Source organism: Ammospiza nelsoni, chromosome 1 (assembly GCF_027579445.1).
Source record: "Ammospiza nelsoni isolate bAmmNel1 chromosome 1, bAmmNel1.pri, whole genome shotgun sequence".
Lineage (NCBI taxonomy): Eukaryota > Metazoa > Chordata > Aves > Passeriformes > Passerellidae > Ammospiza > Ammospiza nelsoni.
In genome coordinates, this window is record NC_080633.1 from 6,566,963 (window position 1) to 6,690,524 (window position 123,562).

At 41.9% G+C, this 123,562-nt stretch overlaps 1 protein-coding gene across 2 annotated transcripts; it reads right to left on the reverse strand.

Annotated features, from left to right (window-relative positions):
- Positions 1-35,406: 35,406 nt before the first annotated feature.
- On the reverse strand, positions 35,407-121,672 carry XYLB (xylulokinase). Of its 2 annotated transcripts, XM_059472622.1 has the most exons (19): positions 121,487-121,672; positions 118,884-118,966; positions 118,012-118,081; positions 116,165-116,245; positions 114,810-114,896; positions 113,584-113,712; positions 112,281-112,346; positions 109,340-109,412; positions 103,517-103,635; positions 102,315-102,396; positions 101,267-101,307; positions 100,748-100,863; positions 98,647-98,762; positions 95,598-95,671; positions 94,125-94,221; positions 50,778-50,836; positions 46,181-46,268; positions 43,899-43,993; positions 35,407-35,693 (listed from the first exon to the last, which is right to left on the reverse strand). In XM_059472622.1, exons 1-19 carry the CDS (start codon positions 121,529-121,531, stop codon positions 35,610-35,612), a joined length of 1,605 nt encoding a protein of 534 aa, XP_059328605.1. In that variant the 5' UTR covers positions 121,532-121,672; the 3' UTR covers positions 35,407-35,609. The 2 variants fall into 2 exon arrangements, with proteins under 2 accessions (XP_059328605.1, XP_059328611.1); XM_059472628.1 differs by lacking the exons at positions 118,012-118,081; positions 118,884-118,966; positions 121,487-121,672 and adding an exon at positions 117,180-117,238.
- Positions 121,673-123,562: the final 1,890 nt, after the last annotated feature.

The following is a 123,562-nucleotide window of genomic DNA, read 5'->3' on the forward strand; positions in this document are numbered from 1 at the left end:
CAGTGTGAGAGCTGAGAGATGACAGTCCCCGAGCTTTGCCTTCCCTTCAAGCCACAGAGATTCATTCCCCGGCCCTGTCTGACCCTTCCTCTCCAGCTCCTGCCCACGCCAAGCTGGGGCAGTTGTGAGTGCAGAGAGCATTATCCAGTGAGCTCTGCCACGGCACTGCCAAACAAGGACAGGCTTTAGGAATTGGCTTCCCCATCACACATTCTGTTGCCACCTCCCAACACTCCAAAACCCACATGTACCACTCACACAAGACTAACAAGGGGTTCTCATCCTGCAAAGAAGAAAGGGAGTTGGTCTAATGAGACAACTGATGATGAAAGTGTTTCTCAGGAGAGGAGAATGATTAGAGATTATTAAGGCTCACAATTTCAGCAGGGTCTTTCAAGAGGACAAAGACTTTAACTGGAGGGTACATGTGCCTAAACCTCTTGACAGTGTCACTTAAATAGGTCCTAACATTGTAAAGTACTGGATTTAGGTCAATTCAAGACATCAGTGCATCTTTCTGTGCCAGTGATCTTAGGAAAAACTGGCTTAATTCAGTTTTCACTTCAGGGTTTTCTCTTATGAGGAAAACTTTCATATGCATTTTCCAACATGAACTGGGATGTCCAGTTCACAGTGAACTCAGCTTTTATCTGCCTTTACAAATCATCAACAACAATAGACAGCTCAACAGGTGAAAAGTGCCAGACAGAGAAAATAATTAAAATGCAAACCAAGTGGGCTGAGAAGGTATTTATAGCAAGAGGTGAAAGTGAGACAACATAGCACTGACTGTCTCTATGCTGTTACAAGGTGAAATAAAAATAAATAAAAATATTTCTCTTCTTACCTTCCTTGTTTATAGCCTAAATTGAGTAAAGTAAATGTTGGTCTGTAGCTGCCTTGTTCCCTACACTGTGTGACCTTTCAAAAAGAGGTACCACAGATGCCTTTGCTGCTTTTGCATGAGCCCTGCCAGATTCTTCCTGGGACAAGACCCTTCTTCTGTCAGTGCCTTCCCTCAGTGCTACAACACTGACCCTTAATCCGATAATTACCCAGCCCAGTAAATTATTGCAATTAAGCCCAGCTCCCAGCTGCAGCCTCCCAGTGGGGATCCCAGCACAGCCCATCAGAGGGGCCAAGCCCATTTTGCCAAACAGCATCTCATCCCTACTGAGACTCAGTCTGAAGGGAGAGAAGGAAATTGCTGAATCTTTCAGTGCAAAGCCAAGATTTCTATAGATACCAAAATCTATTGACGGGCTCAGATCAAGGGCTTTTTAATTGGGTGAAGAATGTTAACTAGTAAATTTACTGACTTCTAAACACAGCAAGACCTAGGGCTTCAGATTGCCATTGTGCAAGGACAAAGCAGCTTTCAAGGTCTAGAGAGCTTTTTCCCTTTTCTGCCCTACCCTCAAACACCAAAAACTATCTCAATTAATTGTGGAGTTAGTTGGATTATTGGACGGTGCAGTGGCAGTCAGACACTGCTTCTCTTTAGCTGAGGGAAGCATTCAAAGGAGTCATCAGGGATGATTATCTCTGAAAGGTGAAGAGGTCTGAAAAAATACAAGGTGTTGCTGGAAAACAGAAAGATCAAAGTTAAAAGCATTTGGATGGATAAAGTGGTTGCAAAGATTATTACTTCTTAATATATAAATTACTCAAATCACTCCCATTTATCTGCCTTCATGACCATATGAAAGAGGAGACCAAAGGCTTAGGTCCCAAGACGTTAAATCCTGAAAAATCCACCCATGTTTTAAGTTGTAATACATGGAGCACTTTTCCTGGAAAAACTGTCTGCAGACCAGCAGCAAAGGCTTTAAAACATGTTTGTGGTGGAATCAGAAAAAGAAGAGATCAAACCGCAGCCGCTCAGCAGAGAAGGATTGCTGGAAAAGCAAAAACTAAAAATGTAATAACAGGAAGATGAAGACAAGAGGAAACAGCTCACCAAAGGGAATGGCTTTGCCAGGGAAAGGCAGCAGAGTTTATGGCCCTGCTCTTTATTAGCTGAGGAAGTCAACACACACTTCTGGGGGAAAAATAGGAAAGGAAATAAAAAGGAGTTTAAGATTATTTTGATGGCTTGAGGCCAGATTCATAGCAGATCTGAGTTGTGTCTGGGGATCTCTCCTCTATTTCTAACATTCCCTGATGTTTTCCCATGAAATAATGGCTGGGAGGCTGGCAAGCACCATGTTTATGGTGTGCCACTCTACGTCCTTTCCTGCGCACCTGCCATCCTGCCAGCCCACAGGATCTATCCAGCAGCACTCAGCAAGTGTCCAAACCATCCTTCACTTTCACAATTCCTAACCTACTTTCCAGAGATGTGGGCAGCCCCTTTCCCCAGCTGGTCACCGACACACCATGGCCACATTTGCTTGCCCAGAGACAGCACTTTGGCCAAACTGTGGTGTCTTTGTGGAGCAGGGACAGTGCACCCCAGAAGCCAGCTGCAATTTTTGACCATAAGTGCAAAACATGAGAAGGCTGGGAGTGTGCAAGGATCCCAGGGAGGGAGAATAGGGGCTTCAGCCACAATGTCGCACATGTACACTACCCAGACAGCTCCTTTCCTGGGAGCAACAGGATGATATTTTGGAGAGGTTTTAGCACCCAGGGAGAGATACAAATTACCCGGAATCAATAGGCAGCTTTTGGACAACTGCAGCACGATCCTGCTTACTCAGTTTTCCCACACCTGATCAGGAGATGTCAGAATATTTTGACATGGAACTTGTGCAGGGATGTAGATAGGTGGGGGCTATGTTTCTAACTGTGTTAGGATCTAACAGGATGGCAGCCTGAGAATCTCTAATGGCCTCAGACAGGGAGAAAGACTTTGCATTTCACTTTGTAGGGCAGTGACAGAGCAGGACACTTAGAAAGAGACTGCACACGTTTGCATATTTCTTTGCATGGCTACAACACATTCTGCCCCTGGCCCCTGCAAGGTCAGCCTTTACAGAGCACAGTGAACAAGGTGACAGTCCCACAGTGATACCTGGCCTACAAGTAGTGCTTGCAGCCATCCTTTTTGCCTCGGCAAAGTGAAGCCCAAGGTGAGTCAAGATACCTCCTAAGTTAGGGACAATTTTCAGCCTCTCATGGCAGGGTGGCACATCACTAAGACACACAGGCATTTTTTAATTTAAATCTTTCTAAATGGGGTTTATTATGCTGTCCAGAAGGACAGACCCTGGTGCAGCAAAAGGTTCTGCTGGCCTGTTTAGCGTAACCTGGAGTTTAAACAGAGAGGCAGCATTTCCTGCATCAGCTCACTGCTTCAAATCTCACCTGAATCCTGCATCATGAATGAGACATCTGCGCTGCACGCTGCTGGAACAAATCTGTCAGCAGAACAAACGTGCAGGGACAAATCTATCCCTGTTCCAACAGCAACGGTGTTAACCCAGGGGACCCTTCCTGACCTGCCAGAGCCAAATGGGACTCAGAGCAAGCAGGTCCCTATATGCATCTTGGAAGACAAATGAATGACTGAAATAGCATTAGAGGAAGCAGGAGTGCCTGTTCAGTGTGCTGAGATACACTGGCTTGGCCGTGGCAGTCACACTGCATTTGGATTCAAATTACCACCAATCAGTTATGCCTTATACAAATCCATCCCTTAGCAAAAAAAAAAAAAAACCAGCAAAAACAAACCTTCTTAAAACCTATCTTGTGTTATGCCTTCAGGGCAAATTTGCTTTTATGAGCATGAATAATTCATGCATGTTCATTTATTATTAATTAATATTCCATGAACATGCATGGTTTATTCACCCAAACAAAGCACTGTGCCCCAACACTCTCCCTGCAGCCTGGCATTAGCTACACACCACAGCCCAGCTGACCAAGGCATTCAACCAGCACCATTTATCACCTCCTTCTCCCTAGAATCCACCAAGAACTTTTGATCCTTCTTGCTGGTCCCTTACTTTCTCCATATCCAGCACTGGAATAGGACAATTCAGCCCTCCTGAGCTTAAGTATTGGGAGAAATTGAGAATGTGAACAAAAGGGAGGCAAGAAGTTTGATTTTTTTTGGTGTGCTGTGCCAGACCATACCCATTTCCATTTTGGAGAAGCAATGCCATGATTGCCATGTCACCACAGGGCCACTGGTCAGCTGGGCTGTTTGGGGGGAATTATTCCTCATTTTTTGCTGTGCCACCAACAGCCACAGCAGCATTTCCCACATGGAACTGTCTTCTGTCAGAGATCCTTCATTGCTGATATGGCAGAAATGCCATAAGCCATATGCCCATGCCAACCACATTTTCCTGCTGTGCAGGCATTTTGCTGAGAGCACACAGGGAACCCCAGCAAAGCCAAGAAACTAATGAAAGTCACTTCCATTTCAATATAGATCCTCATGTGCATTGACTCTGGCATCAGTCTGCACCATGAGGGGCAGCTGGATTTTTTCCCCTCATCATCCATCCTCTGAAGAGCCCACAGTAATTGGATTTTCTCCCAGTTCTGGATCTGCACCCCAACACATGAGCAAGGCCTGCAGAGCCAGCACAAATCATGATCCATTGCTTTCCAGAGGAACCCCAGCTGAGCCCCTTCAAGCCTGGTCAGACCTGACACACACAGCTCTCTGGAACCACCACCATCTACAGACTAACAATCCACATTTTCATGGGACAGGCAGAGCAGGACTGCTAATTGCCTCATAAAAATATCACCTGCAGATATCACGCACCACTGTCCACATCATTGTCTCCACACCAGATCCAGGAGAACTTCAGGTGCAAGCAGACTCACTGGGGTCAAATCACCACCTGGATCTTCTTCTCCCTCCCAGACGATGTTCACAAGACCCCCCCCCCCCCCCCACCAAGGGATGTTTAGCTCTTGAATCTTCACCTGATAGAGCAGCCCTGTCACAAAGCATTCCTGGGAGCTCTGTTCCAGGTCTCAGAACCATCCCTACACCTGCATCCTCTGTGTTACAACCATGAGAGTGGAGAACCAAGAGCTGGATTTCCTTTATTTGGGCTAAACCATTGCAATCTCTTTACATGGTCCTGTGTGAGTCCTGATTTTCAAGCACAGGAATGCCAAGAGGAAACACAAAGTTCCCTGTGTGTTAGACACTGGAACAGCTTCAAATCAAGAGTTAGCTGAAGCAAACAGGAGAGACACGATTTCAGCATTTATTAAAAGCAGAAAAAGAGGGAGAGGAGAAAGCTTTGCTCACAGGAGGTGCTCACATGGTACACAGCACCATGGGGTACCAACCAGAATGATTGACAGTCCTTGCTATTTCTGAAATGGCACATGGAAGAAGAGAGGAATTAAAAACAACAATCTAATCAGTTGTAAATAGTGCTGGGTCCAAATCATGTGTCTAAAGCCAGATAAAACCATCTTTGAGAGCCTGGAGAAGGGAGTGGAGAGCAGGCATGAAGCACCCCCTTTCCCTTGCTTCTCTTTAATGGCTGGAAAGAAAAAGCTGGGTCCAAATTCCTCCAATTGTGACATGTTTTAGACCTGGACATGAAGTGCTTGATTGTAGTGAATACCCGGGGCACTCTGCTATTGCCTCAGATTGTTTTACCAATATAGATAAGTTCAGAAACACTCTGACAGTTACAGACAATTTAACACACAGGGGCTGCTCAGGGAAAACTTAAAACTGTCATAATTCATCCTCCCCTTCCCCCGGTCCAGAAATGAAAGATTAAACCTAGGAAGATTTATTAAAGTGACATTTTAATAGAATTTTTAGACTTTCCATGTTAATAGTTTAAATATAATTGAATTCCATGAAAGGGAGGAATAGAGGATGGAGCCGGTGTCCCCCAACAATAAGAATGTTTTAAACACTGGGGCATAGCACTAATGCATAATTTAGTCCTATTTGCATGGCCCTTAGAACTGGGAGTAACGAAAACACAAATCTAATTAACAGAGTGAAAGAAATGCCTCCACCAGCAAACTTCATCACAAGCTCCACTACCACACACCCACCCTCTGCAAGTTACAAACATGAAACAGATGGCAAGGAGGAGGGAAAAAAAAATAAAAAACATCACACATCAGCTCTTGGAGAGGAAGAGGGGAGAAAAAAAAGAGAGAGAAAGCAGAAGGAATAGGATGGATAACCATGCTACTTGACGATGCAGCAATTAACTTGCTGAGGGTGGAATAATTCTTGCAGTGCCTCCCTGGTTGAAGCACTCTCCCAACTTAGCTAAGTAGATGTACTGAGTGCAGTGGAGAGTAAACCAGTTTCCATAAATCCCAGCAGGAGTCCGTCTCACTTTATAAGATTCATGTGAAAAATTGAAAATTCAGGTTTTTCCTAATGCATCCGTAATCAGCAGGCTGAGCCCCGTGGGTCCCCAGAGGTAACTGATCACAGCACAAAGTAGGGTTTCACAATCATGCTGAGATTCTCCACTGCATTTTCAAAGGTTAGACATTAATTCCTGATCAATACAAGGAACAGCAGGCTGCCCCCTACCCCCACTCCCAGAATTGTCTTACATTATTAACTGAGCCTTGGCTTTGTCCTGGAATTACTCAAAATCACAACTCTGAGCTGTAAGACACAGAGTCCCTCCAGATCCAGAGCAGAGGGGGGTGAGAAAGACCTTCCCCAGCACCTTTTTCCCCCATGCAGAGACAAATCCACCCTGCCCTGGGTCTGACAGCTGAAGGTAAACAAGATTCACCGTGCTTAGCATGACACATTCAAAAATAAACACCAGAATCTGAAGCTTCTCCAGGTCTAGTTGGACTCTGTAGAAACAGGTCATTCAAAATTAATCTTCATGTTAAAGTCTCCCTCCCTTAACAATGTGCCACACTTATTTTTGCTGTGTTTCTCTGTGCCATCGCCACTACAGATTTCATTGACATCAAGACATCTCCCTTTAGAGGTGAAAACAAACGCAGTGTTTCCCAAGCACCAAGTGTTACAACAGAGTTAAAAATAAGAGCAAAAATTTAAAAATCCAGGTTACTCAACAGCTTTTGGTCACTGAAATTGTTCTGGTCTTCTCCAGACATGCATGTTGCCTTTCATTTGCTTTCCATTCAGGTGATAGGTGGTGGCTGCTGGTTTTGGTGATGCAGTCTGACATGGACTAGGTCAGGGACAGGGTGCAAGCTGGTCCATCAATCAGATTTAGAACCAGTTTTGGATTACTGGCCATGCTGGTTCTCTTCCTGTTTCTCTTTCCCTCTTGGTAACACTCCTGCAGATTTGAAGGCTTCAGCTGCTAACTGTAAGAGGTTCCTGGGCTTCAGGCAGCATTTTGGGGAGGTTTTGGATACCTTCACAGTTAGGCAGGTTCATTAGCATGCACTCATGGTCTCATATTTTTTACTGCCTCTCTGCAGGGCTCATTTATTCCACTGAAATCAAACACCAGAATTCCCCCAAGGCATCCTTGTCAGATATGAAGTGACTGGGCTGCACAACACACTCTTTCCAGGTACTGCAGCAGGTACAGGGAAGCTTACAATGGTTTGTGGTGTCGTATCCATTCATTATCAAAGGGGAAATTGATTAATATCCACTTTTGCTGAGTTAGAATCTCCCGATGGCTAATGAGCGTGAATAAAATGTTATGCAGATTAGTGGCTGAGAAGGGAATTCAGAACTGAACTTGAATATGAAATAGGTCATTAGTACAGCACATCTTTAACATCTGTTGATTGTTTCTAATGTTACGTTTGTGGCAAAACTGTCTATGTTGAGATTTAGTGAGAACTGAAGATGACTCCACACTCATGCATGTACCCTCTGAACTTTGTGCCACGCTTGATGTCAGGAAGCAGGAGTGATTCTGGACAAACAAACAGGTCCCCACTCCAGAAGAAAAAACACAGTTTATGGCCTAGATTGCTATCTGATCACCTGCTCCAAACACCTCTGTATTATGTGTGCCTAGGTGGCTGTGCAGAGTGTCTCATAAAATATGAATACTTCTTCCAGATAGGATGGTGCTTAATGTGCATTTACTGTATGAACACTTATAGGTTTCTATTATTATTTATAAGTCTACAGTGTGAGAAGCTTTTCTCTAATGCTCAAGAAGTGACAGTTTCCCTCTTGCCAAGGACAGGCAGAGAGGAGGACACATCAAGAGAAAGGCAAACAGCAAACACCATGTATACACAAGGAAAACTAGATTTTCTCTAATCTATACAGGCTGTCTAGGTGTTTAAAATGAATTAAAATTGGAATAGATTTGAGCTTTGTGGGCTTGGTAGTGTAAGGTAGAGTTTGTGTCTTGTCCTTTCAGTATAATCAGTTTGCCTGGGCTCCTGCACATGGGCTTGTTTAGGGCTTGGGGGGTTTTTTCCCAGGTTAAAGAAGGAGTGATGGAAGTCCCCTAGTAAAACAGGAAAAACTGACTTTCTTTGAAGATAAGCTGCCCCAAAGGGTCTCCAACACATCACAGGAGAGGAGTGGCAAGTTTATGTTGGAGGCAATGTTTCAGTGGTCTTTAAAAATGAAAAACTAATAATGTGACCAGGAAAAAAAAAACAAACCAAAAACAAAACAGTGTCAAAATAAAGGAATATTTCTTTGTGGGAAACAGGCACTGGGATTCACAGATGCACTCACATGCCTCACCTCCCCTGGGGCAGGATAGAGACCTCCCAGGCGGGCTCAGTCTCATAGGAAACAGTGATCATTACAGGGTGTTTTAAATCAGGTTCTGCAAAGAAGAAACCTTCCAGTCTTGTGACATTGAAAGGGGAGATGGAAGGGGGGACAGAGAGAAGAAAATCTCTTTCCTGCCTTCCTCCTGTTCAATGGTTCTTGAGCTATCCATGTGAAGTGGGAAAGGTGGAAGAGGAGAAAAACAACACGTGCAATAAACAATAAACTGTGAGCAAGGCAAGAAGTGCAGGCTGCAGCAGAGTTCCAAGCCGTGGTATTGGTGTGAGGTTCAGTTTCTCATCTCTGGGGTGACCACCAAACTCATCCCATCTCCAGGTACTCCAGATGAGGATATTTGTCTCTGGCCAGAAATTCTGCCCTTCCAACAGGAACTTCCAGCTTCCATGACCTCTTTTGACAATCCTGTCAGAGGTTTCTACAAAAACTCTGCATAGGACAGCAACAGGAGCCTCCATTTATTTAAATAAGGTCCATCCTCTGGAGAAGGAGTGGTAAAAAAGGTGGTTTGTTTCCCCATTGTTGTTCTAAATCCAGCACTACATTTGCAGCACCTGTTTATAAAAGGAAAAACAAAGCCTTGTGGAAACAGATGATCAAAGCTGACACAAGTGGACCACCCAAGCCATGGTCTGGAATTTTGGTCAGCAGTAGGAGAGCAAAATACAAAGGTCATTTCTAGATGAGATGCATAACCAAGGAGAACACAGTCAGGGAAATTGTCCAAGCCCAGAACAGACCATGCTGCTTCAGAAACAAGGGCATGGAGTAGCAGGGAGACAGGGGTACTGTCCAAAATTTCAGTGAGGAGAAAGGATACAGCACAACACTCTCCTGAAGGGCTCTGCCCACCCCAGCCATCCTCTGTGCAGTGTCTGCACTTGCTTCCTAGGCATAAAAAGTCACTCACTGCCTGATATAGGATCTTTGAAACAAGAGACTGGTGTCTCAGGATGTGCCAAAGCCTCCTGTGTCACAAGGCAGGCATTACAAAGCAGGCCCTTTATCAGAGCAAGCCAAGTCAAAAGGGAGCAGTGCAAGTTCTCAGGGCTTAGAGTTCTCCAAGCAGAGGACTCAGGGTGTAGAGATCCTCACCAATGTCCAGGGTGGTGATTTTAGACCTTGTTCCAGATCAGAGCCACCTCTACAAACAAGGGGCAAGGAAAGACAGGAGAAGTTTCCTGACCCACTGTGCACTGTAACCCTCTGGGCTGGAACTCAGAGCTGGTGTAAGGAGTGACAAACCTCAGTGGGGTAAAGAAACCTGGAAGCCATACAGCTTAACTCAGAGCTGGTGTAAGGAGTGACAAACCTCAGTGGGGTAAAGAAACCTGGAAGCCATACAGCTTAACTCAGAGCTGTTGTAAGGAATTACAAACCTCAGTGGGGTAACGAAACCTGGATGCCATGCAGCTTCACCTCAGCTCAAGGACTGGAGGTGCCTCAACATCAGGATATCAAGTCACCAGATTTACTGAATGAGAACCCACAGCCCTTCCCCAGACCCCGTTCTAATAAGCTACTAATAAGTGCTAAAATTCACCCAAACATCTTCACCTCCCTTCTGCAAAGCACAGTGGTGGGCTACTACATTTATTATCCCATCACAATTAACCACTTCTGATTAGTTCAACTAATTACTGGGTGCTAGCAATTACTCACTGACAGGCCTCCTCAGAGCCTTTAATAGCTGTTCCCACAAGAGCAAACAGGTGAAGGCCAGAAGAAAAAAGCAAAACAACTAAACAAGGGGGAAATGAGGGAAAGAATTAAGAAATCCCTGGGCAGACCCAGGTCCTTTGAGATCCAGAGCAGCAAACAGCCCAGTTAATTAGCATGCCTGTTGCATTGCCAGCATGCATGGAAATTTTCCCTCCAGCCCTTTTCCTTGCAGAAGCTCATGGTTTGGGATTTGTCCACAACACAAGCACTAGATATGTTTGCACACTGTTGTTTCAACACTGCAATGTCTATCAAAAACACTAAATCATATCTGGGTAATTTTGTTTAGAGGGTGAATTTTGGATCCTAAGCCACCAAATGGAGGCATTTTCATCATAGCTGACTGAAGACCTCCGACAACAGGAGGATTAGGGGAGAATGGAAAATATTACAAAAGAGTAGCCTCAACTGATTTAGAACACACTTCTTTTATGGATAAATAGAGGAAAAAATCCTTAGAAGGATGCTCTACATGTTGTAATAGCAACTGCATGTTTTCTGTTTCAGACCTTGACAACAGAACTTAACAGAAAGTTTTTAATGACCCTCATAGAAGCAATCTTTATATACATTAAATTCTACAGTAAGATAGCTTTTTATCTGGTGCTTAGCGAATGCACTTGCTCTTGTTGTCATTGAATTTTATGGAGTTTCCATAAACAGGAGGGCATCCAAACAGTGTCTTGGTTTCCAGGTGCTGCATGCTTCACCCCTGTGGTTGCAGCACCTGGAAGATGTCTGCTTCCAGACATCCTACTCCAAATCCTTTTGAATTTAATAACACTGACCTAACAAGCTTTGAAGGAAGATTTCAACAAGTCCATAAAGCACTTGTGTTGGCTTCCAGGTGGCTTTTTCACCAGAAGCCAGTCAGCCACAGACAGCACAACCACAGATCCTGAAGTATCTCAGCATCCCAGAGACAGTCTCCAAGCACAGCTGAGACCTTATCAGGAGCTCTGTAATCCTGGGGATGCTGCTGGAGAACAGACATTAAGCAGCCTGACAACAATAAGCCTGGTTCAGTGCCTTATTCCTCCCTTGCTCAAAACACGATTTTCCAAAGTGATGAATTGTTGTTTTCCAAATAATGGTTTTGCACTGGAAACACTATTTCCCAATTTGCCCTTTCAGTCTGGAAAGGCTGCAGTAAACACAAGGGAATGTATCCAACACTTTGAGCCTTGCTGTGCCACAAGTGACAGAGGGGGAACTGGGAATGATTGTGTGGAGATTGGTGGAAAACATGATTCCCACAGTGGAAAAGTTTCCTGAGCACAACACCTTGTCCCTGGGGTGTTGGGTATCTCTGTGGGGTGGGGTGAATCTCCCCGAGAGCCCTCAAATCCAGACAGGATCACCTGCACACCAGAGATGGAAGAAACACCTATCCCACAAATTATCACACAAATGCCTTCCCTGCTTGAGCAGGAAAGTACAATGAGCATGGTCAGGAGACCTCTCCCACCCTGACAAACAGCATCATGCAGGTGCTTTCCCCTTCCGAAGAAAAACAAGGCAGGGAAGAGGGGGAGGGCACGGCTGAAGTTAAATCGTGCCATAAAACTTTTTTCTACAACAAACCGATTAACATCTGACTCTGCTATAGAACTCAAACAATGCTAAAGGCTGCAAAATGCTGTCTGAAAAGGCAATAAAAAAACAATGGTCAAACAAAGAGCCCTCCCGAGGCAGGAAGGGCCCCCAGACAGCCCCTGCCCAGCCATGGAGTGCTTTCATGTTCATGCTGAAAAGGTGCAGGAAAGGTGTTTTTTTCAAAGTGAAATATTTCTGAGTGAGGTCTGCACTGCAGAAAGGCACAGCACACGATGGAACCCCTTGTACGGGAACTACAAGAGCCCTTTGCTCAGAAACCCACCCCAGGTTCTGCTTTCTGCCCTCAAGGCACTCTGTGCTCTCAGCCCAGCCCAGGATCCCTCCTGTTGTGCTGGTGTGGAGGTGGGAAGCACATGAGCATGGTGTGCAGCTGGCCACACATCACCTCCTGAGCTCAGCCAAGCTCCTGTACCTCCAGCTCTGCTGCCTTTCTGCAGCTACACTCAACTTCCACTCCTCTGTGGCTCTGGATGAGTTTTCCAGACCTCAGGAGATTATCCTGTGAGCTGCATGAGAAAAGACTGAGTTTTAACTCATACTTTTGCTAATACATTCACTGCTGTAAATCAGCTGAAGTTCAAGCAGCCATGAATACCTGTAAGGTTAGATTTGCTACTTCTAGTCAGCAATAATTTGTCCTGCAGATGCACATGCACATAAGACTGGGTTTTTTTCCCTTAGAAGTCTTCATACATTTTCTTCACCTTTTTGTTCTTTTCTGTTTGCTTTCTATGATTGGAGCAAACAGAACATTTCACACAAAGCCTTTTGGAGATTTCATGAGGCATGGATCTCCTGGAGCAGCTCCAGTAGAGACACTAATTTGGTCAAGGGTCTGGACAGCCTCTCTTATGATGAAAGGCTGAGGGAGCTGTTCAGTCTCTAAAGAGGTGACTGAGAGGGCACCTCATAAATGTGTACAAATATCTAAAGGATGGGTGCCAAGAAGACAGGCCAGGCTTTTCTTGGTGGCACCAGCAATAAGAAAAGAGCCAACAGGCAGAAACTGATACTGAGGAAACTCTACCTGAACATGAGGAAGAACTTCTTTACTGTGCAGTGACCAAGCACTGGAACAGATCAACCAGAGAGTGTGGAGGTTTCCTCACTGGGGGTATTCCAGAACCATCTGGACACAATCCTGTGCCATGCGCTTTGGGACGATCCTGCTTGACCTGGGACATTGGACCAGAGGATTCAGTGGTCCTTCCAACCTGACCTACTCTGTGATTCTGTGGTCTTGCCCACTCTCCAAAGTACAAGAAGTTTTGGTGTCCCAGGCTCAAATTACAACTGACAATTGGACTTGATGATCCTAAGGATCTTTTCCAACCTTAATGGTTCTAATTCCATGGGCTGGCATCCAGGAGCAGTTGAAAAGGTGGGTGCAGGAATTTCCAGAGAGGCTGCTGCCAGAAAATCAACATTAGGAAGTAGCCTCTAGGAAGGGGAACGACTTGTCGTTGTCAGTCAGGAGGGAACGACTGACAAAAATAAGGATCCTGCCACGTCTTACAGGGACTTTATTTTTTACCTGCAAGAAGAAATTCTGGCTCTCCCACACTCATAAGAAGGCACCTGCAAAGCATCTTCCACACCCCACCAGGCAGCAGAACAGTGCTCATGTGTCACCAGCCTTAGAAGAGTCACCAAAAACAACCCCCAGCCATTGTGGGCAGGTCAAGCAGTGCAGGACAGGGTCTGTGTTTGGGGCTGGGAGCCTGCAGAGGTGGGGCTTTGTTCAGAAGGGAAATGTGCCCAAGGGAAGCACCACTGCCCCCTGCACCAGCCCTGAGAAACAAATGACCACAGCAGGAACATCCAAGCTGGTCTGGGATGTTTAATATCAAATCAAGAGGGAATTAAGATGCTTGGCTCTGTGACTGCTTTACACTAATTCTGGATGGTATGGAAATGTAACCCACTGGTTTTGCCTTTATGAGCAATACTTGGCTTGCTCTGTTCCTGAGCTTGTTTCCTGTGCACTGTATTTCTTGTGCTGATAAATATTTATGCTCCATGATTTTGATTTATACAAGGGGTTTAAATTTTGTAAAGCTGGATATAACCAGCATAAAACAACATAAAACAAAGCACCAGTATCTAGAATGGGGTGGACTAAAAAGGGATGACTCCTGCAGTAACCAAATTTACCCCAGGAATGACCTCTTCCCCTCCCAGGAGCAGCACAAATTGGCAGCATCCCCCTCTCTGCTTTACAATTGAGATTCCCAACCTGTGTGTATCAAACAGGAGAGCTGTTTGCAGTATTGCCAAGGTTACTAGAGTGAAAACATTGCAAATGGCATTTGCATGATTGTACTTTCAAATCCTAACTTGTAGCAACAGTGCATTTTAAATGAAGGGGATTTATAACTCAAACCAGAACACTAATCATATTCTGGAGTAATAGGATTTATTTGTTGGTTGTTTGGTGGTTGTGGGGTTTTTTTAAGCTCAGAGAAAACAAGCTATGTTCATGAAAAGGGGGCTGGCTGGGCTTAAACCCTACTCCAACAACATTTTGAAAGGATTAGGAAAGAAACATGAATATGCTCCATTTTCAATATGTGGTTCAGAACCTGTGTAGTCTTTAATGCTTCCCTGCTATGAGAACATCCTAAATTGCTAAACAAGTTCAGACAATTACCATTTTAAATGTGAAACTCAGATCAGCACAAAAAAAAGGAGTCGTCTGAGGATCAAGAATGGATGTTTAACAGCACCCAGATGTTCTCCAGCTATGAAATTCCTTACCCAAAGCACACTAGGCACATTCTGAAGCAATGCTCAGTCCTCCACCAAGGCTAGGATTTACAGCCCAATATCAAGACCAGCTAAAGCTGGAAGCAGCTGTCATGTTCCCCACAACACTGGATTTCTGGGACAGGCTATTAAGGTTCTGGAGCACCTGACTTAAAATCATGCAATATTTATGGGAGAAAGCTCATTTAGGCTGTAATTTAGGAGGTGCACTAAATCTCATGGCCCATATCCTTACATGGAATAAGTGGATTAAGTCAATGCACACCACCCAAAGAGGTTGATTTTAATCTCCATGCCATGCACACACCAGACTTACGGGAACAAAGGTGCTCCAAGAGGATTTGATGATTACCAGAAATAGCTCCACAAATTTCCCTGGATTTTTGACAAAAAGGAAATTTTCTAGACATTTTTTTAAATAACTCTGTAAAACACATGTTACAGCCACCTTACAGGGCTTGTTTTAATATAAAAATTTTTAGTGGTGGGCTGTTAAGCTGTCCTGTCAGACATGGAAAACCAGGAGTGCTGTGTGGTCTGTTTCTGCAGCCATCTGAAGAGATAATAAACCTCATCTGGCCACTAAGAACTTCATATAACATGTCACTTAAATTGCATGATCATATACTTGCTGGCAATTGATTTTAGACTAGTGGAAGGGTGTCAATTTAGGCAGTTAAAACCACCACCTAAAACCTCCAGTTGTGCTTGGAAATTCTGGCCTGTAGTATATTCAGGCACACACTGATTTTATACAGTGTGTGTGTATATATATGTATAATTTCACACACACACATACATCTATAAATGAAAAAATTAATCTGAAATATGTCACCCCACAATCTGTCAAATAAAGCTGATATAATAAATATGTCACTTTATTTAACAACTGATGCTGAAGAGAACTAGGCAGAATGAAAGAAATGAAGACAGGGTTTAGTAAAAACACTGAGGAAGGCAGAAATTAAAGCAATCAATCACATTCTCGTGGAATGTCTACACCACTTGAAATAATATTTTATTGTCTACTATTGATTGGATGCCACTGAACAAAATTACAAACAATGAATCTGGTGTTATAAACAAGAATCACAATAAGAATAATTTATTTCAAAGCCTTGGCCATACACTTTGTAGACTGCAGGGCCCTGGGCATCTGTTTTCTATACCACCACAACCTAAGGGACATCCTTGCTCACTGACAATGGGGAGGCCAGACTGCAATAAGGGAATACTCCCATTTTGCCCTCCTTTGTATTTGAAGCATGAATATTTAAAGCTTGCAAAATTTGGTAGGATTAGAGGACCCCACTAATTGAGGCATGAGAGAAGTGACACTGGTTTTTTTTCAAACATTGAGGTCTCAGTTTAGGAAGGAGAAGGAGAATACCTTGAATTTTATTCTGATGCAATCATAAGAAAAAATTAAATAAATTATGCAGAACCAGAGACTAAAGTTGTGGTACTCAGCAGCCAGTCCCAGGCATCATTTTGGGAAATAAAAGAAAATTCCTATGGGCCCTCCACCAGCCAGCACCCCCAAGACTCTTTGCAGGTTCCTTGCACTTGCTCCAGTGGGTTGCTGCCACTCTGATCCATGCAGGGACAAGGGACATGGGTCAGGACACAAGCTGAGCCTGATGGAGAGAGCACAGGACATGTCTCATCCTCTTGCTGCTCACAAGTTACTCATCAAACACTTCACTAACAGCACCAGGACAACCTGGGCAGACAGGTGTTGTTATGCTGAGCACTGGTCTGAAAGATTCACCTCCAGAGAGGATGAGCTGACACAGCAGTGAGAAGCAGGACCCACAGCTGCTTCAAAAACCCCTCTGAGCTTGGCTTGTGGTAAGGAACAATAAATATGTGCCAGGGGGTTTTTAAGTAGCTGGGGGAAAGTCCTTTCTCACCCCTCTGAAGCTCAGAGGGGTGAGAAAGAGAGGGGTGATGTTTTATCATCAGAGGATGATAAAACAGCACCACTAAAACCTCTAGAAAAATCAAATGAGATGTTTACACAAGCTAGTCATTCCTGATACTATCCATGCTCTAAATTAAAGGTGGGCAAATATGCTGGATGAAGGAGCAAGCAGAGGATGGGATAAAAAACACATCTCCCCTTCCTGCATTGTTCTGTGGTGCCACTGGGTTGTCACACATTAGCCATTTACAGACACATGCAAATGGCATGAAAACACTGGACCAAATCCATCCACAGTGAAATCCATTGAGTTCCAGCAGATCTATACTGGGTTCTAATTAGGCTTATTATGTATAACCAAACATAATTCTAATTGGCAGCTTTGATTACACCCCACCTCATTTCTGCTCTAATTTACCCACATGGGTAAAGAAAGAGTTAACACACAGGTCTGGCTCCAATGGTGACAGCAACAGGAGAAAGAGGGAAAGTCATCCCTTGAGCTGTGCACAATGGCCAGGAATGGAGCCGGAGGTATTCCCCACTGAAGAAACATTTATCCTGCTGGTATGCAGGAATCAGGTTGTGTCTAATTTACCTTTGTGCAGCTTTACCTACCCAATAGTTTGCCACCCACCCCTGCAATATCCAACCTCTGTTACTAGAGATTTTACAGAATGGGAGTCCTTATAGGCATTTGGGGAGTAAAAATTCTGCTTGGAATGTGAGGAAGAGTGTGTTCGTGCACGGGTGAGATTGCAGTTCAAGGGATTTGAAGTTGATAATTATTTCCTCCCATCTGCCTCATACACTTCCCCTTCTTTTATAGAAGCTACAAGTCTCAAATTAGGAGACAATCTCAAGCCTACAGGGATCAGCAATTCCAACCCCACTTTTCTGGGAAGGAGAAGTACTTTCAAGGGTTTCCAATTAATGTGGATGAGAGTCGTGTACACTGAACACACCCATCAACCAGTTTGGAAGGAAAAGCTGCTGTCCTCATGAATTATAGTCACTTTGGAAAACTTTGCCTAGATCCTCACCAGGGTGAAAATGTCTTTGCAAGACTGGGACTGCTTGATAGAGCAGATCCATGGGTCTTGGTCAATTCATCCTTTGGATGCTTTGGGCCCAGAAAGATGATGGCCCCAACTTGCACTAAAGCTATGGAGGTAAAGGCACAAGTGGTAGAAAGACAAGATACAAAGTGATTAGTGATGGCTCACTCCCAAAACTGCAGAGATTTGCCCCAGATTTGAGTCTGGCCAGAGTCTTTATTGATGCCTTTGATGAAGGGTGAAAAACTGGCTTGTAAAATGCCTGGTGGGTTCAAGTCTTAAAGGGTGCAAATGTTCAAGAGGACAGGAGCAGAATTCAGACGGGCCTCAGCCTGAAATGCACCTGAAAGCAGCAAGAAGGAAATCCAGAGGAATGAGTTCAACCTCCTGCCCTTGGGAGGGACATCTCCAGAGCACAGGAACAACAAGAGGTGCTTGTTTATGGTCTGGGGAACAGGGAAAAGGGCCATAAAGAGCCAGCAATGAGAGCAGCATCCCGTCAGAGCTATGATGTACTGACTGGAGGGGATCCACAGGGAAGCACCTGAACCTGCCATGGCATAATGGGGGATAATCTCCAACTCTCCTGTTGTGACTCCCTATCCAAGACCGGGGCAGCCTCTGGGCACCCTATTGAAGACCAGGGATGCTTCCTGCTATCAGGTCAATGCACACCCCACAATCTGAGCAATTTGCTCTTTGGCCACTACTGAAATTCAAGGTGCAGCTCTGGCTTTGGGACCAAGCCAGGCTGTGCACAGGAGGACACCACATGTCCATGGCACGGATTTTGGGGTGGAAAACAGTTCTCTGCACCTGGTTAACAGCAATGCTGTGTGCACACAATGATTATTTAGGGGGTGGAAGGAGCCTTCAAGATGCACAAAGCCAAGCGTGTCCAAACATGAGCGAGGGAAGGCAGCAGGGTGGAGGAAAGCCATCTGGCACCCTCTAGTGTGACACTCTGAGAAAAGCTCGTCCCTCCTTACCCAGCTCTGTTCCTCAGCAGCCTCTTTCCTAACCCCCATACGGACCACCTGTGCCCACAGGCTCTGTCTCATCAACCCCCTTTAATTACCATCCACTGTAGCAAGACTCAAAACTCATTAGTGCGAGTGGCATCTCCTCATGATGAGCCTGCTGTGTCCCAAGATATCCAGCCTGTGTGAGCCCAACCAGAAGGAGATGCACAGCCCAAAGAGGCTTTAAAGGAGATTTTCAAAGCTTTGGGAACTGGGACCTGGTGTGGCTGAGGGTAAAGAAGTGCCAGTGCCAGGACATCAGGGCCACCGTCACTCGCAGCGCCACATGCGCAGGGTTGGGCATGAAAACTGATGTGTCCCAGGGCACATGCTGGGAAATTAGACATGTTGCTGTTGGACAGCATTAAGCTGGGAGAGAGCAGATTTAGCTGACTGTGCGACAGCTGGGGTGGGACATTTGTATCAAGAGAGTTTAAATTTAAAAAAACAAAACCACCAAGGACAGGCCAGGGCGTCCCAGTCCAGCCCGTACCCAGCAGCATAGGCACAGCCACCCAATCACATTTCACTTTTTATTATTTGGCTTTCAGTCTCTGGAAGAAAAACAACTTTCTTCCGTTCCTAATCACCTTCACTGTCCTCCAGTGAACTTTTGGGTAATGTATGCTGTGTCATCGGAGCAGTGCTGCTCCATGAATGGCAAACAGGCACCCTTGTATTCCTCAGGATGAGGATTCCAAACCAAGGAACCAACACAGAGCACAGGCAAGAGGAGATAAAACACCCCACCCCAGAGAGCACCATCCCCTCCCAGGCACTGGGACCTCCACAAATTCTACTGGGCAAAATGTCCTTCTCTCCCAGGGCTTTGAAAGCAAAAGGGTTTTAGGGTCAGACCACGTGGCAATGGGACAGGGATTGGTGGCCTGACCTTCAGCAGCTGTGAAGGTGTAGGTGGGATGTAGGTCCTAGGAGCAGCTGCAGCCATCAGAGACAGGACAGGGCCAAGTCCAAACAGGCCACATGAGTGGTACAGGAACTGCATTATTGTTACTGTCCCTGTTGACCTTGAAGACCTGGAATCTAACCAACCTTTTTGCCAGTGAAGGTCACCCCTGCCTGACACCTCATTCTGGCATTTTGATGTGTTGGAGGTTTCTGTGATCTTCACAGAGGTTTGTGTTTGGTTGAGGGCCTGCTTGTCACCTCAAAGCAGTCCTGTACCCTCATCCCTCATAGAATCATTTAGATTGGAAAATACCTCTAAGATCATCAAGCCTAAACCTCAACCCAGCACTGCCCGTCCCACCACTAAACCATATCCCACAGTGCCACATCTACACATCTTTTAAATCCCTTCCAGGAAGGTGACTCCACCACTGCCCTGGGCAGCCTTTTCCAATCATTGACAGCCCTTTCAGTGAAGAAATTTTTAGCAATATCAAATTAAAACCTCCCCGGGCACAAATTCAGGACATTTCCTCTGGTCCCCTCAAAGACACCAACCCTCACCTCTCTACAAGCTCATGCTCTTCCTTGTCTTGTTAGTCCAACACCAGAGGACTCTACTGGGTAGGGGAAAACCAGGGCCATCAGTCTCCTGCATCACCTCTTGCATCCTCACCACCCTCCTCTGTGTCCTGTGCTCCTCTGAACCAGGAGGATATTCCCCATGAAAACCAGCTGCCAGTAATGCAAGCCATGGATCTGGCTCAGCTCTGGGTAAAGCTGGATCAAATTTTACAAAACCCATCTCACAAGCAAGTTCATCTCCTATAAATAAACACAAAACCTGGAACATTTGCCTGGCCCCTGAAACAAAAGTAATTTTGTTACACGGCTTAAATTTTTATTGCTAGTTAGTGTAAGAGATGCAGGGACACAAAACACAGGCTGAGCCAGGATCTGTGCAAGCTCTCACGGGCAGATCAGCCAATGTATCCCCTCAATAACCTCTAAAAAGCCTCTTGCCTGTCATGCTAAATTGCACGGCCATTTTATGATGTGGACACATGTTCACAGAGCCCATCCATGGGACAGACTGATCTCAGCTGATCAACATATTCACAAAAGAGTGATTTTCCCCCTCCTCCCCTTAGAGACATAAGATTTCTTCATAAAATCAGCTATAATTTTCAAACCAGAGACTCACCAGAAATGAGTACACTGAATTCAGTGAGCTAAAGGTATCACAGGTGACTTGAGCCATATTAAAGGCCTCAAAATTATGCCCAGATCACCAGCCCCCATCAGAAGCAGCAGGTTTTTTGGGATGCATGGCAGGAGGATAAACATTAAAACAACGCCCTTATATCAGCCCTTCCACTTGCAAAGCACAGCTCCCTTGACATGTGTGATGCTTGAATCTTTCTGGAACCCACAGAAAGATAATCTTGGTGTAGAAACTTGACAGAAGCAATGCTTCAGAGGACATCACTTTGAAAACAGGTCTTGGTGGCTCTCTATCCTGCCTGCCACAGCAATAACCTAAAGAAGAGTAGCAGACAACTGTGTAAAATTGGTTTGTATTTTCTAGTTATGCACTTAAGTCACAAAAGGAAGAGAAGCTGGTGTCCAAACCTGATATTTGATCTATGTTAGTGCAACATCTCAGTCATCCACACCCACAGCTACTCAGTGCTACTGCAGTAGGAGAACTACTACAGTGATACCCAAATCAAATGGGACGTCTTTCATCTTCCCTCTGCCCTCTCCAAAAATTTGGAATAAGAGCCATTAAAGGAAAGCTGGAGGGGAGGCCATTGCTCAAGGTCAATCAATGCATCTCCCTCGTGGAAATTGCATCTGGCAAAGGCTTGGCCACAGGACCTCAGGAAGGTGACAAAGGGCTGTGTTGGTGAGAGCAGAGAGAAATTAGTGATGGTGAGAGAAACATGAGTGTAAAACTGAGGAGCTGGAACCTGTGAATGGGATGGAAAGAGGAGAAAGGAAGAGGAGAGGAGAGGAGAGGAGAGGAGAGGAGAGGAGAGGAGAGGAGAGGAGAGGAGAGGAGAGGAGAGGAGAGGAGAGGAGAGGAGAGGAGAGGAGAGGAGAGGAGAGGAGAGGAGAGGAGAGGAGAGGAGAGGAGAGGAGAGGAGAGGAGAGGAGAGGAGAGGAGAGGAGAGGAGAGGAGAGGAGAGGAGAGGAGAGGAGAGGAGAGGAGAGGAGAGGAGAGGAGAGGAGAGGAGAGGAGAGGAGAGGAGAGGAGAGGAGAGGAGAGGAGAGGAGAGGAGAGGAGAGGAGAGGAGAGGAGAGGAGAGGAGAGTGTTTCAGTTGGAAAGGACATACAATGACCACTCTCTTCAACTCTTGAACACTGACAGGCTTGGGGCATGGACCAAATCTCTGGAAAGCCTGTTCCAGTGTTTGACCACTTCTCAGTAAAAAAATGCTTCATAATGTCCCATCTAACCTCCTCCAGTGCAGTTTTCAACCATTCCCACACAGTCACTGGATCCCAGAGGGAAGAGCTCAGTACCTCACTCTCCTCTTCCCCTTCTCAAGAAGGTGTAGAGAGCAATGAGGTCGCCCCCCAGCCTCCTTTTCTCTGAACAGGACAAACTCAAAGCCCTCAGCAGCTTCTCACAGGACATTCCCTCCTCTGCTTTGTTGCTCTCCTCCAGGCATATTCAAAGACCTTCACACTCTTCTTAAATTGCAGGGCCCAAAAGTGCCCACAGTGCTCCAAATTAGGCCACCCCAACACTGAGTAGAGCAGGACAATCACCTCTTGTGACCAGCTGGTCCTGCTGTGTTTGAGGCACCACAGAATGGATTTTGTCTTTTTGGCTGTCCTGGCTCACTGCTGACTCACAGTACACTACCAACCAGCATCTCACTGTCCCCACATCTCAGCTGGGAAAACAGAGGAGTGCTCAAGCAATTGCACTTAACCTGCGTTTGTGCCATTAGGGAAAAAGATTTAAACACAGCACATTATTTATTGGTTTCAATTACTAAAACAGAGATAGATTCTTTTCTCATTTTGCCTATTATCTTATTCTTCTTGCTTTTTCTTTAGCCATTACTTAGTACAACTCAAACTTACTGTTAAGTGTACTTCCATCAATGCTGGTCAACAAAGCATTTAAGCACGTGCTTAAAGCAGATAATTAAGGGGCATTCAGCAAATCTGAACCTGTACACCTCACTTTTTTTCTCTGAAAGGGGCTCTCCATCATTTTAAAAGCTGTATTTCTTTTCAGCATAAAGTACCACAGCCACAAAAATCAATCCACTCTGCTCCATCAGTGTGCATCTGTCACTCAGCTCCCAGCACAGGGAAAAGCAGGGACACACACAGAGAAAACACTCACCCAGTCGCTTTCCTTTAAGAACAGCCAAGAGTAAAAAGATGCATAATTTAGCAGAACAGTTTTATTTGTGAATCAGGTTATTTTAAATGTCAGCTGAGGTTACGTTCTTGTCTTCAGCTGCTGCTGGGCGTTGCTTCAAAGTCATTCTGAGTCACTGCTCTCCGTCTTCATCTGCTGATGGGCCCCCAGGTAGTGATGGAAACATAACTTCCCTTGACATGGATAACCTCCAATAAAGGAGTGCCCTCCCTGTTGACACGCTGATTAGAATGAACAAGGGGAGGTGGAAGGGAAGAGGAAGGTGACTGTAGCTCTTGAAAAGCAAAGACAATGGGCCACATCCTGCTCCCTGACTCTCTGCCATCAGATTCACTGCAAGTTATTTGCAAAACGGCAAGAAACTCTTTAGATTGCTGCTAGGGCTATTGATGGAAATGCAAATCTTTACCAACAGGACCTTATTCCACAGCAAATTAACAGCAGGCTGGGGAAAACCAAAAATCTGTATTCTCAGGGCTGGGAGTCTGTCAGAATGAAGTATAATCTCTATTCTTCAGATAGCAGTCCAAAAAAAAAAAAAAAGACAAGATCTAACTTAATTCAGATTTTCCATTAGTTGCATCAACATTGACTGAAGAGAAATTCTTCCATGTTTCCATGAGCCTGAATAAGGTGATGATCATAGCCTGAGAGTTCCATAAATTGGCCTGGCACCATTTGAAAAGGCTGTGCTCAGAGAAACACAGCCTGGCTGGCAATTTACAAGACCAAGAGAAGTCTCCTCCAGAGTCATTTTGTTTTGGCTTAACACAAGATTTTACCTGAGTCATTAATTCTTTCCATTATCTTCCATGGACTTTGGATTAGGCTCCTTATAGTGAATTCAGCTTTGGCTGCCCAAGGTGATACCTCAAGATATCATCTAGCTGAGAAACCAGGCAGAAGGTTTTCAGAAAAATCCTGACCTGGTTTTCCAAGGGATCCTGCTGGGATGGCAACTGAGCCTTTGTATTGTTCCCAGTAAGGGTACCTGCAATCAGATCACACAGCCAGAGGCTTCAGCTCTCTGAGAAAGGGCATCAACATCCCCCACCTCCACCTTTCCATAGGGCCTGCACTCACTGTCACAAGCTCATTTTCCACAAAGAGCCAAACATTGTCATTTACACCAATAAAAAGCTGAATTCAGCACTCTTTCCATAAAACGGATCGTGAACCCTTAACACCACTTGCCTCTCCTTGGAATAATAAATTATGAGGACAAATGGCAGAATCATTATCAGTTTCAATATCCAGTCATAAATAGTCTTGTAAGAACACTCAAATGATGGTGTTTTATTGCATTAGATATCACTTGCCATTAATTACGGCGTGAAACTTTTGTACTTTGATGAAAAGCATTTTAGCCAGCTCAGTTATAAATTTAAAACAGTCTTAAAACAAAAGTCACCCCAAGTTATGGTGTGGGGATTTTTTTCAATCTATGGATGTGAACACCAAATAACATTTTTGACTTGGAATGACACAAAACACAGGTTTTATAAAAGCAATTTTATTGCCCACTCTTTCAGCTTCAATGCTTACAGCAAACTAACAGTACCCATGACTGTGTTTTACAATAACATTTTTGGCAGCCAGATTTCACTGCTACAGATACTTCATAGTTCATTTGGTTTAGTGGGGATTTTCTTCCTAATGATCAAGAGGTGTCGTGAATCAATGTGATCTAGTTTGCATTTCTGCCCTGTTTCTTTTGTTTGGATCATTTCTCCCTCCTTCTGTTGCCATAACTCACCACACAGGATAGAATCACAGCTGGCTGTGGAGCAAGCTTGGCACCACCAGCAGCTACTGGGTCAGTCCCCAGAAAATCTGGGATACACACAAAATCTCACAAAGAGAGAAAAACCTCACGACTTCAGCCTGAGAGCTAAATCTTCAAGCAGTTGTGGGATCTGTCTTCAGATTTCCAGTTCAGAGGGATTCAGGCTGAAGAAATTTACATTGCTGCTCCACGGCATTGATCACAATTTGCATTCGTTTGCAAAAGGGATTAAAGGGATTATCCCAACCCCAATCTGGGCATGGCAACCTTGCAGCCACCACAGCCAAATTCCCCAGAGACCAGGGTTCAGAGCTTCTGCTCAGGTGGACAGCAGTTTATCTATTATAGCAACACCTCTGAATCCAAGCAACCATACATGAATGCACAGTCCCAAATACAGGTGCACTGCAGGAGTTGTACTGGATCCCAGACATTTCTCAGTAGATGTGGAGAGCACACTTTTTTCTCCTTTCCCAACCCACCAGGAGGAATTATGGGTTGCCCAGTATTTAAATTCTTCTCATGAGACCTGGGAGACCAAGGTGTGACTCTTGTCCTGCCAAAGGTTCCTGTTTTGGCCAGGAACACAGGAAAAACACCCAGTTTCTCAGAGGCATGGTGGGAATCTGATCAAGCTTAAGAGAGCTAAGCTTAGGAGTCAGAATCCTGTGACAGTCAATGGAGATCAGGTCCCCACATTCCACAGTGACTTCTTGGCCTTCCCATGCCTAGAAATGGTCCCCAAGGAGATTTGCTCTGTGACCTTCATGGAGACAAAGGTGAAGCTGACCAGCCTGCAGTTTTCTTAGGCCCTCCTTGCTTGAGGATGACCTCAACATCAGCCTCTTCCCCAGTCCCTGGGGACCTTCCATGATCACACTCACCTTTCAGAGATCACATTGAACCATCTTGCAATGGCATCAACCAACTTCCTCAGCACCCTTCAACACATCCCACCTGGTCCCATGTATGCCCATTTTGCTTCACCAGTCCCTAAACTGATCCTCTCCTATGACAGGTGGCACCTGCCTCTCCTAAATCCTGCTCCCAGGGGTGAAATGCCTTTGTCATTACCTTGCCAGTAATGACAAAGGCAAAGAGCACCTCAGCTTTCCCCATGCCCTTTGTCACTAGGTTGGCCAATGCATTCAGCAGCAAATCAATATGTTCCTATTTTCCCTTTCCTGGTGATTTACTTAGAGAAATCCTTATTCTTACTCTTCACACCCTCACCAGTTTCATCTCACTTTTGGCTTTTTGAATTTCTTAGAGCGTATCTGAGATCTGAGGACAAGTGACATTGGCCAAGACTCATCAGCTCCTGTAAAAACAGATGTCATTGTCGCAACTTCACTGTTTCTTGAAAGGGTGACCATTTGCTTTTTGACACAAAAGTGAGAAATTGAAGAAAAACAGCCTAACTGCTCATTTAAGGCAGCCTGTTCTTTCCCTTCTGCTTAGCCAGTTAAAACCTCATTTGACAATCTGAGAGTTTAGCTCCCAGTGCTCTTGCTTAAAATATAACAGATGGCCTCTAATAAGTAAATTGAAAAGTGCAAATAAGGTTAAAACAATTTTTCTTTATTGAATATCATTAACTTCAAGGCTGTCCACTTTAAAATGCTAATTAAACCTCACTTCCTTTTGCAGGGTTCTAGTGAAGAAAGATTGCCGTGAGGTAAATTCCCCTTGTTTGTAGAGGACCAGCCCAACAAACTGATAGCAAACTGGGCTATTACATATCCCAAGATTAAGAAGTAGAGTTGGAAGCTTTCCATTATTTGTTCCTTCCTTACTTTTTCCTTCCCACAAAACAAACACAGTCAAGAAGGAAGAGGTCAAGTGTGAAAACCTGCTCTGTCCACACAGCAAACAACAGTTTTTCTAAAGGTCACTGTTGGTCCAAAACAGTTTTCAAACAGGATTTCTAACACCTTGTTACCCGCCACAGCATGTTGTGCTGCAGGTGTGGGGCTCTGCATTCCTGGCACCACACGCAGAGTACAAGAGGTCCTTAAGCACCTCGCCCCCACCTCGCTCCTAATTTCCAGTGCAAATTTATTCCCAGTCAGTGTGTGTCACTTGCTCATGTGCCAACACTGTTATTTGGCTTAAAGAGCTTTCTCCACCCCCAACCTGAAGGATTTTTACTGAATAACCCAATAAATAAGTTTTACTGAATAACCCAATAAATAATTTTACTGAATAACTCAACCTCTTTGTGCTTCTGGCAAAGCAAGTTAAACTTTCAGCCTGCTCTCCTAGGACAGCCCTTCCCCTGATAATGTATCAGCCCCACCAAGGTATCAGCCCTGTTCCAGTTTTAATTCTTCTTTCTTCAGCACAAGACAGCAGATCTAGCAGGGTCTTACCAAAGTTCTGCATGAGGCAATGCTCCATCTCAACTGGAAAGGCACACAGGTGAAGTCCAGGACAACATTCACCTTCTTCATGGCCAGGTCATACTCACAGTTCTTAGGCATCATGTAAAAAAACTAGGATGTCTTTACCTTTCACCTCCTTTACTCCTGCTGAAGGTTGAACTCTAGTCCAAGGCAGATCCAAGAGGGACCATGACTCAGCCCCCAAAGAGAGCCTCATGTTCAGCTGATGCAAAGCAGACAATTTTTTGGACAACAGCCTCAGAACAACAGCCTATCACTGTGAGCAGGGAGCTCTGGGTGCTCCCCCTGCCTGCTGGGTTTGACCCCAGGTGCCAGTTTGCAGACCACCTTTGGTAGGCTGCAGGAACCTCGGGGAGGGAGAAGTTTCCATGTCTGCTGTAAACCTGAGCTGCTGTAGATTAAAAAGTCAGGATGCATCAGGCCAGAAAAAAAGAGAGCCTCTGAGTGCCTGGCTCTCCTCACCAAGAATTCCTGAGTCCAGATGAATTCTCCCTCCCCATCTAAACATGGTTCTCAGTCATCTGAGCAAGTTAATTTACTTTGTCAATTAAAGATTCAGGGTATAAATTACAAAATGCAGAACTTGATGCAAATTGCCTGTCCAGTCTCACCTCAGTGATTTCTCATCCAGACAATCTGACTGAACATCAGCATCCTTCACTTCAAACCACTCATACTATAGATAATCCAACGCTGCCTGTCCAGCAAACCTGAGTTACAAAAAAAGTTTCTGGGCCAGGAGGGAAGGGAAAAGAGCCTTTTAACATTTACTCTGGCCTTTATGGGAAATCCTTTGTCCCACAGAGCTCATCTTTCTTTCTGTGGAAGCCCATGAGGAAGGAGGGTTGACAACAGGTAGGGGCAATTGGAGCAACACTTGTTTAACCAGTCCATTTATAAATCATGCCAAAACCACACACAACACAAAAAAAAAAATCTGTATTCACTGGACAAACAGCAAAATGAGTCTGTGCTGAAAGGTTTTTGGGAGAGTCTGCCAAACACAGAATCACAGAATGGTTTGGGTAAGAGGGGACCTTAAGATCATCTAGTTCCAATCCCTTTGTCATGGGTAGGGACACCTTCCACAAATGAAAAACAACAGCTGTATTTTCTCAGCCAAGAATCACTCTGAGGAAAATAAAATACTTTCACAGTAAGGCAGAGATTGAAATGAAGTTTATTTGCTTATTCGTTCAGTTGAACTCTCTGACTAAATCACATATTGGATTAGCTGATTCAATGTGTTCTCTTTCCTCTGCTTGGGTAGGTGCTCCTTCTAAGGGACAAAAATTGCAGCGACCCAAATAATTTAACTGAGAAATGGAAATTGGGAAAACATATTGTTGCCTTTCACCAACATCTTTCTTCATCAAAAGGATATTTCTGCTATATGCAACTGTCCTCAAGCAGGGCAGTAACCCAGCAAAGAAATTATTCCAGGAGTGACAGGGGAATGTCCCACACTAACCTAACAAGTTATGACAACCATGTGAAGAGATGCTCCCAGGTGGCATAAGCTGTGATATCAAAGTTGTTACACAGCATAGCTTGGATGACTTTTTATGGAGAATTCCATCTTCCAAAACATCAGTTTTTATCAGACCTGGAAGAGAGTTGAGGTTTCAGGAGGGTAGTGCATACATGTCAATCAGACAGTAAATAGTGTCCTCCAACAGCAAGTGGAGCAGACCTTTGTTTTCCTCTGTTTTCCTGTGCAAAGCTTGTCTCAGCCCTAAGGGAGCTGCCTTTCACTGAACCAGGGTTCTGAGCTTGCAGGCATAACACAAATGCCTGGGAGAGTCCAGCTTGAAGGGATAAACACAAGCAAGGGCATGCAAATAAAGGACAAAAAGCAAGAATGTGGGTAACAAAGCTCTCAAGCTGTGTCTGCTGGGTACCTCTATGCAGGTGTGTCTGAGGGGAGTTGGAGAGGCCAGTCTCATGGATTTGACAGTAAAGACAGAGCAGTCATGGAATAAGAAAGCTTTCCAGCTGTAGAGTAGTAAATGGGGACAAATCTCATCTCCAAAACTGAGACAAGCTTTCAATAAAGTCTTCAGGAGTTTTGGCGCAAGAGAAATCAGCTTTTTCTGTCCTCTTCTCCACACCACTGCTTTTCTACTCAGCAGGGAGAAACTGCTCACTCAGGAGACGAATCACCTGATCTGTTGTAGACATCTGCCACAAGTTAAGATGAACAACAGCCAGAAACTTCTCTCCCTCATGGTCCTCTCCTTTGATTGCTAAAGGAGACCATATGACAGCAGACAGAGATGTCTACACTGGTCAGATGAATCCCACACCTGATTGACCAGACTCCTGTTTGGCTGATGAGATGCTAAAAGAGGAACGACAACCAGATGGATGCATTACAGAGTACTCTGCTATCATATACCAAATAAAAGCATCTTAAGAATGTGTCACAAATTCCTGTCATCCAAAGATATTAGAGCAAAAAACATCTCACACAGTTAATGATATCCCCAGCAGTCAGGCTGGTGATTGAACATCATGCCTAATGGGCTAATGGGCAGGCCGACACATCAGTGGATGAGGTGCCTGTCCTGGATTGCCAAGCAAATTGTATTCTATTTTCCATCTGTATGGCAGTTGTTCAGTGGGCAGTTTTCCTTATCTCTTCCACACCCACTCCTCCCTTGGGAGGGGACATCTGCTGAGAAGAGGCCATTGAATGTCACTGCATGACTGATAAGAACTACAGCATCCCATTGGGAGATGTGAGCCCAGAGGGAGGAGCCAAGCATTCCTACCTGGATATAATCTGGAGATTCTGGAACACCAGCACAGCTTCTCCACTGGATTTCCCAGAGGAAGAGCAGCTGCCTCTTCTCCCACTGGATCTTCAGAGGAAGAATACACCTTTCTACAGGATCCCTGCTCCAACAGAACCACCCCTGACACTGCAGGAGGGCTGAGCCACAATTCCAATGGGACTGCCACCAACACCCTGACGCACAGGGTGTCAGGTTGGGTTCTGACTCTGTCAGTGTTGTTTTAGTGAACTGCATTGTTTATTTTATCTTTTTAATTTCTTCCCTATTAAAGAACTGTTATTCCTGCTCCCATATTTTTGCCCGAGGGCCCCTTAATTTAAAATTTATAGCAATTCTGAGGGAGGAGGTTTACATTTTCCATTTCAGAGGAGCCTCCTGCCTTTCTTAGCAGACACTTGTCTTTCCAAACTGAGACAGTGATTCAGTGAAAGACTGGAATAAGAGATTGTAGCAGTACCCATAGGCAGTGATAGCTGCTCCTTCACCCTTCCTTCAGAATTTGTGCTTCAAGAACACTGAAGCAAGTCACTGAGCTCCCACAGTGCTTGAGACATTCCCAGAAGCCTGGGATCACCACAGAAATATTGCTCTGTTTGTCAAGGCCAACTTTTAGCAGCAGCAGAGAAGCAGAAGAACAAGGAAAGCAAAATATCTCTTGGGGCTGGATTTCAGCAAAGTGTCACATAAGAGAAGTTCTCGGCATCCCTCAGAAGCAGAAACAGCCAACAGGGTAAATAATCTACAGAAAGAAAAGGTAGTTATCTGCAGCAAAAGAGGAAAAAACTGGTTCTAGGAGGAAAAATAATCTAAAAATATTACTTTCCAGCAATGTAAACTGTGATGGCTGAAAGCTAAACCATTTAAAATGACCAACCAGAGGCTTGATCCAGACTGCAAAGCATGGAAGGTGAGCAGGGGTTACCCAAAGAATTCATTCAGATTTCTTTTGCCTTGCACATCACCTAGTGCTTTTGACCTGCACAAAATAAGCTTAAAGTAATAAAGAGGTAAGATTCTTTGGTACAGACATTATTTTGTATCAAATTTGCACAGGAGTATAAAATTTCAAGCCACATGGAATCAGGACTACCGTCACCTTCAGAGAGGCTTGTTAGGGAACTGCTTCTCACAGAACAGAAGTGCCTTGGTATCAGATGAGTGAATGCTCTGCCTATTTTCCTTTGCCATTTGTTTGGACATTTCAATTTGCATTGAAATGCAAATTTAACATGAGGGTCAAGATTTCACCAAAACAAAAATCAGAGAGGTTACATGAAAAATCATCAGCTGAGAAGAAGAATTATCCACATTAGTCTCTTTCTCCTAAAGAGGAGGTTCTAAACTGGCCTGGCATTAATGACAACACCAAGACCAGATAGTTTAGCTCTCTAAAATGTTGGTCTTTTTTCCCCTCAGCCCCTAACCTGCATCCAGCAGTCTGGGGATCAAGGTAATAGAAATGAGGATAAAACAAATTATTTGTTCAAAGTCCTGCTTTGGCTTTTCGTGGCTTTAGATGTACATCCTTCACTGCACTGCTCTGTGATCTGTGGTGGTAGCTCAACCCCAAAGGAAAAGCAAGCTGCAAAACAAAAAGGTCCCCCCGGGATCACACACAGCAGTATTCAGCTCAATTACTTATTAAAGCACCGACACAGCATAGATTTTTTTTCAGTACATTACTTATTCAATCAGGGCTCCAACTCTCTCAGACTGATCCCTTAAGAAAAAGCAAACATCTTTCCCTGTTTGTTTCCAGCTGCATCACAAAAGACTTTAAAGACTTGAGGTTGCAAAGAAAACTGTTTGTCTTTGGGTTGTCGTACAGCAAGAGCTTGTGGGTGAATCCAGTGAGGCTCTGATTGACTGCTGAGAGCACAGGGCCATCGAGCTGGGAAAGGTGCTTGGATTTTTCCAGGTAACTCCATGACCCACCTCCAACCTAGAGCAGCTTTACCTGTGTGGGACAGGAGCTGCAGGCAAGACAGCAGGGAACGATCTCTTTGTGGCAATCAAGGGTCTGTTTTTTTTTTACAGGAGGTGAGATCAATTTTCCATCAAGTTATTCTAGACTGGGAAGAGTTCATCAGATATTTAAACACAGAGGCTGAACTTTCATCTAGGTAAGATGGGCATGCTGTGTTGCTCACCTTGAAGAGCAGTAAGGTCCCCTGTGGAGGAGGGAGGGAATCAACCTCCATCAAATATTTAGAAGTAGAAGCTGTTGCCTTGCCTTTAGATTTCTCTTAGCTAAGCTGTTAAGTTGTAGAATCACTGAGGTTGGAAAACAGCTCCAAGATCATCGAGTCCAGCTGATACCATGAAACCACCTCTGCTCCAGACAACCAGAGTACCAAAAGGTAGAGAAGCTGGCAAAAAGCCCACGTGGTTTTGGAAACCAAAGGACATCAGATCCTTCCATCACTATTTTAAAGGGATGTGAGAGCAAGAACCTGTGTTTCCTTGGTGAGCTGTTGTGCTTTCCTAGAAAGACAAAAATAAAAGAGTGGTAGAAGTCTTACAGCAGAATTTCTTCAAAGGACCTTTCAAGAGGGAGATTTATTGAGTCTTATTCTATCAGACACTAGTCAGTGAACATGTGCAACTTGGGTGAGCTGGGAAAAAAAAGAGCTTGTCTATAAATTCTTGTACTCCAGACACTGTTCCTCAGAGGCCAGCCCTAATAAACCCATCATCACAGCAATACCATAATTCAGTGGTGGCTCACTCTTCAGAGCCCTGCATCTTTTCTCAGGGGCTCCTGCAGCAAACACTGTGCATCAGCTGCCCTAAGGACACAGTGCTTTAGTGTGGGACATGTCAGAGAGCTCCAGCCCAGCCCAACAGGCAAGGAAGTCTCTTCTCCCTATCCAGAGAAGAGCTCAGGCCCAGAAAGTAGTTAAATCATCCAGACAATATCCTACTAGCACCATAAAAGACTTTGCTAGGAGCCAAGATATTAACTAGAAATGTTCTACAATGTGCTATGAGCTGGGAAATGGGAGCTTTAATCTTCCCCAGCCGAGTAAGAAACTGATCTTGAGCCTCCCATTTCACAAGCAAATAAAGCCAGGAAGCTACAAGAGACAATAATCATATCACCCTGACAAAACCAATGAGCTACTCAAGAAATTGTCACCAAAACTGCACAAAGCTGAAAGATGTAGAGAAGGCAGAGTTACTGAATGCCTCCCTTTCGTCAGTGTTCACCAACAAGCCCAGACCTCAGGAATCTCTGACCCAGGAGACCAGGGTAAATGAATGTCAGGGGGAAGACCTTCCTTTGGTCACCAAGAGTCTGGAGAATCTCTCTTACAAGGAAAGGGTGAGGAGCTGGGGCTGTTCAGCCTTGACATAGGCCAGGCTCTCCTCAGTGGCACCCAGCAATGGGACAAGAGGAATGGGCAGAAACTGATGCCCAGAAAGTTCCACCTGGACATGAGGAAGAGCTTCTTTACTGGGCATTGACCAAGCACTGGATGAGATCACTCAGAGAGGGTGCAGAGTCTCCCTCACTGGGGATATTCCAGAGCCATCTGGACACAATCCTGTGCTCTGGGTTAACCCTCTTGGAGCAGGGAGGTGGGACCAGATGACCACTGTGGCCCCTTCCAACCTGACTCATTCTGTGATTGTGACCTCTCCAAACCCCTTCCCTGTGTGGCTAACTGGCTAACCAACCGGTAACCTGGCAGAACCTCAGGCTAATGATGATGGCAATGCTGCCTAAACTAGCAGGCATTGTTTAACTTCCATTAATTAATCCTTCTGCATTTCTCTACAGCCTTGCTCAATGACAAAGCAACTGCTGACAGTGGAGGCTTGCAAGAAGTATTATATGTTTTAGCACTGTACCTTTGGACCCAGAATAATAAGCACATAAAAGAGATAGATGTGTATTTCTAATGCCACGTTTTAAAGCAATTGCTTAAAAGAATTCTGCTTTAGCAACTCGGAAATGTAATTCTTGACCTTCCTGAGTAATCATGCTAATATCAGGAGAAGTTGTAATTATTCAGTCATGAAGAAGAGAAGGTACTGTTTGTACTAAAAAGTGGAGCACTTGAATATAAAAGAGAGACCAAAGGAGGAATGTGAGTATTCCCTGGCCACTCCAGAGGTGAGTCATAGCAAAGGGTTCCCACTCTCAACAGGATGTGGCAGGGACAGGGAGAGCGCTCCTATGCCCCCAGAATGTGAAGAATATGAATTTGAGTCATCCAGCTCCAGCAGGGCACAATCCAGCTCTCAGTCAATAAAGAGATTCTCTACTCTCTACAATTCCCTGGCTTATTCCCAAGACACATTACAGCTTCTAGAGGAGGGGAAGAGAGGCTTCAGTCACTTTCATTAAACAATCTTCTTTATTCCCATGAGAAATTTTATCCTAAGGGAAAGATACCAGCTCCACAGGATGCAGTAAAGTGTTCCCACTTGCACAGGGGTGTTCATTCAAATTCTGCAACTTCCACACATCTTTGCAGAAAGATCTCCTGGCTCACATTTTCTAAGATTTTCTCAGCTAGATGCGACTTAAACTGGACTAAAACATTTGAAGGGAAGCAGTAGCAACAGAGCAAGACAGTCAAGCTGTTCTATTTAAGATCTCCAAGAAAGAAAGGGGATATTGGGAGTGAAAAAAAAAGTCATCTTCCTGCCCTGTCAAGGGCAGAGCATGACACAGAATTTCACAGCCATGACAAGGAGGAGGAGGAGGAGGAAGAAAGAGTAACCCCAAGCTGGTGTGCAGATGGACTGACTCTGCTTTCTGAAGCAGAAAGGAGGTGTTTGAAACTTCCCATGTTTGGTCTTTTATTTTCTTTTGTTACAAAATTGATGTCAAGTGAAACATTGCACAGTGGTGTCTGTATCACAGAAGATCTCTGTGCTTTCCACAATCTATAAACCCCTGCCATATCATGCTTTATCACACAACAGGCTTTCCATAGTATCATGTGACAAGAATTTCCCTTCCCAGAGGATCCCAGGGAATCTTTAAAGACTTTAATCAGCCTCCTCCACATATTAAAGAAAGATGGGATTAAGTCAGTGTGCTTATGCTTTCTGTGTGGGCAAAGATATAAACATCTCCAAGCCACAGATTAAAAGAAAGATAGTCTGAAAACATTTAAGGAAGAGAAATTGAGGAATTGAGACACTTTGCTAGACAGGTATGCAGAGGCTGGCATGCCAAACACATGGAATCAAAGCTGACAGAGATGGGTAGAGTGACTCACATACACAAGGAACTTGACTTTGTCACCCAGCTCTCCAAAACAGCAAGCACAGTCTGAAAAGTACCTAAGAAAAATTGAGGCCACAAACACACAGAGCAATATGACGCTTTTTTAATCAGGTTTTCAATCACAATGTAATTTTTTCCCCACCAACACACTCAAACACAGACATTTAAAAATTATTTGTCTACATAGAGGAACGAAATGATTTAAACAGCTCCAGTAAATTCTGAGCAAATCTCTTATGATCTTCTCCTTGGGAGTCTGCTCAGACAACATATAAATTTTATTTGCTTCTATTTCACAAGACAAGAAGAGGCTGGGTTGTAGATAACCTTCTGTTCAAGCTCAGCATATCTTTTCAGAAGTGGATGATAGAGCTAAAAAGGAAAAAGAAATAAACATGTCTCATTGAAAAATTAGATTTTTAAATTACACTGCAGTTAAAAAGCATTTCAGACATGAAAAATGCAGCATCTTCACAGGTACCTGAAGGTTTGGGCTGGTTTTTGCCCAATTTGCTCATGAAAGTGCTGCAGAGTTTTCCCTCTTTAAATGTCACAGTCCTTTTTACCATCGCCTTTACAGCTTAATTTTATGACATGCACAGGTTGTTCTTATTGTGACTGGGTTCTTGCTATAAGCAGAAGCCATTACTTCCAGCAGAAGCAGCTCAGCTAAAGTCACCTCTCCCAGAGTGCCGTGCCCCCTCAGTAATAGCTGTGCTAATCACCCAGGCAGAACTCCTGTCCTTGCCTCCCTGCACTGCCCAGGATGGATCACTACCTCTGTCCCCTGCTCCTCTGCCTCACTAATCACCCCACTGCTCCCTCCAGAACAGCCAGCTGGGTGCTCCTTGGCCAGTGTGCTGACCAGGCCCTTCCAAAATGCACCTCACACTCCCTCTCAGACTCCTGTACCTGTTTGAGCTGCTTCTCTACTCCACATTATTGCTGGCTGGGGGCTGTGTACAAATCACGAATGGGACAGGACTGCTGTCAAACGTGCCTTGAGCTGTTTTATTTTTCAGCATCAGCTTCATTACATGGTTATGACAATGGGAAGATGCCACCAGCTCACATCCCAGGCAGCAGACCAAGAACTTAATGTTACAACTCACTTTAAGTTTTTTGACCAATCACACAAAGCAAAAGCACATTGACAGTAGTTCTATACAATCACTATAAGCACAGGTACCTTTGGTTAAAACAATGCTTACTTATTTCAAATACAATACCTGCTTGTAAGCCTTAAAACACAATGCAGAGAGCTCCATTATTAAGCTTCAAACTTCCTAATATCTTGCTAGATAAACTTTTCTGTAGCTCAGAGAGTTATTCTAGACAAGCATTAATACACAGACCATTGTTCTGTTTGTCCTTGCTTTTCTACTTTTTAAAAATTTTTTCTGCTGACCAATCTCATGGCTGCTGCTTAGGTCTAATCACAGTTCTGCTGCCTCTGAGGCCTGCCTTTTGCAGCTTTCCCAAAACCCTCTGATTTTGTGGATTCCCACACACATCTTTCACAGCCACATCCTCTCCCATCCACAGGCTGCTCCATGGCCACGTTCCTTGCTCCCCAAGCTCAGAGGGACAAATGCAGACCCAGCTTCTATCCACAGCTACACCAAGTATCTGAGTAGCTTGCTTGTAGTTTCCTACCTAGAATTTTCCAGCAGTTTTTAGGTACAGTATTGTTACAACCATAAAAAGAAGAATCAAGACTCAAATATGTTCAAAACCCCAGTCTCGGGCACATCCTGCACTTTCAGATATGGGTGAGATCCATCTCAAAATCAAAAAAACAAAATCAAAATCTCTGCTCTGCCACCAATCAAAAACTGTACTTCATCTAGATCTTGGAGATGCACCCTTCTCTTTATCTCCTCCCTTATCTGTCTCTCCAATAAAACCAGCACTGTGACAAGCCACACCAGGACAGCTGTGCACATTTGCTGGCTCCAGCACAAAGAAGGGAATGCCATGAGCAGGGTCTGGTGCAGGCTTGAGCAGTGCCTAGGAGGATGCCATGAGGTCAGATCCCTGCCACAGTGAATCCTAGAGGCTGCCAGTCTGCTCCACAAGCCCTCTACACTGACTCATAATCAGGGCAGCCTCACTCCTGGCTCCAGGTTCAGAGAGGTTATGGAGCCATAATGAATCACAGCCAGCAAACTGAATTACTGCTCTCATCAGTAAGAGAGATCTAGCATTTCAATGTGGTTTATCCTTTTCAGCCAACAACAGTGTGTGCACAAGTGTGAAAAATTCAGGAGGAAAATGTTTCAGGTGTAAACTATGGGGATGTAGTAGGAGAGCAGCTTCTTCCGGCAGGTCTCTGTACAGTCCTGCAGTGGCCTCAGTGTCTGTAACAGCCACACTTTCCCAGAATAATAATTAAAAAAATCACAAAGTTTTCTCATCTAGGAAATAAAAAACAGTGGGTTTTTGTTTTTCAACTGATGACAAAATACCCAGTTTTTATATTTCCCTTCTGCTGAATGATAGTTTAAGATAGACCAGGGAAAACTGGATTTATCTCTTCATTCCCATTCCCACCTTCCACAAGCAGGTGGAAGTGACTTAATGGACACATTCTGCAGATGGATCTAGTTTTGACCAACTCCTTCCTTTTTACAAACCAGATGTTATAGAAAATAAAGTTTCCTTTCTACATTTCTACAACAGATTAAGTACAAGAAGGGGTAGAAGAGAAGGAGCATCCACAGCAAGTGGAAAGAGACACTGGTTGTTAGCTAAGACATCAGAAAATGGTTTTTAAAGTCATCTCACAGTGACTGAGTCTTACGGTGCCTTCCACTGATTAAAGCAGAGAATCCTGCTCACTCCTGCCTCTGAAACAGACTCATTCAGTGACCCCAGGCCAGGCATTTAACATGTGTGTGCCCCAGCTCCTCTTCTCCACAGGACAGTGATACTGACATCCTGGAGCTTTATGCAGATTTATGGGGTTAGAAAATTAAATGTGCCACTATTATGAAATGTCACATTACTCAGCGTGGTATTTTTAACTAACTACATGAGGGCCTGGAAGGCTCACATAAGTACACATATATATTCTTTTCATGTTCCCAAAGAACATGAAAATATTGCTCCCATTTCTGGTAAATATGCACATCAGAGTAAACAAAACATTGAGCAGGCAACTATGGCTATACTGGGAGTATCAGTATTTCAAATAAAACCAGCTCCTCTATTCACTGAAGCATCTGTAATGAAGACTGGCTATTTCTTACTTCACTATTCTGTAAATTTGATAAGTGCTAAGTGCTTCTCAGCAAAGATTCAGCACAGCAAAGCTGCATTGGTAAGTGAGCTCAGGCACTGAGAAAGCAGGCTCCATATTATTTGCCCATCAGTATTTTTACAAAATACACACATTTACCAGGAGGCTGGGAAGTATTATTGTTAATACATCACTCTAAATTAAAATGTGTCAAAATAAATGAACAACCACATTTACAGACACAGTTTCTTTTCCTGTTTATTGGACTTAAGCACTTAGTTTGCTAATTGAGAAAATTCAGGCATTTGCAATAACCTTCTCAGCCATTAGTGTAAATGAATCCTGCATTATGGACCATATGAAAAAAAACTGCAAACAAACAGTCAAGAGTATTTCCTGTACTCCACTCCTGCTCTTTGGGGTAAAGAGCTGTGCAGTTCAGAGGGATAAGCAAAGCCTTAAATTCCTCCTCCTCAGGGAATTGGGCTGTAATACCACCAGTATGTCATAGCTGATGAGTGCAGCAGTACCACAGGCTTTTCACTAGCAGTATTCTTCATGCCAGCTGAGGTCTGGGGCAGTGCAGCTCCCATGAAACACAGAGAAAATCCAAACAGCAGCAGCCCAGAGCATGTGTGCACCCAGGTGTGTCTGTGGAAGGGGGTTCTCCACACCTGCCATGACTGAAGTGCCTCCACAGCACCTTGGGCAACTCCTCCTGTGCAGTTCTGGGAGTCTCTTTTCTGAGGCAATTATAGAGATGTGTTCTTATAATTGAGGTCCAAAGGGAATAAAGGACTCTCAATAATGCATAAAAACCCAAGGACATAAATTCCCTCTCTGCCATAGCCTCAAACCTAATCTATCAAACCGTGATATTCAATAAAAGTAATTACATGTATCACAACACAAACCTTATTATTGTCCATAATTTAATTGTCCTTGCTTAATTATGGCCCTTTCTCCAGCTTATCTTTATAGCCTACTCCACAATGTTACAGTACTCTGACTGTTTCATTTACAAACCCTAAACTTCTCTCCTGGGACAATTTGGTCACATTCTGACAGTCCCACAACTAAAGAAAATGCCAATGATAAATAATACTTTATAACAGGGAATAATTTAACTTGCCCTCTCTGAAAAATGCATTGGTACAATGCTACCTTGTTCTCTAGAACAAATCAAATGTTTCATCCTGTTACTGCTTCTCACCACATTACCAGCCTATGTACTCAACTGGGCTTTTACTGTTTAGATTGTCCCTGCCACCTTCTAAGAGCAAAAGCAGCTACAAATTATTACTACAAGATACAATCCACATGGATCCTCCTGTCTTCTGCAATGCTCTGTTAGCCAATCACTGGAGCAATTCAAAATTTACAAATCACAAAGATGATGCTGATGATTATCTAATTTTAATCTACCCAAGTACATTTAATCTACCCTGAATAGATTAAAATTAATCAGTCTCTCACAAACACTTGCTACTTTTGATATGTTCCTTTTTTTTTTTTAAATCAAAGTCAAATTAGTCATAGAGATTTGCTTAAGAAATCAAGGGTTCTTTTATTTTTCAAATCAAAGCAGTTGTTCACTATTCTTAACAGAGAAAGAATACTCATAAAGCAGAAACAATAAAACAGTGTTCTGAAATACTCTGAAGACTTCTCCAAGGAACCACACCTGAAACAATTACATTCTTTACTTCAGATATCCATTCTGCAAGCCCATCTTAATCAGTTTAGAAAATTATTGGCTACACAAATCACCTTAATCAAACTTCTATCAATACATATTATATTTTTGTGGTTGTATTATTATTACCTACTTTGCACTAAATAACCAACCTAAACCAATTCTAGAAAACAACCTCCCCCCTCCAAAACCTAACTCAACAAAATACAATTATTTTAAATCAATAAATAGGTCATTATAACCTTCCTGGGTAATAGGGTCATTTCTATAAATCCACCCACTCACAAGGCAATTCACCAAAGTCAAGAAAACCTGTTAAGTTTACATTTTCCCTTCCTGAATTTTTGCAAGATTAATACATCTCAGCAGAGTCAATAATGCAATCAAAAACCACACATCCAGAGGTAGTGAGCTGCTCCATGCCTTCTCCCTGCAAAACCCCACAGGACAATATCACAACCAATCTGGCACTCTGTCACACAGCTTGTATAAACACAAGTGACCAACTCCCAGACAATCATGTTCCCTCTCATGTTTTATTTTTGCTTAATTAACCAACTAGCCAACCATCCCTGTTTTAATAGATTACTAAAATAGATCTGAATTCTAATGCTAAAATAACAGATTATTTCTGTCTGTTAACATCTATTTATTGCTCTAGAATCTCCTGGTTATTTTTGTCATGCTTCGTGCTTCTGATTAATCTTTTTCCTCAGGGAAGAGAGGAGGCCCCAAAGAGGTGAAATTACTCTTTAATTTTTGCTATGCTGAAAAAAAAGGAAGAAGGATTAATAATATTAACACAAAAATTACTGACTTGAGCTGGTGTGGTTGAGTGAGTGACCAAGGACTATCACCACAGTGGTTCCCACAAGAACATCTCATGACCCATTTGGGTATTGACAGAATTAGAAACAAGTTCAGATTAATACCCCCATCCTACAAAAATACTGGGAAATCAGGTTCAGCTAAGAGACTTGGGGTCATACCCACAGAGGGGGATTCATCCTCTTTGAAATGGTCTCTTCAAGGCACCATGGTCTGCTGCAGGACAAAGTCACATTGTTGCCAGGCAAGTTGGAACTTTTGAGACTTCAGTTTCCACTAACTACTGATTCATGGCCCACCACAAGCCCTGTGTTCCCCATCTTGTGACTTTGTTCTGTTTTACCTGCCCATCAGTTTAATTGAACCAGAAGAGCTGCTTTGTGTGCCCTGCCCTTGCTTTTTAAAATCACATTCATTATCACAAATGATCCCTCAGAAATCAGAGAGAAGCTTTTTGCATTTTTGGTTCCTGGAAACCCCTGCTGTGGGCATAGGCCTTGGCAAGGCAGGAGAAGCTACATCAAACTGTCCCATCTGACCTCTGTCTACAGGAGGCTTTCCTCTCTCCAATGATCTAACACGCTGTCTCCAACCTATACCAGGAAGAAAGGATGAAACCAGAGCGGATTGCTGTGTTATGACCTGTTTTTTCTCCACCCTGCCAAGATCTAGCTGTAGCTGTCCAAAAAATGTAAAGAAGTGGTTGGGGGAATTTCACATTGGTGAGCCAGGCTCTTTCAGAAGAGCTCCTCAGCAAGACAGGACTTAACCTCAGGATGACTTTGAAGTTTATAAAAAGAACTATCATTTAAGTGAAAGGCTCTAACCCCAACAGAACGAAATTGGATGGACAGGGAGATGCAGCTCTGTATGAAACAGAATCAAACTGACTCATTGCATTATGAATTTTTGCTGCACTGTTCATGCTAGCACACTGTATTACTGACAGGCCCTCTGGCTCTCTGCAGTTTCACAGCCATGAAACTAGCCAGGGAATCCACCATCAACTGCAAAATTATAAGGCAGGAAGAAAAAAAGAAATGGTGTGGAATATGTAATTGCAAGAAGCTGATTTTAATGGAATGAAGCTGGAAAGCTAAGCTAAAGAGCAGGAATGGTTATTCCTTCCCATGCTGTTTGGCCACTGCCTCCCTGTCATTCATTCCTATCTACTGGGGCAACAATTCACTACTGTACATCATTTAAAACCAATAAAAGAGATGTGCAAGGAGAGCCAGGTCTAACCATGTGGAAAAGGGAAGTATTGAGAAGGAGATAATTAACTCTTTTAGCTTCCAGGCCGTTTTATGCAGAGAGCAAAGCAGAAAGAGGGAGTTAAATTCCCCAGTGACCTCTCCTGCCAGGTTTGCTCGGCCCCTGCAGGGGTACAAGGTGCTTGCAGGGCCCCTGTGAGTGACAGCTGTATCCTCTGCCCTTGAGTTTTATAGCTGAAGCAGCACCAGGGGGTCAGGAGCAGGTCTCTGAGCCCTCCCCAGCTTTTCAGCACGCAGCATTTTGGGGAGGAACAGGGCAGCAACGTGAGGTTGGGTCAGGCACCAGGGAGCTGCTCCTGTGCTGTGCTCCCTGCAGGGAGCTTCAGCTGCAGCACACGTGGCACAGGCCACTGCTGTTAATTATTTTATCTTTTAAAATGAGGGGGGAAGGTTGAGTAAATGAGATCAGATCAATCAAGTTTAAATTATTCAATGTCTTAATATTTCTGAAGGGGACTTCTATTCGATTACCGAGCTCCTCCATCTCAGTTAATAATTAAATAATATGCTGGCAGGCACAATGCAGCATGATCATTTCTATTATTACTCATGATGATATCTGGTGCTCCTCTACATGTGTAGCTGGGAGTTAGTAGTTTTGGCAGATCATTAATTTCCCAGTTTAAATAAAAGCTTTAAAACCTTGTTGCCTGTAGTTAGGCCACTTCCAAATCTCCTAAATGGTGGAGTGTGTAAGGCTGCACTGATGTAAAAGAAGCTTTTGCACACCTGAAGACCTTGGTGAGGTTCACCTTTGTTACTTAAACATGTGTTCTCCAGGAATCTTGCTATATTGTATTGTTTATTTATTACTGTGCATTATATTTGAAAAGCTGTTGTAAACTAAAGCCTTGGGCTGGGGGTGAGACGTGCAGGGCTGCACTGGAGAGCCTGAGACAATGATTCCTTCCTTGGTTTTACAAGGGCTGGAATCACATAGTTACCAGGAATGACTACATGGGCCATAAAGCACAAACTCGCCTTCAGACGTGCCAGAAATCACAGGATGGGCACAGGACCAAAGAGCTGTGCCTACTGAGTCCTCCCAGCTGCCATAGTTTCAGAGGAGATACCAGTGATTATCTACAATTGCTGAGCACTGTTTACAGACAGGAAGGGGTTTTGGAGATGTTTTCCAAGAAGCCAGAAAGCACAATCACCTCCCTTTTATCCATGCTGCTTGCTGCAAACAAGTCTAGATTATTTTTTCAAGATTATCTGTTACAACTTGGCTGACCTGTGTCCAAATTCAATCAATTTTATAACTTTTTCTGTCTCTTAAGGAAGATATTCTGCTCTCTGATCACACCTTGTTAGGAAAATTCATTCTCACAGACCTGAATGGTGGGATCAGATTATTGCATCATTACAACACCAAATACCTCTCAAAATCAAATCTGTGTTTACAATAAGGAATAAGATCTGTGTAACCAAGAGTTTCCTAAATTAACTTATTTTTCCCAGAAGAATTAGCAAACCACTACATTTTGAAGCAGACAGGAAATAAAAAGAAAAATGGCATTCCCAAACTTGCTCACCTCCTCAGCCCCTGGGGTGGGTGTAACAGCCAGCCTGGGCTCTGGTGCTAATTTCACAACATCAGCCAAGGGCACATTCCTCTCAGCTACAAGTCCTGCAACGAGAATCACAATCCTGATCAATGCAAAAAAACACCATGAGGGATGTGCCTTGACTCTCTGGCAAATTAATACATTATATTGATCTTCCCTGGTCAGGTCAGCATTCAGGATTGAAGGATAAATGGCAGAAGATCTTACATTCCTATGAGCTAGCCTGGGAAGTGGGGACTCTGTGATAGAGTTTTTGCCAATCACTCAATTCGTACCCTCGGGAACAGGTAAGCAGCAGAAATGCTACTCAACAATATCAGTAATTATTTATGGTTACAACAGTACAGTAAACAGCAGTGAAAATAGGTGGAAGCAAAGGATTCAAGGACAAAATGTGACTAAACATAAAAATGAAGAGAAATGAAAACACTTTCAAGAAAATATGCTACAAATTATTAATTATATTTATATGTAAGGAAGCAGAATAGTAGGGGAGTTCTGCTACGACAGCATTTTGCTTTGTGAGCAAATCACAAAGCATTTCAGAAGCTCCCTGCACACCTGCTAAGAACCCCAGGCTAACTGTGGAACACCCCAGATGCACATTGCAATATTATTAAAGAGCCCTTGCCATCAGTATTTCATTTCTATTAGCAAGTCCCCACTTTTCCTCAATCCCTTTGCCTGGCCAAGAGTGAGGCAGCTGAAAGCATCAATCAAAAATGCCATTTAGGAACACACACAGAGCAAACCCCCTGGGGCCTGGCTGGCAGAGGATGTGAGCCCAGGAGTCCCTCCATCAGCGCAGCAGCCCAAACGCTCTGTCAGCCAAGCCTCCACAGCTCCAATGCCAACTGGCAGAGGGAATACACATCACACACACACAAAATATCTGCACAAACTTTAATGGTGCCTCCCCATTTCACATGCATTCAAGGGCAAGGAATCTGCCTGCAGCATTAAGTGCTGGGAGGCTTTTGAAGCAGAAGGCAAAGTTTGAGTATAAAGAAAAACTATTTGGAAACTTGACCCACAAGGTGCAAAAATGGTCCCATTGTGGCTTCAAATATAAAGATAATCCAAGTGTTTCCATTGTCCTGCAAAAGCCTGCTTGGCCTTACAGAATCCTTGTGCCTTTTCTGGAAATAAAGAGAGCATGCTGTGTGCATTAAACACACCAATTCAGGTTTTGGTTGTGCAATTTTCTTTGCTGTTTTCAAATGCAAGAGATCGTGTAGTCTTTAGATGCTATAATGTGACAGCAGAATTTGCTTCTAAAATTAAAACTTGGCTGATTTCTTCTGATGGCTGGTGCTATCTTTTCCATGCTTGTTACAGTCCCATGGTCTTACATGAACTTGTAGAAAAGTTACCCATGTCTTAAGGCCCAAATCCTACAGATTCAAATTTAAAAATCTGAGGCTAACTGAAGTTGACCTAAACAAGGACTTCCACACTCCTTGAATTGTTTACTTGTAAGATATTAGAAACCATTTTAAAATACATGGATAAAAATTCATGGTTGGGATTCAAGTCTTAAGTAGCTGATGGCCCACCCTTAACACACACCCACATGCATTAATAGATAATATAAGATAATTAACATGTAAATCCTGGGGCTTGGACTGTTATATTACAGTGAGAGGTGTAATACAGCAAGCAAGATGACTGGACAACCTAAGAGTATCCCAAGATTCATACTTTTACAAGAGTAAGTGCATGGAGCCCAGGACACCTTGCATATCATTCAACTTGATGTTTAAAAGCTGGAAAATAAATATAGGTTTAATATTGGCCAGCAGTATTATAGGTCTTGTTGTCCCTGCTCTCAATGATCTTCTTTGCTGGGATCAACCTTTTGTGTGGTTTGGCCATTTCAGCAACCCAGTTTACAGCCCAGTCCCCAAACTGGGGCAGCAGGCTGCACCAGGACCTTCAGTTGTTTGTATTCTTCCATGGATGTAACTCAACATGTGAAGGTCCTAGACCTTTCCTAGACAGTACCAACACTTCCCACACCACATCCCTTGGCTGAGAAGCAGCCACCAGGCATGGAATTACAATGTAAATTATATTCTCTGCCCTAATCCAAGTGTATTAAGCAAAAAATCCCTCTTTGACCTGTGTGACCTTCCAATCGGATGCGCACAGCTTTACTCCCCCCTCATGCCCAGTAACATTAATCCCAAGTATTATCCAAGTGAAATTAAATTCCCTGACTGCTCACAGGAGTCTCCTGGCAGCCTTACCATGGATTGCTCTGTAAGCACTCCCCAGACAAGCAGAGTTGGCCGTGTCGATGGTGAATACGGGCGCGTTGAACACGTCGGACAGGACCTGAGGGGCATCAAAGCATCCATGAAACACAAAGGGAAAGGAAAAATCCTTCATCACTGCTCAGGAAAACAAACAGCTGTCCCAAGCCCCAGCCAAGCACTCAGGAACCCATGGAAAGAAGATCTGCAGGCAACAGTGAGGACTGAACTTGTCACACCGCAGGGTATTGGTAATTCTGAGCTACAGACGTAACTCTAGCCAGGAAATAAAGTCCCATTTCTCTCCAGATGTCTTGGTTACAGTCCAGAGGAGCCCTGATTCAAGCATCATTCCTCAAAATTCACACAGGCAGCACATGCTAAAGGCTTATGTCAGCACAGGAGACCTGCTCAAGAACCCACAACTGGAGCCTGTTTGCTTCCATCATGTTGAAGCTGATTTTAGTGGAAAGGAAAGAGAGAAGAACCAGTCATCTGTTCCAGAAGAAAAGAAGAACCAGTCACAGCTCCTCCATTCCAAACTTGGATAAAAATAAAGCTCCAGCAACATGAAGGCCTGCTAAGCCTTTCTTCATCTCCACCATTCCCATCCTATTAGGGTCAGCAGGGAGAAGGACACAGGAGCTGATTACACAGTCTCTAAATTTACCAGTTTTCCTGTTTTTAAGGGAACTTTAGCTATGAAGATATATTGAGACATTTGGCTTGGGTAATACAAATAAAATTTTACAGGCAAAGAAATTATTATGGTATCCAACAGATACTAAAGTTATTCGACCACTCATCATTCTGCTTTGAAATCAACACCATCAACACCTCACATCTGCTCTTCCCCACAGTTTAGGTTTAGAAAAACAATACTGATTTGGGAAAATTAAGACATATTTGGATAAGGGCATAGGAGGTTTAATAATTCCTTTCCAAAAACATTGTCAAGAAATGCTTTCCATTTTGGTTTCATCACTTCTAGGATTGCAAGTGCCCCTCAGGCTGAGCAATACAAGAAGCAGGAAACAATTCAGATGCAACCTGTGCTGATTTTATTACTTTTGCCAAAGGGAAAAGTGTCTCACCTGACTTAAATCCATACAATTGAGTCTAAAATAAAGCCAGAATGTCCAGAATTTGGACAATCAAACCATTTGGATTAGTGCAAGGCAATCCTGATCCTGGAATTTATAACCCTGCTGGGGATGGACCCCAGGGCTTCATAAAAGATGAGTAAGAAATTCAATCCATATTACCTATAGAAATGTGCAGTACATGGAATTTCTAAAGGATTTTTCTTTCTCTGAAATTTTGTGGCGAATCTTCAGATCAAAACCTTTGAAAATCACTGATTTTCACAATTTAAATGAAAGTGGCTGTTTGCTAACTAGAACCCAGTGGAAGCCTGAGCTTATACACTTAAAACTGTCTTCTGGTAAGACAGAAAAGTCAGGATTGGCTAATTTCATTTCCAAGCAAGCACTGAGCAGAACATGAGCTTCAATGCTAGAGAACAAATGAAAAATAAATCATGGTTATCTATTAAAAACTACTCTGGAAATTGTAAGGTCACAGAGCTCTAGTCCCACTGCCCATCCTACCAGCCAAAGCCACTTTGTTTCAACACATTCCCCACCTATATCTTCACCTCATCTCTAACAAGCATTTCTCAAGTTTAAATTGTACAAACTTTTGGACAACATTTTTTTTTTGTATCTCTGAGGAGCCTCATACAATGCAGCTCTACTCTATACTGATTGTTAAGAAGTTCTGTAATACTAAAAATAATATTTTAACAATTTAACAAATAACTTTTTTTTACCAAAATTATAAAATAACAATTATTCAAAGTTCAAATATTTGGTGAGTTGTTCAGAACTGTGGTATCTCTCACAAATAATTTAAAAATAAACTGTTAGAGGTTCTACTGCTTAAGATAATTCACTGTGTTCCATGTGGTCATTAATCAAGCACCACATATGCTATAAAAAGCTTCCTGGAACTGTGGAGAAAGCTGCCCTACTAAATTTTTTTAAAACAGATTTTCCTAAGTTGTCTCCTTTGTGGTGTAAAATATAGGAGTTCCTGAACGTTGATTAATTAAATGATAGTCCTTTGTAGCCCTGGAACAAATTATCCAAAATTGACCATGATAAGGGTGGAAGCTGTTATTCTTTATGCAACTGATATGGTTTCTGAGGTTTTGATTAAATTAAAAAGAAAGATCCAATTAACCAGTGATTGAATTAAGTGAATGACACTATATTGATCATATTATTTTAAGGCACTTCTAATGAGTTTTAAAGCCAGCTGAATTGTTATACGTGAAGAGCAAGCACCCCAGCCACCACTCTCCCAGTCCCATGGTTTTTCAGCTGTGTCTGTTACCAAATTATGTATTTTAAGAACATTTGTTTCTCTGCCTTCATTCCACAGCAAGGAGATCCTCCTGGCACCCAAACTGAAATACAGCCTCAAACAAAAACTCATCTGTGAACCCAATCTTTCCTTAGCAGAATTACTCCTGTAAGGACCAATGTTTTAAGCAATTAACCAATCAGTTAATTTTCCAATGTCACATTCTTAGGCAAAGGAACCAAAGCAGATGAAGAGAAGTGACATCTACAGGCAAAACATGCCAAATTTGCTGCTCCCCAATCAGCTCTACAGGCAGCAGTTACACACACATGTGTAGATGCCTTAGGAGAAAACAGCTTTTTGCCTTTTTGCTCTTTAACTCCCATTTAATCCAGCCCAGGTTTTGTGGAGCAGAGAATTGAGTGCAATTGTCAAAGAGAATGGTGTGCAGCTGAAGCTGGCCCTGACAGGAAGGGATTGGAATCTCCAGAAAACATTTCACCCTGTGTTCACTATGTGATAGATGAGCAGTGCAATGGTTGACTCTCACAATTAAATGACAAATATTATATATAAAGTTTTATAGATTTATTGTAGGAGTGTGTCCCTTGTTGACAGAGTTACAAAACTATTCTTTGTCTTTTTAAAAAGGAAATAAGCCCAGAAGTTTCTCTCCTTGATTAGGTGAAAAAGGCATCTCATAGGACCCAGAGGAATTCACCTCAAACTTTAAAAAAGCTAATTACACAAGAGCCAAAAAGTCCTGCCTGAGCAATTTACTAAAAAAAGTAAACAAAGAAACTAATTGCTTTTGTGAGATGTTTTACAAAGGGCAAGAAAGCCTCTTGCACCTAGATCAATTTTTCTCTGTAAAAAGTTTGTTATTTTGCCTCTTATTAAAATTGATAGTTATGTTTTACCCCCTCCTTGCATTGTTATCATGGGATGGCCTGGGTAGTTGGGACATTTGGGAGGGTTGGCTCATTACTATGGCAGCACCTGGGCTCTAATCAAGATGGAAGAAAGTGATCTCCATCACTGGACAGCAAAGAAACAGTCAATGGACAAGACTTTGGGAGGGGCTAAAGGGTTAAAAATTTTATCATGGTGGGAAAAAAATTCTTTACTCCTGGCACTGTATTGTTTTCTCTATTCAGTCTTCTGTCGTATTTTTTGATAAGGTTTCAATAAACCTTTTAAATTTTTGGAAGTGAGTGTCGTTCCTCGGAGCTATCACCAGTGATAAGATGGGCCCAAGATTAGAACTTCTGGTGTTTATGCCTACCTCCAGGTCAGTGTTGGAGCCTGTGGTTAAAGGGGAGTTTGTCAAGGCAGCCCCTGGAGCCCTGAAAGCTCCTGGGATCCCCTAGAAGGAGATTTTACATTTGTTAAGTTAAAGCACCAACCCAATTGGGGTTTTGTTGCTTTTCTCTGTGCTGCAACAGACGGGACCTCACCCAGCTGCTGCAGGGCAGACAGATCATACCCAGACATCTCACCAGAGATCACTGGATTTGGGCAGGATGAATCCCAGCCCAGATGCCTCTCTCTGTGCTGTCACAGCCAGCTGAGAGGCCTCTCACCATTTGTGAGTGAGGCTTTGCAGGGCTCAGTGGGCAGGAGCAGAGAGCACACAGTCTCTGCTCTCCACACGATGGATGGAGCATCTTACCCAGGCTGGATGTGCAGCAGCAGCAAAAGAGAAGGTTGGGACAAACAACAAAGTGTAGCCTCCTCCCAGCAAATTACATGATGGTAATAAGTAACACAAAGACAAGGGGTTGAGGTATGTATGAGGGTGTTTGAAAAACCCAACAATAAAAACAATGTTTACCACCAGCATAATTCCCCTTCAGCTGAAAGAAACCAATGGTTCAACTTTGACCTGAATGACAAAAAAAAACCCTCAGGTATTACATAAGAAGTTTCTTTGTGATTTCTATGCTGATTGATTTAAGTGATGAGACATGGAAATCATCAGTGCTTTAGATACACATTCACAAAACCAGTCAAGTGTGAAAAAAACTCTAAGTTGAATGTAAAATTAGCACTGGGCTAAAGGTTTTCACACTAAACCTGAAGAAAAACCCCAAAGACCTGCAGCAGATTCACAATTCCATATCCACACCTTCCTGTGCAGCTGTAGTGATATGGATTAAGTACAGCAAAATAAAAAATGGAGATGTAACTGCAAGCTCAGTTCAGGATTTAATTTTCTACTTACCTGTAAGATCTTTTTATTGTGGGATGCGCCACCAGTAGCCAAAATCCTTGTTTTAGGCACTGCAATGCAATAAAAAGTACAAATCAGACTGACAGTACACATGGTCAGGATTTGTGCTACTGAACCAAGTACAGTGAGAACAAGGAGGTGGGAGACAGGGTTCTCTCTCTGTACCTCTAATTTACCTTCTGTAAAAAAGGAGATAACACTAATTACCCACTTTTCCAAGGCACATTAGAACTCCTCCTTAGAAGAGGCAACATAAATATTGCAGATCTATTATTATTGTAGTGCTATCAATGTCAGGCAGATTTGCAAAGGAGATACAGAGTAAGAAAGGCAGTGTTATTATATTACAGCTCTGCTTTGAGGTCAGATTGGTTTGGCTCATAGCTGTATATATACAAACTGACAGATAACCTTTAAAATCAGCAGTATTTTCCAAACTTATCTCCTCACGACGTTCACAGTCAGAGTTCACTGAAACCTGGGCAATCCCCATGTGCTTGAGTGACAAGGAAGTGTGTCAAAAGGCAATTACAGATGGTCTAAATCATGTCACTAAAATAAAAAAAAATTCTGAATCTTCATCCAGTGGAAACCCACAGCTTTGGGGAAGTTAAAAATATACCCTGTGTTCTTTAGGCTTAAAGAAATCCATCCTTTCTTCTACATTCCTGAATGTCTGTCACAGACATCTTTTATGAAAATTCCTTTCTTTAGGGTTTTTCCTCTTGAGAAGCTGAGAGGTCTCAGGAACAAAATGTAAATAATGATTATCTGTTGCTGTAGAATGCAACACGTAGATCTGTGATTAGTCTTATGCAGTTGTTTTTAATTAATGGCTAATCACACTAAGTTGGTTAGGACAGAGTCTGAGCTACAAGCTTTTGTTATCATTATTTTTTTTCTATTCTTAGCTAGCTTTCTGATGAAATCTTTTCTTCTACTCTTTTATAGTATAGTTTTAATATAATATATATCATAAACTAATAAATTAATTATAAATTAATTAAATAAATTAGGCTTTCTGAAACATAGAGTCAGATCCTCATCTCTTCCCTCATCCTCAGACCCCTGTGAACACTGTCACAAATGTCTGCCTCACCATTTATTTGTGTGCATGCTCCTCTGGAGCACAGCATGCAACAATCCACAATCACAATTCAGCAAGAGATTCCAAATATAAATAGTCCAAATGTTCTCACTGAAGTTCTTCAAAGGCTTAAAACAAAATAAATGCATAAACACTTTGATATGGTACATTTAAAAAAAATCTAAACACTTAATTACTCTGATTTATGACAATAATAAGTGATACCATCATGTATACCCTCCCAAAAGGGAAATTTCACTGTGGTTATTGTTTTGTTATCTTAACTTCCTTTTTAATAAAAGCTAAAGATAATTTATTTCTCACAAGGCAAAGTTGGGCAGCTTACACTGATGCCCTAAATAACTTATTGTCATTTATCCTTTCAAGTATCTTAATGACAAAAGCCCCGAAGACAGAATTAGAAATAATCAGAAAAATGTAGCTCACCACACCATTTCCAGACCCCCATCTGGGTGCTCAGGTGGAGCCCAAGACCCAGACAAAGCATTGCATGGGGGACCCTTTTTAACTGATAAATTTAATTTTATTTTCCTCTTTGGAGGATATTCAGTGATGCACAAATTGGGTTTTAAAAGCCATTAGGATCTCTGTCAATGTCAGTAAACAAATAAAACAAACAGCAGAGTGATTCCTCAGGGAAAACAAGTTTCAATTATACCAACACAGAGTGACAGATTCCTGCCAAGATTATCACAACAACATAATAGCGCAGAAACCAGTGAAAAATAACTAGCAAGCCTCTGTTCCTAGAAACCAAACCAAACTCTAAGTTATTTGCCTGGTAGTCACAATTCTGCCTTGTTGAGGATATAAATTCTTGCGGAACCACCACATCCAACGTGCAAACACCACATTTCAGAGACAGGCAGCAGGACAGGATGAGGAGCAGACACACAGGCTGCACTTCCCAGCAGCTCCAAGCAAGGAACAAGCCAGGCTTGCTCTCCAGTGCCTCTCAAAGGGGCCCCTGCTGGGCTCCCACCATCAGGAAAGAGCAGTGGGCAACATCAAAGTGCCAAACAGCATCCACCCTGTGAGAGCAGCAAACACAGCCCAGCTCAGCTGCTCCCTGCGCTGCCGTCTGCACACCAGCTCTGGCTCAGGGCTGCTGCTCCACAACCTCCCAAATGTCTGCATTCGGATCCAGGAACGGACAGGAGACTCACTCCTTGCTAGGCCAGCACCTTCAGGGTTTGGCTGTGTTATAAATTCATGCCATCGCTGTAATTCAAGAGACTTCTGTATCAATAAGTTATCAGAAACTTAGGGCAATCAATAAGTTATCAGAAACATAGGGGCAAATTTACAGTGCATTTTCTATTTAATATTTAAGTAAGCATTTACCCCACTATCAGTTGAGTTAGGTGTCTTCCAAGAGGCCAAGCCAGATCTCAAGTCTAAAATTGTTTAACATGCTGCTATCTGCACACCCACCTTAATCCAGACTAATTCTTTTGCAGCAAAATACTAAGAATTGTTTCAGAATATACCTAACCTACTTGATAAAAGAAACTAACTTAATTTACACTGTGAATTTTCTAACATTGGTTAGACAGCTCATGTTCTAAATTGGATCCACTCATGAGTACAAACACCCACAGACACGCAGTAACCCACCCTAAACCTGCGCTGAAGATACATGAAAGGCAAAACCATTCATTCTCCTCCTCTTGGAGTAGATAAGATGGCTCACTCCACTGAAACACATCCCAGCCAAGTGAGCTTTAGCCATCACTGTGGGATGGCAGACTCTGAGCTGCTCTACAGGTGGGACTGATCCATCCAGGCCACATGGGAGCAAAATCTCAGGTGAATGTGGAGCTCTGCAAGTGGCCAGAGCAGAGACAACATCATTCCCCCTTGAGTTTCAGTCACTTTTTACAGACAAGGATTAGGTCTCTAAACAACTTCTGGAATTTGCTGAATTTTAGGTTTACTTCTTGTTTCAGTCTCTCTCCAAAGAGCAAGGAAAATACATTGATCACTGATTTCAGGGATTGTCTTTTTAATGCCAATAGTGTGTGCTTTTGTGAACAGTGGACATTTGCTCTGAGATGTGTAATTGGATACATCTTATAAATAAATAAAGCAAGCCCATCATTTATGTATAAAAGGCATTAACAGAGACATTATTCATCCATCACCAGCAGTGTTCTCAGCCAGCTGTGTTTGAATCTGTCAGGAGCTACCATCCATCCCCTGCAGCACTGCACAAAGAGAACTTCACACTGTTACTAAAAAATCCCCAACAACAACAACAGCAGCAAACATAATTCAAGAATTCAATTCTTTAACAGTTGAGAGAATCAGATTTAAGCATCTTTTAATTAAAAGCTCCCTGCATACTACCTAACCAACCAGTTTATTTCCTTCTTATTGAAAAACTAATTGTTTTTTAGAGAGCTGATGCTGAATTTTAACCCTACCTAGAAGGGTTACAGCTGCACATGGCACAGTGTTGTTCTGCCATATGCACATCTTCTGGAGATCTATTGTCTTCTGTTGAACATGATGATTGACCTAACAAAATAGAGTTAAAATAATGGTTCCCACTGGACAGGAGGAGGGACAAAGCCCCAAGTAAAGAAGTTTATGTGGGAAGTCTGAGCAAAAGGCACTTTCCCACAAGGATGAGAAGGCAGCACACTCTGTGCACATCACCATGCACACAAAATACTCATTGTGCCTTCCATGGAGATCCAGCAAGAACTGAGTGATGTTAAAGTTCATCTCCTGTCTCTTGCTTTCAGCCAAAATATTGCTTTTATTGAAAGGTACATAGGGAAAAGAAAAAAAAAATCTGTCACTGAGAATAGAAGGAAATTACAATGATATATGTTCAGCACTGTCAGTAGTCCCAAAAAAAAAAAATGCAGTCCTGCATCACTGTGTATTTACAAACACAGAGGAGGGGCAGGCACTGATCTCTGCTCTGTGTGACAGTGACAGAACCTGAGGGAATGGCCTCAAGTTGTGTCAGGGGGGGTTTAGGTTGGATTTAGAAAAAGGTTCTTCACCCACAGGGTGGTTGGGCACTGAACAGGCTCCCCAGGGCACAGCACCAAACCTGACAGAGCTCAAGAAGTGTTTGGACAATGCTCTTGTTCACAGATGTGACTCTTGGGGATGTCCTGTACAGAACCAGGAGTTGGACTGTCATCCTTGTGGGTCCCTTCCAGCTGAGGGCATTCTGTGATTCTATGATGATAAACAGAGCTATTAAGAAAAACAATTACATTGGGAAACTCACCATTCAAAAGGGTAATGCTGATAATTGTCACCAAAATCTTCTGCCACATCATTCATGGACAGAGACTGGAGGTTGAATTCAGCCTCCTGCCCCACCAGGAATGGGTCAGATCAGACTGGTGACAGATCCAGATGCTGGAATTGGTGGGATGGCTCCTGACCTCAGGGCGTTTGGATCTTGCTGCATTTCAGCAGGACAGAAATGGTGTGTCTGTGTCACTGCAGAATTTTGCTGGTTCATGCACCTCAAAGTCCAAAACCAGAATTTTACCTTCCATTTTGAGACTGAAAACCCCTCGACTTTTTCATCTAAATTTTCAGTGCTACCCACAGTCCTGGTTTGTACCCCACACTCCAGGCACATGCTGACTTTCAAAGCTCTTAAAGACAATTCCAAGAATTCATCCAAACAGCTTCATAACATCCTTCTCATCACAACTGAATCCATAAATAAAACAGAACAATAGAACATGTATTCAAAAAGCAGCTGATTATGCACATGAACCCACGCCAGTTATAAGCATGATTGCAAATAACTGCAATTTACAATTTGCAAGCAACAAGAAAAGCCCCTCCTTTATTTCTCTGATTAACTTCAAAGACTATAATTTTTTTAAACAGTATTTGCTAGCTTTTCATTCAAGAAAAAAAAAATATGGGTTTTTTGTCCCATTTATCAAACAAATATTCCAAAATCATCCTCCTTGCTTATTAACGCTTCCAAAATTCATGCTAATCTTCTTTATTCATATAAAGACACTGAAATTTAACTCCTGCTATGGTAAAAGATTTCTCTTATCTAAATCCTCTGTAAACATGGCCTTTTATGTCCCTGAGACTTCTAGGTCTGGGTCCTAAACAATATCTACATGAATGAGGCAAAAGCAATGGAAACTGGAATGTACCCTTTTTCTGCTTTTCCTTTTTAATTTAGACAAATATAACTGCCCAAGTAAAAGCCATTCAAAAACTATTTATTTTTTTATTCTTCAGAAGTGTTTCTGACTTTCACTTTGAAGCATCAGCTAATTTATTACTGACAAAAGCAAGCCAGGTTTGCCATAGAGGATGGTTGCTTTTTAACTGGCAAGTGAAGAAGTTTTCATATATTTTGTAACGTGCTTTAATTTCACTGAGACTTGCTCAAATGTTTGTCAGGAATTTTCCTGACACAAAATTCAGTCTTATTTGTTAAATGGAGTGCCAGGGGAAGAAAAACAACTTTTACAGATAGAATTGATCATCAGCCTCCAAGGCCACTGTAGTAGAGCTACCATTAAATCAGCTGTAATTCAACAGAGGGGCAGAAACAAGCCTGGATTTTCTCAGCAGCAGTGACAAATTTGCCTAATATTCTCAACATTTATGCTACTTACATAGATAAAGTCTCTGCAATGATGTGGGGGAGACCAGGCTTGATTTTTCTTGCTCACACTGCTGTAAGGCAAGAATAACACCACTAAAATGAGCAGAGGAGCAACAATCAAGTTGAAACAGAGTAGGAACAGTTTAGTAACCAAGGCTCATGTGCCACTGATAGTCACAGGTCATTCTATGTTCTCAAGAAACATTGTTCATGAAAATGTCAAATTTGGCTTTCCTAAGACCTTATTTCAATCAAGGCAAAACTTTAGGATTTCAGAACCTGAAGCTTGAAGACACCAAATCATTTATTGAAAATCCTCCTAGTCTAGCTCAACTCTGAGATTAATTTTAAATTTAATGTTGACTCAAAGCCTTCTCCTTCTTGATGGATTTCAAGAAGAAATAAACAAAGAAAAGCATGCACATAAATTACCTCTTAAAAGCAGTTTAAATTACTGCAGATCACCCCAAAAAAACCCCACACAGACCAAGAGGTGCTCCAGAGGAAACAAAATCTACTCAAGATACAATTCAGCTTCATTGACTGCAGCAGAATTACACTGCAGGGAAAACTTTGGTACATGAGTGGTAAAGACTTCTTTGGGAACAAGCAGATCAATAGTCATAACATTGTTATAACATATACATTGAAGCTGGCAACAAGGCTTCTGAAATATTTGCAATTCTTGTAGAAATGCTGCAGAGCTGCAATTGCTTATCAATTCACAGTGATTTTCAATTTATTTTTTTTTAGACACAGATCTCTATTTGGCAGAAAGTTATGATGGAGCTTGGGACAAATTCCAAAGGTAAGGTATTAAAAAAAATTCCACAGCTCAGCACTAGAGCTTACAGCAAGGGGGAAAAAAGCAGCAGATTCAGACAAATAAATGTTGTAGATAAAGGTTGAATATTTTGGAAAAATATTTCTCTGAAGCTTTTAAGGAAAGAGATGGAAGAAATGGCAGAGGGGTTGGAACCAGATGATCTTTGAGGTCACTTCCAACCCAAGAATTTCTGTGATTCTATGAACACAAAATCTGTTTGGTCAACATTGAAATTGTCTTGGGGGGAAATCTTCTCCTGAAGACATTACTACTAGAAGCAATTTAATGAACTTTGCTATCTCTTGTTTCGTTTCTAGGATCTGAATCAATTCATTAAAGAAAAAATGAGAAAAAAATAATATTTTTCATTAATAAGGTAAAAAAGATTCATGTACCAACGTAACTGCTTACATCAAGTTTATTTTTTTATTTTTTGGCACTCAGTTTTCGTCTTTTGTTACCCATAGTTTGGATATTATAAGAACTGTGTGTTGGGGAAAATACTGACAACCACAAAAACTATTCAGCAGTTATTCAAACATCTATAAAGTAGTCAAGGCTCCAGTTAAAGGCTTAGCCTAACAAAGAACAACCTGCTTTGATTTACCCTATGTTGCCACAATTATTCATGAGACTCTTGGCAACACCTCTATCTTCACCTTCCACTGCAGAATTCCAGTTATTCAGCAAATAAACAAGAGATCTGGAACCAATGTGACAAATTAACCAATTCCCAAAAAATGTTCTGAAGCAGGTGGTGCCAGTCTGAAAACAAAACCTAGAGGAGATGCAAACCAGGCCAGTTAAATCTGGCCATCACATCCAGTTTTTTAATAACATACCTGCAGACAGCTCCTAAACAGTAAAATATCAGAGTGGACCATTTGCCCAAATGAGATCACCCAAATTCCACACAGTGATCCCAGAGTCCAGATCTGTCATCACTGAGCTACAGAGACCTTAGAGAGACACAGCCTCAGCTAAAGTGACTGAGAATTTGCTATGTCCACTGACTGTTCTCATGTTTAATACTTTTAAATAGCTGCATTCCTCCCATAATTTATATTTTTATTCTTTAAACTTCTAGTCACCTAATCTTTTTGGCTTTAGCCTTCCAATCAAAATGTTATTATTAAAATTAGGTTTCCCCTTCACATGTTGGCACTTTACAGACCACAATTAAATTACATCTTGTATTTCTTTTAAGCTAAGGATATTATGTTCTGCCACTCATTAAAAGGCATAATTTCAATACCACAAACCACTGATGCTTAGTGCTGCTGGCCTAATACCATTGCCTTGGTCTTCACCCCTGAAACCACTATCAAAGAAAAGAGCAGAGTTGGGAAGAGCATTAAAAATGCCTGGCACAGAAGTGCCTGACTGCATGTTATGATGGTCTATACAGATATTTACCAGCTTATAAAAACTCCTGATAAATCACAGAGGACTTTGCACTGGGAATCCCCCAGGAGAGCTTTTTGGAGGGGATGTTCTGGCTGTGTGTGTAGCTCCAGCAGGCACATTCCCTGCAGGGCCACGTGTGAGGAGTGCCCTGTGGTCCCCATCACAGTGAGCCCAGGGTTCTGGAGAGTTCTGCCCCGAGCTACATCCCAGTGCCCCCTGACAATTCCTGCTGCTCAGCTCCCAGGCTAAGGTGGGACACTCACCCAGACAGGCACATGCAAGATGTGCTCACAAATTATTTTAATACAAAGGTTGTTGCTACCTTAGGCAGTCTCCATTGACTGAAAGCAATTTTTTCAATGTGCTCTGTAGGCAGCATAGCTCAGTAGCTCCTCAAAGTATTCTGACACATGTTTTGTGGAGAAAAGAAGAAACCTCACAACTTTGTCAAAGTTGTAAATCTTGGTATGTTTATTACAGCGCTGGACGCATGTGGAGATGGCTCTCCTCAAAAAGGCATGTGTACCTCTGAGAACTTCAGGTCTCTTTTTATCCCTCTCTCAAATACATATGCATACAGTTTCACATACATATTCATTTTTATGGTTTTCGTGTGACTTTTACTACTAGTCCTTTTTTATCAGAAAGAATTCTGAGGTCAGGCTGACTTGCTCTTATAGCAGTCCCTGTCTCTCTCTATCATCTTCTGTCTCCTCCCCTTTATCTCTGTCCTTCGCTGAAGTAACTTCACTGAGCTTAGGCTTTGCAGTCTGGCTAAATGACTATGGTTTCTAACTACAGACTCAACTCAAAAATGTACATTTCACTTAAATTAAAATGGATTTCTATCTTGGAAAATTTTCACTTTGTTTCATGGTCCCCATCACAGTGAGCCCAAGGTTCTGGAGAGTTCTGCCCCAAGCTACATCCCATTGCCTCCTGACAATTCCTGCTGCTCAGCTCCCAGGCTAAGGTGGGACACTTACCCAGACAGGCACATGCAAGATGTGCTCACAAATTATTTTAATAAAATGGTTGCTGCTACTTTAGGCATTCTCCACTCACTAAAACCAATTTTTTCAATGTGCTCTGAAGGCAGCATTGCAGCACAGCTCAGTATCTCCTCAAGGTATTCTGACACAGGAGAAACTTGTGCCTGAAACTCAGCAGAATACACATCCTCCCACACATATCACAATTCTGATGTGTGTAAGTACCACATGTGGCTTTACAGATCACCCTTCAGTAAATAATGCCTGTTACTGACTTATTCAGGAAGACAAAGAACACCGTTTGTAATAAAGATTTGTCCTCGTACACCAATTTCCAGCCTTGAAAATCTTCTAAGGGAAATGGAAAATTACATTGGCAAATCAACATACGACACCATCCATCGAAGGTTAAAATGAGAAAAAGCAAGCAAGGAGATAAATGAGCCCCCCAAGGTCACACAAAATCAGAAGAACAAGCAGGAATAGAACAAAGGCCTCTTCATTACTTAGATCACAAATGCATTCAATTCTGCATTAGTTAATCTGCAGAGCATGAGCATCAGTAGCAAGACATGTCCACAGGAGAAAATATAATAATAATGAGCTGCAAGTTCAGCAGGACCCAAAGCCACAGGATATAATTAAAAGGCACAGGGTGCAATGACCTGACCTTGAATGCCACTCAAGTGATGAGAAAAAAAAGAATATGCTATCAAGTATTTTGATTCTAGAGAAACCCAAAGCACAACAAACCTGGGGGGAAAATCAGTTTGGGATCTAGATTTGCAAAGCAGATCTCTACCAGGTCTCAGGTCTGCTCTGCTTCCCTCCACACCAGCCTTTGTGCCTTATCAACAGCAGCAATAAAAGCCTCTGGAAATGCGACAGACAAGAGCCAAGCCCAAGCAATATTTTATTTTTGCAAAGGATAAACCTGATAAAAAACAGAAAACTCCCAAAACAAGGCAATTTGGGTGTTTTCTTTAAACATTTTTTCAAAAGAATTATTACAACTGTTTTGGCTTCCACAAATATTGCCTGTAGCTTTTCATCTCCTAGTCCAGGAAGGCTGGTTTGTGTTCATTCAGTGCCTTGTGAAGAATCTTTTTTCTTGATTTTTGTCTTTCATATCTCCTCCTCCTCTCAATAGAAAAGGCCTACAGCTTGAAAAGTACTTCACAAGAATAAAATTAATTGATAGGAGGGTGTAACTGCTCACCAAACAAGAGCTGAGGTAGCAGAAAATCTGTTTATTTTGTTTGTTCAGTTAAGTTCCATATATCAAGAAGAGAAGAAAATAAATTGAGGCAGTAACATTTTTCTCCCTAAAAACTACACCAGACCTACTCACAAAAATAAAAAAAATCCTGCTGACCTGCTCTGTGTGACTGTGCTGAGTCACTTCACTCCTCTGAACTCATTCTTCCTGTACTTAAAGAACACAGCACTGGGGACCACTTGTACCAGTTGGGTCTCTGAGCAGCACTAAAGCCTTCTGTTATTAATAAATCTCCTCCTTTCCAAGTGGATTATTTATAAATGAATTCTGTGACCTCTGGCAGGCCAGAGCTAAGCAGAGAATACAGTTTGTTCCCATTTAACTGAAAAACAAAGGCTGTGGAAGGATGAATAGAGAGAAGCAATTAATATTTCCTAATAATTGTCACAGTGAATGGCAGAGCTGCTGCGTTTCTGGGGGTTTCTGCTCAGAAAGGTTCCAGGTAACCATTCATTCACAGGGCTGGGCTCATGTAAATCAGATGTTGTTGCCAAGCAACTATAGGTGCTAAGGAATGAAATACAGTCTCCAGAAACCTAATAGCCTGGAGAGAAAAAGGGCTACAATCAGAGATTTATAGCATATATAAAAGGGAAAGAGTCATTCTCCCACACACAAAGAACACAGATACTTTATAATAAATGTCCTTAGCATGTTTTTCTAAGGCATAATTAAGCAATAAAATTCCCACTACACCCCAAATCAAACAGGTAAATTCCTTTTTTTTTTTAATCTTTTGCTCATTAAGCTTTTTAGAAATAGATCTTGAGAAATTAGCGACCAAGACAAAAGGTAAAATTTAAGCCAAAGACCGTCCTTTTGTCCAAGAAAGGTGTTAGGTATACAGACAGCACTGCAACTGCCAATCAGCTTTTCACTTTACCTTCTTATGTTTTTATACCATGCTCATTAACATTGCATCTGATCATCAGAAATTCTCTTTAAGCTTATTAAGATTTTAAAATATTTTTAGCAAGTTAATTAGAATACATTAACAGAGCTCATCTGTGTTCACCCGTCATGCATATTTTATTTCATTCAGGCAAATTGCTTTTAAATGAAATATTAGATCTAGGAGGGGTGCACTGTTGGGTACTGAACAATGCAACCCCTCACACACCCTAATAGCTCCAATGCACTGAAAAGTGGGGACTTTCTGACAACAAAGGGCTTTTGTAAATTCCTGTTATTGCAATCCCCTGCAGCTGTGACGTGCATACATGGACCTGGTGCATCATCCTTGTACCTGGTGCATCATCTTTGTACCTGAACCATCCCCTGTTGCCCTCACATTCCCTGTACAATGAATAAAACTTAAAGACTAAAATTGCAATGGGAACCAGAGGTCCAGCTAAGGAGAAGGAAAGAACATTTCCAGCCCCTCACACTGTAATTTTTACAGATCCATGTTTGATGGGTTTGTTTTTCTCCTGCTGATGGTGCCTGGGGATCTCAGTGGATGTAAAGGCAGGAGCCCAGTGAGGCTCTGGCACAGGATTCTGACAGGCAGCGCTGCACGTGGGCCTGGCAGAACAACCAGAACAGCTCACAAAGGATGAACCTGAAATACCCCAAACCTTTGCTTTAGCCATCATTGGAAATGCCTCCCTCTAATGTGCACTCAGTGTCACCAGGTGTAACTAAATAATAATTTCTGAGGAAAAAGGAGATGACAAAAATTACCTTGGCATATTTTTGTCATGCCTCTTACAGAATTTTACTCAAGTCAGATGAAGTCCATTCACTGGCCACTGAAGCCTAACTACAACTCTACTAATAATAAGATGTTCCTCAAGCTCCTGATATACCTTCACTCAATCTAGCCAAATAATATATCTTTAAAATCATTCCTTTATGGGTCAAATACTTTCTACGTGAGGAAGGATGGAAAAATCACACTAATTTCACCAACAGTTCTCAAGTTAAGCAGTTACTTTTAGAGATCTACAAAAAATAAAAGGATAAACAAAGTTTGCCAACCTCATGCTTGATTCAGATTTTGCACTCTCACTGCATTTCAATTAACCTGCCACAGATTGCAGAGCTGACATATTTGATTCAGATAGTAAAGAGAACACTCTTTAAAAAAAAACAGGTCTGAATCCTTTGATGAGTGATCATACAATCCATATCAAAATACACATTTAAGTCTCAGTCACCACACATTTCATGATCTGCATCATTAACACTGTCTGGATTGAAGATTTTGATAATCTCTTTGACAATCTATAGCAGTTCTTTATCTCCAAGGCACCGATGCCTTTTAGCCAATGATCATTATTTAGGTATGCTTTGTGCCTGTAGCCTTCCCTGAGATGTTAATCTCCATAATTCAAGAGGTTGCTCTTTTATAAACTGCTGCCATACTCCCCATGTTTTTTTCCACTGATGAATCCCAAAATCAGGCGTGTTTCATTTAGCTGAACACATCAGCCTTGCTGACATGGGAGTATTTTAAGCACAGCTGAGCAATTCTATGGAAAGTTCTTCCAAAGGCCAAGAGAAGAGAGCTGTCTCAGTGGATGGAGTCCCTTTTCTCTGGATAAATCACTATTGATTGCACTGAACCCAAACCCACCCTGCCATAACCTCTTCCTCCTATTTCTGCGTTTATTAATCAACTCACGCATCAAAAGCATAAGACTCAGTCTGCACTTTTTTCTCAAGCTTGACCAAGCAGTTTTATGTTTTATATTTTAAAGGAATTCTCAGCCTTTGTCAGCTGGAGCAGAGATTTCACCTCCCTGCCACAGAGCTGCCTTGGCCACAGGGATCAGCTGGGATCTCTCCCCAGATCCCTCTGCGTGCTGAGTAATGAGCCACACAATCCCAAAAACCTATTTGCTGGCATTAAAAAGCAAAAACTGCCTTGGTTTATTTTGCAGCATTTAAGCAGAGATTTGTCCTATCCTAAGAAAAAAAAAAAAAAAAACACATAGAAATCAATATAAATTTCTAGTAGCACCCTAATAGCAAAGAGTAGAGCTTGAATGAGCAATGAAGGCAAACCAACATTTAAATGTCATTTAGAGCGACCAAAGACACTGAAATATGTACACAATTAAGAGCATTCTCTAGAAAAAGGAGTGGGTAAAGTAAAGCATGACTACCAGACAATAGTAAAATAAAATGCAATTTAGCAAAGCACATTTTGTCATTGGCCTACCCTGGCACACACTCCTTGTTCTTACAACAGAAACAGTGACTCGTTTATCTAAACCAGCACAATTTTAACAAACCCCTATAAAATCACTGCTAGAGCTGCATCTGGAGCACAGCTATGCTCCAGCTCACCTGGTTCTGGATTTTAATGACAAGCTGGAGCTCTCCACTGCTTTCAGAAACTTCCCTGTTAGCCCAGCCTTCCCCAGAGCAGCTCAGGGTGTGTTACCCACCCCATTCCCCACCTGCCTCTGTCATCCCTCCAGAGAAGTCTCAGCTGTCTTCATTAAAAAGCTGAAAAACTCCTCCTGTCCATTCCCTCTCTCTTCCCCTTTTCTCAAGAATTTTCTTCTGCAAAGGCCAAAATCTTCCACTACCTAAAACCCAGCCCCAGCTAAGTATGAGACATCACTGAGTAGCTACACTGAAACTATAATTTTTAATTATTATCATTATTCTTGTTAAAGTAAGAGGGTGCTCACATTTTTTTTTTAAATGCCAAAGGATAAGATTTTCCACTCTGGGTACCTGAGATGTGGCTCACCAAAATGCAGCACACTCCGAGTCCCTTTCAGTACACCATATCCAATTCCCACATAGAACAGCAGTCAACAAAAATGTGCAACATCTTTCCCCAATTCCTCACAGTTAACACATTAAGTGGCAATAAAGGGTGCAATGACTTTCCAAGGGCATGTACCTGTTTAATTATTCAAAAGAAAATTGACTCAGGCACCATGGTATGAAACACTGAAATATGCAAACGAAGTAAATTATGGGGGAAAGCAACAAAAGAGGAAAAAATGGAGAGGAACATATGGTGGCAAATTCTGATCATCTTTTGTCTCTGAGTTTCTCCATATACATGTGTGTAAGAAAGAAAGCTTGCGAAGTGACAGAGAAATTATTATTTACTCATCTCAGTACTCTGACCAGGGTCTTGAAACAATCTAACCGTGCCTAGAATTTCCTAAGAGAGTGTTATTTTCACCTATATACATGAAGCAATTTCAGAAAAAGGAATGTTTACACCTCTCTCAACAATCAAATCTTACTGCTGGGAAAACACTTGTTTCAACACAGGCTGTATAGAACAGAAAAAAAGATGCAGGACCTGATCCATGAGTAGATCTCATTTATTGTAAATTAAGGGTCTGCAATAACTCACTAAAGTAATAAGACCAGGTTAACAGAAAGGTATCATAACACCAATTCTAGCTATTTGTCCATAAAACATGAATATCCCATTAAAACAAAGAGCATTTGATTTTACCTTGGACCAGAGCAAATGTATTTCCAATCAAGACATCCAGTGAATTGAATGTCTCTTGTAAGCAGGTGCTACTGTGTTTTCATCCAAACTGCTGAGAATAAGCCAGAAGAAAATGACAAAGTAAATTGAACAAGAAAGTGTCTGATCTTGATGAATAATTCAATGATGCAATGCAACAAATAGTGATTTTTTTTTTTTTTTCCTGGTAAAGGCAGTTTACAACTGTCCTTTGCTTAGAAAAATGATCTTCTGATGGTAATTATACTTTTGTCTTTAGGCACTGGGTGACAGTCTTAGTAATGCTCATGATCCCAGTTCACAGCTCTGCTGCTGATCTCAAAGCACTCCATTCCTGCTATATCATCTAATCCTTTTTTAATAGCATAATCCAACTGCTGAAGAACTTCAACTATAATTTCAGGCACACTGGCCACAGATTGTTCTTTAACTATTCTGGCCACTTTTCTGAAGTCTTAAAAGGCGCCAGAGAGCCACAGTGCCACAACCACCATTCACAGAATTCACAGAATGACCAGAATTCACAAAATCACTGGGTTGGGAGAGACCTTAAAGATCATTTAATCCAACCCAGCCCCAACAGCTCAACTAAACTCTGGCACCCAGTGCCACATCCAGGCTTTGTTAAACACACCCAGGGATGGGGACTGCACCACCTCCCCAGGCAGCCATTCCAGAACTTTATCACTCTTCTGTAAAAAAGTGATAAAGTTTTCCTAATCTCCAACCTCTATTTTTCCCTTGGTGTAGCTCGAGGCTGTGTGCTCTGGCTGTGTCAGTGCTGCTGCAGACAGAGCCCAGCCCCAGCTGAGCACAGGCACCTTTCAGGAGCTGCACAGAGTGATGGGGGCAGCCCTGAGTCTCCTTTTCTCCAGGCTGAGCACCCCCAGCTCCCTCAGGGGCTCCTCACAGGGTTTGTGTTCCCAGCCCCTCTCCAGCCTCGCTGTCCCCTCTGGATGTGGTTGAGTGTCCCAAGGTCCTTTCCAAACTGAGGGGCCAGGACTGGACACTGGACATTCCCATTCCCTGAGGAACTGCTTGACTGCATGGATAACAGGCAGAGAAAGCCATCACTGCCACCCCACAGCCAGCACAAACAGGAGGGAGCCTGGCAGTTTTAGCCTGTGACATCCCAAAGTTGGACTTGCCGCAAGAAAAGATTCTGATAGGACAGCAAGAATAACAGGAATAGGTTAACCACCATTCCCATTCCCTGAGGAACTCCTTGACTGGGTGGATGACAATGGTGCAGACACAGAAAACCTTCACTCTGCCACAACAGAAAAGTCACTCTGCAGCCAGGACTGCCAGAGCCATGGGTCCAGAACAACCATGGCCATACAGTCTAATGAAAACAGAATTCACCAGGAAAGGGCTGAGCTGGATGCCAATCTCTGTTCCCAGAAGTATGGGGCTTTTTACCAAAAATTTTAAAAGGCAAATAAGAATTCCCCTGTAGCATCCAGTGATGCCTTGTGAAGACTGACCTAGAACCGAGAATAGATGGAGTTTAAGAATAAAATACGGATTTATTAGGAGGACTCAATGGATCCACCTTGGGCAACACAAGCCAGGGCTGCACCCAAAATGAACCAAAATAGTCACAAAAAACGGATGCACAGTCATGGAGTCTCTCACTTTGTAAGTTCTGCTCCATTTACATATTGCAGTTCATTGTCCAATTCCGGCTTTAGCCCGTGAAGTCCCATCCTTCTTGTTTTTCTCTCTTTGGTTGTTTCTGCTCTTGGGCCTGAGATTTGGATCATTTGCCCTTGGTCCCCAGCTGGAGCAGGAATTGTTTTGTCTCCCTGCTCTGTGCAGAGAGCTCACCATCCCCTGATATGAAGCTCAGAACTGCACACTAAAGCAACACAGAACCTGAAAAATATAAAAGCTGAAACCTGAGGCAGCACCAGAATAAAGACTATGTTGGAAGAGCCCCATTTCTGGGGAGGTGAGCTCAGCCTGGTGATAACCAGAGAAATCTTCCCTAGGGCTGTGGCACAGCACAGTGTATTCAGATCTTTCTGTAAGCCATTCTTCTCATATCAATATTCTAAAAAGGGACTTTTTCACTAGAAGATCATGACTGAGAAAGGCTCATTTTGCCTTTTCTCATTTATTCCTCACTCATTGGGCTCTACATCTCTTCCTTGGTGCACAATCTTATTATGACAAAAACATACAGCAAATAATACAGTCTGCAGAAGGTTATCAATACAGCCAGAAAAACAACAAAATTAAGAAAAAATTAACTCTACTAAAATTTGTCACACTTGACATAACCAGGACTGTATAAATAGAACTAAGGACACAGGCACTCAGGTGCCTCTTTTCTATCCCCTGCAATATTTCAGCATTTCTTGCTCATGAATACTCAGATTACATTTGGCAAGTTGGCAGCACTTCTTAGCACCTAACAATCTAATAAAATTTTTTTTTCTCTGTGCTAGACAAATCTGCCCACCTTCAACCTCTGCTACCCATAAAACAATTTATTCAAGTACCTTTACTCTGAGCACAGTTAACCTTTGCAATGTACAAAAGCTTCTATGCCTCATAAATGAACAAAGAGCTCCTAATGAACAAAAAATACTTTCCTGACTAAAAGTTTAATATTAATTCTGGGAATACAAAGTATAATATTAGTACCCATATATTGTACATAATACAGTATATAGCTCATGCATCTTCTTTTAAAAGGTTTCTGTTTTCAAATTACCATTGTATAAGATTTCTATACACCACAAGGATACTTTAGGTTACTGTGGATTTACACTGGGAATCAGAAAAAGAATGAGCATTATAAAGAAAACCCGCACTCACACTAGTTTAAAAGCCCAGGGATGAATGTAAGGGGAAAACCAAGATTAATTTTGTTTTCTTCATTTCAAGGTTAAACCTCAAAGAACCTTAACATCTCCCACATGGGTGCAAGTTTTCAGTGCATGGTCCATGAACTCCTGGCAGCCCATAATGCAAGAGAAACACACTAGTTGCCAAGGAGACTTGAACTTACCATGCAAGAAGTCCAGCCCCACACTGAAAAATTTAGGACCTTAGAAATTTTAAGTTTGAAAATCAATGATCAAGAGGAAAGAAAGTGGCATGTGAGCAGTTTTCATCCTCCTTTCCCCAGTTTCTCACAGGGATGAGGGATTAGTAGTGGACTGGAAGGTTTGAATTCACCAGTGTCACACTTCTCTGTGGAGACATTTTACATTAAAGCAAGTGCTGGCTTTAGTTCTGTATTTTTAGCTGTATGTTAAATGAAAAACTGCACTGAATCCTGCAGTAACACAACTGTTGATCACACTCTGTTTTGTAACAGAAGTCCTGTCAGATATTTAGCCTTAGTTACTAAAAACTATCTTCAGGGAGTACAAACATTTCCCCTCTGGCATCCTGTCAGTCACAGCAAATCTGTAAATAAACTGTCAAACTCCATTCCAATCATTCCTGAATCTGCAAGGGAAAAAAAATAGTAAAATTGGTGCAGCTGGTTGTAGTCCCTGTAGAGCAGGGCTGATTTCACAGCTTTAATATGGTTCACTACTTCACAGCCAGTCTGATCTGATATACAGCATGCAGAAATGAGTGACACCTTTGCTAATCATTTTCTTAAACTTATCACATGTGGAGGTAATAACAGATGCAATGACTTTTCAAGGGCATGGACTGGTTAATTTTTCAGCAGCAAATTGACTCAAAGTTCTGCAAAATTAAAAATCCACTAAGACACACTGTCAAGATATCTAAATTATGGAAAATCACACAAAAAGGGAAAAATAAAGGTCTGGTCATGAGGAAGACAGTGTTAGAACCTCTGTTTACATGGTCTCATGCAAAGTAGAGATATAGCAGCAGCAAATAAGCCAAAAATCCAAAGTGCTGACTTCAGCAAAGACTGACTAAATAAAATGGGAAACCCTATGTACTATTACCTGGAACATATCAGCACCTTTGTTCTGTAACTCATAACTTATCAAGTAATCCTGAAGGATTTGGTCAAGAATTTTTCTGCCAGATATGTTTTGTTGGACCAGAACAGCCAACTGAGGAGTTTTTCAAGGCCACATTGGAAAAGGTGCTGCTGAAGAAAGATCTGAAATACAGTAAGTGAACACTATCAGCTTGTTGCCTATGGACTCGGTTAGGACATAAATCCCCTGATTTAGAGCAGGGACAGAACCTGAACTGGGATCTGCTTTATCCTGCAGATTTTCCTTCACCATCAACTTAAACAAAGCCACACTGTCTCTCTGGATTGGTGAGTATTTCATAAGAGGCAGAATAGCCCCAAGCAGAAGACAGACTGACTCAAAGCCCAATAGCAAAGACACTGGCTTGATTTATGTTAAATTTAGGTTCAAGAATCATTCATGTTATCACTCAAAAAAGGGATCTCAGTCTCCTAAAGGAGATGCATCCTTGATGTTCCCTCACAAAAGGCACCTAAAACGTGACTTTAACTATGAGACAGTTTGAACAGAAATTTTGAAAGGGCACATGATTTCCTATGAAACTAAACCACAAGTGTTTGATTGCAAATGCTCCCTCAGTCTCCCTGCTCAGGGAAGAAAACTTTTCATGCTGAAATGCACCATAGGAAGGCAAAGAGCACTGAGGTCACCATGACTGCTTTAAGTTTGAAGGTAGAAAAAAACTAACATCACCCCCTTAATTAGGGTTGCCATATGGTCAGATTTCTGCTTTCATGTTTCCTTTCTTAAGCTCAGAGTTTGACTGGCTGGCAAGGGAGGAATTCAAAATGCATCAAGGTTTGCCATATGGGCCCTGGTCTCCTGTGCACTACATGTGTCAGAGATCTGACATATCAGAGACATCAGGCTCACCATGCAAAGGCTTCATGGCCTATCAGCTACTATTTCCTTCCACAAATTCCCAGAAGAAACCATGGGAGCCCTACCAAGCATCTTCCATTTTCCTAGCACACAGAAATGCAAACCATATGCTTCAAAGTTTGCAGAAGCAACAACTGCTGCTCTCCCGAGCTGAGTGTCAGCCTGGTTTATTCTCCTCTGCTTGTGCACAAACATCTCATCCAAGCTGCAAACAACCCTCTGTGAACCTGAAAACTTCAGTGATCCAGGTCTGGACCCTTGCACATGTTGGTGCTCAGGGTCATTAGCAGATCTTTCATCTGAGAATTAAGCACCAAAAAAAAGAAATCTCTGGGTCTGAATCTCATTTCCCATTTAACAACTGAGGGAGTTGATAATCCCAGTCTAAAAATAGTCAATTTGTGCTCAGAACACCCTTGACAGATAGGAATTATCAGCATCTTGATTCCAAATGTGAGAAAAACAAAAGATACTCATCTAGATGAACAGGACTGCACGCCAAGTGTCCTGAGGGTCAAAGCAGCACTGAAATCACCCCACATCTTCACTGTGAGCTGCAGCCATGGCTCTGCTTGACAATCAATGAGACACAAAAATCCAGCCTCTACACGTCTTTCCATCCAAAAAAAGCAACATTATTTCAATTTCCAATAAGAAAGAAAATGGTTTATTGGATTGTCCTTCCAGTATTAAAAAAAAAAAAAAAATTACTTTGCATACAGAAGTTTCAGCCCTAGAAAAGTCCACAGTGAAATACATCCCTCTCTGGCAGGCAGCACAGCACAACACAGCAACTCCTGACATTAAATGAATCCTAAGATAACACCTGACAAAAAGGGGACTTTAAAAAGAATGCAATTATCCCAATGGGAGTTGCTCCAGGGCACCTGTGTTAACCCCCCTGCCAAAAGTATTTTGAACTCCTTAATGGCTGCAGATGATAAGAAAAGTTATGATGAGAGAAAGTCTGTGAGGCAACACCTGCAAAGTGAAATATTTTTAAGAAAAATGCTTCAGATACAGAGACAGAAGTAATTTAAAAGCCAAAGAAAAATGTGTGCTGCTGTCTTTGTTTTCACCCAAGCTGAACTTCCCCTGGAATTGAATTGCTGGCTCACTGGGGCAGCTGGCTGACATCCTGAGCCATGAACAGGAAAAGCTTGTCTGGGAAATCGGCACAAAACTCAGGCTTGTTTGTTTGGAAAGGAGCCCACAAGTAAACACACGCAGAGACACAGACAGCCAGGGAATAGGACTGGGTGAGGAAGGACCAAAATCATCCATGGTGACTTTGCCTCAGTCTGATTTTCTTTCAGGAATGGCAGGTCCATGAGGCCAGGAGGGAAATCCAGAGCAGGAAAAACTCTCAATGGAAGAGACCAGGTTAGGTAATATTTACATAAATTGAATGCACAGACATTCATGGAGCCTCATGGGATGGATCCCTGATTGCTGAGGCAGTTAGCTGACACAATTGTGAGACCACTCTTTTATTTTTGAAAGGTCATGGCAATTCAGGGAGGCTCCTCAGGACTGGAGAAAAGCAAATGTGGCTTCAATAATGGCAAAGAGGAGGACACCAGGAATTACAGGTCAGTCAGCCTCACCTTGATCCTTGGGAAGATGAAGCAAAATCTCCTGGAAACCATTTCCAAGCACACAAAGATAGAAACATGACTGGCATTGGTCAGCACAGCCTGCTAAGATGAGATGACTGGTTTGATGGATGAGGAGAAAGCAGGGGATGCTGTTTATCTCTATTTTAGCAAGCCTTTTGACCCTGTCTCCCACAAGATCTTCACTGACAAGCTGATGAAGTGCAGACTAGATACATGGGCAGTGAGGTGGACTGAAAATTGGCTGAACTGCTGGACTTAAAGGTTGTGAACAGTGGCACAGAGTCCAGCTCGAGGCAACTCACTAGTGCTGAGCACTGGTCTGATGCTGTTCAATATTAACAGCCTTGATGACAGAACAAAGGAAGTCCCCAGCAAGTCTGCAGGTGACAAAACTGAGGGGAGTGCTGACACACAGAGGGTTTTGCTGCCAGCAGCAGGGTGGAGGAATGGACCAGGAACCTCATCCAGTTTAATAAATGGAAGTGAAAAGTTCTACAACTGGGGAGGAAACACCCCATGCACCAACTGGCTGCAGATCAGCTGGGAAGCAGCTTAGCAGAAAAAGATCTGAGGATCCTGGAGTACAGCAGGGCAAACAAATCGAGCCCTGTGCCCTTGCAGCATCCTGGGTGGCACTAGAAAGAACAACAGGATGAGGAGCTGCCCAGCACAGCAGGGCTGGGTCCGGGCTGGGCAAGAGAGTGCAAGGACATGGACACACTGGAGTGAGCCAGGGCAGGAATGTGCAGATGATTCAGGGACTTGAACACCTGGCATCCAAGAAAAGGCTGAGAAAGCTGAGACTGCTCAGCCTGGAGGAGAGGAAACTCACAGGGAGTCTCATCAATGAGTATAAATATTTGATAAGAGAGTAAGACAAGAGATTCTTCTCTGTACTGTCCAGTGATAGAACAAGTGGCAAAGGGCACAAACTGACATAGAAAAAAATCCTTTCAAAGATAGACTTTAAAAAAAAAAAATATTCTACTGCAAGTTTCCCAGAGAGGGTCTGGAACCTCTACCCTTTGAGACAAAATGTAGGTTTAGATTAGCTACAAAGAAAAAGTGCTTTACTGTGAAGGCATTAAGACACCCTCTGGTTGCCCAGAAGACTTGTGAGTGCCCCATCCCTGGAAGTGTCCAAGGCCAGGTTGGCTGGGGCTTGGAGCAACTTGGGATAGTGGAAGGTGTCCCTGCCCATGGCAGGGGAGTGGAATGAAATGATCTTTAAGATCCCTTCCAACCCAAACCATTCTGTGATTTAACCCCAAACTGGACACAGTCCTGGGCCATCTCCCCCAACTGGCCCTGCTCTGACAAGGAGAGCTCCTGAGATCATTTCCATCCTCTTCCACACTGTGATTTGAATTACCCTCAGTATCACACTACATGTAACTGCAAACAGTGCAAAATATCCTGAAAGACTACTTTGCAAGATCAGTCTGGGTGAGGTATTAATGTACAAAGATCCATTTTTCGTCATCATATTCCTCAGTCTGTACAGACAAAAATACTAAGCTGCAAGTAAGGACCTACTTTGAAATATATAGAAACTAAATAGCTAGGGAGCAAGGAGTTAGAGCAAAACAGAAATGTGGTCATATGCCTCTAATTTAAAGTGCATCTTCAGTAGACTTAATAAAATCAGGACAGAACAAGCTCAAGATGACAAAATTACTTAAGAAAGCACCATTATGAAAGCAATTTTTTTGACTAGTAAGTAATGACACTCTTGAGGACATCACAGCTATTTTGGAGAGCAAAAGTTTGTGAAAGTAGCCATCTCTGCTTTGCAGGAGCCTTTGAGTCCAACCAAGTCAACTGATTTCAGTGGGAATTGGGTGAGACAGCAGCACAGTGCAACTTTGCAAGCTGGGATGATCTAGTCCTAAAGACTTCAACAAGAACCAAACGCATTTAGAGCTGAAGACAGCTAATTTACATTTGGAGATCATACAATTAAGACAATTTTTTATCCCCCATTGTAAGCAGGGAACTCTGCATTTTCAAGGTCCTCACACATTTAATCAGAAAAACAAGTGGTACAACCCAGCATGCATAATACTGTGGTTTTTAAGTGAGTAAAAAGGACAGAATATGCATAAAGGACATGACTAAATTAATTTCCAGAACCTCCTGACTTCCAAGTGCCTGGTTTTTAACACTGTGATAACTCCAGGGGGGAGAGTGGTCTGTAACTCTGTAAGGAGGAAACAAAGGGAAGCGCTCGGATGCGGCAGGGAAACAGACAGACAGACGGACACATTCACTTGACACGCTCCCCAGAAGCCCTGCAGGCTCCATCAGCTGCACTTGTAAGGCCTTTGAAGTGTGGCTGTTGCACAGCTTGTAAGTCCCTTCCTCTGGAGCTCAGGAGCTTGTGGTGTTATAAGCTACTTAAGCTCCTTAGTCCAGATCTAAGCAAACAGCCTGACGCACTTACAAGCTTCACTCCCTCTTATTCTGAAGATGTTAAGCTGCTTAGCTTACTGTCTTCAACTTTCAAATTCCTACAACCAAATCCTACCCATACACCATGAATCTGCCTTTTTTAGCCTGATTCTCCCCTCTGCTGAGGACTCTGAATGCCTTTTGCCAAGTCACCAGAAGAACAAAATGTTCTTTTATGGCTTAGTTCTTCCTAAGTCACAGCCAACACCTGAATGGCCACTGCTTTGGTAACTCCCTCTCTGCCTTTCCTGTATCTACAGATTACTGTATATCAACAGTATTCACCTGTTCTAACAAATCTCTTTCCATTAATAAAGTCTGTCAAATATTTCAGTTAATATTTTTTAAAAAACTCCTCCATTCTGGTGTAACTCTGTCCTCATTTTTACTATGAACATTTGTTTCAGTAGGAGCTGCAAAACTTTTGGAAGAAATTCTGTTTATATATAAAACATGGTTTTCATCCAAACCAAACTACCAGCAATTACAATTAATAATCTTACAAGTGAATCCCTAAACTTAGAAGTACAGTAAGGATGGCATAAATGAAAATTACATGTTTTCTAGGGCTGAAATCATTAAAACTTTGTATCTATAAATAAAACATAGGGCAGGCATTAATAAATCTTAACAAGTAACCACAAAGAGGACGCAATTCCATTTTAATCATAGCATGAAAATAAGCTACTGAGCTAAGTGTGGAAGTGCTGTTATATTGACACTAGAAATGTAAAAAAAATAAGATAGAAAGGCTTAAAATGCTGAGTTTTCACTGAGGATATTGATAGAATCAACACACTGATGAAAGGGAGGCAATCATTACATGCTGTAAAATAAAAGAACAAATTATATTGCAAAGATATAGGAAAACCACGGCAGTGAGTGTTGCCATACACTAATGAAAACCTGAAGCCAGAGCAGACAAAGCAGTTATTTGTACCAACTTGTAACATAATCCATATGGTCTGAATATCACATCAATACCAGGACCGTATAAAAGCCTCCTTGCCCAGGATGGTGGCAGTGATCAAAACACACACAAAGATCTCACAGACTGCCTGGACAGGCAATACAAGAACCATGACACACTACAGTTGTCCCTGTATTAGGATAAATTAAGAAACTAATAAATATTAGGCTAAAAATCACATCTGCTTTCTGCTACAACATCAAGAATCCTAAGAAAAAAACTCAAAGCAGCTTTTGACTTGGGCACAAAATCCATGAGTTCTGGAGGTCAACAAGGGATGTTTAGAACAAATCATATGTCACCCAAGCAAAAGTTGTGTACAAATGGAGTGCCCAATTATTATGTTACCTGTGGAAAATATAAATGCTTTACACAAGCATAAATTTCCAGCAGGTATTTAGATGAGGTCATTTACCAAAGCTTCTTGGAGAAAGAAGGCTGCCACGGAACAAGAATGGAAGTGGTCTCACAAATTATAGATAATTTTTTAAAATTACATAACACAAAGGGTAGAAGTAAGTGATAAGTTTCCACAGCTGCTATTGAAAAGTAAATTGGGGAAAAGCAGAGAATTAGACAACAAGCCCAACACTGAAGAGACCTAAATTTGTACACCCAACAGGCTCTGAGCTATTATCTTTGAGTAAAACATGGTAAATTTTAAAAATTTCATAGAAATACCAGATCAATACCAATCCCAAAAATGGGAAAAGCAAGTACATTAAAAACTTTTATAAAAAGAATAAAGCCAGAAACAGCAGTTTGCCACCAGCTAAATAAAAGCTGAATCTCTGTTTGAATACTCAGTGCAGCACCACTCTTACATCTCAAAAAGAATGTAGAAGAAATGAAAACAATACAGAGAGACACAACAAGGCTGATCAAAGGTGGGACAGCTTCCAACCAGACTTGAGTAATCCTGATGACAATTATTCAGCCAAGAAAGAAATGGCTGAGGGGATACCAGGAGGAGGCCAGCAGGGCACAGGAAGTCAGAGAAGATAAATACAGAATAACTATTCTCTGTTTCTCATAGTACAAATCCTACCAAGGTGCAAATGAAGTAGGACATGCTTAAAACAAACAAAAAACAGACATCTCACACAATGCACAGCTCAGGTGAAGCTCTCGGTGTATCTGCAGGATACCAAAACCCTACATGTTTTTAAAGAAATCATAGGGAAAAGCCCATCAACAAATGTTACATAAAAAACCTGAGGTTTGGGAAGTTGCTAAGCTGCAAAGCAGGAGGACGTTCAAGCCTTGCATGTGTGTGAGAGAGTGGCCACTGCCAGAGGAAGACTTTGGCCCAGTTCTGCCTTCAGCCTGACTCAGGATAACCATTTCTGCCTTCACAAACAGCAGCAAAACGACTTCATCTCTGAGCACTCTTGAAAGAACCTCTCCTTAATTCTCTTTTGAACAAAAGCCTGCAAATCAGGTCAAGCCAGAGGTGATGCAAAAGAATTTTCAGCTGGGAAGACACAGCTTGCACAATTTTCCTTTCCCTGTCACAAAATACATGAAAGTATTTTACAATGGGTGTTTAAAAAATTCACCATCAAGCCAAAAATAAGGCACCTTCAAGTCTTGCAAAAAAATATTTGATTCTACCAGCCCCAAATGTCCAAGTGCAGCCATTCCCCCCCTCAATAATTTTGTTTCAAAAGTCATAAAAAGACAAAAGTCTTACAACCTTAATTATATTTATCATAATTCTGGAGACTGCAACAATCTTGACCTTTTTACCCACGTGCTAATGCAACTTCACATTAATCTTTAATCTTCTCAGTTTAGCAGGAGTTATCAAATGCCATATAGCATGTAACCTACATCTTGATTGCTGTGAAAAAAATCTCCTTGCTAAGCATTATTAGGCAATGAAGTTTCATTGACTTGAGAGGTACCTAAGCACCTTCTTGCATCAGAAATATCTAACCCTGACAGCTCTGAGCCAACTGGAGCCAAAATTCTGGACTTCAACCCCAAAACTTTAGGCCAAAATATTCCACACAAAGGGATGGCTGGTCAAGATGCTGCTTTGCCTTCTTCCACTGTCATGAAGGGTAGAACACAAGGCAGATTGAAGAGAGAGCATTCTCTGTTTGTCAGAAATAATTAAACTTGTCACTGACTTTCTGTAAAACTCAAAAGCCATCTGGGAAAAGAGCAGTATGTCTCCACATCTTGTGAGTGACAAGGTCAGAGCATCCCTCACTTCCTTGGTTGCATCTCCATCACTGACTCTGTTCATCATGCTGTAAATTAATCCATGAAAAATTTGGATGAAGTACCTACTGTAATTAGCTCTATCTCTCCAAAGAAGGCAAAATGAGATGGGATGGCAGCTGAGGGATCCAATTGGCTCATGGCAGCAGAGTGACAGAACTAGGTCAATACACCAACTTTATTCAGGAGGAGGACAACATAAAATTAGCCTTGTCGTGTTACATTTCCCAGACAAGGTTTTAAGACCTTCAGTTAACAAGAGCTCACTAATAAAATGTTTTATATTTATACTCCTCCCTGGGATCTCTTTTTTTTATGTGTCCCATTAGAAACTCTCCTCTATCAGTTTATGGATGTTGTCTCACCTTTTTCTGCTGTGTAGCTCAGACAAGAGCACCTCAACATGCTGCCATGAGGCCCCCTAAAGCCTCCTCTTCTTCAGGCTGAGCAAGCCCAGCTCCTCCAGCCACAAGGCACTCTGGTGGCTCTTGGTTCAATAAATTTCTTACATTAAGGGGCCCCAAGTGAGGAATAGCACTCCAGATGTCATCTGCTGGGCTGCTGAATAAAGGACAATAATTCTTCTCCCTCAACTGCCTGGCTGTGCTTCTGTTGGTACAGCCTGCATGTTCTCAGCCTTCCTTGCTGCAAGAACACACTGCTGGCTCATTTTTAGCTAGACCTCCCGCATCCTTTTCAGCTGAGCTTTCCCCCAGATCCTTATCCAGGCAGGGAGAGTCTATGTGCCCCAGGTGCAAGACTTGACATTTTTCCTTGTTGAATTTGATGAGGCTCCCAACGGACCATTCCTCTGTTTAACATGCAGCTTCCATGATTTATTCAAGTCACAAGCATGAGCTTCTCATCACCACAGCAGAGGATAAGCCTGGAGATAGAGCTGAATGTGCAAGACAGGATTAGGTGTACACTGGGTGGAGAAGTGTGTTGCACAGTTCACCTCTTTGGCCTTTTCTCATTAGATCACAAGAGCTCTCTCGGTGTTTGTACTCACAGTGACTGACACACTGGGGGTCTCACTGTTGAAACTTCTCTGTTCTGACAGACTCACATCCCTTTTGGAGGGATTTCTGCCAGGAATTGCTAAGCACGCACAGGCTCACAAATGACAAGACTCAGTTTTCTTGGTGGCTTTCAGGAGGAGGTGAAAAATTCAAGTCAGGATCTTAGGAAACTGCTTCAGAACATGCCTAAACACAAGTAGCATCATTAGTATCAACAAGTCAATGAGATGACAATGTCTGTATTTAAATCTAGGTTCACAATAAAAACAAAAAAAAAATGGTCAGACTGTAGCCATGATATTTTCTGAAAAATCCTTTCCTTAGGATTTTTCCTCCTGAGAAGCTGAGAGACCTCAGGAACAAAATGTAAACAATGATTATCTGCTGCTGTGGAACGCAACAGGTGCATCTGTGATTGGTCTCATGTGGTTGTTTCTAATTTATGGCCAATCACAGTCAGCAGGCTCAGATTCTCTTTCCAAGACACAAGCCTATGTTATCCATTCCTTTTCTATTCTTACCTAGCCTTCTGATGGAATCCTTTCTTCTATTCTTTTAGTATTGTTTTAATGTAATATATACCATAAAATAATAAATCAAGCTTTTTGAAACATGGAGTCAGATCCTCATCTCCTCCCTCATCCTCAGACCCCTGTGAACATGGTCACAGTCAGACTAAAGGTAAAGTCCATTTTAATAAAGATATACATATTTTCTTCTAAAGGTGCTTCCTTAATTCACAGCTGCAATTGAAGCATAGGGAAGCTTTCACTGCTATTGGCTCCACAGAACCTATTCTACAACTGAAAAAGCAGCTGAATTTCTACCAACAATCCTGTAGAAAGTGTGCTCCCTTTTGGTTTTGTTTGCCTTCTAAACTTGCTGCGAACTTTGGAAACATCTCAGGAGTGGCCATCTGAACTTGTAATGGCAAATAAAAGAATACAGGAGACCCACACAATTAAGGGTGAGGGAGAAGCTGCCACTACACTGACAAGTCAAGAAGTGCATGCACTTGTATTTATGCAAACCCATGGATACTTATGGGTATCAACCAAATGTGTCTCAAGGTAAAATAATTTCTGCTGCTAAGATCAGAATAGCAGAGACAACTGTGTAATTTTAAAAATGGTTTCAGAATACTTAAAGACTGCCTTTCCACCAAAATACACATCCCTAAATAACTTGCAGGGACTGTTTACTAAAATTATTGGTAACATTCATACACCTGGGCATTTCCTTTGCATCATTGTCAAGACCAACACATCAGATAACTGCTGTGCTTGCAGCCCATAAGCACTTGGGCATTTCATGCATGAGCAGCACTAGGTCAGGAAGAGGTTAATGTGTGGAAATACAAAATGGATTTGGCAAGAAGGAAGAGACAGAAACAGTGCACTTCAGCAGAAGAATATGACATTTCAGCACATGAAGATATTAAAACATCAGCTATTTTCTTTCTAGGCAACAAGGGATGTGCACCACTATATGCTCCATATCTAGGCAAACTGAGTGTTACAATTTTCAGAGAACATGGAAGGGAATAACAGAATAATTTCTCAATAGAGTGTGGGCTTTGGATGAGCTGGTATCCACTGAGGATCTGGAAATGTCCTTTTTATCTCTCAGTCACACAACAATTTGAAACATTGTGGGGAGGAAACAGTTATTTCCTTCTTGTTCTGTAGCTGAACCTAAATCAAGACCTGAAGTGTCAATTTACCCTCTAGAATCTTTTGTTGCAGTTTAATTTACTTTTCCTCCAATGTAATCCTGGTGTCACCTTACTGTTTAATATTGAAAGCTATTGACAAAGGAATTGCTGATTCATGAAAGTGAGATTTTGCTCTAATGTATTCATGTGAAAACAAATGAGCCTCTACTGCTACATGGTTCTTCCTCTTGCTCACATTTCATTTCAGCCCTGATAGAATTTCAGATGGGGTGAGTGAATCCTTCACAAATGTTGGAGCAAGTTTTTCTCAGCTGTGGGCCAACAAGCAGAGCAGAGCCCTGGAACAGCTGCCCAGGGAGGTCATGGAGTTTCTCTCCCCAGAGACATTCCAGACCCACCTGGGCACATTCCTGTGTCACCTGCTCCAGGTGACCCTGCCCTGGCAGGGCAGTTGGACTGGATGATCTCCAGAGGTCCCTTCCAACCCAAACAGTTCTGCAATTCTGTGAATAAATTTGATTTCAAAGAAAAGCCTCACATCAGTGCAAGAAGAATGCTCCTTGGAGTGTAAAAGGACACAACCACTCGCAGACTGAAGCAGGGCTTCAGAATCTCTTTATCTGGCTTCTTCCCTATTCATACAGCACATTCTGCTTCATAGATATATATTTGCTGAGGCTTAATCCTGATTAAGATTTATATTCTAATCCAGCACTACTTATCCTCACTATTCACAGCAGCTGCACTATTCATAACCCAGTGCTTCCATTGACACTGATTTGCAGGAGGAAGCAGCACAAGCTCCTGTTGTGCAGCATGGCCAAACCTTAAAGGTCAACACCAACCACACTTCCTCTCTGCCAGTGCTTCCAGAGCTTCTCCACAACTGATTCCCATTTCACAGCATGCATTAAAATAACCTCTGCTTGCTCTGCCTTGGCACTGAGATCCTCATTCTTTGCAGGTTGCTGGTGCCACAACATTCAAGTCAGTTCAAGTATGTCACAGACATCTTTTATGATAAATGCTTTCCTTAGGATTTTTCCTCCTGAGAAGCTGAGAGACCTCAGGAACAAAATTTAAACATTGATTATCTGCTACTGTGGAATGCAACAGGTGCATCTGGGATTGGTCTCATGCAGTTGTTTCTAATTAATGGCCAATCACAGTGAGCTGGCCTGGACAGAGAGTCCAAGCCACAAACCTTTGTTATTCATTCCTTCTAATTCTATCCTTAGCTAGCCTTCTGAGGAAACCCTTTCTTCTATTATTTGAGTATAGTTTTAATGTAATATATATAATAAAATAATAAATCAAGCCTTCTGAAACATGGAGTCAAATCCTCATCTCTTCCCTCAACCTGAGACACCTGTGAACAGCATCACACAAGTACAAGATGATGCCATTGCAACATGGTCATAGAAGGCCAGAGGATCATTCTGGTAGTCTAGTTATCCTCTGACAGCAGTGTGGCAAAAAGGCCTGGGAGAAGGACATAAAAACATCTCTGTAAGAGCATATTCAAAAATCCTCAAGAGGAATAGGCCAATAATACCAGCCTCAAAACTACAAGACACCTCCTGGAAGGTAAAGATCTGTCTGCAGCCCAGAAACTCCTCTCTACACACCACCACTGTGAGGAGACACTCTCCAGCTGCCACCACCCTCAGCAGCAAGGCCAGCACAGCATCCAGGAGCTTTTCCAGCCAAAATGGTCTCATTTCCATTCCCAGCACAGATCAGGGATGATCATGGGAATAGAGTGGGATGAATAGGCTACTCTGACAGATAAAAGCATTTCAGATACTCATTCTGCAGCCACACTCCATGGATTTGTGCAATGAGGAGCATTGGAGGAACCAAGAAAGGGAAGCATTTTGCTAATTGTATGGTAGCAGTTATTGAGCATTCAAATGCACAAAACAAAGCAACATGGCAAATATCCTTAGGGTCCTCATCATGATGCAGAAAACAGGATTTTAATTCTTTCCAGTAATAAAACATTCTGGTGTCTTTTATTGCCTTCACAGAACCCTTTGAATGGCTGTGGATGCAGGATGATTCAGAATTCTGAGAAACTGAAACAAGAGGAAGAGGACAGAGACAGTATGGGAAAAGGATTGAGTTTCAATATTTGGAGTACAATGGGCAAAAATTCCCCTGGTAACTGGAAAGAAGGCTCACAAAACATGCTCAGTGTCTTTTCCTACTCTGCCACACACTCTTGGTGTAGACATGAACATAAAAAACAACTAAATCCCAGCATTGGAACTATGTTGCTATAGGACACGAAAGAACACACATGCACACCGCTGTTTCAAGGTGAAGAAAAAAGGGAAGTTTATTTTCTGACTCCAACATTTATAGTTTTCTACAAGTGACAGCGGATTGGAGGGTGACACTGCCACCTCTCCAATGACACTGGATAAACCAACAGTTATCAACTTTCTCCTCTTCCATAAAAGAATGCAAAACAATGAGTTATTTACAGAAAGTGTGTGAGAAAGTTTGCTACAAGAGCATCAACATCAGAAGGCTTAGAAAATCTTAAAAAACCAAAGCAGCAGAACCCCATCTCCCAAAGCCAACTAGCACTTGAATACACTAACTATGCCCACCACATTAGGCTAAAACAGAGCAGCAACCACCTCACAAGCCTCTATCACATCAATTCCTGCAGTTATTCTGCCAGGAAAAGGTTAACCACAGGCTGAAGCTGAATCAGTTGTCCTCACGTGGTTATGGAGCTACTTACACCTCAAACACTGGGAGAAAGAAGAGATCTGTGTAGAGAGAAACCAGAGCCACTGCTGCAAACATCAGCTGTCACCACTGCTCTGCCAGCACCCTGCCTGCATGCATTCCCAAATGCAACAGCGCTTTCCAGAAGGTTGAAAAACAGTGATGAGGTCTCATGGTTTTTCTCTCTACACCCTGCTGCCAATGCAGGGCAGCCAGAGCAGAGGCAGCTACTGCACTTGGGCTGGGCACATGCCATGACACCACCTGAATAAACTGAACTGAGGAGCAGACTGAGCAGAAAATATTTTTTATCACTAAGGCTGACAAAGGTAAGAGCACTTCTGCATGGGGGCTCAACAGGCCAGGCAAAGTCTTCCTCAGTGTACAATAATGGGTATAATAATTCTTCTCTCAGCTCAAACAGGAGCTGTGTAGAGCACCTGAGAAGCCCCATCAGCTGATGCAGAGCCAAGCAGCACCAGGGTGAATGCAGAGGCACAGCACAAGCCTGGCACAGCTCAGCAATGTGGGTCCCACCACGTGTGCCCAGCTTGCCCAGTCGTGCAGCCAGACCTACCCCTGGTTATGGTGTCCTCTCTCCACGTGGGACTGCCACAGGGAGGTTTGGCAGCTGGTGTGCTCCATTTCACCCTCCTGGAGAGCTTCTGAGGAAAACAGCAGCTTAAAAATGAAAAATGAGCTTTGACACAGGCGAGTACCTTGGCTGTGCACAAAGCAGGCAAGCCCAACATGGCACACACATTTTCCTCTCTCCTCCCTGGATTTCTACTCATTCCAGTCAGTGTTTTATAAACACAAAAATTATAAAAATATAAACCAAAGGATAAAGGACAACTTGGATTAATCCAGTTCTGATATGTGGAGGCATGCTTCATTTATTTTGGATGTTTTAATCATAGAGAGAGATACATCACGTGAAAGGAGCATTTTCATCGCTAGCTACCAGTATTTAAAGTTAGCAAAACAGAAGCCACTGAACATTTATTCAGGTGAACTCATGTATGTAATGGAGTTGCCTTCAGCAGCTCTCCCTCACCCCTGGGCCTCCTGTGACTCTGCTACCTACATTTATCTCCCTCTGATGATCACAGCTGGGCAGGATTTTCAAACTTTAAACCAGAAAGCCTTGAAGCCTGCATGTGCTAACAGCCCAAACAAAGAGGAAGAGCAGCAAGAGGTTTATTGTAATAGTGGTATTTTCCAAGCTCTCATCGAACAAAGCATTTAATCTAATGTATTACACTTAATGAAGAGTCAGGAACTTGTACTGCAAATAACAGATCGGATATAATTGGAATTTGCTCCGCACCACTAGCCTACATACATCAATAAAAACAACCACATTGGATTTTGGGCTCACTTCATTTGCATTTCTTAATTTAGTGTTTAACTAATTTAACAATAGTAATGATTTAATTCAAATTACAATCTAAGGAAAATAATTTTAAAAAGCCATTAAAGATTTCATTAAGTTCCATCTAAATTAATATTAGCTTTCTTAATATTTTCAGTAAATTATTTTTTTTCTCTCACCACTGAAACAAACATGAAGTTTCCTTTGTGCAGTGAAGCTTTAGACAAATCTTGTTAAATTTATTGGTATTATTTCAAGCAATTAATTAATATACATTAGAGTTATTTAGAGGAAAGGCATAAAAAAAAGGCAGGAAAATGGATGAAGCTGTTTTTAAAACAGTGCATTCAACTTAGGTAATTGTTCTTTGAGCCTTTTTTGTGAAGCTCTTAGGTACACACCATCCCTTAAATCACTTTTTTCACAATTTTGTGGCATTGCTCCAAAGCATCAGATGCACATGATAATTAAAGGAATTATTTCATGTAGTTTACTTACAAACAGAGTTTCACATTTTCCAACAGATATGCCAGCAATTTCTTATTCTAATGTGTCATACTTAAAAACAATGGTTTCAGATGTTCACCTCCATTTTAGCAGGTACAAAGCCTTTGTGTTCACAAAATTAAGTGCCCCACATGAGCTTTGTATCACTTGCTCTGCAGTAAAACTGTTCATTTGCAGGTAACCTTAAGTCATTTAACTAGAAGTGCTCTTAATTTGAAGAGATTAGTCAAGCAGCTCTTCACTTGTACATTTGTATTGCCATTATAATTAGAACTACTTCAAAATAACAAAAAGTTCATTTTTGACCAGAATAAACACAGAGGGAGAAAAAAAAAAAATCAAGAGCATCTTAAGTGAAGAGAATGGATGCTTTTGAAAATATCCTTCAAAATCCCTCAGGCTCTGTGACCAGTGACCACCTTCATTCCAATACCACTCACAGGGCTGCTGCCACACAGGATAGAATATACAACATTTCTCTGTGTGTTAAGCTTCCCACCAAGAAAATGGCTGTGTGCAGATAAATTCTGACATCTACCCTGCTCAGTAACAGATGTTGGCAATGGAGAGGGAAGGAGCTGAGTGACCACTCCTGGAGACACAAAGGAGGGATGCCCTGAAATGGAGTCCCCAGATCGTGGATACCTCCAGGGTACAAAACCCTCTACCAACAAAACCTACTGTTAAAATACAACAAAAGTGATACTAAGCTGTTGAAAATAAGATATAAGAACACCCCGAGGAAGCTGCTAAATCATGGAGTGCCTTGGCAAGATAGACAAGCACGCTGAAACTTGTGCTACCAACTCACAAGTCAGTTCATTTGTTAGTGTTACTGCAAAAGTGGAAATGGAAATGATTTATATTTGACAAAGATGCAGCTGATTTTTTACAACCAGGAGCTAATTGAACTTTCATCCACCAGAACTTCTGAAAATGTCTAATAAATATGCATTTCAGAAGAATCCATGGAAATAGGCACAATACAAGGTGAAGCATGAGGTGCTAAGCCACAGTTTAGGAACATTTCAGATAAATATTGACAAGTGAAATTATCTGCAGTAGAGGTATTCTCTAAAGAACTAATTCACTTTGAGATACTATGAAAAATAAAACCATTACAAACCTACCCTTTGCTTCTATGTATATTCATACAAGTATTTTAATTTCAAATTTCCAGCTTTCAGAGATTTCTTGACGTTTCTTAATAATCTTCAGATATTGTCAAATGGAACATAAATACTTTAAAACCAACAGAAGTGGTAGAGAAGTGGCCATTTTTAAACTCACTTTCTACTTGTGTAGTAATTGATGTACAATGCTCAGCAGGTACTCCTGGGTTTAGTTTTACTTTGTCTGATGCTGTACAATCACTCTAACTGCAGTCAGAAAAAGACAATTTCAGATTCAAGCAAACTTTCTTTGTGCTCTTTTATCCATTCTTTGGATTTTCCAGCTCAGAAAGTTATAGCACTGACAAGCTGGAGGTCACTGCAAGGCACTGTCAAGTCCAGCCTTTTGAACATCAAAGAGAAAAGTTATATCACTGTCCAGAAGCTGCAATCTGGAAGCTGGGATTTTAATGCTGTGGATGCTCTAAATCTCACTCTTCCACACACCAAATTTTCTCCCTTGGGTTGATCCTGTCACTGATCCCAAATTCCAGCCTCCAAGTGCAAAGGTAACACATTTCTGTTCTTACCTCAGACAACTGGACAAGTACACACTGCACTTTAAGGTTGTTTTTCATTAGCTTTCCACCTTTTGCCACCTTTTACACTTGGACTAAACTGAAGTTGGGAAAACCTTGGGGCTGAGACCTGTCATTTTACATTGCCCACACATATCTGTGCTAGTGCAGAAGTTAGACACCAATACAAGTTAAATAAGATTATAGTTTTAAGAATATCCTTCATGTGTGTTCTTGAAAATCACAGGCCAGAAAGAGGAAAAATTTCAAAAGTTGCCCAGATTAATTCCTCATGTCTGAAGAGAATTGAAGTTATGCAAGTCAAAAGAAAAATAACTCTTGTCCACAATTGCATGAACTTTACTTGGGTATTGCTTAAATAAGAAGTGTGGGAGGTGGTTGGCCATCTTTTTCCTTGAGATAATCTGGGTAAAAACTGAGTAGCTGTCCTCTGGAAATCAAAATTTGGATGGAAACAAAGCTTTAGATACCCAAAATTGTTTTTGTAATTTAGACAGTAATCTGTTTTTAAGTAAGGGAAAATTGCCTTGCCTAATTTCATGCAGCAATCACAGCTAAAAACCACTGTATGTGCTGGAAGCAGGGAAAGAATGGCTTGGAACCCCTGTTAACACTGAAAACCTCAAGTGTGGGTTGATGCAGCTGAAAGCATTGAGACACTCATGCTGAGGAGTGATGCATAACCTGAGATGTGTAAATGAAGCTGAATAACCTTAAACCAGAAAAAAAAAAAAGGAAATACAGCTGGAAGGACTAGGATAGTCTTGGGAGAGCTGATTAGAGCTCACTAACAGGACTGTCACATTTGAGCAACAATGAAAACACAGGAACACACCAGGAGAAAAATTTAAAGTAATAAATATGTGGCATTTCACTAAGTGTCAACTAGAGGTAAATGTAGTATTTTACAAGCAGAATGATTATGAAAACAGGCCTTCATTTACAGTGATACCAGAAGCTGCTATGGATATAAATGATTACTAAACAGCAATGTTATATAGCTGTGAATCAGATTAACTTATTTTTCTTACAGATTCCCATGTGTCTGAGGTGGAATGGGCAAGTCTCATCTTTTAAACTCTCTCTTCTGTAACATAACTGATCTCTTTAGACCAGTGCACCTGGTTTTAGAGGAAAAACAAATCTTGTTCTTAAAACTGCCAGTGCTAAAGAATTCACTACACCACTGTCAATTGCTGCAGTTTGATTTCAGTTACTGTTAAAAATCTGCACCTTCCTTGTCATTTGAGGTTTGCCTGCTTTCAGCTTCCAGTTATTGAACCATAATGTTTCTGTCTGTAAGGCCCAAGAGTCCCATACTATCAAGTTTCCTTTCCCCAAGAAGGCAGTTATGGACTACAGTTGTGTCATTCCCTTGTTAATCTAATTGGATTTAAAACTGTAGATCAGTCTCAAAAAACAAGCAATAAAAGGAGATTTAGTAGATAATCCAGCTGATCTCTAGGTCCCCAGCTTCCAGAGATCCACAAAGCTCTAACAAACCCAGCAAACTGACAGCTTGACTATTTTTCTGAGTACTGCCTGAACAGCACAGCCACTGACAGAGCCATAAACAATCTCTCCCAACATCAGGGCACAGGAATTGAACCATTTACATACTTGGTCTTTTGCTGACCAAACATTAGAAGCAATTGTTCAAAGAATGACAGCATTTTATCATGGTGTCAGAAGAGAAAGACAGATAGTACCCCTTCTAATCTTTTTTATTAGCTCTTCAGATTTTCTGCCTTAGTTGTGTTTCCTGTATATGTATGACAACAATAAAGCAAAATAAAAGCAAGACAATAGCCACTGCATGAAGAATTCTAGAGCACGTAAGCAGCTTCCTTATAGCACATGAGGTCATTTCCTTCAGAGACATTTTATCTAACCCTTTAAAAATTAGTTAAACTAATACTTTACTCTCCTGAGCCAAGTAATAATAAAAAGCCAATTTTTTGTGAAATACTTGGTCAGGGAATTGGTAATGAGCTAACCAACCTTTCCAGATCACTAGCTTAAAACCAAGCCTTGCTTGATCATGCCTTGAAGGCTCAGCTACATGATAAAAGTCTGATGCTCTGTGAAAAACTAAAGTGGATAGAGTCAAGTTCTTGGCAAGCTATTGCCCATCCTCACACTGGCACTCTTATCAGGCAGAAGTTTCATCAGAAAATACAAATATCCTCTGCAGCAGAATGACTGGCTTATCTGGGAGGAAGATCCTGCCTCTGATGAATTTCAAAGTACTTTTTGAGTCAACACTCCTCCCCCCAAACTATAGGTTTAAGATGTAATGGTAAGGCATTTCTGTTTGTACTGCATGCCAAGCAGCACACTTTGCCCCATCTCTGTTCCACATTTGAATCTGCCTGTTACTGCTATTCACTATTGTTCCAAAACAAAAACTTCAACCTGTCACTGTCCTCTAATAATTTTTAAACTGTTTTCACAAGCTTGCTGAAGCAAAAGGCTCCTAAACAAAGCCAGCACCCTCGTGCTGCTGAAACACCATCAGCACTCTCAGCAGCAAACAGCAAGAGACAAGCACGAAGCCAACACAACATTTTAGTATTGATTTCTCCAAGAAATTTAAATCCCACAGGGCATAAACATCAATTTAATCTGTATGCAACTACAAAATGGCCTCACTCCCAGTGTTCCTTATTTCAGCCAAAACACTGCTACAACTGGAGTAAACACACACTCAGCAGTGCAGGCAAAGGTTGATAGAACAAGAATCCCCACTCCCAATAATTCACAGGAGTTTTGGAGAGCACAGTCACAAGTGCCAGACAGTCAAGGACAACCACCAGCAGGAAAATCTGTCTCACAGCCAGACACAAAGGCATCCCTGAAGCATCCCAAGGACCAGTGACATCCTGCCTTGCTAAGAAGGAGAGCCATTTCATCCTCCAATCCAATATTTTGTTGTGGAGTAACAGCCTCAGGTCTCACCTTTGGGTTTCTGTGCCTCCACATGATAACAGGAACAGTAAAACACAACTGCTTCATGTTGTACTAAGTGATAGTTTGGAACAAGGGAAGTGGTGGAGTCACTGTCCCTGGAAGTGTTCAAAAAACATGTAGGCATGGCATTTCATGAGATGTCTTAGTGTGGTGTTAGGTCAAATGTTGGATGTGATGATCTTGGAGTTCTTTTCCAACCTTAAGGATTCTTTGATTCTATTTTCTGAGCATCCCTGACTCCATCAGACTGCCTTCCCTGCAGGAAAAAAGCCCCACATTATTGCTACCTCCACCCTGCTGAGAAGAGCATCAGAAGGAAACACCACCTGAGGAAAAAGAAAATTCATCACCTTGGGGTTCACCCTCATGTAACCTTAAACTGAGTTCTTCAGAAATGTAAGTCCCCTCTCTAATCCCTGAGAAATCAGGCCCAGCATGCTCTGACATTCCTCTTTTTCTTCTTAGCACTTCAGGACTGCTATTTTTTTTTTCAAGAATGCACCCAAAAAAGATCAGCTCATTCTTACAGCAGTGCAAAGCCCCAGGGATGTCAGTGTCATCCCAGCCAGCACTTAAGCACCAATACAGTCACTAGAATTCAAGGCACCAACATCATTTGTGAGTGTTGGATTTATGTAAGCAACTATAAATTACACAATAATCACAGACAGGGTTTTATGGACAAAGCCTGCTCTCATAAAATGTGGCACCTTCCACCCACCTGCCCCTGCTGAGCACAGCTGGGTGGCAGAATCAGATTCCTGAGGGTGCAAAGGTGACAGAACAGCACCTTGGGCAATTGGAGTATTATGGATCACTGATAGGCACAAATACAAGACAGAAAGCCCTGTCCAAAGTTAACAGCTTCAACACAGACCCCACCCCAGATAATCAGCCTTCCTACATGGCAGGATTTATTAATTGCTGCTGCAGTCCCACAAAAGCTGACTTGACACAACTCTAGCACACACCTGATCTAACATGTGCTGACTCAGGGCTCAGGTCACCATTGTCATGAAGGTTCCTACACTCTAGAGCAAAATGTAATTTAAATATCTATTGACTATATGTGTGATCAGCACAGAGCCCTTACCTGCGTGCTGTTTTCCTTCAGCATATGCAACATACATCATGGCATAGTTACTTCACCTATCAGTAAAGTGGGGGATGGATTTTGCTCCCAAAATTATTCAGTTTTGTGGGTTTCCACCAGGACAGCCTCACTAGGTCCAAGCAAGAACCATGGCAACATTTTCCAGCCAGTGTCAATTTTAGGATGAACTTCAGGATTGCTTGGTCAGGAACAGCAGCAACTGTGAAGTGATCATCAAGATTATTGAAGTATATACTGGCAGATCAGTCTATACCACTGACAGCTTTATAGCTGCTGTGACCACCTGTGTCACTGAGCTGCAGACACTGTCATTTCTCCACAAAGTTACCATGGTTTTGACTTCAGAGTCCCCTAACCATGCAGCAAGCTCTATGGCTTTAAGTCCATCCTCTGAACTGCAGTTGTGAGCTTGGCTTTCCAAGGGGAATGGCTGCAAGCAGTAAAAGGAAGTGAAAAAATAGAAGGTGTTTATGATACCATCAAAATTCAGGAAAATAAAGGCAGAACAGCAAACCCTCACCTTATCTTCATGAATCTCTGAATGGGAGGATGTAAACAACAGGGACAGACCAAACTTCACTTGTTTGTTTCTAGATTCAACACTCAGTCCACCCCTTAAGCACATAAGCAAAACAGGATACAGGGTGTTACTGAATGATTTCCTCTGAAACCTGATTGAGAAAGATTAGAGCAATTAGAACAGAGTGACACACACTTTGAAAGCCCTTAAATCACAATTAATATAAGGTCTAACCTTTCTCCCAAGGATCATCTGGTGACTGTGTGCCATTTTCAGAACAAGGCTGACACGTCCCAGCCTCGGAGACAAAATTCATGAGACAGAATCCCCTGCCCTCTACTGGCACCAAAGCCACACTGAAATCTGAGCTCGTGTCACAGGCAGCACAAACAGCACCCGAGGAGCTGCTTTAAGGGGTATTTCAAACCATTATTTGTCATTTATATCAGATTTATAATGTGCTGGACACATCCAGCTGGGAATAAAAGCTCACATATAAAAAGCTCTTTCAGCATCACTGCACTCCTTCCCACAGCACCAGCTAGACTGAGGATTCAAAACACTGCTCCTTGCAAGATAATATATTCATTAACTGGAAGCTAATTCTAAGGGATTATCTAATGTTTGTCGTGTTCACAGTGCATAACCAAGAACTCTATAAGGCAGTTTTTATTTGTTTGTTTCTACAGAATTCTCTCTCACGTATGCTGCTGCTTTTCTGATTACAGCCATCCAAACTGCATTTGGCCCAGGAACAGAGAGGCAGGATCAGAGCTGCCAAAGTCATTTCCCAGCACCTTGGTGCCAGAGCTAGGGAAATTCTTAGCCAGGTTTCTGACTCACATGCACCACTGTGACAGCACCACACAAACCTCAGGGCACCCCAGCAAGGCATTTGTTGTCACTGACCATGCCACATCCATTTCTGTCACACATTGATTTAATGGGTGTCATCACAGAACCTTCCAGAGCTTGTGAGCACTTCTTACTGTATTCTCCCATCAGTGCAAACAACAGCAACAACAATAAAAAAAAGCTAAGATTTACCCTGCTGTGATTATATTTCTGAATGTAAATCAGCTTGATTCCTGGAAATATCAAAGTAAATCCCCCATGTAGGCAAGGCCTAAAAGGAATTGAATAAACACAAGGGTCCAGACTGCATATTTAATCCAAAAAATAAATAAGCTTTTAAATCACATTAAAAGGAAAGAAAAAAAAGAGGCAGCCTGAAAAACAGCAGCTATTAAACAAGAGAAAGTCTGGCAATGCTGGAGTAATTCGCACAAAGCTCATCCTTACCCTGAAACACATTGAGAACACATCCTGTTTCCAGAGCTGTCACACAACAAATGCAGATGTGAGCCTGCCATCACTACACAAACAGAGTATGACATTTAAATAATACCACTAAGGAGAAGTGGGAGATGCACACAGCCTACACTATGTACAGCAGCTCTTTTTTAAAGCAACTCATCTGTTAAGTTACCAAATAGCTAAAAGGCCCTAGGGATGAAACAAAAATGTATCTAATATTCCAAAGAATCCATAGGAATATAATCCAATCACACCTGTCTCCTTTTCATTGTAGGCATCTACAGCATTTTAAAAAATACTAATGAAGAATTCTCAAAGCTTATTAAGCCACATCCTACAACTATTTGGATTTTTGGCTGTCCTACTCAGCCTAAATGTATTTACAGATAATTTATCCACATTTGTTCCTTTGTCAGGGTTGTCTGATATCTCAAATAGCTCTTCTCACACTCTGGTGCTTGTCTAACCCCTGACATTTACAGACTGCAAAAGTATCCTCAGCCATGAGCTTTCTGGGCTATATAAACCAAGATTTTGGTGCAGCAGAATCTAAGAAGGAAGGATAAACAGGTATTTTAAACACAGTCTATTTGAAACTCTGCCTGTCTCCATAAATTATCCCCACAAATAAATACAGTTTCAACTATATAAGAAAATATATAACACAAAAACCTTTACAGCGTAAATTTATGAGGTGGTGCTGTCAAGCCTTGTGATTTGTTCCAGTATCTCTGCATTTTCTCAACTTTCAGCTCCTGGAGTTCTCTCTTAAAAATAAACAATAGAAATATTCTGTCCTTCATGATTATTGATAAAAGCCTGGGGGTAGGAATGACTTGTGAAGGAGATCAGGATGTAAATAAAAATATGATTTTTAAAAAATAAAATATTTATTAACAATCCTCCAGATGAGTTAATTCAGCGTGTTAAAGATACCACTAGCTGATACACTGTGAGAAAACATCAATAAAAATCTTCAGGCTTGTCTGTATTATTTTTGTATAATTGTACACCAAGTAATGATCTGAATCCACTTCTACAGGTAAAATGCTGGCTGACTTTGCTGTTCCAGTGTGCTAAAAACTATTCATACCAAAAATTCTAGGAAGCTGGAGCTCTGGCTTTCTAAATCACAAGACAGGGAAAGGGCTTCTGCCTTATTAACAGAAAACTGAGGTAAAGAGGTGTGTGACCAGCTTATGGCAGATCCAAGAACTGAGCATAGATTTCAGATTTTCTAAGTTACAGTATTGTGCTTCAGGCAGAAGACTGGTCTTCTTTTCACTTAAACATCTATCAAAGGCCAAACTCTTATTTAAAAATGGAAAATGCAGCTCAGAAACAATGAGACAGCAAGAATACTTGAAAAAGAAGTCTTCTTAAAGCTAAACCTCTTTGGTCCTTCTAATGCTACCATCTGCAAAAACTTGCATCCAACACACCATCAATAATTTTTCTGAGAGCAAACTCAGAGTTCACACCAGTTTCTGTATCCATGAGGCAGGACAGGGATGACAGCACTGACATTGCTGCCTTTGGCCCCCAGTGCCATTAGTTCTCATCATACTCACAGACTTTATATCCCAGCTTCTCAGCATGAATCCTCTTGGCCATGAACTGCCCTTCAATCAGCGCTCGTATTTCTACTTCCTTTGGAAACCTTGGAACCTGTACCAAAGAGGGGATGAATTACCAACTCCTTGCCCAGCACTCACTGCCAAGCTGCAGAGTGGTTAAAAACACAGGACTGGTTTACAATTGATTATCTTTGCCTTCACCCTGAAGTCTGCTCTCATCTAGGCTCAGTTCTGCACTCATACACACAAGATGGACTGAAAGACTCATGACAGAGAACACAACCCATAACCTCAATGCTGTTGGCAAATACACCAAACTTGAAGTTGATGCACAATGGGAAGAAGTTTAGGGCAAGTTGTAAACTTTTCCCTAAGCATATCCCATCACCAAGAACTGCTTAGGAATCAATATCTCAAAATATAAATTTAAAGCAATTACAGACTATAAAATAATATGAAATTCAGATGAATTAAGCAATGGCACAGAAGTCTAAATCTATTTCACAAAATTTGTCTTCACAAAAGTGAAACCATGTAATCTTTTCATTAATTTGTTACTATCTATAACATTTTTCTGTCCTTTCATCAATGAGGAAACAGAAGCAGCAGAATATTGAACTGCAAACAAATAGAGGGAATCCTTCACATGAAGTTGAGTTTCTCCATGCACTGCACTAAGTGCCTACATTTGTGTAACAGCCAGAAGTGATTAAGCATTCATTTAACAGCCAACACTTCAGAGAGTAGAGCTGCACTGCAAACACCAGATAGCATCAATCTCTGTTCACCTACGTGAGGTCTGATCGACTGGGAGTCATGATTGATCAAAGACATCTCCTGAGTTTCAGTACCACCCAAAAAGCCAGGCATCTAAATAACAACCATTCCTCAAAAAAAAAAAAAAAAAAAAAAAAACAGAAAAAACAATATACCAAGAACTTTCCATAACTTCTATTTTTTTCCACTTGGACTTGAGCCTGTGCTTACTTAAATACCATTCTGTGGCTTGTAGGTTACTCCAAGTCATGCAGGACAGAAAAATGAGGTCTGTAAGTTCACACGTATATAGACAAAATATTGCAGCCCAAAGTTTCAACACACCCTTATCTATGAGTTTAAAATTTAAAAAACAAGGCCTCAGTCATGTACATGTGCTAAGTTCTCAGTAAGCTTAAAGTTAATCCTGTCTCAAAGACAGTGCTGGTTTCAGTAAATCCACACTTTCCAGTAAAGAAAGTATATCATGAAAAAAATACCATACAAGTTCTAGTTCAGACATTGCTCTGTAGATGCTCTCAAGCTACAGACCAAATACCTCCTTATGAAAATCATTCCAGGGACTTGCATCAATAAATGGAACTGGACAGCAAATATTTCAGACAGAAAGAAAAAAATATATAATGGCAAAAACTTGAAACCTTGACAGCATTCCTTCAAAGTTTGAGACATTAACCAGATTATTACTACCTTTTGGTTGTCTCTGTTGAATCTGTGAACCCCAACTGCTTCAGGAGTAATTTCCATCACATCAAAGTAGAAACCTGCATCAAGAAACATCAAAGTTGTCATGTTTGCTGCCAGGTCCAAAGCTAGAATCTTATTTTTGCACACAGCTAAAATGATAGATGCTTATCATGTACTTAGAAATATGAGTCACCACACAACCTGTCTCTTTACTAATTTCAGTCCACACATCAACTTCTTAATGTTCTGAGCCATGTGGTGAGATTCTTGGGGCTCTCCTGTGCAGAGCCAGGAGCCAGACTTTAATGATCCCTGCCAACTCAGGATATTCGATAATTCTGTGTTTCTCTCAGTTTCCCAAGTATGGATATTAAACATGCCAAAAAATGTAATAAACACCAAGCCTATAAGAAAGGATACATCTACCACAATGCACACATTTGCAAGTAACACAGCTAATACACAACTCACACTAGAAATATTTGAGTAGGTCATATGCAAGGGTGAAAGGAGGAAAAAACCACACACAGAACAAAATGAGAAGTTGGTAAGAAGAGTACAGGAATATTGGAACATCTCATACCCTGGATTAGATTTCATGAGCTTATTAGAGAACATCAGATATTTTAAGTCACGAAGCAGAGCTGGTCTCTGAATAGTTTTGATGAGATCTGAGGAAATGCTGTAATGCTTTGTAGACAGCTAGACAAAGATTTCTTTGGGTTGGTCAGAAAAGATATTCAAGAAAGGAGACCAGAAAAAAAAAAAAAAATGAGGACAGAAAAACTGAACAGAATAGCTAAGAAACTAAGGAGAGTTTCTGAGGTTCTAACCTTGGAACAAAACTGTGCTGCCCTAGCAGACCTGGCAAAATAAAACCCAAAATAATTCTGTGCTTTAGCACGCATAACCTTTCTGGTTAAACACTCTGCAAAGCTGCCAGCAAGCAGCTCTGTGTGCCACAGATCTGCAGGGGCAGCACATCCCAACATTCCAGTCCTGACCTCCAAACCTCTGCAGAGGCCAATCCCCACACCACAGGGAGCACAGGGAATAAAAGGAGAGGGGTATTTAAACAGCTGTGCCTTTGCTTTGCTCCCCCCAGGCACTTAAATTATGGAGATTATTCCATTTGTTACAGATATACCCAGAGGTTATCCTAGTACACAGATTATTGAGGATGCCTTTCATGAAACACCCGTTTTATAGGGGAGTGAAATATTCAAGGGAATACACTATAACACAAGCTTTAAAACTTTAAGGCACTGTCCTGGTTCAGTAACAATATTTTCATCAGCTTCAAATTTTTTAAATATTGTCTAAACTGGCTGACTTTGGGGTTTTAGAATAATTTCTTCCCATTTTCTAAAACACTAGAATTGATTTGTGTTCTAGTGACAAGAGATTCCTGGTCATTTTAATACCCCACAGAGACTGGATTTGACAGACAACATAACAGAGCTTCTAAAAATGAAAAATCTAATCTCAAAGTGTCAGAGGCTCTATCTTAAATTCACTTTGCTAAGGAGTGAACCCTTCTATAGCTTAAATATCTACATTTAAAAACTTTGCTGCCTGTAATTTTTACATTAATTTTACCTATATCAATTCACACCTGAGATGATGGTGATGATTTCATGCCCTGCTCTGCAATGGGTCCATTTTAATCTTGATTAGACATGTGCTCACTTTTCAACAGCTTATTTCAGAGCTATATATTAGACTTGTAAAATGTTAAACTGTGGGAGAGAAAATAATGAAAAACTTCAAATCCATGAGTTTAATAGTATTTTTAAAATATTTCCATCATCAGAATTTTGTTACATTTCACTTACTAAGCATAACACAGGGGAAAAAACAGGGATGAAATGATTCTGTGACACACACTAGGGAAAATGCAGGAAATCCAGGCATCCCTTGACATCATTGCTTTGTACACATGCATGAACAAGATTCTAGAGTAATGACTGAGAAATAAATAATATGGAGGTACTTAATTCACTTGGTTTGAGTCTTCAGAAAAAGAAATAAACTTTAATGAAAACCTCCTTCAGAAATCACTAGTTTTAAACATTCTACAGCTAAGATGTTACTAACATCCTTCCAACAACCACAGGAGATCCATAAATATAATTTTCTTAGTCAGTGAACATTGAAGGAAAACACTGTGATGACACTTAGGTTGTCAACAGAGCATTTCCAAGCACACATTAGGAATTTCTCTTGCTCTAGTTAACTTCATTCCTGACCTTTATGATGACCCAAGTAAAAAGGAGGTACAACACCTACTGCAGTATGAGTCCAAGCAAACCCTCAAAGTCCCAGCCCTGCCAAGGCTTGTGGGATCTCAGCACCTCAGGATGGAGGTGCAGAGTGGCCGAGACCACCCTTGGGGGGCTCGGGAGTCCTGGAATGTTGCCAGAAGTGTCTGGTGGCTGGACTTTGATCCTACACAGGAAATGACACCTGTATGAGGACTGGGAGGATTCCACTGGGTGAATGGTGAAGGGATAAGTTAATTAGAGTGTAAAACACAGGGTTTAGGATTTTTGTACAGGGGGGTCTAAAGAAGTAAGATGGAGGAATTGGGGCGTGTCCTGTCCTTCTTCTTCTTCTTCTTGGCCTCCATCTTCTGTGGTGATGGTGGCACTTTGGGACTGGTTATTACTAGAAGTGCACCGGTTAATAAGGGTAGAAGGTATTGGGGAAAAATGATAAATATTGTACACGTAACTTCGGGTATAAAGATAAGTGACCGCCCGGGGGCTTGGGGAGTGTGCCCATGGCTGACTTGCTGTGCAGACCTCTGTCGGGCTGAAAGAAAATCTTTTAGATAAACAATTAATAAACACCGAGACAAGATCAGAAGTCTCTCCTCGTCCTTTGAAGCGCCGGGCTCTTCAAGGCCATCCCTGGGCCTTTCCAGGCCACCTAGACAGCACAGAAAACTTACAAGCCTAAACAGCCGAGAAACTGAGCAAGTGGCATCCCTGAGCTATCTCCAGACATAAATAAGCAAAGAGAAACACTGAAAATCTACAAAGGCTCATACCCAAGTTTCCGCTGTTTCCAGCATCAGTTGATGATAAGGCTTTGGAGAATTCATCCCAGGAGCCTGAAGCACACTCATCCCTGATCCTCTCTCTCATCAGAGAGCCATTCTTAAAACTGAAACACACAAACACACCACATGTATTTTCCAAAATGTTTACCTCTAGATTTAAAGCATTTTGTTCCTTTACTTGACATTGTTGTTTAGTTTAATCAGCTGAATTAAAGCTGGGCAAGTTAAAAGAAGTAAGCACTTCATTATGGAAAGAGATAGAGAAGGAAGAGCAAGATAAGAGAAAGCTTTTACAGGAGGTGCTGGGGAGCACAGAGCAGAGATGGGGGTGTGCATTTCTCCAGTGAGTCAGGTTAGGTCCAAGGCAGGCCATGCCAAACCCAGGCCAGCTCTGCACAGCTGAGACATCTCCTCAGAGAGGTGTCCTGCCACCCCTCACCCTGAGATGGCTCTGCCAGGAGCAGCAGGAGTGTCCCCACATTGCATTTATGGTTTCAGGAACGTGGTACCTGTGTGGAACCAGCTTGGGTCCAGCAAGAACTATGATGAGGTCTAGCTCTGTGCCAGGATCTGGCAAAGGAAAGCACCACAGCCAGTTAGCAAACTGTGCAGTAAAATGTGCATCTCTTCATTTTTTATGGTCTTCACACAGTTCATGCTGTCACCCTCTTTGTGAATATCATACTCCTGCAAAATGCTGGACTTGAACCCAGGGGGAAGCAGTTTGAACCCTCTCCAGCACAGAGTTATCAGAGCAGCTCAGCAGAAGAAGCACAGAAATATCAAAAATGAGGGCAAGGAAATCCTTGAACTTGCTCAGTAGCACCAGCTGAAGCTATTTGAGTTTTCTATACAAATACCCTGTCTGGTAGCTCAGGCATTCATTCTCTACTGAGAATCCCCTATTAACTCTAATATTCTAGAAATAAAGAGCCTTGGTGCCAAAGGGGCAGGGTCAGCTCAGAAATGACTACACAGAAGGAGCAGGAAGGATTAACTCAGCCCTGCCAAGGCCACCACCAAACTGCATGTTAAGCTGCAGTGAAAGAACAGCAGTGTGACATTTATTCAGAAAAATGCTTCAGTATCTGCTTTCCTATTATGAACAGGTTGTTTATACAGTTTTTTTACACAGCAAAAGAAAACATTGGGTAGAAGAAAAACTCAAATGTAAATTAAAAACAAAGCAGGCAAACAAAAAAATCCCACATAAAACAAAGCATAACAAACAAAACCTGCTGGGAAATTACAAAACAAAACTCAGTAACTTGCAATTGACATCTTGGTTTTGAACTCAGCCTCATGAACACTCATCTACTACTGTGCAGGTGGGATTCAACACTACAGCTCCAGGGCAGACTTGAGCTTTGCTGAAGTTCTGAGTTTCAAGCAACTACAATCCAGGGCATTTAGGCACTAAATTTAGCTGTATATTACTTGCAAATACTTGACCTAGATTGCAAATTTTAATCTAGAACACAGTGATTCAGTGAGGGCAAACACAGCTCCAGTCCACCTCCTTGGCTGGCATGGGGCCAAACAACACCCAAATCACAGCAGCCAAAAGCTACCATGAGGACCATTTTCTCAGCTGGGCTTCTTGAGATCTCAATATTTTCCTGAAGCACAGCCCTAATGCATGCCATCACTGATTAAGCTCCTCTCTGGAAAGGGAATCTTCACCTTCTCCATTATGACCCCTCTGGACCACCAGAGGAGCACAGAAGTTCCACAGCCTGGTCAGGCTCCACACATTTCACATCCCATCTCAGCAGATTTGTTATTCCTGCACATTAAATGCATTACCTGAGGTACACAGAGACCTGGCTCTATCCATACACCGAAATAATTTCAGCTTTTTATTGCCATGAGAATTTATCCTCCACAACTCTGCAGTTTCAGTTCCTCAGATTAAACAATAGGAATGCTATAAGGTTGATGGAAATGTTTCAGCAGTAGATTGCCATATACCATAGAGAATGCTGAATGTTCTATTCATTATCATCACACAAAAGAAATAAAAAGCACTAACACAGAGAAAGAAATATATGTTATCGATCCCAGATGTAAAAAAAATAAATTATATTACCATAAAAGGGCCATATATGTTTGAGAATCAACAGGATTGCAGAGAATATGACCTTCTAAGGCAGGAGTTGGCTCTTGGATCCACAGGAACAATGTGTCACTTGTGCCAAGGCTAATCTGCAGGGGAAAAAAATAATTGAAGCCTTATCACAATGTGCATGGAAAGCAATACAGAAATTAAATTAAAACCATTTGTTATTGCCACTAATTGTTTTTAAATTACACATTAAGTCAATTGGATTCGTGCTGAAGCTAGCTCTGACTTAGGCTGTCATGCCAGTGAAATACATACTAGATGGAGACTTGGGTTTTAATGTCTGCAGTGTTAGTTAAAAATAGTCACAAGAGTTTACTTAAAATCTTTCAGGCAGCTTACAGATTGATAGAAATAGAACAAGCATGAATCCAATAAGCAGAAAATCAACACTAGCAGGTGTATTTAACTGGCAACCTGCAGCTATTTACATTTCAGGTATTTCAAGCACCCAAGGACAGTTTTCAGGAGAGTGTTTTGACTTACTGCAATGTCTCCTTCTTGAAGTCTCATCCCTGCCAGTGATGCTGAAAGCAAAAAGAATCCCAGGTATAAAGGTAGATCTTTGACTTAATTACAGCCTGTTACCTGAGGCATCATAGCACATTACAAACACCATCTCAAAGTACAATATAAATGGCAAATATGCTCCCAGTGACCTTGGGTATCCACCATAAAATATGGGCAAAACTTTTGGGTGAGGGTGTCATTTTTATTTTAATAAAATCAAAATGCTCAAGACAAGACTACAAAACAGCATGATTTTTCTGATGGTTTACATATTCAGGTTTCATATGCAGTGGACCCTTGATTAACAACACACTTTAAAGGAGGAACATTCCCACTTTCATCAGATTAATCACATATTTATTGTCTAAGTTGAATTCAGGTGTCTAGAAGAAAAAATTGGACTTTTGGGAAATGCAGACTTTATCCAACTCCCAGAATAAGAACGTAAAATATATCATAATGAACTTCTATCATTATTCAAACCTGCATAAGCTACTGTAATATGGGAAGTATTTTATTTTCACAGTCTGGAGAAACAAACATTTGCTTTACTCTGAAACAGTCTCCAGGATTCAAAAAACTGACCCTGAATTAACACCTTCCCTTGTACTGAGATCTATCAGTCAGAAAAAAGGACATCTCTAATTCTTAGAGAAAGCCAACAAGGTCCATCTGCACCTTTTTGCTTGAAAAGATACAAGATACATTTTCAAATTCATATTCTCCAAGCTAAAATGTTAACAGTTGATAGTAGGGATGGTTTCTCATAACAAAAACTGAAGTTATCAAAAGGCAAATGAATTCACTTCTGATTACTTGGCAAAAGAGAATTAATTTGTCATACACAGCCTATCTGAGCTATCTCTATCTCAAAAGAATCAGTGATAGAAGGGTGTTAGAAAAAGGAATTAATACAGATAAAAACAATATTCTTTTATTTTATAGGAGAGCCAGTAAGATAGATTTAGAATTTCAGGACATACATAATCATATCCACTGGATCTTGCACGGTTAATCATCTCACCTGGATTGTCTCCTGTAAATGCTACTATTTTACAGTCTGGGCTAAACCCATAATGTTGACTATAATATGGAGAAATAGGCCCCTAAGGAAAGAAAGAAAGAGAAGAAAAAAAGCTCAAAAAAATGGAATGCAATCTTACAATATATGACAATGTATTGTAACACAGAACTGAAAAATCCTAGAGCAGCTACAAGAATAATTTCTGAACATTTAAGGTATAAATGAATATTTTAAAAAATTTTAATGCACTTTTTTCATAGTAGTTGTTGTGAACCTCACAGGAATACCCTCAGATTAGATTTAAAAGTAGGCTAGTAAATAGCAGCATTTTATCTTTGGGTCTTTCTTCAGTTATTCACATCAAGTACCATAAACACATCTATCTGTTTTGCACATACACATGAATATTAATAGCTAGAAATTAGAAATTCAATGTAAACATAGGAGGAAACACAACATTAATATACATCACAGCATCAAATGCTGGAATACGACCCCTATTATTTTAGAGGTCAAGAACTGTATTCTTTTAAGCCACATTTGATAGCCATTGAGAAAAAACAGAAGAAAACTACCCATAAAAAAACACAAGGAGGTCTATAAGGATTTTTTTAATATGTTGCTCTCCATTACAGATCAGCAGTGAGTTCAGAGGGCTCAGGTGATGGGTATCTCCACTGCCTCACATGTGCACAGCTAAAGAATAGCTGCTTTTGTGCTGGGTAGTAAGACTAAACTCATTTACTCAGGAGATGCGAGGCTTGATTTGATTTCACCATTATGCTACGTGATCTCAGGAGCTTTAAATATCCCAAATTATTCACAAAGATTACCTCATTAACTCTACAAACAGCTTAAAACAAGATCTCTGTTGAGAAATGCAAATGTTGGGCTCTGTTTCTGCAGCAATAAACTCCCATGCACAGCTCTGCAGTGACCAGAGACTCTGGGGTGTGAGAGAGGACCCCAAAAATTCTCATCACTGGAGCATCTACCAAAAAGTCTCTCACAGAGCCCAGGGCATGCAAGAATCCAAGGAGACCAAAGCTATGATGGGTGCCAGTTCCCAAAGACTTGGTTAACACCTTCACAACACAGCTGGAAATATTAAAGCAGCAGCATTGCACACACAGATAGTGCCATTGGCATAACTCCCAGCAAAACTCCCCTTGTTGCTTACAGCTCTTCTGGCAGGGACATACCAGGACTGAGTGGGATGGGACAGGGCATCCCAGTCTCTCCTCTAATCCAGGGGCACAAGCATCAAGGCAGGGCTTTGACCATGCCTTTTCCCAAATCTGCAGCAAGTTCATACCAGAACCTACAAGACAGATCAAAAGAGGAAGTGCACAGGATTAAGCAGAAGACCAGAAAATTCCAACAACAATTTTCAAATTCCATCTGAAAATTTACAGATGTATGTCGCAGACAACTTTTATGAAAAATCCTTTCCTTAGGATTTTTCCTCCTGAGAATCTGAGGGGCCTCAGGAACAAAATGTAAACAATGGTTATCTGCTGCTGTGGAATGCAACAGGTGCATCTGTGATTGGTTTCATAGAGTTGTTTCTTATTAATGGCCAATCACAGTCAGCTGGCTCAGACTCTCTGCCCAAGACAGAAGGTTTTGTTATCATTCTTAGCCAGCCTTCTGATGAAACCTTTTCTTCTATTCTTTTGGTATAGTTTTAATGTAATTTATATAATAAAATAATAAATCAAGCTTTTTGAAACATGGAGTCAGATCCTCATCTCTTCCCTCATCCAAGAACCCCTATGAACACCATCACAGATGTATGTTTTCCATTTAAAGAGAATGGTTTCAGCCCTTCTAAGAATAAAGGGTACTGATAATTTAGTCTCTGCAGGGCTTTCACCTGCAAAAGTAGCAGAAAATGCTTCTCTGATGTACAAGGCACTAGGCAATTCAGTCATTCACAAATTATGAGTAAAGACAGGAATATCAGTGCCTCCCCAAATCTTCCACCTTAGACAAGGACTTCATAGAAGGAACTAAAAGGGATGGAGCAATGTCCCTTGGAGATGTGTTGTGCTCAGCAGAGACCTAAAAGTGAAGAAATTCCCCCCTCAGTGGGATGGCTTTACATTACTCCTGCCTTTGAGCAGAGCATCCTATAAGCATCTAAATCCACACTGTCTAATCCTCCTCCATATCAACATTTCCCTTTCCAATTTCTCAAATAAAGCCTCTAATTTTGAGGATAATTTGGTATCCAGCTTTGAATACCAAAGCCATGATTTTCAGGCATGCTGAGCAGCCCAATGAAATCTGCAACACCTGCAAGTGTGCAAACCTCTTAAGGCCAGATTCTGTGAAATTATTTACAGGATGCAAAAAAAAAATCTAAATAACTGATTTGGTCACCTGTTTTCTCACCAGAACTATTGTTAGATCTGGGAAAGGCCTTTATAGTTTTGGTTTGGTTTCTCATTGCTCTTTTCTCACTGTTTTATTGCTGGTTTAAAAGTTAATTGAAGCTGGTTAGTGGCCAAATCTATATAACACACTGAGCACTCCACACCCCTGGCTTATGATTCTAACATGCCTTTAATTGAACATTAGACATGAAAATCTGTATTTCTGGTTAGTGCTGCTCAGGGATAGAGTAGTCTTATTCTAGATTAATACCAATCCAATCAATAATCTTATTCTAGATTAATACCAATTATTCCAAAGAATGCTTAGCCCTCAATTTTACTCATCTCAGAAACACAGCCACGTCCTCAGTTCAGCACATTGGAAAGCCTGATATTTCCTTCTGTTCAATACATTTTTAAGCTTTTCAAATCATAAAGATGGTGAAGTTGATGCCACATGCAGTGCCTGTGGAAGAAGACTTTGCTCGCCGTGCTGGGATGCAGAGGGAGAGAAGGATTCAAGCCCCGTCTCAGGCAGCACATCACAAAGCTCCAGCAGTGCTTCTGCTCTGAGAAGGAGCCTTCAACACACTCCACACACACTCCACTGCTGCTTACACAAGCACAAGTGAGCCCACCCTATCAACTCCCAGCACACTTTTCATACAGGCTTAAAAATGGGTTTAACAACATTTAAAAACAAACTTTATAGTTATCAGTACAATCCCAAGCACCCTCAGTGTTGTTTGGACCTAGTGCTCCACATGGTGTTGTAAACAGAAAGTGCTGCACACTTGAGCTGAGACACTGGAATAACCCAAGCCAAACAGCAGGATATTTGGGTTATACTTAATGACATAAAAATAGAATTAATTTTATCCAAATCAATCAATTCAATTCATTATTTAAAATATTTGGCCTATGATGAAACAGCAGGAATTTGACAGAGCACAAAGTGCAACAACCATCCCAAAGGGCAAAGGATCCCTTTTCTGCCATCAAAATCACACACTTTGAAAAGATTTAATCCAGCATATGTGATGTCTCTATGAGAGATCACTCTTAAATCCAGCCATTCCCTCCTTCCCAGGGTAAACTGTGTCCTGACAAGGTAAACTCAGCCAGAGTTACCACCTGCACTTTTCAGAGGTAGAGGGTGTGAGCAGCCACGTGTTCCATGCTCTCAGGCATAACAGAACTTTCTACAAGTTTATAAATTTTACTGGAAGAGTCTATGATTTAAAAGGCCAAGAACCTCTTCACTAAACTAAAGCAGTGAGGAACAGAATCTTTAAATAGGGTATTTCTACAGAAAGAATAGCTGTTTTCTGCAAGTTTTGTTTGGTTTCTTTAGTCCTTCTTTGTCCACAGCCCACAAACCCAGAGAAACATTTCACCAGAATCCTCCAATGCAATTTTACAAGACATCAGGGCAGCCTTCAATTTTTCCTGCATAAACCAGAAAAGCCTCTAATCTTTATAACTGAATGTTTACATTATACAGAGACAACCATTCAGTTTATTGACTGGTAGATGCAGTAGCACAAAGACTTTCACATGCCCTGAGAAAAGAGAGGCGAGAGAATTTGCCCCAAACTCAGAAATTTATTTTAAAAATGTGAAACAACTGTTTTAGAAGAACTATTCATCTCTTGGGCTGGATTTATCCTGTTCAGCTGTAGGCATGGGAGTCTCTGTGGAAGATAAAAAGAGCTGCATGCTCCTCTGATTATACAAGGAGTGATTCACACTGAGTTCCTACCTCTAGCACCTCTGCTCTTGTTAAACATCACAAAGTTTAACTAACAAAATCAGTAATAATTTGAGAAGAAAAGGGGAGAAAACAAGCAAAAACCAAAGGCAGCCCTGACCCATCACCCCACCAGCAGTGAAGGCCAACAGCCAAGGCCATGGCACAGTAAGAACTGAGGAAAGGGTCAAAACATGGAATAATAAATTTCCATATTTCACTGCAATCACCGACTTCTAGCACAGAATGACCCAGAGCACAAGCAGGACTTGTTAATATTTACTACAAATACAGAAGTGCTTGAACACTTGGGGGAAAAGGGGAGAACACAAACACTTCCATTACAATGGCCCAGCCATGCAGACTAACCGGTTTTATTAATCCACAAAGTAAAGATCAATATTTGCATACATTTATAAGCAGTTATGTTCATCTATTTCTGCATTACAGCCCTCTGGGTTGCCTTTTCAGAGAGCTAAAGCCATGACAAGTGTAACTGCTGACACCACACAAGCTACAGGAGGAGTGAACTCATCCCACCACACTCCTTTGGAAAAGCTTCAGTCCAACACATCCTTTTTTGGTAGGACAACAAAAAACCAATATGCTAAGCTACAATTTGCCTAAAGCTCTTAGAAAAGCATTTCAAAAGATAAAGTTTCTCTAGGTCAAGAGCTGAATTGCTGTTCCTAAAGGTGTCTTCTAAAAGAAACAATGCTCCAAGTGTTCAACTTTTAGGTCCCAGATGTCTCTGATTTTTATTTCTATTGTGCAGATGTTAAAAGTAATTCATTCCACTAGAAGGTAATTTCATTTTTTTTAAATCAATCACTCAGGTTGCTTAGCCATTCTCAAGTGGTTTGAGCCTTAAAAGATTGGACCTTTAAGAAGAAAAGGAAAAAATTCTGAAACTGAATAGCACATTTCCCACAATAACCTGCCAATTTGGAGATAAGTTATTGTGTAGAGCTAAACAATTTGACAGGGTCTTTTAAAGATGATATGACCTGAAGTTAAACCTACAGAAATGAAGAATAGGTCTATTATCTGAATATTATTTTGAGAGATGCATTTTAAACTACAATACACAGGTGCTAAGTAAAAGATCAAGTGAATTGCAAGAAATTGTAAGTGACAAGAAAACCACTTTTTCAGCTGCATCCAAATAACTACTGCATCCATTATACTTATATTTTATTACTGGAATTAGAATTCTCTCATTATATTAACAGAAGAAAGGAATGAATGAGGAAAAATACAGATTACAATGCCAAAAAATCTTTTGTCTTGTAAAGAGAAGTGTAACATCCTGCTTAGTTCTCTTATCTTTTTTCACACAAAGATTTAATAATCTTACATGCTCTGAACAGCCCATAACATTTCTTCAGGTTCTGTAAATACCCACAGGTGTAACAGAACACTCTCCTGCAGATGTTTGGAAAATGTGACTCATTTTCTAAGGAAATGTTCCAATTAAGGAAATTTAATTTTTCTTTACTTTAAAATATTTTGTTTTGCAATGATTTCTCATGTTCTGAAATTGGAGAAGCATGGCTTTCCTCCACTTGCTTCCAAGCAGAAAAGGTAAAGTAACATTACCAAAAAAATAAAAAAACAAACCCAAACAGGAGATATTTTTAATATTTATAATTTTAAACATTCAAATCAAAATTAACACTGCACTCTCATTGAAAAACATAAAACCAATATGTTTCTTTATCAGAAAAGGCAGCTAAAGCTATCACTATCTCTCTTTGAAATACAGTAGGTGGCTGAGCAGCCCAAGTACTCAGTATTTGGACCTGCGGAGGAGCAAAGTGAAAATCTCCAAGGAATTATTGTTGCCAATAATACACAAAAAATAAAATTCAGCTGTGGAATACTTGGCTGAAAGGACAGGACCAGAAAACAGATATAATAATTTCACAAGTGGTATGAAACAAGCATGGATTGCCTTGCCATTTCTGGGGTCTCAAGTGTAACTGGAAGGTCTGATAGCAAGTTGTCCATTAGCTAAAATTGAGGTATCTTGTCTTTTCCTGCAAGATTTGATGGAATAACAAAGGAGAAAAAATGAATTGGTCTTAACACAGGGGTGTCAACCATGTCTCAATAATGCAAAAAATCCATGGAGATCCTTGTTATCTAACCTTTCAGCTCTGAAATATATCTTCTCTTAGTTTCAGAGCAGAAATCAGAAATGTTTTTCAGAAATAACAGCAGAGCTCCCATGAAAATGCTTTCCTTCATAATTGCCATTTTAAATTGCCATTTAAAAGCTGGATAACCAAGATAACACACAACAGAAAAGAGAGACAGACTTGTCACTTATTTGTCTTTGTTATGATGAATGGAGAGATACAGAAGATTTTTTTTTAACTGAGTTTAGTGCATTTTGCTTCATTTATGGGGTTTTTCCTGGTTCATTTTGAAAATATATTTCTGTTATAGATCCAAACTCCAGTTAGGTGGGGAAAAAAAATCATCACAATATACATCATATTCATCCTGTGCATTTCTGAGCTAAACCAGCAAAACTAAAGAACAAATATCAGAACTCTGAAGTTTTGTTTAAGATTCCACAACTTTCTGATGCCTCTAGAAAATCTTACCACTCCTTTATACATCACAAAATAATGAAAAAAAGCTATAATTACATTTAAGAATCTTTTCTGTAGATCCATTTGATAGAAGTGGGAATCAGTATGATGGGGAGAGAAGAGCATAGCAAACATCAAACTGAAAGAAGTAACTTAGCTTAAGATCTAATATACTTGTCATTAAAATTTAAAGATTGAAAACAAATACCAGACACCTTGTCCCCCATCTATGTAATGTGGGGATGGGAAGGAAAATTTCCTTATTAAACTATTACTATGAAAAAAGCCCACACTTACCATCACTGTAATCAATGGGTGCATAAGCTCCTAGGAAAAGGGAAGCTGCAAAGCTACTGACCAAAGAAATTCTCTGCAAAAAAAATCAAAAACAGTGAGAAGTAGTGAATCACATCAGTAATCACTTCAAAGAAAGCAGAAAGCAAATAAAATAGTTGGAAGTAGTAAATGTTAATAGATGCTTAAGGTTAGGCCCAGAAAGCACACAAAAATACACCTAGAAGGATTATTCAGTTCTGACCATCACAGGAATACAGCACATAGCAATCCACAAGTAACCCCATGATAAAAGCTGTTAATAGCTCTGCCTTCTGAAACATGCAAAACACACCTGGTATGCTATCATACTGTGTTAGCATGAATCCACCACTTCAGTCTATTACAGAACCTCATTTTCTAAGAAAAACAGTTTCTAAGGAAAAAAACACACACACACCCCCCAAAAAAAAAAAAAAAAAAAAAAAACAAAAACAAAAAAATAAAACACAAAACCACCTGCGTGTCGATGACAGGGGAAATGCTCAGAACCCTGCTCTGTCCCACCCACAGTACAGGTCTGGAACCTTTTAGAAGCTCTTGGAGCACCTTTAGCATCTCTTTGTGACCCTTTGCCTTCCTTCCAGCTGAGCCCCTGGACCTCCCTGGAGTTACTCTACAATAAACTATAATAAACAGCTTTGAACTGAGCCCCTGCCTGCAGCTCTGCCTCAGGGCATGCTCCAGCTGCATGACATCCAGCTGTAGGGCTGCCAAAAAATGCCCCCTATGACACTGATCCACCATGAACCTTCCTCCTCTTCACATCTGCTGTGTGAGCTACCAGGTTAACCAGCCACCACCAGGCTTTCTGCATGATCAGGCACTGCCTGATGCCAAAAAGTTGGCACAAAAGCAGACAAATCCCTCATTCTGTGCTGTGACTCACTCAGAAGAAATATGCTCATCACCCAATAACTAAACAGAATCAAACCTCCACAGGTGGAGCGAGCCAGAAGTGACAGGCTTTTATTAATGATCACAAAATCACTGCTTCACAGCATTCAAGGGCAGCCTGTAGCCAGAGACCTAAGAGGTGGTTGTAATGGCCAGGAAATTTAATGATGCACTTGCTCTCGGTGCATCTCTCCCCAAGAATACATCACATTGTGCTCAGGTAACAAAGGCCTACCTTCTGTGGTGCCCCAGTGGGCACTAGCTGCCTGAAATGGAAGGAAAAAAGGATGAAGTTAAACTGAGAATCAGCCAGCCAGTTTAGCAAGCTGACCTACAGGAGCAAAAACATCCACCTTCCACATGTCATTGAGACTGCCAAGCTGTTAAGTGCTCCTTGAGGGGCCTCAAGAGCAGCTCTGGCAGAGAGATGTTTTGTGTTTGAATGCATTTTGCATAGGTTTTATTGCTAGAAGTTGCCATCGGTTCAAACAGCCTTCAAAGTCTGACATTGGTTTAACCAGTTCTCAGTCCCACTTCCCCCCAGTAACATATCTTTCTCTAAATTTAGTCATAAGCTTATGACCAGAATGTATCAGTGTTGTTTCATCTCATACCTTTCTAGTCACAATGAGAATGTAAAAGAAAAAAAAGGGAAAAAAATTAAAAATTTAGCATTCTGCAACCAAATAGAGTCAACTTGCAATTCACTTTTTCATGAAATGAACTGCTTCATACAGGGGTGAGATTTTAAAAAAATAAACACACAAAAAAAATGCTATCAAGAACTGAAGTAATGGAAAACCAGGTCTTCCTTACTCCCCTTTATAAAAACAGGGTCTATGTTTCTCCTTTTCCAGTCAGTGGGAACTTCACCAGACTGCCACAACTTCTCAAACACAATGGATAGTGGCTTAGCCACTTCAACCACCAGTTCCCTCAGGATCTATGGAAGTATTTCATCAGATCCTTGTGCAACTTCAGGTTCCTTAGATGGTCTTGAACTCAATCTTCTCCTGCACTGGGTGGTTTTCATCATCCCAGTCCCTGCCTTTGCCTGCTGTGGCTCAGGTGAAGTGGCTGGAACTCCTGCCAGTGAAGGTCAAGGCAAAAACAGTCCTGGAGTACCCAGCCTTCTTCACAGCCTGGCTAACCAGGTCTCCCATTTCCTTTGGAGAGGGCCTACATTTCTCAAAAGTCTTTTTAACACTGACATACCTGTAAATGCTTTTCTCTTTGCCCTTGATATCCCTGACCAGACTTAATTTTGTCAGGGTTTTAGCTTCCCTGACCTAATCCCAAACTGCTCAGAGGGCCTCTCTGTATTTCTGCCTTTATTTCTACCTTCTGTAGGCTTCTTTTTTGTGTCTGAGTTTGTCCAGGAGCAATTTGTTCATCCACACAGCCCTCCTGATGTTTTTGCCTGGCTTAATCTTAGCTGGGGTGCATCACTTCAGAGCTTGGAGGAGATGATCCTTGACTATGAACCAGCTTAGGAGAGCCTGTATCCTACCATTCCAACACTCCAGGAGGCATCCCTATGATGCCAAAAGGATCAGAACCCTCTAATTCCTAGTTATTCCCCCTGCCATTTGTGTTTGCTCAGACATTTCATCTGTTCCACCCATGAAGGTGCCTTTGCTGGCTGCTAGTGTCCTCCAGGTGCTCTCCTGCTCATCTGCCATCCCTCTCCAAGTTCTGGGCATCTCCTTCTGGCACCAAACTGATAGGAGTGGGATGATCTGAGGTTCTCCTCCCCCAACAACTTCAGTTTAAAGCTCAATTCACCAGCTTGAGAAGTATAACACTCAAAGTAGAACCAATGTCAGATTTTTATCTGCCTAACCACTAATAATTTAACAAAATTTTTAAAGTTCTATGTTCATCTTGAATTCAAACACAAGAGTCAGAATAATCTTTAGCAAAAAGGTCTGTAAAAACATCTGCACAAAATAAATTTTAAAAGACTTTCAACCATGTTTTCCAATAAGGGAATTGAAGTTAAGCCAACCTCAGTTTGCTTGTAGACCTCAGGATTCTGGCTGTAAATCTTTGCTATCTGGTTTCCTGTAAAACGCTGAGAAAGAAATGCAAATGCTTAGAAACACAAACCCTAAATGGAGTCAATAATCATTAACTCTGTGTAATGAGTTCAGAACATTGCACTTTGGATATTTAATTTGCCTGATGCATGATGAAAGTCAGTGCACAGCAGGCAATCTGCACTAAACAGGGTATAACACATAGTCCCATTATGAGAATTTTGTTCACCTTTTGAAAAAAAGCCATGGGGAAAAGCATTACTATCCATAATTTACATTTCAGAAATGACAGTTCAATGGAATGAATCACACTTATTCTGTGCAGAGGAACCAGCACAATTCAAATGCTGCCTTCAAATCCCTGAAAAGGTTTAAGCTACACAATCTATGTACCTGCCTGTGAGGCAGGTGAATTGAAATTAAAGCAGGAAGTTTCATACTCAAAGCATATACTCCAGCCCAGGCTAAAAACAGCTTTAAGAATATTTATTTTTCATCCATGTATTGTGTCAGATAATCAAAAAACCTTTTAACACTGACACATTAACATTTAACAAGTGAAAAAAAAAGTGTTAGTGGTATGCAAAGTCTGATTTCAACATCAGCCATAATGATGATTCAGAAACAGAAACATCAGTTTGGGAGCTTGAAGCCTTATTCTGATTAATCAGGGGCTGAGGTGCCTGCAGGGCAGCCCTGATCTCACTCCAGAACTCATTGTCACAGTTACAAGGAGGGAAGACTCAGGGAGAGGAGACAAGTGACAGTGAATTTGACAGTGTCCCAAGCCTCTGAAACACTTCTCTTAGGAGCTGCTTGTCAGCCTCCAGGCAATATTAAAAGGCCAATCTTTTAATTGCAGGAGTAACCTAGAGCATGATTCAATAATAGGAGGATGGATTTACCCTAACCAAAAGTGTAACACAAACTGGGTTTGCATCCCAATAGAAATGTGGCCACACAAGATGCTGCCTGGGGACAAGCAGGCCCTGAGAATTTAAGCATGGCCACCCAACACTGCATTTAGGAGCCCCTGGCCAAATGCTCCAACTGCCTCCTGCAGCAGAATTTACAGTGTTTGGTTCATTTCACTGTGCAACTTCTGTATCTCCCTTTGTGAGACTAATGCAAAGCACAGTACGGTTGGAGTTCCTTCAGAAGCTCTGTCTTTCCTAGGTGATGGCTGATGGTTACCTGCTGCAGCTCCCTGGGCTGACAGAACTGTTTCCAGCACAGGATTCTGCTGGGAATTTCCCCCCATCCATTCCTTACCTCATAGGCCCTGGAGCCAGTGACCCTGGCCAGGTGCTGGGCTCCCCCCAGGGCTCTCTCCAGGGCTCTGCACTGGGAGGCTGTGCTGGAATCCATCCAGATGGGGCTGTCACTGACTGAAAAACAGCCCTGTAACCAACAACACCCTCTATTAGCAAGTCTGATCTCTGAAGTCCCTGCTAGAGTAAGGAAATACAGCAGCTATAGGTATCAGCTCACAGCTCAGCTCTCTGACACGCCTGCTGCCCTTCTCTCAGCAATTACAGAAAGCTGATATTGGGTACAAGGTTGGCCAGGGATGAAAAGTTCAACCCAAACTTGGCATCAGAGGGAAGCAACATTCTCTTTCTGCTGTCACCTCTCACATCCTCTGGCAGCCAAAACCCCAGCCCCTTTTAGAACCTCTTCACAAACCATCAGATTATCTTCCCACAGCTCTAACAACACATTTCTCCTTAATGCATGGCACAATCACCTGGAAATACAACTGAGGCTTAATACACCATTTATTCCAGCATTTTGATGCCATTTCCATGAGTTTTGCACAGATGAGAGTTACAAAACTAATAACTTAGCACATTTAACACAAAAGTCTCCCTTTCAACATATATCTGCCCTTTCTGACACTGAAGTAAGGGAAGAAGGGCCTTCCAGAGAAAAGCTGAGTCCTCCCAATTTTTCTTTTTAAATAAAAGCTTGTCAAGTCTGTGTTCAAAGCTCACCAATCACACACATACAAAATGTTGAGGTCAACAAGGTACTTGGTTAGGTTTTTAAGTCCACACTACATTACACTTCTATCTTTTCAGAGGCAAGTGTAAAATGGTCTTTTTTAAATAGATCTATTTTCTTATGAAATCATTTGCACATCCTGCAAGGAAACTCAGGTACAACAGTCCCACCACAAATTTTTTGTTAATATATTAAAAATGTAAGATATTTACACATTGTAAACAAAAATATTACATTTTCTAGAAGAACAAAGAGGCTGTTCCTCTGACACAGAAAGATTTTGTGACACCCACTGGCTCTTGTAAGCTTTTACAGCAGAGCATACTGTCATTCAGGAGAAAATGAAATGTCAAAAGTCCTGCAACTGAAGGAATAACTACTACATTTCATTTATGCTGCAGGGGCTTGCAGCCAAAAAAGAGGAAGAAAAACAAAGTGTGAGGATCAGAAAAAGGACAGTGTAGCCCTCCCTCCAGAGCTTTTGTGCACCTTACCTTTAGTGATTGGTGCAAAGGCAGTTCAGGTGATGCATTCTTTAAAATCTGGATGCTTCCTTTTTTCCAGTACACACTCCCATGTTGCTGTAGGAAACACAGAAACAGAAGCTGGAAATGCCCTCCCAAGCATCAAAGTCCTGATCTTACATTCTAAGGAACAAAAGACCTCTCCCCAAACCAGGACCAAAAAATGGCCTACTTCAAATCAAAGGTCTCACAAAAAAAAAATCTCTTATTTAAGACTGAGCAAAGCAGACACTAAATCAGAATATTATTTTGAATCACAGAATTTTCTAGTAGGGATAACTAATGTATTGCTAATGGCATTAGACACTTATCTGGGGCTCTTTGAGCTGTACTCAGGGTTCCACAGTCAAGATTTTGTTCTGTGCTATTTCAGCAGAGCCCATTGACCCATCAGTTACAAGCCTGTCCCTCTTGCTGGAGGGGCAAAATGAAGGGAATATGGGCAGTCTGGAAACTGCCCCCTTTTTTCTCTTGAGTAAGGTGGTGTTACTTGGCAGTCCCCAGCTCGTGCTCCACTGAAGAATTCATAACAGAGCCTTGATACCAGCTCTGATTTTCAGACACTTTGCTCAGACTTTCAACTGCAATCAATGGAATACGGAGATGAAAGCAAGGGGCTTGATTAATTAGTCCCAGATACATCAAGATGAATAACCTAAACCTCACATGTCAGAATTAGCTGTTGCTTTGGTGCTGTCCTCACCCTGAATATCATCTGTGAAAGTTATAAAAGCCTCTGTTGATTCATTGGAGCACTAGGAGGAGACTGGCTAACTGACTAAATGTCAGGGTGGGTTCAATAAACTAAAAAAAAAAGGCATTATGCTCTACAGGCTAAATCATGGAGCCATTTTTGTCATTTCTGCATCATTTGGGTTTTGTTGTTTCTGTGCAGATCCCTGTCCAAGCCAACAAAAAATTGCTCAGTGGGATATTGCTGTGCTTTTAGCAAACTGTGCCCCTTGCTGGTTTTCCTACCCCATTTTCCACAAGCTCCTGGATCTGCTGAAATCCAAAAATAACAAAGAATTAAAACAACATGAAGCCAAGCAGTTCTGCACTAAGCTGATTTAAACAATTACACTGCAAACCTCATCCTCCACTCTCACCATCTTCCAGTGACTGCTCTGTGTGCTTCAGGTGTCCAGCTCCCCTCAGGAATGTCTGTGGATGCTTATGTAGAAGTTTAGATATTATTTTTTACAAGTTTAGATATTATTTTATGCTGTTACAGTCTTCTGCCATACAATTGTTTAAATTTATCACTCAACCTTATACTCAGTCAAAGAAATGCAGTAAAATTGAACATTTTTGTACAAACTGACCTGGCCAGCACCAGACATTGCTCTGACTTGAGAGAAGTCAAAGCCTGAAGACTTCATCTTTTCCAAGATCACATCCAGAGCCTACAACAACAAACAGAATCAAGAATGACAGTAACGAGCTATCAAATTATGCATACTCACAATCTGGAATTAAACAGTAAATTCATGTCATCACTGATAAGAGTTCATTGGCAGATAATGAAAAATTAGTTAATGACTATGGACCTTTCAAAAATCTACATAAATTAATTTATTAAGTGAGAGTCCATAAAAGAAAAGTTGAGTCACACAGGGGGAAAAAATAAGATCTTTAAAGAAACTAAATCACAAAGCTCCACTCTTTAAATCCTAAATAAGAGGCAAAAATTAAAGAACTCCAGTTTATTGAAAAGCACTTTAAGAGTGCTAGACACACAGAAATATTATCTTTTCTGTTCTTACTTTTGAAAAATCTATGAAATCTTAATAGGGTACTCCCTGCACCCCATCCTACAAGATATTAGGTAACCACAATACCAGTGCCCCCAGTGTCAACAAATTCACAGAGTCTTTAAGAGAAAGATAATTCAAGTAATTTTAGCACTTCAAGCACCTAGGTAAATTTTGTTCTTGACACATTTTCCTGAAGTTTAAAGCAAAAAAAAATTAATCTGTCTTTAAATCATTTAACTTAGATCAGCATTTCCCAGACTCTCTTGACAAATGGACCACTGCAAGACTTTCAAACATCATGTATACCTATATCATTCTATTATTAATTTAATAATCACAACGGTGCCTCTTCATTATGGTTCAAAAAACCTACTACAAGCAAATTTACCAAACCTTTGTCGGTTACTGTGGATCACCAGCTGGGGGTTCGGTGACCTTTCTAATATCTTAACTATTCAAATCCCTCTAGTAAGGCAAATTTACAGAGTATCATGTAAGTGTCACAGTTGAGATGGCCAGGACACACAGAGCATCACCACACAATTCCAGAAGGCTTTAAATTCCACGCCCAACAACACCTTACCACATCAGAAGGCTTCAGATGTCTGCCCACATGGAGCACCAACCTCCCACCCCAGAAGTCCGCAGGCATCTGCCCTTCTTGTTCTGCAGCCCAACCTTTTATACCCCTGATTTTGATGCACTGCACCTGTGTGCCCTCTGTTCCTTTTGGTGATTAGCACACCTGAGCTCTCCATGGCTCATTGCTGTCAATGCTGCTCACCTGCTTTTCACAGCTGTACCCACTGGGGATGAGGCTCAGCCACAGCCCCACTCCCAATTACCCCAAACTGTGTGCCTACACATAAATTTTGCAAAATCTGCACAGAAGTAAGAAAGGCTTTATTTTAAGATTTTTAAAAATGCTGTACTTCAAAATAAACATCAGTCAAAGTTACTGGGAACCAGTGAATAAATTGCCCTTTCACCACTTGCCAGCTGCAACATCAATTGACAAGCAGAACTTGTTCTCAATTAAATAGTTTAAGTAATATGGGTGCTACAAAAACACAGATTCAAGGAAGGCAAAGTGACAGCTGTCCCAGTTGTGTATGAGGGGGAAAAAATAGGGGTTTTTTTTCAAGTGAAGGAAAGTCAGGAAGGAATTTCTCACATGTAGAATGCTATAATAGTAGAAAGTGAAGAAACAAACAAAAAAACCATCAAAATGTTAGCAATTTCTACTATGTTTGTTGATAGCATTACTATTTGCATACCAAAGACACAGAACAGTGCTTCAAAGAAACAGAATGTAAGCAAAAGAACTATTTTGATTTGAGTGATAAGTTCCACTATTGCTCACAAAAAACTTTCACAGCAAGGAAAAAGTTGATCCATATAAAGTTTGTTCATACCTTGACCCACATAAGCACTGGTGAAGTGACTGTCAGTCTGTCACTGTGAATGTAGACTCCACCTTGAGTCCTACAGAAAAACAGGATTTTCTCTTGGTAAATTCAGCAATTTTTTTCCCTGCCAAGTAGAGTTCTTCAAGTTTATAATGACCAAAAGAATTTGCAATGCTTTTATGTTAAGAGCAAGGATCAGTGTTTGAAACATGGAAAAGTAAAAGCCAGCTCCTAAGAGGTGCCATGTTTGACATAATTGCAAAATAAGTGATTTTTAAGGAAAGGCCCTGATCCTAAAGATCTGTGATAGAATCCATTGCTGATATTGCTCATTGGCTGCATGTGATTCATAATTATTTCTGTCACAATTAGTGACTTGAACCTCAAAGATGAAGTTCAATTCATCAAGTAAATAAATCTGTTTCATTGAAACTTGTGACTGGAGGATGACATTTGTCAATTCTAGTCTATCATGTAAGTAAGCAAATACTGTCATCCCACACCTTAACAACTGAATTTATCTCCAAAAGCCTTTTAGATGTTCCCCTCATGCAATTTACATGCTGTTCTGAGAGCATCCCACCCAGTCATGTCCACAAGTCTGAAGTTCCAAAAGAAAAAGAATGGTTTATTTATATGTAATATTTTGGAGTATATTTTCTAATTTATCTCCTTTTGGGAGCTCTTGTTACATTTACATTTAAGGAAGGCAAGAGCATGTACTACCCTTGCAGAGTGGGAAACATGAACATGGCATGACTTTTTCTGTGCCTCCATAAATATCAGTGAGACCAAATAGGGCAACAGTCCCCTCACCTCAATCTCCAAAGCTTTAAATTACATTATCCAAGTAAAAGATAAAATATAAAAAGCCTTACTTAAATTCCGGAAGGTCCTTATCAAAATGAACATTATCTTCATAAATGACCCTCAGCTGTTCATCAATAGCAATGACTTTCAACTAGAAGATATAAAACAGGAAGTTAACAAAATCTAGCAATAATTGAATAGCACTGATGACTCATTTATAATAATTTAATTCCCACAGACAAAATGAACAAAAAAAAATCACCCCAATTCATACAACTCACTGAAAGTAGGGCATAATTTTACATGAAACAAGTTATGAGAATTTCCAGAATGTTACCTATTCAGCAACATGTGGGTTTGTTTGTTTGTATTTTCTTTCTCCCGTAAGGCACAGGACCAGGCTGCAGGCATGTGTTAAAGAATGGCAAACATGTTTCCAGGCTCATAGCTTGCATCACAGTAGCCAGCTTTTCCAATTCCTCCAAAGAATACAGTATCTTAAAGATGTCATACACCTTCTTTTTTTGTCACCTCCTTTTTTTTGCCTTATCTTGCCAAGGAACCTCACAGACCCTTTAGGCTACCTTGAACACCTTTCCTGCTCCCCAGATGGTGAGCAAATTAAATTCTGCTCAGAGGGCATTATACAAGTATATTTTGAGCTAATGCCACAGAAAGCAACATCCCCAACTCCATAAAGCTGAGCCTTCTTGTAAGCAGGAATTAGAAGGGTACCACAACCTTTCCTCATCTATCTTCACTTAAGTTCACCTAGTTCTGAAGAAAGACAGTAAGAGCTGAGAAGAAAAGCAAGAAGCAGCTCACATTCTGTGCCTATTTCAACCAGGGGGAGAGTGCAAGCTGCTGCTAAAGGAACTGATTAAAAAAAGAACCTACAATCCTGTCATCTCAAGGAGCTGCATTCAAATAACAAGGCCAACCCCATTTTTACCACAGCACTGTAGAGCCATTATCTATGCCCTGGCACAACTCATTACCAACCTGCACTTGCTTAAAAATGGCTCTGACCCACTGCAGCTTAATTGGCTCTCTGCTTGCAGCATGTCCCCGTAAAAACACTTGATCAACCTAACCTGGATGTGTCTTTTCAAGCTCCCAAACTTCAGCACAACCATAATGGTGATTTATGCTCAAACACCTATTTTTAACATGTTCAGGTCTCTGCACAACTTGGGCAGAGTTTCTATTCACAGGGCAGCAATACCTGGCTGTGCTGACAGATCAGAATTTCAAGCAGAAACCTGAGCATCCAGGTTCAGTCTTGATTCACACAAAGACACTGGGAAGCTGGGTTAGGGTGCAAATCCCAGCTCCTACAGCAGCAGGCAGAGGGGTCTATATGCAGCCTGCATATAAAGAAGGACCACAGTTCTCCAGGATTTAACCCATCCTTAGCAGGATGGGGAAGCAGGACACATTTAGATATATAACCCACTGCTGCAGATGGGGCAAATGGAAAGGGATGAAGGTGAAGGGGATATGAGAACAACCAGGTACATGCACTGTGTGCAGGCCACAGACATCTTAAAACACAAAATCACTCAGAATTATTACAGCCATAAGATAAAACACAGGAAATTCTGCTTCAAAATGAGGAAGAACTTTGTTACATTGACTCTGGCAGAGCACTGGAACAGGATGCTCAGGGAGGACACGGAGTCTCCCTTTCTGGAGACATTCCAAACCCACCTGGACAGATTCCTGTGCCCAGGTCACCCTGCCTTGGCAGGAGGTCTGAACTGGATGATCTCCAGAGGTCCCTTCCACAGACTCACAGAATGGGTCAGGTTGGAGGGACCACAGCGGATCATCCGGTCTAACCTCCTTGCTTTAGGAGGATTCTGAGTAGACATCGACTGTGTCCAGCGACGGAGACTCCACAACATTGTGTAATTCCGTGAATAATTTGGCACCGGCCGTGTGGGGCTGCAGCGGCTGGGAGCCCGGGGCAGGGAGCTCCGGGCAGGGAGAACCGGGCAGGGAGAACCGGGGCAGGGAGAACCGGGGCAGGGAGAACCGGGCAGGGAGAACCGGACAGGGAGAACCGGGCAGGGAGAACCGGGGCAGGGAGAACCGGGGCAGGGAGCTCCGGGCAGGGAGACCCGGGGCAGGGAGAACCGGACAGGGAGAACCGGACAGGGAGAACCGGGCAGGGAGCTCCGGGCAGGGAGAACCGGGCAGGGAGAACCGGGCAGGGAGAACCGGACAGGGAGAACCGGGCAGGGAGCACCGGGCAGGGAGCACCGGGCAGGGAGCACCGCCCCGCTCCGCTCCCCGCAGCCCCGGCCGGGCCCGGGAACCGCGAGCAGCCCCGCCCGGGAAACCCAACCCGCCTTGGGAAGGAGGAGAGCGGGGACGGAAGGCGCGGGGAGGGGACGGAAGCGGCGAGAGAGGGAAGGCCTGGCCGCGATCTGGCTCGGCAGCGGCGGCGGCGCCATCCCCTGCTCATCCCTCCGGGGCAGCTCCGGCCCGCGTTCGGAGCCGAACCGGGCAGCGCAGCCGCGCAGCGGGAAGGGAAGGGAAGGGAAGGGAAGGGAAGGGAAGGGAAGGGAAGGGAAGGGAAGGGAAGGGAAAGGAAGGGAAGGGCAGCCCCAGCCCCGGCCCCGCCGCGGGCCGAGGGAGGGGAGAGGCGGGGGAGGTGGCGCGGTACCTGCTGCGTGCTGAAATCCCAGCCCAGGTAGCAGGGAGCGGCCATGGCACGGCACGGCCCTGGCCCTCAGCCGGGGCAGGGAGCGGGAAGGAGGCGGCTCTGCTGGCCCGGCCTCCCTCCCGGGGCAGGAGCCGCCGGCCCGTCCCCGCCGAGCGGCGGCACCGCGGTTAATGAGTGCTCAGGGGGCAGGGAGAGGGACGAGAGCTCCATCCCTCGCTTGGAGGGGCCGGGAAGAGCTCGGGGGATGATGTGGTGGATGGATTGAAGCCATGGTGATGTGATGCTGCGGTGGGATTGTCCCGATCACGGCCCGTTAGAGCTCGGGGATGATGTGGTGGATTGAGGCCATGGCGGGGTGATGCTGCGGTGGGATTGTCCCGAGGTTAATGAGTGCTCAGGGGGCAGGGAGCGGGACGAGAGCTGCATCCCTCGCATGGAGGGGCCGGGCAGAGCTCGGGGGGTGATGTGGTGGGGGATTGAGGCCATGGTGATGTGATGCTGCCGTGGGATTGTCCCGAACACAGCCCGTTCCCCGCTGCGCAGCCCCAGTTCGCACACCGGGGCGAGGTGATGCTGTCCCTTCATTCCAGATTGAGCAAAGCAGGGAGCGGGTGGTAACCCACAAAAGGCTGGAGCGCAGGTCTTCAAACCTTTACACTCTTTATACATTATAACAAAGGCGTCAGCTTTTATTGGTTACAAATTATATTACTTTTCCCGGCATTTGAGTCCCTTTTGATGGTAGGTCCATGAGTTGATGGTCGAGATTACCTGCTGCTGCGATCACTGTTCCCCCCGTTTCTGCTCAGTTCTGCTGAATTCACTCTTGGTGGCTCCTGTCCAGCCCATTCATCTTAGGACTGTCTTCCCTGCTCCTTAAAACAACAGATTAGCCAAGCATAGAGAATTCACAATGCAGCTGCTTAATCCTAACTGTCCAGCTACAGCTACTGGTTAGCAACTAAAAAAAAAATAAACACCTGCAAAGTTTGACACAGACCCTTGTTCAAATCTTGAGGGCCTTGGGATCAGGATGGTGGGATGATGTGATGGGGTCGCTCTGTGCCAGGGTGGTGCATGGGGCAGCTGAGCACGGATAACCAGCATCCTCACACAGGGAAACCCAGGGGCAGCACCCAGGCCAGTGAGAGAACACCAAAGCTGCCATGCAGGAGCTACCCAGGGTCCAGAACAAAATCAAGATCAGCAACCTCAAACCACAGTACCAAGGAATTATTTAAATTATAATATAGTGTTATTGCAATTGCTGTCCCACAGCCCTGTTGTGGTATCACACTCAAATCAGCACAAACACTCACAGCGTTCCAATAAAAACCCCACTATTGTTACTTTGGCTGAATTATTGTTTTCTAGTTTGCCTTTTTTCACTTGGGAGGGTTGGGGAGGTTTTAGGGTTTTGCATTATCTGCCTGTGACAAGCAAAGTGGTGTTCCTTAATTGAAAGAAGACTCATCTAAAATACACTTCCATTCTGCAATCAAGGCAGTATCTCAGCAGAGCCTTAATGAAGTCAAATAGGCTTTGCATGCCCAGGATCTTAAAATATTTTTACAGTACAAACACTTAATTTGAGATAGCTCAGTTGGTCAGAACATGGTGCTAATAATGCCAAGGTTGTGGCTTTGATCCCTGTATGGGCCATTCCCTTAAGAGTTGGACTTGATGATCCATGTGGGTCTCTTCCAACTCAGAACATTCTGTGATTCTAAGTATAAAATATTACCAAATCTTGTCATAGACTGAGCATTTAAAAATATATCCAGTGATTTCTCAAAGCTTAACACGCATAGATTTATACTTACAGTATTTCTATATTATAATAAAGAACTAGCTTTTGAACAATGGCCGCAAGGTAGTGGTGGAATTTGCCTGCCCCTGAAGAGCTCATGCTGGATGAACCTGTCCTGAACAAAGGTCTCACTTAACCAGAGGCTGTGAAGGAAATAATATTTTTGAAATGTTACCAAGAACTGTTTCCTCAGTGTAATTTATACCAGAAAACAAAGGATCAAATAACACACAGAGGCTGGGTTTTTTATTAATGCAGAATGTGGC

Coding starts and splice junctions, on each gene's coding strand:
- XYLB (XM_059472622.1), bottom strand. CDS start 121,531: ATGGCCGCTCCCTGCTACCTGGGCTGGGATTTCAGCACGCAGCAG. Junction 95,672..98,646: donor TGGAAACAGCGGAAACTTGG/GTATGAGCCTTT, acceptor TTCTTGATGCAG/GTTTCTACTTTGATGTGATG. Junction 94,222..95,597: donor TCAACAGAGACAACCAAAAG/GTAGTAATAATC, acceptor TCTTTGGTACAG/GTTCCAAGGTTTCCAAAGGA.